This window comes from Sorex fumeus, unplaced genomic scaffold (genome assembly GCF_029834395.1).
Source record: "Sorex fumeus unplaced genomic scaffold, SorFum_2.1 ptg000042l, whole genome shotgun sequence".
NCBI lineage: Eukaryota > Metazoa > Chordata > Mammalia > Eulipotyphla > Soricidae > Sorex > Sorex fumeus.
Genome location: NW_026606099.1, coordinates 4,541,136 through 4,678,311, shown reverse-complemented (window position 1 = coordinate 4,678,311; position 137,176 = coordinate 4,541,136). Strand labels below are relative to the sequence as shown.

The window sequence follows — 137,176 nt, the reverse complement described above, 5'->3', positions numbered from 1 at the left end:
GGGTCATACCCGGAGATGCTCAGGGGTTACTCCCGGCTCTGCACTCAGGAATTATCCTTGGCAGTGCTCTGGGGACTGTATGAGATGCTGGGGATCGAACCCGGGTCGGCCTCGTGCAAGGCAAGCGCCCTACTGTATCTCCAGCCCCTGAAATTTTTTAATGAGAGTATTAGCAGGGATTTAGTCAGTTCAGAGGACCAGCACGGATTTTGAGGTGTGAATGAAAACAGGAAGTCATTACTGCCTCGATACCTATGGTGCAAAGGGATTATATAGTTTTTGGAATCCCACTAGGTAGTTAACTGCGGAAGGGCAGCCGCTGGCAGTGAAGGGGCAGACTCAGGGCAGCTTCCCAGCACAGGACAGGATGATGACGGGATCTGGGGAGAGGGGCTGCAGGTGAGGACTAGCCAGTAGAGGGACTGGCCCCCGGTTGGCAGGAGAGGATCGTGACTTAGCAGAATAAGAGGGAAACATGGTTTCCTGTTCCCTAAAGCTACCTCTGATACCCGCAGCCAGGCTGCCAGGCCCCTGATGTTCCCTCTCCCCCGCCCCCAACTCTGGCTTCCTCCTGTAGGGGGTCCTGGGCCGAGTCTACGAGACTGTGGTGATGCTGATGCTTCTTACGCTACTGGTGCTGGGCATGGTGTGGGTGGCATCGGCCATTGTGGACAACAACAAGGCCAGCAGGGAGTCACTCTACGGTGAGAGCTCCTGCCACCTCCTCGCCTTCCGGGCTCAGCAGCCTTCACATGACTCTTGGGGCCCCCAGCAGGGACCGCTATCTCCCTCTAAGGTGGAGAAGATTAAAACTCTGTCCCTGAAATGGAAGTTTCACGCTCTGGAGTCGAAGTCACCCCAACCTGCTGAAATGTTCCGTTGGGCCTATGCAGTGATTCAGAGTCCTGTAAGCCAGCTATCACCCAGTTAAAGGGAGATTGCGCATCGATGTCCAGGTTTCTGGCTTTGCTCAGCTGGGGTGAGGAGCTGAGTATACTTAGTTAGGGCTTGGCTCTCCGTCTGCTAGCATTCCAGCTCTCTGTTGTGTCTGGCCCTCACCAGCCCTTCCATGCCTGACACCTGCAGATTTTTGCATCCAGTCCTTGCCTTGTCTCTGACACTGTTCAGCCCACAGTAAGAGGGAAGCAAGGCTGCTGATAATAGGTCCCCCTTTTTGCCCCCTAGACTTCTGGGAGTATTACCTCCCCTACCTCTATTCCTGCATCTCCTTCCTGGGGGTCCTGCTGCTCCTGGGTAAGTGCTCAGGGTCTGGGGGGTGGAATGGAGAAGATTCCTGGGGTCACAGCGGCCAGGGTGGAAGGAGCGGAAATGGTCAGTGACTGATTCCTGTTCCCACAGTGTGTACTCCACTAGGTCTTGCCCGCATGTTCTCCGTCACCGGGAAGCTGCTGGTTAAGCCCCGGGTATGTCGTCCTCCTTGCCCTTTTCCCTGTCAGGCCAGCCTCCTGCAAAGCAGACCCACATGATGCTGTGACCCTGAAGTGCTTTAGGAAGTGGTTTAGTGTACACCTGATAGGGGTCACAACCTTGGTTGCCTGATACTCTTGACACCCTTCACATGGAACCCATCATCAGATTTATGTATTTATTTATTTATTTACTTATTGCTTTTTGGGTCACACCTGGCAATGCTCAGGGGTTACTCCTGGCTCATGCACTCAGGAATTACCCCTGGCGTGCCCGGGGGACCATATGGGATGCTGGGAATCGAACCTGGGTTGGCCGCGAGCAAGGCAAACGCCCTCCCCGCTGTGCTATCACTCCAGTTCCCGTCATCAGATTTAGAAGGCAGAACATAAGGCAGTTAGAGGGATTGGATCCTGTTGCTGCCTCAGTGTGGTGGTGAAGGGTTAGGGGGTGGAAGGGAGCCCTGGCAAGGATTAAGATACTGCCGGGGGGGGGGGGGGGGGGGGGAGGAGGGAGGCTGTGGGGCGTGAGTAGCCTCTGACAGTCCACCTTTACCCTGCCCCAAGCTGTTGGAAGACCTGGAGGAGCAGCTGTACTGCTCAGCCTTTGAAGAGGCAGCTTTGACCCGCAGGATTTGCAGTAAGTTGCTGACCTGCCCGGAGTGGACAAGGGCGTGGCCTGGGCTGAGTATGCGGGACTGGGGCCAGCGCCGTCTCTGTCCTAGATCCCACCTCTTGCTGGCTGCACTTGGATATGGAGCTGCTGCATAGACAGGTCCTGGCTCTGCAGACTCAGAGGGTGCTGCTGGGTAGGTGGATGGGGAGGGACGATCACCCCTGGAGATCCCCTGGGAGGGATCCCTGGTACAGAACCAGGTCACAGCTTGTATCCCTGTGCAGAGAAGCGACGGAAGGCTTCAGCCTGGCAGCGGAACCTGGGCTACCCCTTGGCCATGCTGTGCCTGCTGGGACTGACGGTGGGTATTTCTACCCCGGGGTATCCTCGCATGCTTGTGGCCTTCTCGGGGCCGAGGGGTTAGCTGCAAGGGCCTGGTGTTCAGTAATGGAAGTTGCCTCACTGAGTGCCTGCTTTATGTATGGTGCACACCCCACTTTCTAGATTAATAGAGACGTTAAGGAATTTGCTCAAAGCCACATGGGGCCACTAAGTAATTCAGCGGGTTTGCTGTTGAATTCACTTCACAGCCCCCATTTGCCTAGATTTTAGCCTTGGGAATGAATCTTACTAATTTGGTTTTTTTTTTGTTTGTTTGTTTTTTTGCTTTTTGGGTTACACCCAGCGATGCACAGGAGTTACTCCTGGTTCATGCACTCAGGAATTACTCCTGGCGGTGCTCGGGGGACCATACGGGATGCTGGGAATCGAACCTAGGTCGGCTGCGTGCAAGGCAAGCGCCCTAACCACTGTGCTATCTCTCCAGCCCCGAATCTTACTAATCTGAAGGAAGAGGCACCTTTGACTCTTTGGGCTTTTTGTTTTTGTTTCTGATTTTTGTTCCACACCAGGCAGTGCTCAGGCGTTACTCCTGGCTCTGCACTCAGAGCTTACTCCTGGCGGGGCTCAGGGGACTGTGTGGGCTGCCTGGGATCAAACCTAGGTTGGCCACGAGCATGGCAAGCACCCTGCCCCCTGTACCATCTCTTTAGCTCCTGGGATTTTCTTTTCCATGTGGTGCCAGGATTGAAGCTAGGCTGCCCTGTGGAGAGCACGCATCCTACTCAGTGTCCTCTGGCCAGTGTCCTCTGCCCTCTGATGTCTCCCACTGCAGAGCAGAGCAGAGCAGTTTATAATCTCCTCAGAGGTGCTTTGTCGTTAGCTTCAGGCATGAGGAGATCACACGCAGCTCGTTCCAAACTGAAAACTTTGGACGAGAGTGCCTGCTGATAACATTTAACTCTGGCTACTAGTGTGGGCCTCTGGGTGTGTGTGTGTGTGTGTGTGTGTGTGTGTGTGTGTGTGTGTGTGAGAGAGAGAGAGAGAGACAGACCCATATTGGGCCTGGGTGTGTGTGTGTGTGTTTGGGTGTGTGTGTGTGTGTGAGAGAGAGAGAGAGAGACCCATATTGGGCCTGGATATGTGTGTGTGTGTGTGTGTGTGTGTGTGTGTATGTGAGAGAGAGAGACAGACCCATATTGGGTCTGTGTGTGTGTGTGTGTGTGTGTGTGTTTGTGTGTGTGTGTGTGTGTGTGAGAGAGAGAGAGAGCCATGAGAGAGCCATATTGGGCCTGGGTGTGTATGTGTGATGTGTGTGTGTGTGTGTGTGTGTGTGTGTGTGTGTGTGTGTGTGAGATCCATATTGCCTCTTGCAGGGCTTGTCAGTGCTTATTGTCGCCATTCACATCCTGGAACTGCTCATCGATGAGGCAGCCATGCCCCGGGGCATGCAGGTAGGGATGGGGCTATCTGTCCTCCTGCTGGGGCAAAGGCTGGAGTGAGGCTTGGGTGGTGCTGCTGGTGGGATTCCCTGCAGTGACCCTGCTCCGTCCCTCCCTCAGGGTGCCTCGTTGGGCCAGGTGTCCTTCTCCAAGCTGGGCTCCTTTGGTGCCGTCATTCAGGTTGTACTTATCTTGTATCCTTCTAAACGCACACTTGCCTGTTTATCGAACCCACGCCCGTCTGCTTCTGGTTAGGGCTTTGGAGGGAGTGATGGGGAAGTGGGCAAATCTTCAGCTCTTTGGGTTCATAAAGAAGGAAAAGACTCAGGGCCGGAGCGAGGGACAGTAGATCAAGCACCTCCCCTGCATGTACCCAACTGGATTCAGTCCCCGACGTCTCCTGTGGTCCTCTAAGCTCTGCCAGGAGGAACTCCTGAGCATTGCCAGGTGTGGCCCCAAAACAAAGAGACTTGGTTTGAGTGGAGGGTTGGGGAAGAGTTCCGTTCCCCTTTGTGATGAGATAGTCCCCTTGCAAACGAGCCAGTTCTTCCCTGACCGCTGGCAGTTACCTGATGGTTTCTTCAGTCGTGGGATTCTACAGTTCTCCGCTTTTCCGGTGCCTACGGCCCAGATGGCATGACACAGCCATGACGCAGGTAGGGGAGGGAATAGAGGAAGCCTTCCCGGTGTGGCATGGTCACCCTGGATGCTGGTGCCCTCACCTTCCCTTTCCTTTCCCCACCCAGATCATTGGGAACTGTGTCTGTCTCCTGGTCCTAAGCTCAGCACTTCCTGTCTTCTCTCGAACCCTGGGTAGGTAGCAAGAGGAGGTAAGGGAATTGGTTTGCTTTGTTTGTTTTGGTTTGAGTACCTGTTGTTGTTGTTACAAGCAGACACTGACTTTTGATATAGAGACTCTATCTCATTTCTACAGCAAAGTGTATCCCCATTATACAGATGGAGAAATTGAGGATCTGTAAAATTCCTGTGCTAAACTTAAGAGCAGTGTTACTTCAAAATGCATTCTTTCTTTCCATTTGCTTCATTCTGCTTCTCCCCCATTGATGTTCATTTTTTGGATGAAAAAACATCACTTTTCCCCAAATCTTCCATCAAGGTAGATCACCTAATAAACATTATTCTCTTTTTTTGTTTCAGTTTTCTTTTTTCTCTTTCCTGCCCATTTTTCAGAGTCTCAACCAGAGCCTTTAACGTGCAAGGATATTCCACTGAGCTACATCCCCAACTTAAATATTCTCACTTTGTTATTTTCTTTCGGGGTTTGGGGCTGCATCCAGAGCTGCTCAGGACTACTCCTGGCTCAATCCTGGCGGGCCTTGGGGGATCCCCACGGCACAGGTGATCAAATCAGGATCAGCCACATGCAGACAAGTGCTTTATCCCTGTACTCTCTCTCCTGCCCTCTCAAACATTCTCCTATTAAAAATAAGTAACAAGGGTCCAGAGAGATGGTAAATCAGATAAAGTGCTTGCCTTGCAAGAAATCAAGCTCTCGTACTCCATATGGTAACCCAAGCACCACCAGGAGCGATCCCTGAGCACAGAGCCAGGAGTACCCTGTGCACAGCCAGGTATGGCCCTAAAAACACAAAAATAAATAAATAAAGATAAATCATAAGTCTGAGAGATAACTCAGTAGTCTGGAGTACATGCTTTGCATGCAGGAAGCCCCAAATTGTTTTATTTACTGGATTTGGGGCCATATGCAGTGATTCTCAGGGCTTACTCCTGGCTGTGCACTCGGGGGTCATGACTCCTGCCAGGCTCAGAGAATCATACATACCCACTTTGAAAACATACTTTGGAACCAGTGATGGTCAGAGTTTACTCCTAGCTCAGTGCTCAGGGAATAATCCTGGTGATGCTGGGGTACCATAATTGGAGTCATTGGAATTCACCGTCACGGTCCTTCCATTGTTCATCAATTTGCTCGAGCGGGCCCAGTAACGTCTCCATCATGAGACTTGTTGTTACTGTGTTTGGCATATCGGATGCGTCACGGGTAGCTTGCCAGGCTCTGCCGTGCGGGCGAGATACTCTCGGTAGCTTGCCAGGCTCTCCGAGAGGGGCGGAGGAATCGAACTCGGGTCGGCCATGTTGGCCGCTTGTAAGGCAAATGCCCTACCGCTGTGCTATCGGAATACAGTGCACTATTGTAACACCTTTCCACCCCCAGGAATCTTATTTTAGTCCTGTGCCAAACCACCACCGCCTCCCTGCCCCATCACTGTGACCAGAAATGCTTTTTTAAAGGGGGCAGAGGACCAGGGAGGTGACCTAAAGGCCTGGGGTGCATATAGGGGCCTGGATTTCATCCCTAGTACCACATAGTCTCTGAGCACCACTGTGGGGAATGGTCCAAAAATAGAAAAGAAAATGAAAAAAAAAAAAAGAGCTAGAGAGCCCCGGAATTTAAGTCTCACAATGGAGACGTTGCTGGGCCCGCTCGAGCAAATTGATGAACAATGGGAGGACAGTGACAGTGGTAGTGTTATGATTAAGGACTCAGTAAATGTTACAATCGTGACTAGTATGTACGTTGTTGAACTTTTTGGGGGGTGCCACATCCAGCAGTATTCTGGGGCTACTCTCAGCCCTGTGCTGATGCTCTCACTGGTATTCAGCATCAAACTTAGCAGATGCGAGGGCAAGAGACTTTATCCATGTACCACGGTGGGGGGCGGGCACATACTGGGGATCTAAGCCATTTGGGCCATGTGCAAGGCAAGCACCCTACCTGCTGTACTATCTCTCCGGCCCTTGTAAGTGGGATTTGTATATGCCCAAGGTCTTATCAGAATCAGAGTTCTTTACTTCCACACTCTTCTGTTGACTGAAACAGTTGGTGGCCAGCCTGGTGGTCCATCCAAGGAACAAGGAACAGACCCAAGGAGTTTTCTGGGAGACCAGGAGTCAGGGAGGCCTCCTTGGAGGTAGAGGATGAGCTGGACTGGAAGTTGGAGCTAGCCTAGCTCCAGACACTTGCAGGAGCAGCCACTGAACCGGAAAGGCAGGATTAATGAATGTAGCGAGAACAACCTTTGTACTGCAACGACACTGCAGTACACTGAGAAGCCATGCGGAGGCAGCAGACAGCCGGGGCTCTGCCGGGAAGGGGCTGGTGAGCCCATCCCTCATCCCGCCTCTGTACTTCAGGGCTGACTCGCTTCGACCTTCTGGGAGACTTCGGCCGCTTCAACTGGCTGGGCAATTTCTACATCGTGTTCCTCTACAACGCAGCCTTCGCGGGCCTCACCACTCTCTGTTTGGTGAAAACCTTCACCGCGGCCGTGCGGGCAGAGCTGATCAGGGCCTTTGGTAAGGGGGAGCAGGGGCTCTGAGGTGGTGGTTGTGAAAGGGCACCCTCTGTCTGGCACACTGGTCACCCCGGCAGGGAAGATGGCATCCTTTCAGCCCTGCAGGCCGCTGTGGCTTGGGTGTCGTTCCCTCAGGGTTTAGACCCAGGCCCAGCTTTGACCTCCGGCTTCTCTTCTCCAGGGCTCGACAGACTGCCGTTGCCTGTCTCTGGTTTCCCCCGGGCATCCAGGAAGACCCAGCACCAGTGATCTCCAGCTGGGGGTGGGAGGGAGAGAACTGGACACTGCCATCTGCTGCTCAGACCCAGAGGGCACCCGGGGGTGGGTGGCCCTCGGGACTTGGAATCTGAGAGGGTGGGTGGCAGGGGAGCGGGGCCATCTGCACTGTTGCATAATCTGAGCCAGAGTTGGGACCAGGGCCCCCTCTTTTGTCCAGACTTCATTGTGGGCCTGAACTCGGGGTGACTCTGGATAACTGGGTCTGGCCACTGGTCCCAAATCCGTTTACACATCAGTCTGCCTCACTGCTGTTTGGGCCATGCCCACTAGCCATGTTTACATGATTTGATGTGCAATAGGGTGGGTGGGGGCAGGGGAGGGACTGAGCCTGAGGCTGACCTGGGAGGCCGAGTGTCTCCTTGGCCTCTGGCCCAGCTAAGCCTTAAGCACTGTGTTACTCTGGAGGTGCTTTGGACCACCTGTGAGACAAGGGCAGAGGGAGGAAGCGACCTCAACCATCAGCAATAAAGTTGATCCCAGGGTTTGGTTTGGTTTTGTAAAGGGCTTGTCTGTATCTTTTTGAACAACTTTGCTCCCACCAGTTCTGAGTGTCAACAGAAATAGGAGTTCTGGGACCAGAGCGACAGTACAGTGCTTAGGGCACGATCAGGGCAAAGTTGGACCCCTGGCACTCCATATGGTTCCCTAGCACTGCCATGAGTAAGCCCTGAGCACTACTAGGCGTGCCTCCCCCCAAAAAAGAAGTAGGGATTCTGCTTACTGCCTTCCCTTCTCCCTCCATCATCATCCTTAGTGACCTTTGAGGACATGAGTTGGGCGCTAGACAGTGGATGGTCTGCCTCCATTAGCACCCTCAAAGTTGATCAGTATCCTTACACCCAAAGTTTTGCTTCGACACTCTGTTGTGGGCGGATGACTACGGGTGGGTACGGGGACGTGAGTCCCCTGACTTTTCTCTTGGATGTAGCACACTGTTTCTTAAAATGGGCAATGCTTGAATGGTCCAGGGGTCCAGTAATAGTGGAAGGTATAACTGAGGGGCAACCTCTGAATTGTAAAGTTAAAAAGAGAGCCAGCTCATTGGTCAGGGGCATATGCCTTGTGTGTGCCAGGACCCAAGTTCAGCCCCTCGAACTGCATTCTTCCCCTCACCAGCACTGCTGGGCAGACGCAGGCCTCCAACAGCACCAAGCCCACGCAGACCACAAAGCCCCAGTTTTGAACCGTCCGTTCAAGTATCTCTGGGGTGGCTCCTGTGTTTCTGAGCACTGCTTGGGACCTCCCCCCTGGGCCCCCACCAGAAAATGTGGCTGACAAGGGTTTGTGTGTCCAACCTCAGAACTACCTTTCCAGGGCCGCTGGGCTGTGCAAGTCCCCCTGCTCTGTTAGGACTGAGGATAAAGTCGCTGCATGGGGTCTTACGCAGCAGGTGCACTGCACAGTGCCCGGAGCACCATCAGTCTCAGTCACTGCACATAGTGACTACTGCGAATGGCAACCAGGTGTCTCCTCCTGCAAAGGCACACAGATCTGTGAGTGCTCGTCCTGGAGTCGAGGAAGAGATGAGTATGGAACGGATGAAAGTGTAGAGCCTGCAGATAACTGCTGAGCACCCTACAATAAGTCTGCACTTCATTAGCTTTGGGACTTACATTTAAGAACTGCATTGTTGAGGAGGAGAAATGGCTGAAAAGGGCTATCATGCATATTTTGCTTTTGGGACCCCTGGGTTTAATCCCACCACCATGCTAAGTAGCCCCCCAAAAGATCCCAAAAATGCCTTGTCAGGGAAGAAGGTAATTCTAATACCGGTTAGCAAGGCAACAGGTGAGCAGGTTCAGGCAGCAGGGAAGGCTCCTCAAAAAGTGATTTTTGGTGGGGCTGGAGCGATAGCACAGCGGGGAGGGCGTTTGCCTTACACGCGGCTGACCAGGGTTCGATTCCCAGCATCCCATATAGTCTCCCAAGCAATGCCAGGAGTAATTCCTGAGTGCAGAGCCAGGAGTAACCCCTGAGCATCATCGGGTGTGACCAAAAAAAGCAAAAAAAAAAAAAAAAAAGATTTTTTAAGAGCTGGAGAGAGTACAGTGGGTAGGGTATCCTTGCGTGTGTTTGAGCCAGATTCAATCCCAAGCACCCACTAAGTGTATCCTAAGAATCACTGGTTGTGGCTCTACCCACCCCCAAAAAAGTTGATTTCAAGGGACTGGAGAAAATACAGGAGTAGGACACTTGCTTTGCATGTCATCACTTGGACCAGTTTCCATCTCCAGCACTGCCAGGGGGAATCCAGAGAACAGAACTAGGAATAGTCCCTGAGTACTGTCAGGTGTGACCAAGAAAAAAGTTATTTCTCAGTGATAACATTGGTAAGTGAAGGGTCTTTGGACAAAAAGCTGAGGCTGATCCAGCCGTCACACTCAGGAGCTTCCTAGCAAGTAACTTTGAAAGGAAGCAGCAGTTGGGTTTCAGCGGGGACAAGACATGTGACAGCTTTGAAATACTAAGCCAGACGGTACCAAACCCAGTTTCTGATTCTGGGAATGCTCCAACAGAAGACCGCAAAGCCACCAGGGGAAGATTTCCTGGTGCGTCCCTGCCCGACCTGACTAGTGCTGAGTGAAGGAAGATGCAAATTGGGAACACCAAAGGTTGTCCACCTCAAGGGCTTGGCCGGCCTTGTGCAGGAACTGGAACTCCATCCTGTGTGCTAGCCAGAGGACATGGTCTGTCAGGTAGGTTTGGGGAAAGCCAAGATCCAGGCATCAGGGCGTGTGGTTCAGCGCCAACTTGAGGCGTCTGGTTGGAAGAAGGATGCTTCTTCAGGCAGCTCAGCGCCGTGTAACTACAAGATTTCTCGGTCAGGTGCCTTCCTATTATTTTGGGATGGGCCACACTTCGGTCTCCACAGGATCCGCGGGGACCTGCTGGAGCCCCCGCCCCAGTGGGAGGGGGCGGGCGGGCCTGGAAGAAGGGCGGGGGGCGGGGCCAGGGGCAACTTAAGGCGGAGCTGTGCGTTCTGGCAGCGGCCAGACCCGGCAGAACTAGGGCTCGCCTGGCACTCTACCCACCACCCCCCGTCCGTGCCGTGATGTCCTGTCGGTAGCAGGTTCCCGGCCGCCCCGGGCATGTAGGGAGGCTCGCGACAGCCAGGTGCTCAGAGCCACAGGCGCTGCCGGGCACTCTGGAGGCAGCTCAGCCCGCTGCGCGCTCTGGTGCCCGGGGAAATGCCCAACTGACGGGCGAGCTGGTGAGAACAAGAACGTTGCCTTTTGGCCGTAGTTCGCAACATCCATGGCGCTGCCAGTCAGTCTGGTCCCCCTGTGCTGCCTGGCACTTTTGGCTCTGCCGGCCCAGAGCTGCGGACCCGGCAGGGGGCCCGTGGGCCGCCGCCGCTACGTGCGCAAGCAGCTAGTGCCGTTGCTCTACAAGCAGTTCGTGCCCAGCGTGCCCGAGCGGACCCTGGGCGCCAGTGGGCCTGCGGAGGGGAGGGTGGCAAGGGGCTCCGAGCGCTTCCGGGACCTGGTGCCCAACTACAATCCCGACATCATCTTCAAGGATGAGGAGAACAGTGGCGCAGACCGCCTGATGACCGAGGTAAGGGGGGGCAGGGGTGTCCTCTCCACACCTGCGCTGGGCACTGCCACCTCTGTTTTCTATGGCAGCCCAGTGAGGTGAGTCTGATGGAACCTTAGCCTCAAAGACCGTTCCTCAACTGTCCCCTCCACCCCCCACCCCTGCACTGGAATGAGTGAACCCCAGGGATCCCACCGGGAGAGCCTGGGCTGGGGAGGGGAGGAGGGGCTAGTGAGAGTGAAGCTGGGAGAGACCGTGAGGGCGGGGAGAGGAGGATGGCGGCAGGCGAGACGGGAAATGGCTGAGGCGTGGACCGGGGGTCAGTTACCAAGCCAGGCAGGAAGGGCTGGGGTGAGCCGGGGGCCAGAAGCTGGCTGGGCAGCAGACAGAAAGCTCTGCCCTTAGCCTACCTCCTGACCTGATTGTGGAAAAAGCTCTGTGGGCCAACGAGATTGAAAGCAGGGAGAGTGGTGGCCCTGACTAGGGTTGTCAGGCCTCTGGCTGAGCAGGAGGACCAGAGGTGTCTGGCAGGCAGAGGACTAGAACGTGCAGAGATGCTGAGAGCCCAGCTGGCTGCCTTGCGGTGAAAAGCAGTTCTCCAGGAGAGCCGGTGTCCCACCTGAGAATCAAAGGGCCCCCCATGTCGTTCCAGCTCAGCTTAGCCCAGAGGCTCTCCTCGGGACTCAGGAAAACAAATCCCAAAGCACCCACTATCTTGCGCATCTACTGCAGACCAGAGCCTAGACAATACGGAGGGGGGTGGGCGCACGGTACCTGGGGAGAGAAGAACCCCCTTGCTCAGCCTTTTGTAACGCCAGAACTGGAAGGAAACTAGGTCATGTTCTTCCACCCGCACCCCCATTTTATAGCCGAGAACTGGGCCCCAGGAGGATAAGCGATTTAATCAAAAACCTTACAATTAAGTAGTGGCATGGTTGGGAGTAGGATTCAGGACTCCCGCTCTGAGTCCCCTTTCCATTTCCATTACACCACCTAATTGTGTATGGAGTGAGTAGGTGGGGGAGAGGGAGGGGGACGGATTTCCTTTGATTAATTGCCATAGTTTTCCAGGTTACTTTGTTAGAAAAACCTGTGGCGGTGGGTGGGTGCGGGCGTGCTCCTGCCCTGCAAGCCTTTCTCAGCCCAGCCATTGGGAAGGGGCCGTTCCATCCCTCCTTGGTCACACGAGAGAGTTTGTGGGCCTTTGCTCCAGCTGCCATCTTTAGCAGAGTGGTCAGAACAAGGGACAGTCCCCGGGAGGACGCTGACAGGCCCGGGAACCCCCTCAACGCGCTTATCTCCCACACCCGGGCTGCTAAAGGCCTCCATTGAGTAGGCTCTGCCCTGGGCTGCTGCCCCCGCAGGTCAAGGCTTCAGGGCCTCCTTAGGGGACAACAGGACAAAAAGTTGGAAGGAGTTACCACTGTTCCTGTCTTCCCCCACCCCTCCTCTCCAACGCTGCTACCGAGGTGTCGGAGAGTCGGGACAGGGGCAGTTAAGCCCAAACCCGGGCGGAGCGGAGGTGAGCGATCCGAGGGGGCAGAGGAAGCGGCCCTCCTCCTCCTCCTCCTCCACCTCCTCCACCTCCTCCGCCTCCTCCTCCTCCTCCTCCTCCACCTCCTCCCGCCGCGGCCGCGCTGTGCAGCGCTCCAAGGTCTCGGGCTCGCCGCGGAGATAACGCTGCGCTCACTCCCCTGGGCGCAGACTTCCAGCTGCCGCCGCCGGCCTCCTCTCCGCCCCGACCCTGCAGGGGGCCTCCCAGATCGGCGTCCAGGCGTCTCGCGTTCGAGTCCGGTGCACCTCCCACGCCTCGCCGGGCTGCCTCGGGAGCCGAGAGGGCGAGCTGGGAGCTGTCAGGGCTGCAGGGATGGAGCTGGACCCCGGAGGGCGGGCCGCGCGGGGGGAGGGGACCCGACGGGCCGAGCAGGACAGGGGGGCGCGGCTTTCTGCCCTTTCCTCTCGCTGCGCCGGGGCGGCTGAAAAGCGCCTTTGTGGATGGAGCTGCTGAGTCCGCTTCTCCCGGCGAGTCCTCGGCCTCGGCCCGGGATTCTCGCTCGGTTAAGTCATCCCGGAGAATGGCCATTGTCCTTCACGTCAGCCCCCGCCACCCCAGCCCAGTTCTCGAGCGACTTTAATCCCGCGCCGCTCCCCCCGGGCACCTCTACGTGGGGGGCGCTTGGACCAACAGCAAGGGGTTAATGCTAGGGGCCGAAAGGAGGAGGAGGAAGGAAGGAAGGAAGGAAGGAAACGACGATGCCCCCGTGCCAGGGAAGGCAACGAAACAAAAGATGAGTCAGGCAGAAGGGAGGGCAGCGGGGCTAGCGGCGGGGGCCGGGCTCAAACTGGGCTTCTTCTGGGCGCTCACCCGCTTGCCCGCTTGCCCGCCCAACTGCCCAACTAACTCTCCCTCTCAGACTTTTTTTTGGGGGGTAATACCTGGTGATGCTCAGGGGTTACTCCTGGCGGTGCTCAGGGCACCTTATGGGATGCTGGGAATCGAACCTGGGTCGACCGCCAAAACGCCCTATCCGCTGTGCTATCACTCCAGCCCCCATCCCTCTCAGACTCTTGCTATCAGGTTGAACCTAGTCCTGGGACAAGAAGGGGTGAGGGGCGGGCCCAGAAGTGGGGAAAGAGCAGGTACCCGTGGCAACCTCAACAGGTGACCCCCACAGTTCCACAAGGGAAAGGGGGTCTCAGCGTCTCACTTCCCCAGAGCACTCGGAAGTTGGGAGGGAGAGGGGTGGACTGGGATAAACCAAGAAATGCGCTCTGTCCTGCCTCCGACCTCTGGTAGTGAGGACCCCCTCTTCCTGCCAGCGCTGCAAGGAGCGGGTGAACGCGCTGGCCATCGCAGTGAGGAACATGTGGCCCGGAGTGCGCCTGCGTGTGACCGAGGGCTGGGACGAGGACGGCCACCACGCGCAGGACTCCCTCCACTACGAAGGCCGCGCCCTGGACATCACCACTTCTGATCGCGATCGCAATAAGTATGGGCTGCTGGCGCGCCTGGCAGTGGAAGCCGGCTTCGACTGGGTCTACTACGAATCCCGCAACCACGTCCACGTGTCGGTCAAAGCCGGTACAGTAGGTGGTGGGTGGTGAGCTCTGCCCCCGAAGGGATCCCCTCCGGGAAACTGAGGCTGCAGTTCTTGCGACCCTAGGGGGTGACCCAAGGGTTTTTGCGACCCAAGTAGGCGTGAGTGTTGTAAGTCACCGTTGCATTTCTGCCCAGGTCAGGCCAGATTCGCGGGCGCAAAGGGGTGCGTGTGGTCTCAGCACCGGTCAGGGCTGTGCTGGGCCTGACCCAGGACCCAGGGCGTTCCGAACCTACAGCCGCTTAGTCGGGTCCCGCCGAGAATCTCGAACTCACAGCCTGGAACCACGAGTCCCAATTCACTCCTCTGTTTGGTCCCGCAGATAACTCCCTGGCGGTCAGGGCTGGCGGCTGCTTTCCGGGAAACGCCACCGTGCGCCTGCGGAGCGGCGAGCGGAAGGGCCTGCGGGAACTGCACGGCGGGGACTGGGTTCTGGCCGCAGACGCGGCAGGCCGGGTGGTGCCCACGCCCGTGCTGCTCTTCCTGGACCGGGACCTGCAGCGCCGCGCCTCCTTCGTGGCCGTGGAGACCGAGCGGCCTCCGCGCAAGCTGCTGCTCACGCCCTGGCACCTGGTGTTCGCCGCCCGAGGGCCGGCGCCCGCGCCCGCCGACTTCGCCCCGGTGTTCGCGCGTCGCCTGCGCGCGGGGGACTCGGTGCTGGCGCCCGGCGGGGACGCGCTCCGGCCCGCGCGCGTGGCCCGGGTGGCGCGGGAGGAAGCCGTGGGCGTGTTCGCGCCGCTCACCGCGCACGGGACGCTGCTGGTCAACGACGTCCTGGCCTCGTGCTACGCGGTCCTGGAGAGTCACCAGTGGGCGCACCGCGCCTTTGCCCCCTTGCGCTTGCTGCACGCGTTGGGAGCGTTGCTCCCGGGCGGAGCCGTGCAGCCGACGGGCATGCATTGGTACTCGCGCTTCCTCTACCGCCTGGCGGAGGAGCTGCTGGGCTGAGCGCTTCGGGCACGGAAACCCCCCAGACGCTTGATGTGGAAGGCTGCTGTGCTCTGTGCGGATGGGGAGGGAGGGATGGATGGGTTAGGAGAGCGCCCAGGTTCAGGGCTCGCTCCCACTGTGAGGGGGTGACTCCGGGGGTGCAGGAAGGTGGGGCTGATGTTGCGCATCCCTGACAAGGATCATTTAGCCTCTTCTTCCCCCCCAGTGCCTCATTCCCACCGGATTATTTTATTTTATTTTCTATTTATAAATTGTAATATAATGGTCAGCTTGTCCGACCTGGGAAGAGGAGGGGTGGGCAGCTCGGCATTCGCACCGACAGTCAGCCAACCTGACCTCTGACATTTTCCTCCAGGTGGGTTAATAAAGGGAAGGCATCCGGGAGCTTAATGGAAAAACATCTCTGTTTGGAGGGCGTTTGAAAGAGACCAGAAGAGGGGCCAGAGCCATAGTTTAACGGGTAGGGTGTTTGTCTCGCATGTGGCTGACCTGGGTTCAAGCCTTGGCACCACATGTGGTTCCCCAAGCAAGTACTGCCAGGGGTAATTTCAAAGTGCAGAGCCAGGAATTACTCCTGAGCATCACTGGGTATCCAAAAAGAAAAGAGAGAAGGAAAGAAAAGAGAGAAGGAAAGAAAAGAAAGAGAGAGAGAGAGAGAGAGACCAGGAGAGGGCCAGGGCAGCAGTAAGTAGTACAGTGGTTGGGTGCTTTCTTTGTTCCTTGTTCTTGGCTGAACCAGGGTTCTATCGCTAACACCCCATATGGTCCCCCAAGCCCACCAGGAGGAGCCAGGAATGATCCCTGAGCACAGAGCTGCACAGAGCCAGGATTAAGCCCCAGGATTAAGCTCTGAGCACAACTGGATGTGTCTCCAAAACAAAATCAAAACAAAACAAACCAGACCAAAAGACTTGGGCTCCTAAGAGGCTGGTACCTTCTCCCACCCAGAGCCACAGACTTGCATTCTGACTGTTGAAGGGGCCAGGGGCCTCCTGTGGGTCTTTTCTCTAGGTTCATTGGTACTGATGCTCAGGGAATTTTGTCTCCTTAAGCACCAAGAATCAGCCTAGTCTCCAGCCTATCCTAGTTAGTGTCTAAATGGAGCTGATTATATTTTTCTGGTAAGTCACTGGACCAAATAATGGTACCTGAAAATCCCTAGATAATTCATAATTTACAGTTCTCACACACTGCCAATAGAGGGTTGGAGTCTTTCTTTCTTTTTTGTTTTTTGGTTTTTGCTCAGAGCTTACTCCTAGGCTCTGCACTCAGGAATTATGCCTGGCAGTGCTCAGAGAACCATATGGGATGGATGCTGAGGACTGAACTGGGTCGGTGGTGTGTGAGGCAAACATCCTACACAGCTCACTATGGCTCGGATCCCTGGAATCTTTCTGCTGCTCATAGAGAATGACTTCAGACCCAGCATATTGCGTGGCATGGGAAGGGGGGGCGGGGAGGGGGAGGAGGAGGAAGAATAGGCTCTCCGTGCAAAGATCTCCTTCCAGATACTTGTCCTGTGGTCGCATTTGCTGTTCACCTTCATTGTCCTCTTCTGTCTCCCACTTTTACCAGCTGTTGCTCTGACCTGTGTGTTTTAGGAACTTTCAGGTTACAGGCATAGCAGACATCTGTAATCTGTAATGTAAAAGTCAGGGGCTCCTGATTTAGAAGTGAAAGCTCCGAGCAAGTTTGTCTTGGAAGGACAGTACTTAGGAGCTGAGGGTGGGTGGGGCCTCTGGGACGGGCAGGAGGTTCACGTCTTTCCTGGGAGCAGCTGGGGTTGGCCCAGCCTGGAGGGTCCCTGCTATGCAGTGCCCTCTGCTGGCCTTCGGGGTTAGTTTCCTGTTGTTTCAGATCACCGGAAAGAGAGGACTGTGTCCCACAAGGAGAGGCAGGTTGCATCTACACAGGCTAGAAGTGAAAGATGGCGGGCGGGGCTTGTTAAGGTGCTTAGGATGAGCCCTAGGTTTGATTCAGTCCTTGAACGGGTGATGGGATCCACCTGCGGTCTGGTGGAGAAGCCTTTTCAAACCAGTGCTTCCGCATTTCTCTGTCTTAGCTGTGGCTTCTAGAAGCTGGAGGTACAGTGGAAGCCTGTGGCAGTTCAGACATCCTGGGCATTCCGGTCACCCCTCACCCCCCTTTCCCTTGTGGTCCCAGAGGTCAGTGTTTGCAGGTGAGGCATACTTAGGATTCCAGGACGTGCTCCATCAAGGCAACATTTGGAAGCAGGCTCTTTCTCCTCTTCCGTGCCAGGTGCCTCCCACTCTGGATCACAGAATCATAGGCGGAAGTTGCCCTGTCTCCCTCTTATGTCAAACCAGGCCATGACCGATTTGAGAAAACCATTCATGCCCCTTTCCTCTTGACTCCTCTTACTGCCCCTCCCTGGTAGTTATCTTTTATTATTTTCTTTTTTCAGAAGTAGGGACATACTCTGTGGTGCTCAGGGATCACTCCTGGCAGGCTTGGGGGATCATGCGGGATACTGGGGATGGAACTCAGTTGGCAGCATGCAAGGTAAATGCACAGCATGCAACCACTATGCTATTACTTCAGCCCTGTCCCTTGTTCTTATCGAATTCTCACCCAAAGTAAGACTTTATGCCATAAAAATATCTTGCTGGCGATTTCCAGCACTTTAATAAGTTGAACGGGGAATTGGGTACTTTGGTCTTCCTTAAACTACATCCTATCTACTTCTCATGCCTGAAGTTCTTCTTCGCTCATCCCTGACTTCTGTTTCTTACTGTCTTCATCTCCTTGAGCCTCTTCCAACTCTTTCGTTTTGCTGTAAATGATAAAAAAAAAAAAAGAGAGATCAGTTCCCTCAAATGCCAAAGAGCATGATATCCAAGAAATAGGCCAGGAAGACACTTAGCCACAATATTGCCAGTTGCAACACCTCATCAATAAAACAGGCAGTGAGGTGGGCCAAGAGACAGTACAGGAGATAAGCCTTGCATGTGACTAATTCCACTGGATCCCCAGTACTGTATGTAGATGAACTCCTGAGTAGAACCAGGTGTACCTACCCTTCCCCAGCAAAAAAATTACAGGCAGTGAGGATTAGGGGGAAGGCCTGGCTGGGAAGTTAGGTATTGCTGGAGCTAATGGTATCTCCCTGCCAGGTGGATATGGAGGTCAGCATCTATGCCAGGTGGGACCCAGGGACTAGGTGTTACCAATCTTTTCTATTTTTTTGCATCTATCTCTTGCTGCCGTTGATGCTTCTCTCCTCATTGTTCTACCTAAATTATTAACAACTGTCCCCAAACTTTTTGGAAGTGGACTTGCATTGCTGTATGATTGATTTCCTAACACTTCTTTCTTCACAATATATTGTGGGACAGATTTGGGGTTTAGAACTAATGTATAATTTAGAGATAGTCTTTTTTTATGTAGGAGTACTGCTATTTATTCAGCCACTGATTAGACTGATTGAATTGTGCATGAACTCCACGTCTACCTTACTTTTTTTTTTTTTACCATTTTTTATAATTTTATTTGAGATAATCTTGATTAGAGAATATACAGATCATTTTGTGATAATCCTGGAAGAACTCTGCAAACTGGGAGGGCAGAGTGGAGAAATGCTGCTCCAAGATTTAGGTGACCTATTTTGTTGCCCAGAACTCAGATCCCCCTATCTGAGTTTACCCCTTAAACTTTCATTCTTCAAGCAGGATTAGGAACATGACAAGGTAACAACATAATAGGCACTGTAAAACACACACACACACATACACACACAATCTGGGGGCCAGAGAGATAGGAAAGAAGTTAAGGAACTTGCCTTTGGCCAATCCTGATTTGATTCAGGCATCACACATGGTCCCCCTTCATCTCCAAGAGTAAACCCTCTGCACAGAGCCAGGAGTAAGCCCTGAACACAGCTGGGTGTGGTACACATACACACACACACACACACACACTCACACCCACACACACACACACTAGGAAACAGTTTCTGTGCTAGAGAAGAAGACATAAATGTATAAAATGGATCATGACCAAAACAACATTGTTACTTAATCAGAATGAGTTGAATATATATACTAGTAGCAGAAGGTCTTCCAGAGAACAAGGAGACAGAGTAGACTATTGAGGCATGTATGGTGGAGAACAGAGAGAAGTAACATGAGCAAGGACTTGGTCAGTATGAGAATGAAGATGGGCAGCTCTGTTAAAACTGTAGACTGGGAAACTTAACTTCGCGTACCTAATGTTTACTGAGAACTTACTACATGCTGGGCCCTGTTCTAGCACTTTATATGCATTTTCTCTTCATCCTCACAATAACCCGATGAGAACATATTACTGAGGCAAAGAGAGATTGAAGGCCAGATAGATGGTACAAGAGTTAACGCACTGCAGCTGTGAAACTTGTTCAAAACCCAGCATCATATACAGGCCCCTTAGCCCTACAGGAGTGACTCCTGAGCACAGAGCCAGATGTGGTCTCTGAGCAACGCCGGGTGTGGCCCAAAATCCCAAGCAAAAGGGGGGCGGGGAGAGAGAGAGAGAGAGAGAGAGAGAGAGAGAAAGTAAGTTAGTAAGTTGAGTAACTTGCCCACTGGTTTAATCAGTTATGGAACTGGAATCAGAATAACAAGAAATAAGACTATCTTGATGGATGGGGCCACAGCCTAGAGGTCTGTGTTGTCAAAACACAGCTGTTTTGACTCTTCTCACTCACCCTCACTGAATCACTAATAAAGTCCTAGTTTCCTGACGCTTATTTTTCTCTCATTTTCACTGGCTCATTTTCGTCCTGTCCTTCCCTGTTTGAAGTTCCTTAGCCACCTAATGTTAAGGAAATACATATAGAGATAGAGGGGGGTAACTCAACAAGAAAGTACAGGGAGATTCTGAATCTTGGGCGGTTAAAGGAGAGGAGATATTGAATTTTTTTCTAACTTTATTTAGAAAGGTGTTCAAGAGTGAACATCGTCTTCCCCTCAGTGAAAAAAGGAAATCAAAGAAACACAGAAGCAAGCGGGATACATGTTCAAGAACACAGACTTGAAGAGCAGACCTGAGTTTTGTTAATACTCAAATGTCCATGTCCCCTCCTCTGCCCCAGGTTGGTGTATAGAAGCCCCTTGTGGACTACTGGAGATGGGACTCCAAGGAAGAGTTTAGTTCACATGAGGTCATAACAGCAGGTTCCTCATCTGATGGAATCAAAAAACAGACACCAAAGAGTTTGCTTTCTCAGGGCTGGAGCAATGGTATAGCAGATACGGCATTTGCCTTGCATGCGACCTACAGGATTCCATCCCCAGCACCCACATGGCCCCCAAGCCCACCAAGAGTGATCCTTGAGCACAGAGCTAGGAGTAAGCCCCGTATGGCTTCAAGCCCCCCACCACTACAAAACTAGTTTGCTTTTGCTACACGCATGAAGGCAAAAACAATAAGGAAGAAATGAGAAGGGGAACATCTAAAAGCCAGGAAGAAAACACTCATCAGAAATCAAATTGGGGAGAGCTGAAATGATAGTATGGCAGGTAGGGTATTTGCCTTGCACACAGCCTACTTGGGTTCGATTCTCAGCATCCCATATGGTCCCCCAAGCATTGCCAGGAGTAATTCCTGAGTGCAAAGTCAGGACTAACCCCTGTGCATTGCCAGGTATGACACAGAAAGAAAGAAAGAAAGAAAGAAAGAAAGAAAGAAAGAAAGAAAGAAAGAAAGAGAGAGAGAGAAAGGAAGGAAGGAAGGAAGGAAGGAAGGAAGGAAGAAAGAAAGAAAGAAAGAAAGAAAGAAAGAAAGAAAGAAAGAAAGAAGAACTCAAATTGGGGTCAGGGAGACAAAGGCCTAGCATGCAGAGACCCCCCCAGTTCAATCCCCAGATCTGCTGGGTTGTACATCATTACCAGGACTGAGCACTGAGGAGCTTGTGGGCTTTAGAGTGCCATTCAGGGGCCAGAATGATAATCCAGCAGGAGGGACACTTGCTTTGTATGTGGTACACCTAGGTTTAATCCCCTGATCCACATATAATCCTCCAAGCCCTTCCAGGAGTGATTCCTGAATGCGGTAAGCCCTGAGCACTGCCAAATATGACCCCAAAATAAACCAAAATGCAATTAAAAAAAGAAGTGCCTTTCAATAAATAAATGGCATTTTTTTGGTTTGGTACAGAGGTACTCAGGTGTTATTCCTTGTTCTGGGGATCATGTACAGTTCTGGGAATTTAATCATGATCAAGTAAGATATGAGGCCTTAATGCCTTAACTCTAATACTATGTCCTTACATACTTTATTTTAATTGGAAGATAAGGGTTGGCACCCCTGCTCAGGGCTTAGCCTGTGCTCGGGAGTCACTCTTGATAGTTCTCAGGGAACCCTATGTGTGTGCCAGCAATTGAACAAGGACATGGAAGCGGAAGGCAAGGGCCTTAATCACTATCATTTCTTTCTGGCTCAGTGTTTTATGTTTAAGATCCCTGTTCTGGGGTATTTTGTTATGGCGGCCTTATCGGACTGATCTAAGGAGCTGAAGTGGGGAAGGTATTTGCCCTGCACATGCCTTATTAGATTCGATCCCTAGAACCCCATATGGTCCCCTGAGTCAGGAGTGATCCCTGAGTGCAGAGTCAGGAGTATACCCTGAGCACAGCTGGCTTTGGCTCTAAGACCAAATAAGAAAACCAGATTAATATAAGCTACTAGAAATGTTTAGAGTTAGAAGAGGCCTGTGCTATGGTCTATAATATAAAAATATTGAACTCTGTTTGAAAAATGACCAATTGTGACCTATAGTTCCCTGACTAGAGGTTCCCTGACTATAGGTTTTGTGGACCCTGATACTCTGGATAAAGCTTTTAGGAGGAAGAGGCTGAGCTATACCCAACACAGGTCAGGAGTGACCCTTGGTGTGCTCAAGGACTTTATGTGGTGCAGGGGATTCCAAGCTGGGTTTGGCAGGATTTAAGGCAAGAGCCTTACCCCTGTACCGTATCTCTAGCCCTGAAGGAAGCATCTTTTCTCTGGCTGGATGACTGAGTCGGCTGTTAGCACACCCTTCTCTCTACTACTGTCCCTCTACGTGATATGGTTGGTTTAAACATGAAAATCTTCCATGTGAGGGGTTTTCTTCAATAGGACTTGATTGGATGCCTAGGGTGTGTACGGTATTGTATGCCACAGGGGAAGGACAATAAGAAGCTCTCACACTTCATCTGGTAAGATGGCTTAAATGACTCATCCCAAGTGATGAAATGAAAGATGAGTGTGATGAAAGATGGGAAGTAACATTTAATCAGAAACCTGAAAGATGAGTTCAAAAAAAGAGCAACACGCAGAGGCCTGAAGATAGGGAGCAAGGATACGAAGAATCTGAGGAACATCAACAAGTTATACCTAGAAGGCAGTGTGGTCCCCCTTAAGAACTTTCATAGGAAGGATGGGGAGAGTACATTTAAGGTACTTTCCTTTGCACTTACTGACCCTGGTTTGATTCCTGGCATCACATATGGTCCTCTGAGCACTGTAAGTAGTAATCCCTGAACACAGGGATAGGAGTTATCCCTGACCACTGTCAGGTGTGGCACAAACACATACTTCAGGCTCTCGCCTGCCAAAAAACCCCAAAACTCTTGTCTGGAGAAAGGAGCTCAGTGGGCTGATGGGCTCAGTTATTTTTCTGACTCTGTGGGTCATTGTCATCCCTTACTAGGCTATTCTCAGCTGAGCATATGAGTATCGCTAGTTCTGTTTGCAGATAGAAAGCAGAAGTGCCCCTCTACATAGAGCCTGTTTTAGGAGCAATGAGACATTGTATGGGGGCATCAGAGCCAGACAGGACAGGTGAGGGATCAGAGCTGATTGGGGAGGACTCCTTAGACTCTGGCTTGGCTTTTCTCTGATATCTAAACCCAAACTTCTCCACTTCTCTCCTGGGAAAGTCATGGCCTAAGAACACAGGGTGTCTGATTTTAAATCACAGGATGTCAAAATGAAAGTTTTTGCAACTTGGGACTCTTTTCCAGCTCTTTTCTTTTGCTTTCTATCCATTTGTTCAGCAGGCCCTTGGCTAAGCTTGGAGCTAATGGTCCTTTGCTGAGATTAGACCCTTTGCTGAGAGTCAGGTCTGGAGGAAACACTGCAGCTGCCTGGGGAACAGCTGGTTAAACCCTCCAGCAGCTGCAGCAACTGGGGATTCCACCCAACATTTGAGCTAGGATTAATCCCGATTCCTCCACACACACCCCTTCCTTGTTCTAGACCCAGAGAGAAGCTCTTTTTTTGGGGGGGAGGGGTTGGGACCACACCTGGTGGTACTTAGGGGATCATGTAGTGCTGGGGCAAAGCTCAGTACTCCAGGATGCAAATCATGTGCTCGGCCTTGCCCTTCTACCATCTCACAGATTCTGGGACTTTGTTTGAGAATTCTTAAGATTTTGTTTGTTTATTTGTTTGTTTGTTGGAGTCATACCTGGCAGTGCTCAGGGGTAACTCCTGGCTTTGGGTTCAGGGATAACACCTGGTGGTGCTCAGGGGACCTATATGGTGTCAAGGATCAAACACGGTTTGGTCACATGTAAGGCCTGCCCTTCTCTTCCCTTAGACTAGGAAATCTCTCTCAGAAAGACATGCAGCCAAAGTAATCCAGCTCCTCATTCCTGGGAAGCTGCTGGCCCCAGAAATATACTAAATACCGAGGCCACTGCAGTATACTCACCCAAGATACTGGGGCCACCCTAGAAAGGAGACTGTCTTTCTCCCCCATCCAGCCTTCTTCTCCTTATTTTTTGATCAATCAGCTAGGATGGGTTTTTCCTTCAAAATGCTAACTTTGTCTAAGAACTAGCGTTGTCTAGATCAATAATGTTTCCCTTTTAGGGGGCCAACCACATGATCCCTTGTGTGTCCCCAGGATATTCTAAGAGGGCCACAGGTGAAAATAACAGAAATATGGCCACGCACAAGACTAAGGGGCCAACCATTAGGACAGAGGGACCATAGCTGGACAAAGCCTGAGAAACTCTCCTCTAAAGTCAGAGGGGCATCTTTGGTTCCAGGGCAGGTACAGTGGCTTTAACTTTTATAGCCAGATCTGGAGTCCTGGTGGGAGTGTTGCAGGAGATTAGAGCTCATACTGGTGCTTGTCACTTTTTTTTTCTTCTGGTGGTCACTTTTAAACTGTGATCATTTCTTACTCACTGGAATTCTACAGTAAAAAAATCTAGGACTCTATTTCACCAGTTGTGAGACCTTGAGGAAAGCACTATGTGCCAGAGTCTACAAATGGGTGCTTTTATTTTTTATTTTATTATTTTATTTTTTTCATTTTCATTTTTTTTTTTTTTTGCCTTTTGGGTCACATCCGGCGAAGCACAGGCATTATTCCTGGCTCATGCACTCAGGAATTACTCCTGGCGGTGCTCGAGGGACCATATGGGATGCTGGGAATCGAACCAGGTCGGCCGCGTGCAAGGCAAACACCCTCCCTGCTGTGCTATCGCTCTAGCCCCCAAATGGGTGCTTTTAAAAGATTCAAACTAAAGGAGCTAGAGTGATAATGCAGCGGATAGAGTACTTGCCTTGCACAGGTTCAATCCCCCACACCCCATATGATCTCCCGGGGGAGTGATCCCTAAACAGCTCTGGGGGTAGCCCCAAAACAAACAAAAAAGACAAGGTAAGAAGGTGCTCTGAGCCCCCCCTTTTTTAAATTTTTTGGTTTGAGAGCCATCCACAGAGTTGCTCAGGGTGCAGTAGGCAAGACAAGTGCTTTAACTTCTGTACTATCTTTTGGTCCTGCTCTGAGATTTAAACAAGGCAGATTAACTCTGAAAGAAGAACCATTCCCTTTAGCAAACATCTGTTAAGGCCCCATAAGTACTAATCAGCATTGAGCTTGGATTTTTCATTTTCAGAAAATAATTTTAATGGATTAAACTCATTAGGTATTAGATGGAGAAGTGACCTGATGAAATTTGTGTTTTTTAGGAGTTTGTGTGTGTATGTGTGTGTCGGGGGTAGCATACTCTGGGGTCATCAAGGACTACTCTGGGAACCCAGAGATCACTCCTGGGGGTGATTGGGGCCATGTGAGGTGCTGGAGATTAAACTGGGGTTGACTGGATGCACAGCAAGTGCCTTACCCCCTGTACTATTTCTCCAGTCTCCCCTAAATTTGGACTTTGAAAACATCACTCTAACTTTTGGGTGGAGAACGGATTGTGAGGGAGGCCCAGGTGGAGAGCCAGTGGAAGAAAAAAAATCAACAGTGCAGAGAAATGTTGGCCAAGACAGTTGTGTCTCTGTCACTGAGGATGTGACAGGGAGACGGAAGATCCAGAACATCCATGTGGGATTGACAGATTTGGTGGTTGGCTGCATGAAGGAGGAATGAAGAGTTGAAAGAGAAGATTTCTCTCAATTTTATCTGCTTGCCATCAATGTAACTAGATAGAATAATAATAACAATGTAACTAGAGTTAAGGAGAAAGAGTAATTGATCAGCCAATACCAATTGATTAATTAAAAATGGAATAGAATGTGGTTGCTTCAGCTGCACATACACTAAAGGTTGGAATGCTACAGAAAAGATTAGCTAGGTTCCTGTGCCAGGAGTGACATCCCTAAATTCCTGAAGAGTTCCATTTATATTTTTGGGAGAGATCTCTTACGCATTACTTAGGAGGGCTGGGTATCCTCCTAGCAATTCATAGCTAACTAGGCAGGCAGTTGGAAGGACTCACAGATGCAGTGATGTGCAGGGTCTGCATTGCATGATTATAAGAGTCACCCTAGTGGTGCTTGGGAGGTTTCCAGGGTCATATCTGTCAATACTGGGGGCCGTGTGGTACTAGGGATCAAATCAGATCAATAACATGCAAGCCTTTGCCTTAACCCTCAACTAATACTCTGATCTCATCCATCCGTGTGGTGGTGGGGTGTTGGGGTACACTTGACAGTGCTCTGGGCCTACTCCTGGGTCTGTGATGGAGTTTACTCCCACAGATACTCATACTCAGGAGACGATGCAGTGCAAGAGATTCCTGTATGCAAAGTATGTGCTGAGTTTTTTCTGTATGTCACCACATCTGCCGGTGATCAAGAGTAACTTCTGTCTCTGCACTCAGGAATTATTCCTGACTGGCTCAGGGGACCACATGAGATGCTTGTGATAGAACCTAGGTTGACCACATGCAAGGAAAGTGCCCTACCCTCTATATTATCACTTCAATCCCACTTTCTTTTTTTTTCCTTTTAGGGTCACACCCAGCGATGCACAGGGGTTACTCCTGGCTCTGCACTCAGGAATCACTCCTGGCAGTGCTCAGGGGACCATATGGGATGCTGGGAATCGAACCCAGGTGGGCCGCGTGCAAGGCAAACACTCTACCCACTGTGCTATTGCTCCAGTCCCTCCAATCCCGTTTTCTAAGGCTTTGAGCTCTGTCTCTGAAACTCTGGAGCGATAGCACAGCGGGTAGGGCGTTCGCCTTACACGCGGCCAACATGGCCGACCCGAGTTCGATTCCTCAGCCCCTCTCGGAGAGCCCGGCAAGCTACCGAGAGTATTCGATATGCCAGACACAGTAACAACAAAGTCTCCAATGGAGACGTTACTGGGCCCGCTCGAGCAAATCGACGATCAACGGGAGGGCCTTTTACCTTTACCTTTACCTCTGAAACTCTATCTATCTATCTATCTATCTATCTGTGTACCTATGTATTATTATTATTTTGGGGGACAAGTGATGAATCAGGGGACTATGTGGTACCAGGAATTGATGAGCCTCCAACATTCAAAGCATGCACTCAGCCTATTAAGCTATCTCTCTGGATATATATGATATATACCACATGTGATGTATGCTATGTACAATATATCACATATATCATATATGATATATAATAAATATTATATACATGATATATTATATAATATACATCATGGATATGCACAAACACCTATATCACATGAGATATTTGACATATGTAATGTGTGTATACATATATACATACATATACATATATACATATGTGTATATGGGCCATGAAATGGACAACTTAGGGGCTGGAGCGATAGGAAAGGTAGGGTGTTTGCCTAGCACGCGGCTGACCCAGGTTCAATCCCCAGCATCCCATATGGTCCCCTGAGCACTTCCAGGAGTAATTCCTGAGTGCAGAGCGAGGAGTAACCATTGTGCATCGCCAGGTATGACCCAAAAAGCCAAAATTGACAATTTAGTTTTGTTGTTTCTGTGGTGAGATTGGGGTAGTATTCCAGGTTTCCACGGGATCTACCCACAGAGTTCTCTCCTTCAATCCTAATTTTCTACTCATCAGGCAATACTACAGTGCTAAATACAGAACTGAAGGAACATGGGGGTGTAGGCACCCTGGATGCCAGATACCTGGGCCCTGGGCTCTGGCTAAGGCACTGTAGAATTCCTATGAGGCTCCTTTAACATTTGGAGGTGTCCTGAGAAACCCAACGTCATGGCCCAACGTCGGCTGGGCGGAGTGCTCTGCCCAGGGTCATCTTCCATGTGGTGTCTGTGACAGGCCACTGCCTTCTTTGGGCACAACTCACAGAGGAAAAACTGAATTCATCTAAAACTAATAATGATAATTGATCAGCATAGCTTTGATTTAATTACTATTCATGCTTTTTGAATATTGGGATGTCAGTGGGAAGTATTTGAATATTGAATATTGAATATTGCTCCTTATCTCGTTTACTCCTCACCATAGTTGTACAAAATGATTATTTGATTTAAGAAGAATCTAAGCAGGTCATCAGGAGGGCTTGGGGGGGGGGTCCTAAACCTGCAGTCAGAAGAGATAACTCAACCCACAGAACCAGGACAGTGAAGGCATTGTGACAACTGCCATTAAGCATTAAACCTTAGCAGTGCAATTTTCAGACTGATACCCTAACACTGAATCTTGAATGGCATTAACAACACCCCTACCTGGGTCAACCCTAGGATTCAATCCTTCCTTCCTTCCTTCCTTCCTTCCTTCCTTCCTTCCTTCCTTCCCTCCTTCCCTCCTTCCCTCCTTCCTTCCTACCTTCTTTCCTTCCTTCCCTCCTTCCTTCCTTCCTTCCTTTTTGGAATGGTGTGTTTGGACCAAAGCTACTTTTTCACATACCTGGTGGTGCTCAGTGGTTGGTGCTCAGGCACTCCTAGAACAGATCACTTCTGGTACTGCTCAACAGACTGCAGGCTGGGATCAAACCTGGACTTCTTGGGCCAGAGCAATAATACAGCAAATAGGGGCCTTGCCTTGCACACAGCCAACCTGGGTTCAATCCCCAGCTTCCCATGTGGTCCCCTGAGTAATTCTTGAGTGCGGAGCCAAGAGTAACCCCTGAGCATCTCTGAGTGTGCCCCCCCCCCAAACAAAACAAACACAGAATGAGCTCAGCCCTTCAGTCACCTTCCTAGTCTAAAGATTTTTTTCTTCCTGTCTCCCCCCACCCCACGCTTTTCCTTTTCCTTTGTGGTTGCTGTTGCATTATTCAGTGGTGGCACTCTTCTGGTGCTGGGGTGCAATACTTGGCCACGGGGCTCACACACACTTGGTTGCAGTGCACCAGAGACATCACACTGTAGTACTAGGGGTCACCCATGGCAATGGCATGGAGATCGCGGTGCCTGGGCAGTGCTGGGGATTGAACTCTTGGTCTCTACCACTGCGTCACATCCCTGGGCCCTTTGATTATTGTTTTTTAAAAAAATACATACATCATTTTCTATTTTCTTTTTGCATGATTCATTATTTTGTAAGTTTCTGGTTGTGGTTCCTAGATTGAGCAAGGTTCCCCTGAGAGGAACTAAATACTTCCCATTTTCCTGAAATGTTTTGGTGTTCATTATACTCCAGGCTAGAGAAATTAAGAGTAAGCACAGGAGTGAGTGGAGAAGCAGATGGAGGAAGATTGCAGGGAAGCTGTGATTTTGTACACGAGTGACTTTTTGTGAAGTGTCTAGACATACCGATGAACACGTGACCATCCAGGAGATGCCCCAAACCTACATGAGCAAAGCCAAGGCATTCATTCAGTGCTCTCCCCTGTCCCCACTGAAATCTGCCCACTCGTCCCCACAGGTCCTCTAATTCTATAAATGGAATTGTTGTCATCTCCCTTCACTTTGCCCACTAACCAATCAGCTTCTTTTTTGTTCTTTGTTTTTGAGCCTCACTCACTGATATGCTCAAGGGCCACTCCTGGCTCTGCGCTCAGAAATTACTCCTTCAGGGAACCATATGGGATGCCAGGGATCTGGTCCCCAAGCAGTTTCTTTTTTTTTTTCTTTTGCTTTTTGGGTCACACCCGGCAATGCTCAGGGGTTACTCCTGGCTCATGCACTCAGGAATTACTCCTGGCGGTGCTCGGGGGACCATATGGGATGCTGGGAATTGAACCTGGGTCGGCCATGTTGGCTGCATGCAAGGCAAACGCCCTACCCGCTGTGCTATCGCTCCAGCCCCTTTTGTTTTTGTTTTTGAACCATCCCTGGCAATGCTCAAGGCTTACTCCTGGCTCTGAACCCAGGGGCTTGGGGAAATTATATGAGGTGCTGAAGATTGAATCCGGGTCAACCTGTTGCAAAGCAAATGTCCTACCTGCTGTACTATCTCTGTGGCCCTGCCAACAGCTTCTTAACCTCTGCCTGAAATGCCTTTTGGCCAAGTCTTCACCACCCTGTCTGTTGCCACTCTAATCCAGACCCTTATCTTTTCCCCCCCGTGTGGGACTTGCAGCCCTAAGGTAGGCATGTCCTTTTCCAAAGAAATACCAGAGGGTCTTCACAATGTCTAGCTCTCCTGGTACTGCCAATGCCCAATCACTGTGCCAAGGAAATAGCAGTTTCTATTGCTATCTTCAGTGTTTCTCAAACTGTGTGTTATTTTCATGGCTATGTTTATAATCTCTTTCCACCATATGATTTTAAAAATGCTTTTCTAATTTTACTGGCTTTCTTTTTTTGGGGGGATGGGGGTCACTCAGGAATTACTCCTGGCAGTGCTTGGGGGACCATATAGGATGCTGGGGATTGAACCCAGGTTAGGCACATGGAAGGCACTATGCTATCACTCTAGTCCTTTACTGGCTTTTCTTACTACCAACTTTAGTTTATGCTTTTGTTTTGTTTTGTTTTGTTTTTGTTATATCTGGTGTTGCTCAGGGGTTACTCCTGGCTCTGCACTCAGGAATTACTCCTGGCAGTGATCACGGGACCATATGAGATTACAGAGACTATGTGGGTTGCTGGGGATCGAACCTGGACCAGCAGTGTGCACTCCAGTCCTAACTTTACTTTCTTAGGCAAGAAAACATGTGAACTCATTAGTTTTGGTATTACAGGTTTTGTTTTTCGTACCACACATTAAAAATTACATAACAAACAACTTTTTATTTTAAGTTTTTGAGTCATACCAGAGATGCTCAATGGTTATTCTGAACACAGGAATTACTTTTAGTGATGCTCAGGGGGGTCATATGAAATGCTGGGGATTGAACTAAGGTTGGGTTCATGCAAGGCTAACACCTTACCTGTTGTGCTATCTTTCCAACCCACAAACAACTTTGTTGTTGTTGTTTTTGGCTTTTTGGGTTACCCCAGTGATGCTTGGGGTTTACTCCTGATTGCACTCAGGAATTACTCCTTGTGGTGCTCAGGCGACCATATGGAATGTCAGGGATTGAACATCAGTTGGCTGCATGCACGGCAAATCTCCTACCAGCTATGCTGGCCCCAAACGACTTTTCTAAGCCTCATTTATTACCTAGGTCATCCTAGGTAAAAACAAGTGTTATGGGCTGGAGCGATAGCACAGCGGGTAGGGCGTTTGCCTTGCATGCAGCCAACATGGCTGACCCGAGTTCGATTCCTCCGCCCCTCTCGGAGAGCCCGGCAAGCTACCGAGAGTATTCGATATGCCAGACACAGTAACAACAAAGTCTCCAATGGAGACGTTACTGGGCCCGCTCGAGCAAATCGATGATCAACGGGAGGGCCTTTACCTTTACTTTTACCTATGTTTTAAAAATTCCACAGTGTGTGTGTACATATGTGTGTATGTGTGTATAAATAAATAAATAAATATATCGCTGTATCACTGTCCTCCCGTTGTTCATCGATTTGCTTGAGTGGGCCCAGTAACATTGTGAGACTTGTGACTGTGTTTGGCATATCGAATACGTCATGGGGAGCTTGCCAGGCTTTGCCGTGCGGGCGAGATACTCTCGGTAGCTTGCCGGGCTCTCCGAGAGGTGCAGCAGAATCAAAGTCGGTTCGGCCATGTTGGGCTGCATGCAAGGCAAACGTCCTACCCACTGTGCTATCGCTCCAGCCCAAATATATATTACCGTCCCATCCTGACAATCAGTCTTCATTACCATACAGAGTCCCACACATCTCTATTTTCAGACACTATTTTCACTCTTCCATTACTGACTTTTTGTGTGTGTGTGTGTGTGTGTGTGTGTAGGGGGGTGTGCAGGTTTGGGACACACCCAGCAGTGCTCAGGGCTTACTCCAGGCTTTGTGCTCAGGGATCACTCCTGGAGGTGTTCGAGGGACCATATGTAGCACAGAGAAGCCAACTTAGCCAGCCATGTGCAAGGCAAGTGCCCTACCCACTACCTTTCCCCCGACAGGGAGTTCTCAGGCTTTAAGGATACACTCAGTTATCAATTACTGTGGGAAACTTCTGATCCTTCACTCGGAATCACCTGCCTGCCCAGCTGCTTTATTTCATCTATTTTTTTTAAAAGAATGGTTTTCCCTCTGTCCTTCTCATTACTTATTCTGTGACATGAAACTTAATATAATTCTGCCTTCTAATCTTTCACTTGCTAATTTCCCTCTCAGCCTTCCAAGGTGTGTTGTTCAGAGTCCTTGAGGACAGGTGGCACCCTTAAGTGGAGAACCAAGGAGAAGAAGATGAAACGAGTTGTTCATGAAGGCTGGACAGGATGAACCAGAGGGCCCACAAGAGTGGCAAAGTGCCCTGAGTCACATGGAGCACGTACCTCTAGACCTGATGGAGCACAGAAGGAAAGGGCCACCCCATAGGGGTTATGACCCCTGCACATACGCAGAGACATTACTACTGTTGGAGGTGGCCCCTGGGGAGGGGGGAGAAAAGGAATAAACCCTGAGACCTTCCCTCCTTCACCCTCCAGGCTTTGGCAAGCATTGCCCATGAGGAAAGACTGACTTGAAGCCAGAGAGTGTGCCAATCTTTGAAGGTCAGCCTGCAGGGCAGAGAGGGGAGGCCTGGAGTAGCCAAAGAAACATGGTAAACCAGTAAGAACCAGAAGTCTAAAGTTTGGGTCTTTGGGGCTGGAGCAATAGCATAGCAGGTTTGCCTTGCATGTGACCGATCCGGGTCCAATCCCTAACATCCCATATGGTCCCCCGAGTACTTCCAGGAGTGATTCCTGAATGCATGAGGCAGGAGTAACCCCTTTGCATCGCCAGGTGTGACCCAAAAAGCAAAAAATAAAAATAAAAAATAAGAATAAAGTTTGAGTTTTCAAGAATAGCCGAGATAAGTACCAGGAGGTTTAGTCCATGGCTTGGAGGCCAGTTGCACATGCTAGGGGAAAAGGCAACGCAGATAGAGAAAGGAGCACCAAATAAAGGGTGTTGGGAGGATCCTTCCAGGATGGGAGATGCATGCTGAAAGTAGACTATAGACCGAACATGATTGCCATTCAATGCTTCTTTTGCAAACCACAGCACTCAGAAGGAGAGAGAGAACAAAAGGGAACGCCCTGCAACAGAAGCAGTAGGGGATGGGGGGGATGGGGGGTGGGAGGGATACTGGGATCCATGGTGGTGGGAAATGGGCACTGGTGGAGGGATGGGTATTTGATCATTGTATAATTGAAACCCAAGCACAAAAATTTGTAAGTCTACAACTGTACCTCATGGTGTTTCACTAATAAAAATTTAAATAATAATAATAAGGTAAAGGTAAAGGCCCTCCCGTTGCTCATCGATTTGCTCGAGCGGGCCCAGTAACGTCTCCATTGGAGACTTTGTTGTTACTGTGTCTGGCACATCGAACACGTCACAGGGAGCTTGCCAGGCTCTGCCGTGCGGGCGAGATACTCTCGGTAGCTTGCGGGCTCTCCGAGAGGGGTGGAGGAATCGAACTCGGGTCAGCCATGTTGGCTGCGTGCAAGGCAAACGCCCTACCGCTGTGCTATTGTATCCGCCAAATAATAATAATAATAATAAAATTTTAAAAAATAAAGTTTGGGTCGTCAGATTAGAAAAGTGATAAAAAAAAAACTTTCATGTAATTTATTAGCCAAATTAAAACTAAGAAAGATAGCATGTCCACAATGTAGCTTCAGTATATATCTATATACCTTTAAAAAAAAAAAGTGATGCATGCACCTGACCCAGGTTCGATCACATATGCCACCCCCGCCCCCCAAGCACCGTCAGAAATGATTCCTGAGTGCAAAGCCAGGAGTTACCCCTGAGCATTACTGGGTGTGACCCCAAAATGAAAATAAGTGAATAAATAAATAGTTGACACAAGGCCCAAGAGATAGTATAGGGGTTAAGGCACATTCTGTTTGATTCCTGGAACTGCATGGTTCACCGAGCACCACTGGGATTGACTCATAGCTGGGACTAGCTCCCAACAGGATACTACCAAAACAGTTGATGCTAAAATTATGGCCATCCGTTTTTCTGATTAAAATATTTTAACTAGGGGTCAGAGCGATAGTAGAGTGGTTAGGGTGTTTGCCTTGCATGCGGCTGACCTGAGTTCAATATCTGGCACACACATAAAAAGATCTAAGATAAAAGATATTATCTGGCTATCTTGAAGAAACTTTTGGGAGGAGGATGGGTAGAGTCACATCAACAATTCTCAGGGGCTACTCTTGGCTCTCTGGCCTCTTCTGAGGAAAACTTTTAAAAATTAAATATTGGGGGCTGGAGCGATAGCACAGCGGGTAGGGCATTTGCCTTGCATGAGGCCAACCCGGGTTTGATTCCCAGCATCCCATATGGTCCCCTGAGCACCGCCGGGGTAATTCCTGAGTGCAGAGCCCAGGAGTAACCCCTGTGCATCGCCAGGTGTGACCCAAAAAGCGAAAAAAAAATTAAATTTTGTCAGATCTGGGGAGATGGTTCAAAGGACACGAGCACTTGTTTTGAATGCTGCAGCCAAGGGCTTGATGCCCAGTACTGCCTGGGCCCAGGCTCCTCTAGGAATAGCAGCTGGGTACCACTGGGTGTGGCCCAAACAGAACAACCAACACAAATTAGGGCTGAACAGATAGACAGGCTGCTGGTCTTGAATGACCCAGGCACTACATGGTCCCCCAAGGAACCCAGAGTATAATCCTTGAGCACTTCCTAGGTGGCCTGGGTAATTCCTGGCACTGCAGGGCCCCAGCAGCACTGCATCCTTGGGTCTTGTATTCAACCATCTGCCGATTGGCTGAGAATCACTAGCAGGGGACCCTGGATCTCCTAAATACAATTTGGGAACTCTCCAGTACAAATTAAGTGAGCAAATATCTAATTTCTAATATTGAACATAATGAGTGACATACACAGATATAACAGTATGTAGCCTAGGCAGACTCTCACTGGGAGATCATGGGAGAGACCCTGGATTGGAGATCTGTCACTGCAAATAATAATGATCTTGACAATAAGTAAAAACAAAAAAATACATATCCTGGGGCCAGAGAGATAGCTCAGTAATTTGAGAGCATTCCTTGTGTGCAGGAGCCCCCTGGCTAAATCCCCAGCACCACAGGGTTCCTTGAGCACCTCCAGGAGATACCCATGTACTGAACCAAAAGTAACCCCTGAGGAGCTGGAATGATAGTACAGTGGATAGGGTGGTTGCCTTCCACATGGCTGACCCAGGCTTAAGCCCTGGCACCCCATTTGGTCCCCTGAGTTGGTGGACCATAAGTGATCCCTGAGTGAAGAGCCTGGGGTAAGCCCTGAAGACAGCTGAGCCTGATCTAGAAATCTTTCATCATCATCATCATCATCACCACTTTACAATTTTTATAGTTTTCTGATTTGTTTTTTGGGCCATACTTGTCTGTGTTCAGGGTTTACTCCTGGTTCTGTGCTCAGGGATCACTCTTGGAAGGACATACAGACCATATGAGTTATTAGGGATGGAACTCAGGTCAGCTCCACACAAGGCAAGCTTCCTACCTGTTGTACTATTTCTCTGACTCCAACTGTTTTGTACTCTTATTTTTTGGGGGCGTTCTATTTTAGTTTTTAGGCCAAATCTGGCGATCCTTAGGGCTTTCTCCTGGCTCTCTGCTCAGGGATCACTCCTGGTGGTACTTGGGGTACCGTATGTAGTGCTGGGGATTGGATTGGGGTTGACTGCATGTAAGACATCTTACTCACTGTGCTATCTCTCTTGATTCACTCTTATAGTTTAAGACTAGGTAAAGGTAAGGTAAAGGCCCTCCCGTTGATCGTCGATTTGCTCGAGCGGGCCCAGTAACGTCTCCATTGGAGACTTGGTTGTTACTGTGTCTGGCATATCGAATACTCTCGGTAGCTTGCCGGGCTCTCCGAGAGGGGCGGAGGAATCGAACTCGGGTCGGCCATGTTGGCCGCTTGTAAGGTGAACGCCCTACCGTTGTGCTATCGCTCCAGCCCCGGTTTAAGACTAGTTTTAAGACTAGTTTTATTCATATTCATTTGAAATTAAAAAAATTTTGGTTTCATTACCAGAGCCTCTTTGTAGATGGAAGAGACACAGTGGTACTAGGCTATTCCCCCCAGGGGACCAGGTGCGGCCAGGAATGAGCCTCCACCCCTGGACTGCTGAACGCAAAGCACAAACTCCAGTCTCTGAGAGAGAAGGTCCCATTTTGTTCAAGCTGTTGTCCGGACTTTCTGTTACAGCAGTAAACTACATTCTCGATGTTCTAGATCAAAGATTAAATACCAGCCGGAGAGATAGTACTGAGGGTAGGGCACTTGCTTTACCTGTGGCCAACACATGTTCCTGGGATGCCTGGCACCCCATAGGGTCCTCATCTACCCACCCCGAGCCTCACCAGGAGTGATCCCTGAGTGCAGAGCCAGAAGTAAGCCCTGAGCACTGCCAGGTGTTGGTCCCCCCAAAACCAAAACAAAATTAACAAATAAAAAAGATGGAATTTGAGAGAGTTAGGTTAGTGCCGCTTGGATGTTTGACAGGAAAGTTCATAGACGTCCACCAAAAAGGATAATCAGAGTGCTTCAGGGTGGTGTGGGTGGTGAGGATGGAGTTGTGGGGCTCAACCACAGCAGTGGAAACTTGGGGGGCTCCAGCCTATCATAGCCAGCAGACAGCTACTCTGCAGTAGACTGAATACAACCACAACGTATAGTTTCTCTCATCAAGGAATAAAATTTAGGGCTAGGATTTGGTGAAGGGGCTGGAGCACATGCTGGGGCATGATCCCCAGCATCATATGGTCTACCCCTGTTCCCCCTCCCACCGAAATCCCCTCCAATTCTGAGCTAGGAGACTCCCTTGAGCAACACAGGGTATAACTCAATAACCAAAAACCAAAAAAGAAAAAAAAAGGAAGAAAAAAAGGAAGTTTATTTCTCTGTGTACTAAATCTAGGATGGTTTGCTTGGACTTAAAACATGTACCAAAAATCATATTAAATGAGTTCCAGAGCCTCAGGTCTCGGGAAGCCTAACAATTTTTGCTTTTATTTTATTTTTGCAGTGCAAGGCACTGAACCCAGGGCCTCATACAGGTAAGGAGAGCACTGTACTACTGAGTTCATCCCTGGTCTAATGCTTCATTTTCTTTTGTGCTTCTGTCACCCTGTAAGGAAGCTGCTACCCTTTATTTTATTTACTTAGTTATTTTTTGAGTCACACCTGGCGATGCACAGGGGTTCCTCCTGGCTCTGCACTCAGGAGTTACTCCTGGCGGTGCTCAGGGGACCATATGGAATGCTAGGAACCGAACCCGGGATGGCCGCATGCAAGGCAGACGCCTTACCCGCTGTGCTATCACTCCAGCCCCGAAGCTGCTAACCCTTTAAAACAAAGAATGGGAGGCAAGTGCAGAGAGAGTGAAGTCAAACCAAACAGAAAGTCAGCAGCAAGACCTCAGAGGTGTGAGTGTTAAGAAATTTTTTAGTTTTGTTTTTGGAACAATTCCTCCGCCCCTCTCGGAGAGCACCACAAGCTACCAAGAGTATCTCGCCCACACGGCAAAGCCTGGCAAGCTCCCCGTGATGTATTCGATATGCCAAACACAGTAACAACAAGTCTCACAATGGAGACATTACTGGGCCCGCTCAAGCAAATCGATGAACAACGAGAGGACAGTGCTACAGTGCTACAGTTTTGGGGACACACCTGACGATGCTCAGGGCTTACTTGTGGTTCTGGACTCAGGAGTCACTCCTGGAGGTTCTCAGGAACCATAAGGGGTGCCAGGGATTGAACCCTGGTTAGCTGCATGCAAAGCCACAATCTTCTTGGCTGTACTCTCTCCCATCCTTGGATGAGTATGTTTTAGGCTTCCAGCAGACCATGACTCTGTGAGTGAGTCCAGAACAGGCAAGCGACCAGTTGCCAATCCATTCAGAGAATGCTGAAAACAAATACATTGTTACTTTAAGTTGTCATATTGTTTGTTATACAATAATAGTTGATACATTAACATAATTGTTTCTTCAGCAAAGTTGTAGGATGTGGAAGACCAAGAAGTCCTAAAGCCTTGTGCAATAGAACCCTCCATATGTATCTATATTGTTTAGTCCTGCACGTCTGTATTACTTATTCATGTATATCTATGTTTTTTACTTGTGTATGTCTATGCTTCTTAGTTATGTATATCTTGTTTTGTTTAGTTGTTTCTTTGTTTTGGGTTTTAGACCACAACTGGTGATTCTGGATAGGAGTTACACCTGGCATGGTGGTCAGGGGTTGCTCCGAATCGTATTTGTAGGACCATGTCATGCCAGGGATCAAACCTGAATCTCCCCTATAGAGAGCATGCATTGCCTATTGATCTATCTCTCTGATCCCAGCTTTAAAGATATCTTTCTGAAACACAGTTTTGAATCGTTTTGTATCCCAACTTAAACATTATCAGCCTGGGGCCAGAGATATAGTACAATTGACAGGGTGCAAGCCCTGCATGTAGCTGACCCAGGTTTGATCTCTGGCTCCTATATAGTCCCCTGAGCTCCATCAGGAGTGATCCCTGATCACAGAGCCAGGAGTAAGTCCTCAGCTCTGCTGGGGTATGAAACAAAACAAAACATTGGCAACAATTAGCCTAGACTTTTATTTTATTGGCGGGAGGTGGGGGTGGGGTGGGGTGGAGGACACACGCTGGATGGTTCTCAGCGATCACTCTTAGAGGTGTTTAGGGAACCCTATGTGTTGCCTGGGAGTGATCCTGAATCGGCCGCGAGCAAAGCAAGCGCCCCATAAGACATCCAGCTCCATAGCTTGAACTTTAATGGCCTGGCTCTCAGCCATCATCTTAGACTTTTTTCTATTTTATTTTACTTTTATTAATTATTTTTTTCTTTTTGGGTCACACCCAGCAATGCACAGGGGTTACTCCTGGCTCTGCACTCAGAAACCACTCCTGGCGGTGCTCAGGGGACCATATGGGATGCTGGGAATCGAACCCGGGTCGGCTGCGTGCAAGGCAAATGCCCTACGCACTGTGCTATTGTTCCAGCTCAATTTATTTATTTGTTGAATCACATCAGCTGTGCTCAGGGCTTACCCATGGCTCTGTCCTCAGGAATTACTCCTGTGAGGTGCTCAGGGAACCATATGCCAAGAGATCGAACCAGTTAGCTGCGTGCAAGGCAAATGCCCTACCTGCTGTACTATCATTCCGGCCCCATATTTCCTTGTTTATATGCTCGTTTTCCCCTCGTTAGGTTTTTGTTTGGGGTCACACCCGGCAATGCTCAGGGTTACTCCTAATTCTGCACTCAAGAATTACTCCTAATGGGGCTGGAGTGATAGCACAGCGGGTAGGGCGTTTGCCTTGCACACGGCCTGACCCGGGTTCGATCCCCAGCATCCCATATGGTTCCCCGGAGTGCTGCCAGGAGTGATTCCTGAGTGCATGAGCCAGGAGTAGCCCCTGTGCATCGCCGGGTGTGACCCCCCCAAAAAAAATTACTCCTGAAGGTGCTTAGGGGGATCATAAGCGATGCATATGATCGAACCAGGTCAGCCGTAAGCAAACGGGTGGCGAGCAACTGTTCAGTCGTTCAAGCCCCCAGCCCTCATTAGGTTTTAAATTCCAAAAACTCAGAGATCTTATTTGTCAAGTTAATCCCTTTATTTCCAAAGCTAGAATAATACTAGGAACACACAGCATACACTAAGTATTTGCTGAATGTAAGTAATGTGAAGATTATCAGATCACAGGGACTGGCTTGGCCACAGGCTAATCTAACAATTTTCCTAAGAATAACAATTGCTTTCCAAGAGTAAGGGAGATGGCTTGAAGGGTTAGTTAGTGCGCATGATTTGCAAGAGGTCTTACTGCATCCCAGAACTGCATGGCCCCCCAGCAATGCTATTGGAAAGACACTCCTTTAGCAACCTAGCCCCAGGAAACACTCAGGGAGTTGCTCTCTGAGCACAGCAGGGTAGTATAGCTCAAAAAAAAAAAAAAGAAAAGAAAAAGAGAATTGCTTCCTGAGGTCTGGCTGGAGCAAGAGACAGGGATAAACTGTAATTTTGACTCTTTTTTTTTCCCTCCTACCAAGAACCCAGAGCTCTTGCAGTACAGAACCCTAAAATACTTTGACCAAAAATTACAACCCAGCCACACCGACTATTTTTCATCCGAGATTCTAACCTTCGCCTTAGGTTTCAAAAGAGCAAACACCTGGGTCCCTTTCTGTTTCTTTATGAATGAACCGGCTCTAGTCTGCGCACGCGCAGAACCCGATTCTCCCGCTCCACGTGAGACCCACCCTTCCCTCCTGCCGACGGCCCCGCCCACAGCCTGTGGAATGACCAATGACGAGCGGCCTGTGGGGCGGAGCCCGGGGCGGCGCGGCACTGTATTCCCCGCGCCCGGCTCTCTCGCGCTAGGCTTGGCGTGTTGTGATCACGTGGGCGGCTCCGGGCGCGGCGCTTGTTTTGGTTTCTGTCTGGCTTACTCCAGGCAAATTGGGGTGAGCGACTTTCCTCCCTGCATGCAGCGCCTGCTGCCCTGTACCCTCCGTGAACGCCTCGCTGTTCTGCAGGCCCCTGCGAGAGGCTCCTGCCGTGCCGCTAGTTGGCCACCGGAAGGTTGTTATCCTCGGGTACCGCTCGGGAAAGGGAAAGACACGCGCGCACCGCAGCTTTATCACCAGAGGAGGCGCGCGACCCTGCAGGAATGCTGGCATCATTAGAACAGGGATGTAGAGAGGTGAAGAGAAGGAAAGGAAGGGTCCGAGTGGAGGTATTGGGTGGAGGGCTGCAGGAAGAGGAAGCACAGGCGGGTTAGTTAATATGGTCTTGGCTGCTGAAATGTTAAGAGTGGCCCCCAACGTTACTCTACAGGATGAGGTCGCAGTTTGTCTTTTGGGAGCACGGTACATGTGGAACAAACCTGAAGGGCTTCTTGGGATCCTAGGGAATCCCAGATCTTCCCAGAGAGGGGTAATCAAAGCCTTCTTGGGCCACAATTCTGCCCATCACTGATGCATCCGGGTGCTTGCTGCAGAAATGTATCCAGTGGCTAACGTGTAGAGACGAAGGATGAAAAGAAGATGAGGTTCTGGTAAGGCCACAGCTGAAAAGGGCAGAACATGTGAATTAACGTAGATGTAGATAAAACTGTTGTTGTTTCCCACAGGGGAGACATCTTTGGCTCATCAATTTGTGGAGGGTGAGTTCCTGGAAGATCCCACAGTGAGAGGAGTGAGTAAATTTCTCCACTAGGAATCTGATAGGGAAGTGCCACACCCAGGTCAAAAAATCTGACATTTACCTGGAGCTAGGGGACTTACTTAATTAGATATTAAATCGAATCTTTCGGGACTGGACAGATAGTACAGCCAGTGGGTAGGGTGCTTGCCTTGCGCTCAGCCTACCCAACTTAGATCCCTGGAATTCCATGTGGTCCCCCAAGCCCTGCCAGGAGTAACCCCCAAGCATTGCAGGGTGTGGCCCCAAAGCAAACAAATCTCGTCTCTAATCTTGTTCAATCTGTTGAACTAGAGTGAATTTTGCAAGACAGTGGGAGAGATAGATAAGAGGCCAGAGAGCTAGGATAGCAGGTAGGGCTCTTGCTTTGCACCCGGCCAACCTAGTTTGGATCCCTCAAGCCTTCCCAGGAGTGATCCCTGAATACAGATCCAGGAGTAAGCTCCAAGTTCTGCTTGATGTGGCCCAAAAGCAAAAATAGAAAAAGAAAAAGAAGTAAAGTTGAATTCTAATATTGTCTCTTCAGTTTCCTAGAAAACACTTATGTCATTGTCAGGGCTAAGCATGAGGGTACTTGTTGATAGACCTAAAGGCTATCTCACAGTCAAGTTTTCTTTTCAGCTTACAGCAAGACAGGACTCTTGGCAAAGATGATTCAACTATACCTGATGGACACAGCAGGACAGGTACCAGTTTGGGATCGGGTATCAAAATATGGCAGATCAGTCTGTGAGATGAATTCTGGTAGTCTCTGTGGTTGGTTCATATGTAATGTAAAGGTAAAGGTAAAGGTAAAGGCCCTCCCGTTGATCGTCGATTTGCTCGAGCGGGCCCAGTAACGTCTCCATTGGAGACTTTGTTGTTACTGTGTCTGGCATATCGAATACTCTCGGTAGCTTGCCGGGCTCTCTGCATAGGTAAATGTAAAAAGTTGTGAATGGGGACTTGGACAATCTGAGGATTTCCCAGAATAAGGTTTCACCTTCCTCTTTTTATATATAAAGCTTCCAAGTCATTGAGGTTCTGTACCAAAAGTTACATAAAGGCCATGGAAAACCTGTAAGTGGCCATGGGGGAATAAAGAAATATGGATACGAGAGGATAATAGAAAGTTGAGGGAGGGGTCATGTCCAAGTTAGGGAGGTGGCTGGAATGTAGATCCTGTGTGATGGGTCTGATGGGAGTGGTATCCAGCCTTATGTGAAAGAGTCTGGGATCTGCGGGGAGTAGGAGCCCGTCCTGGAGTAACTGTTCTTTCCTTCTAGGTTGCCAGTGGTTCTAGTGGGGAACAAGGCAGATCTCTCACCAGATAGGTATGGAAATCTCTGAAGCTGCCCGCAATAGAAAGTGAGCTAATCTAGGAATCATTCAGTCTGTAATTCTATTTATTCCTACTTATTCCCCCATGCCCAGACTTTAATTCAGTCTGTAATCTGTTCTGCCACTGATTTGAATAAGTCATTTCACCTCTTTTCATTTCTAACTTGGCAGGCTCACCTTTTTATTGCAAATGTTTTAATATTTCAAACATTGTTTTCCTGTTGAAGCCTCTGTTCTAGGCTTCTTCTGTATTTTTTTCTTCCTCTGCCCTCCACCTAAACCTTAGGGAAGTAAGATGATCAGAGAAAATTTAGATTCCAGAGTTTTTGAACATTATGATATTGCTGATGTTTTACGTTTGTCTTTTGGACCACACCATCAGTACTCAAGGCTTATTCCGGGCTCTGAACTCAGGAATCACTCCTGTCAGGGCTCAGAAGACCATATAGGGTGCTGGCAATTGAATATGGGTTAGCTACAGACAACGTTAGCACCCTACCCTCTGTACTATTGTTCTGGTCCAGGATATTACTAATTTTCATCTTCACGTCCTTAATTTCCTTCTAGAGAGGTCCAAGCAGTTGAGGGGAAGAAGCTGGCGGAGTCCTGGGGTGTGACATTTATGGAGTCATCTGCTATCGAGAATCAGGTGCTGAGCCTGAAGACTAGGAAGGCGGGTAGTGGGAGTGTTTTTCTGTGCTTTTTGTTGAGGATGGGGTGGGATGGTGGAGTCACCTCAGAGTTGGATGATGTTGGCAGTGAACTTTTTTTAGGGGGGGTAGGGATGGTCATACCAGGGTCACTGATGCCAGGCAAGCAGCTTAACACCTGTAATGTTTCTTCAACCATGAATTATTCTTTTGCTCTTTGCAGCTGACTCAAGGCATCTTCACCAAAGTCACCCAGGAGATTGCCCGGATGAAGAATTCCAGTGGGCACAAGCACCACTGCTGTTTCTTGTGGAACCTTGAGTTTGGGGCAGCTTTGATCTTGGCCCTGGTTCTTGCCAGGCTCTAGCAAGGACAGAACCCAAGGACAAATTTGGTTGCCTTCTGTGTCTTTGGCTCTTTGGCACCTAGTCTGGCACCCTCATGTTCGTACACTTTTTCCAGGCTCCAGTGGCCTGGTCCTCATTGTTTACAAAGGGGCAAAAAGTTCTCATGGACACTGGCCCCTAGCCCTGTTTTTGCTAAATGAGTTGTTATAACTTGCAGAGTTGGGATGAGTCTTGAGCATTGTTTATCCTGGAACTTATCTCCAATGTAGGTTTTAGGTGTTAACTGGGGAGGAAGCCTGGGGACTCCTGAGCTGGCTTCCTGGGCTGACAAGGCAAATAAAATGAGAAATCTTTTTATCATTGGCTTCTTTTCATGTGGGAAGAGTTCAGGCCTAATATTTTCTTTTCTAAGGAATTATACCTTTGGCCTTTCGTGGGGGATCAGGGCTAATTCCTTCTACCTCAGTCCTATTTCTTATTCCTCAGTCAGAGCAAACACCTACTTTTTGCCTTTCACATTTTTTCCCTCCTTCCTCTGCCTCCTTCCTTCCTTCCTTCCTTCCTTCCTTCCTTCCTTCCTTCCTTCCTTCCTTGTCTTCTCTTCCTCCTCCTCCTCTTCCTCCTCCTCTTCCTCCTCCTCCTCTTCCTCCTCCTTCTTCTCCTTCTCCTCCTTCTACCTTTCTTTCTTGTGCTGAAGATTTGAGTCAAATCTTTGGCCCCTTTCCCACCATCTTTCCCACCTGTGCTCAGGGTTTACTCATGGCTCTGAGTTTAGGGATCTGTCCTGAAGGGGCTGGGGGACTGGGATCAAACTTGGCTTGGCTGCATGCAAGACAAGTGCCTTAACAGCTATATTACCTCTCTCGTCCTTCTCACCTTTTCTTTCTACTGGCAACTGTACTGGTACCAGTATACCATCTATACTGGCCAACGTGGCCATCCAAGTTAGCAGCCTCTTACTTACAAAACACCACCCTCTGGTGGCTAGATTGTGTCTTGGAGGTTTGGCATTTGCTCAATCTGGAATGTAGGGTTTGGGGAGAAGGAAGGACACCACTCATTCCTAATTTGTTAAGAACTGAATGAAGGAGTTCCAGAGAGAGGGTGCAGGAGGTAAGATTCTTGCCTCAGTTGCAACCGGCCTGGGTTTGAATCCCGCCCACTACTTCTGGTCAATAGGCACCACCAGGGGTCCCTCCTGAGCATAGAGCCAGAAATAGTCCTTGAGTAACATTGACTATGGCCCAATACCCTCTCCCAGCAAAACCAAAACAATTCTAAAAAAAAAAAGCAGCCAAGAGATAATACAGCAGGTAGGGTTCTTGCCTTGCATGCTACAAATTTGGGTTTGTATAAACCCCAATGGCACCCCATATGGTCTCTCTGCCTCACGAGGAGTGATCCCTAAGCACAGAACCAGAATAAGCCCTGAACATTGCTGTGTGTGGCCCCAAAACCAAACCGAGTGAAAGAGCCTGATGGTTCAAAGCTGCTAGAGTGAGTACTTGGCCTTTTGATCCCTAGCCGTTATCATGCCTCAGTACTTTACTAAGAGTGCGTGAGTATACTGCTAGTGTGACCTCAAAACCAAAACCATTGAGGGGTCCTGAGAGACAGGACATCAGGGAGGGCTCAGGCTTTTCATGCAGCAGACCCAACCCAGCTCTTCATAGGGTGCTCCAAGCCCCATCAAGAGTGATCCCTGGCAGCAGACCCAGAAATCAGCCTGGAGCACCACTGGGTATTGTCCCTCCCAAAGAAAAACCCAGTGAAGAAGCAGGGACTAGAGTGTTGTAAATATTTGGGGTTTCCAAGAGTTTAGTAAGACATATTGGCATATGCAGTGTGTGCCAATGGCATATACCAATTCGACGTGTTAACTAAGAAATAACGGTATATATACTGGTATATATACTATCATATGCTATATATCAGTTACCCAACCTTCCAAGTCCCCAGTTCCTTCCCTCTAGGGCTGGATGGGAAGGAGTTGGGCCATACCCAGTGGTGCTCAGGGGCTATTCCTGGCTCTGCTCAGGAGACATTATGTGGTGCCAGGGATTTGAATCAAGGTGGGCCACTGCAAGGCCTTAATCACTATATTATCGCTCTGGCCCCCAAAGCCATTCAGGTGAATGCTCTTTGATCTTTTTATTTTTGCTTTTTTGGGTCACACCCGGCGATGCACAGGGGTTACTCCTGACTTTGCACTCAGGAATTACTCCTGGCAGTGTTTGGGGGACCATATGGGATGCTGGAAATTGAACCTGGGTCGGCCATGTGCAAGGCAAACGCCATTCCTCCTGTACTATCACTCCAGCCACTCTTTACGCCTTTTATACATTTGTGTGTTGGTCTGCTAAGCTTTTTACAGCTTTGGAGTTGTGCTTTTATTTTTTTTAAAGCTATCAAAGGCCTTTACCTTTTTTTCTTTGCTTTTTGGGTCTCACCTGGTTATGCTCAGGGGTTATTTCTGTCTGGCTCTTCTGCACTCAGGAAGACTCCTGGCGGTGCTCAGGGGACTATATGGGATGCCAGGGACTGAATCCGGCCCAGCCATGTGCAAGGCAAACACCATCCCCACTGTACTATGTACTATCGCTCCTGCTTCATTGTTTTTTTGTTTTTGACCCAACCCCAGCAATGCTCAAGGCTTACTCCTGTCTCTCTTCTCAGGCATGACTCATGGCCAAGCTTAGGGGACCATATGGGGTGTCCAGGATAGAACCACTGGGTCAGCCATGTGCAAGGCAAGCACTGTACCTGCTATACTGTCTCTCCTAGCTCCTGCCATTTCTTACTGAACTAGTGAACTACTTCTCTCTTACGTTAGGATGACTATTTCAGCAAGGATGGTTTGATCCTATATACTCTTCTTTTCCTGCCTTCCACTCTGAAGGCTTAACTGGCCTAATAGTTCCCCTAAAAATTTAACCCAAGTTACCTGAATAGTATCCTTCATAGGGAGGGCACAGATTACTTCTGCTAACTGGCGGAGGGAGAGTAGGCTATTAATGTACTTAGTTAGGGAAGGGTTTGGAGCGATAGCACAGCAGATAGGGCATTTGCCTTGCACGGGGCTGACCTGGGTTCGATTCCTCCGCCCCTCTCGGAGAGCCCGGCAAGCTACCAAGAGTATCCCACCCACACAGCAGAGTCTGGCAAGCTCCCCATGGTGTATTCCATATGCCAAAAACAGTAGCAACAAGTCTCACAATGGAGACGTTTCTGGCACCCGCTCAAGCAAATCGATGAACAACTGGAAGACAGTGCAGTGCTGCAGTTAGGGAAGATGAACAGAATAAGGTGTAGTTTGGATGGTGGTTTGGGCCATACCTGGCAGTGCTCAGGGCTTACTCTTGGCTCTGTGCTCAGTGTTTACTCATGGTAAGGTTTGAGGGGCTAATATGGGATACAAGGGATAGAACCTGGGTGAGCCGCATGGAAGGCAATCTCCCTAATCACTGAACTATCTCTCTGGTTCATGGGATCAAGAGTCTTTCTCTGGTTATTACTATCCTCTCTTACATTAAAATTAGGTCCTTTGGTACATCTGACCTAGAAATTCAGTAGGTCCATACGCTCCACCTGCCCTTTCCATGAGGTCTGGAAACTTAGAAGCCTCTGAGGTTTCCTAGAATTCAAGACCTGAGCTCTTATGTGGCTGGGTTAGAATAGTTACTTTACACTGTGTGACCTTGAGTAGTTGCTAAGTCTCTGAGCTTTAGTTTCTCATTTATGAATGTAACTAAACTTCTTTACACTTAATTAAATGAGGGAATATATTAAAGTGTTTAGGACCATTCCTCATTCAAAGATAATGAATCCTTAAGTAGTTTATTATGGCAGCTACTGTGTTACTGGATGTCTTTCTGGTAGAGGTCTACCTCCCTGCCTCTGATTACAGAAAATAGGGGGATTTCCATTTTTGTTTTATTTTGTTTTGGGCCACAGCCAGCAGTGCTCAGGACTTACTTCTGGCTTGAGTTCAGGCCTACGCTGGGTTGAGCTCAGGGGACTATCTGGGGTGTCGGAGTTGGCGGTGGGCAAGCCTTACCTGCTGTACTAGCTTTCTACCTCCATCCTCCCCAATATTCGATTTACTTAATTATACTATAGAGGAGATACTTTAGTGAGGGATTGCTGGTGGACTTTTTTCCTTGGACAGGCCAGATGGCCCGTGATCCTAGTGTGTGGCTGGCTGAGGACGTACCAGTTCTCATGTACTATAACTGATCAGAAGAGATGATGGTCTCTTACATTGTCCAATATTGGAGCCCCGGGTCACATTTTAACCTTAGTATTAAGGGTCAGTAAGTATTAAAATGAAGCAACATAGAGGCTGGAACAATGGTACAGTGGGTAGGGTGTTTGCCTTGCGTGTAACGGACCTGGGTTTGATCCCTTGCATCCTATGTGGCCCCTGAGTACTGCCAGGAGTAATTCCTGAGTGCAAAGCCAGGTTTGGCTCCAAACCCAAAAATAGACAAATAAATAAAATGAAGCAAAATAAAAGTTTCTTAGTTGCTCCACTTGGCTGGAGCCATAGCACAGTGGTAGGGCATTTGCCTTACACGAACTGGCCGGCAGAGCTGGGTTCGATTCCTCCGCCCCTCTCAGAGAGCAGGGCAAGCTACCGAAGCCCGAACGGCAAAGCCTGGCAAGCTACCCGTGAAGTATTTGATATGCCAAACACAGTAACAACAAGTCTCACAATGTTACTGGGCCCGCTTACATTTTAAGGTGATCAATAGCTTCAACACACTAAACTATATTATACAATGTACATACAGTGTGTGCACTTGTGTCATTGCAGAAAGTTCTGTTGGAGACCCTTTCCCACAGGACCAGCCCTGAGTATTATTCTTCTCCACAGTGTTTTTAAAAAAATTATGTATATATAACTCCTAGGAGAGACATGACCACCTTTTGAATCAGTTAGCTTCAGTTCCTCGCGCCATTTTAGCCATTTTACTTACTCTGGCCTCCATCTCCTTAGGTGTAACAGGGACATAATTCTAGGTAATTCACAGTATGAGGAGTAACTAAGACTATTCTATAAAGCGTTCAGCACATAGCTTGTTTCCTTGCGACCACCCGCAGGTACAGCTAGGGCAAAGGCATTCCTATCCCCTCTCCAGACATCTCTGTGGGGGTGGGGTGGGGTCGAGTGGGGGGGGGAGGGGAGTTGCCCACAGCAAAGTAGAGGATCTTGTTGAGATTAACAGTCCCCGGGTGGGGTGGCAGAAAGGCTCCACAGCATATTCCCCGCTTGCTAAGCCTGGGGACTCGGGCCCTTAAGATGGGAGAGCCGGGCATTTGGGGTCTGCGGGGCGGTGGGGGGGAACTCTATTTATGTTTTGGAGGGAAGGTGCGTGTGGCGGGGGCCACCGACGGTGCTCACTCCTCACTAGCGGGCCTGCGAGTAAGGGGGAAGCCTGGGGCCTCGCTCCGCTGCCCCCTGGGCCCGAGACCCCGGCGACACCCCATCCCCGGCAGCAGCGGCAGCAGGCACCGTGCCTCACTTTCTCCCTCTGCGGACTCCAGTTCCCAGGATGCAGAGCAGCGGCCAATCTCCTGGCTCTTCTTCCATCCCCCTCCCGGGAGAGCTCGCCCCTGGCCGAGGCACGGGGGCAGCTGGAGTTCCGGGGAGCGGTCCCGCCGCGGGGCCGGGGCTGGAAGGCGGCCGGAGCGCCGGCGTCCCGCGCGCGCCGGCCCGGCGGCGGCGCCCGGGCCGGGGCGGCGGGGCGGGGGTCCCGGTTCCCACGTGTCTGCCCCGCGGCCGGCCCGGCGCCGGCGGGGTTAACGAGCGGCGGAGGGATCCGCGGCGTGTGCGTAGAACTGCAAAGTCACAGCCCGGGCGCGGGGCGGGCGGTGTCCTTCCGCCGCTCCGCTCCAACACAAAATAGGGCCGCGGCTCCTCTTTTCTCCCTCGTCGAGCGGGGTCCCCCGGCAAGATGCACCCCCTGGACTGCGCGCCGGAGGCCTCCTGAAGCGCCGCGCCCGCCGCCGGAGCCTCGCGCCGGGAGCCGGCCCCGCCGCAGGAACCACCCAGCCGGCCGCCCGGGAGGCGGAGGGGGGAGGCGGAGCGGCGCCGCGCTGCACTACTTTCCTCTCCGGTTGCAAATGGCTGCCTCGTTCCCCACTTTCCGCTCAGTTTCCTGACCCCCCGGCGCCGGGAGCCGGGCCGGGCCATGCGCCTCTAGGCCCCCGCGATCGCTAGCGGCCGGGGGTCCGGGGGGCCGCCGAGCGGAGCAGAGCCCGCCGGGCCGGGGGCGGGGCCGCTCCCGAGGCCAGAGGGAAGGAGGCGAGCGCTGGGCCCGGCGCGGCCGGAGGAGCGGGCAGAGGGCTCGCGCCACCCGCCCCTTCCTCCTCCGCCGCCGCCTCCTCCGCGCCCGCCGACCCTCCTCCTCGCCGCCCCGGGGAGCCGGCGGCGGGCGGGCGACGCGCGGGGTCGGGCCGCCGGCCGCTGGGCGTGTGTCAGGCTCGGCCCGCGGCCCCGCCGGCCGCTCGTCGCCGTAGCGCGCGCGGGCCGGGGCGCCGGCCGGCCCGGCCCGGCCCGGCCCGGCCCGGCCGGGGCGCGGGCCCGGCGCCGCCGCGGCCGCCGCGAGGCTCGCCCGTTCCATCCGGGCCCGGCGCGGGGCGGCGCGGCGTTCCTTCCGGGCGGCCGGGGAGGCGCCTCGACGTTCCATCTGGAGCGCCCCGACGTTCCGCCCGATCCCGGCGCGGGCCCGGCCCGAGGACTGCGCGGCGGCCCGGCGGCGCGGATGCCGAGCCGGCTCGCCCCACATCAAAGCCGCCGGGGCTCCCTTTGTGTCCGCTCGGGGCTCGCCGCCGCGGGGCTGCCCATGGAGACCTGAACTGCGGGGACCCGAGCGAGGAGAACCTTGGGCGGCCCGCGTCGGCTCTTTTTTCTTTTCTTTTGGCATTTTTTCCGGATTTTCTCCCTGGCGGGGGGTGGGAAGAGTGGCCACTCCGACCTGGATTTACCGTTCTGGGCCCCCCGTGGCCCCCCCGAGAGGGGGGCGGCTGTGATCGCTCCGGCGGTCGGAGGTCGGGGAGCGGCCCGGGCTCTGGCCATGTTCTCGGATGAGGATTTCTGGATCGCCCTGTGAAGAGGTGAGTGAAGTCCGCCGGCCAGGGCCCAGAAAGGGCTGGACTGGGGGCATGGCCAGATGGACTATCTTGGCCGGAGCTGGCCCTTAGGCTGGAGGAAGGGGTGCCAGGGCCGAGAAGGGTTCCTTTGGCAGGGTCTGTCCAGGGAACCGGAGCCAGTCGCGGGGCAGGACTGAGGCCTGGTGTCTTGGGGTGTGCCTCTTTGCGGCCGGGGGTCCAGGCAGCCGTGGGACTTTGGGAACCCGGCCAGGTAGCCTCCCTGCCTGTTTATTTCTCTGGATCGGGCGCTCGCCTCACCCAGGACCCAGGCTCCGGTGCCAGTCCCAGTCCCTGGGGGCTGCTTCCCCCTCTGGCTTCCTCCCGGGCTTTGGGAGCAGAACGGCTGCGGAGGGCGAGGAGGGTGCCCCTGCCAGGTCAGACCTACTGCCAGGTTGGACTTTCAGGTTGTTCTTTGCCCATCCCACCAACTGAAGCAGTCCCGGGGAAACTCCGGGAAGCCAGGATCCCTTTCCAGGCCTTATTTCACTGTGCAAAGGGGTGAGTGTGTGGAAACCGACTTGTGTGTTGGAGGGGGTGGCTGGGGCAAGAGGGAGGCGGGGCCGGGGGGCAGCTCTGGCCTTCCTCTTCGACTTCCAGCGGCCCCTGCCTGACAAAAGTGACCCCTGCACAGGCCGAGGGCTGTCTTAGCCTCCCCTTCTCTTGGGATGGCCATAATCTCTAGGGGATTATAGAAGAGACCGTTGAGATTTGCTCCCTGTGAGTATGGGCTGAAAAAAAAAAAAGAAAGAAAAAAAATGGCTTTGTCTCCCGTTTTCTCTGGGCCTGGGTGGAGAGCTGGGTACCGGTGAGGCCTCTGCAGCCCTGCAGGTCTCTCCCAGACCCGGGGATCCTTTTCTGCTAGGGACTACCTGGTCCTCTGCTCCTGCCCACTCTGGAAGAGCTGTTGCTGCCAAAGTCAGTCTTTCCAGCCCCCGGCAGGAGGTGTTGGGGAGTGGGGTGTGTGAGTGCATGAAGGGTGAAGGGTACAGCTTGGGCCTCACCTCTGGGCCTCCGGTTGGGACAGACTCTTACAGCTGTCATGCTGCCCAGCAGGGATTTGGCTAGTGTGTTCTGTTCCCTCACTCCACCCCCTCTGAGATGCACAGACCAGACCTTTTGAGCCTGGTCTCCGAAAGGAGAAAACAGAGGTTTTTCCCTCAAAGATTTCTGGGTTGTAACTCCAAAGTGAGAGGGGACTGGAGTGAGCTGTCACCCGTGCCCTGCCCCTGTCTCCCCTGGAGGGCTCCTCCTGCTCTCTGTCCCCAGGGAACTTCTTAGTCGGGAACCTCTTTTTAGAAGCAGGGACTGACCCCAGTTGGACCCAGGGCCAATCCAGCGGGTCCCATGTTTCCATTTGGATTCTTCCTGGAGGACTGACCAGAAATGGGGGTGGGGAGAGGTGTGGTTTGATTCTTCGGCTGGGAACCAGGAAGTCCTGAGATCTACAGAAGAGCTGTTCACTCAAGGGCCTGCTCCAGTCTCTCACCCCTCCAAACCTCCATTTCCCACTTGGTTGGGAAAATGGAGCAGAGACTATTGATCTGGTTGGAGGCGCGGAGGAGAGCAGGTTGGGATGAACCCCTGCCTTGTGACTTGCTGTTGGGGGCCTCTTAGACCTGGGCCCAAGCAGAGCCAGCCTTGGTCTGCACTTCTCCAAGGTCTCTAATTCCCCAGAAGCAGCTTGGCCAGGCGTAGCCCAGGGTAGATCCAGTGAAAAAGCCCTCGATGAGTAGATGTGTGTGTTTTCTGACTGAAGGCTGGCACAGGGAAGCTTGTGGTAGGTACCTGTTTAGATCTTGCCAGAGGCCTGCTAACTGCCTACATCTTGGAGGTCAGTGTTCAGTAGGTCTAGAGGTAGGAAAATAGAACTTTGATTTCTTGGGGGTGCTCTTAGAGTCTGTCTGTTCAAGCTTGGGGACACTATTCTTCTTGCTCTCTCGCCTCTCCCAGGGCCCTTTGGCCTGGGAAGATGTTGCTACTCTGTCTTCTGAGGCAGGAGGAAGGTGGGTCCTGCCCCTCCGGCAGCGGTACCAGCTCTCCTTGCTCGAGAGGGCTGCGCTCGGGGGAGGCAGAGGAATTTGTCCCTCTGGCCTTGTCTGAGACAGTCCTCCTCCCACCCACAGTATTATCACTGTTGCTTTTTATTTCTCGGCGTTTGTGACTCCTTTCGCCTCAACTTTGAGAGCTGAGCGGGTGGAGGATCTCGGGGACCATGTTGTGGGAAGAGACAGTTAAGACGCAAGCATTTAGGATACTTGGAAGCCTCCCGGATGTGGTCAGACCTTGAATGTCTGAGTAGGAAGAGAGGGACCTGGCTGGCCCACTGACCTCCAAGCCCCGTGTCCCCTAGGTGGCTTCTCAGAGGCCCTTGAGGTTCCAGTGCTGCTTTTCCGTGTGCCAGCCCTGCGACCACTTTGCTTTCCCTTCAGGTGTGGTATGGCAGGTTTGGGAAGGAGACAGTATGGGAGTGGAGGTTAACAGGTGATGCCCTCTTTTCCGGGCGGAGATTCTGCTAGTGGGAGGAGGAGAGTAGAGCGATCCCTTTTCCTGCGAGATGTCACAGGAGGCCCCTCGCTGATCTTTGGGGATGGGAAGTCCGTGCTGTTTTCTCTCCCTGGGAAGGGAAGAGGGAATGGGATGGCTCGTGGACCATTGATTTATTGGCCCCGGAACTCGGAGACTTCCCCCCGTCTCATCTGCTCCTGTCATTCAACCCCCAAGTGACTGATTGGGATATTTGATATTTGGTTTGGGAAGAGGGGCTTGTTCTTGCTAGGTTGGCAGGGCTCCTCTGGGTAAATAAGATGAATGAGGGAGAAGGGTGGAGAGAAAAATTCTCCAGGCTTTTTATTTGGAAGTCTGTGTGAGGGATCCCCCCACCCCTTTCCCTAGGAACACTGTGTTTTCTGTGGGTAAGCGCCGGTTCTCATTCAGAGCTTGGCCCTCTCCCCTTCTCTCCTCTGGAGGATCCCATTCCTTTTTTCCTAGTTTTTACTTCCCTCTGAGGTTTAGGAGAATCCACCCAGAGTTGTGCACCTTAGCCTTCACATAGCTTTCCTGGGCTTCATTTGTCTCTGGTGGAGGCGGGCGTATCTTAGATGAGGGGACCGTTATCCCCCCACCCCCATTGTATATGTGGAAACCCTGCTCGACGGAAGAGGAAGGAAGCTGCTCTGGTGTGTCCTGCTGGCTTAGAACTCCTCCGAGTGGCAGGGTGTTTTCTGAGACTACAACTCCCAGCATGCCTCGCCCGGCTACACATGCTCAGTAACTCTTAAGGCCCACTTCTGTTAACTACTGGGGACATCTGAGGAGGAAGGGCAGTTGGCGTTGCCAAGGGCAACGACCTGCGGCCTCTGGGCTGAGGAAGAGCCAGAGTCAGTCACAGCAGGGGTCTGGGGTGGGCCTGAGCTGGATTTGGATGGGCAAGGGGTAGAAATGGGGGTGTTTCCTCTAGTTGTGATTGAGATGTTCTGGTTGAAGCCAGTGGAAGTGGGGGAGATCAGCTATAGCTGGAGTTTAGTTATAGAAATATGTTCTACATCCTGCGAGACCCCAGACTGAATGTTTGGGAGAGGGATTTTAGCTGGGCCCAAGACTGACTAGCTACCTTGGGTTGACAGACCTGGGATGAGAGCGGACATGAGACATGAGGAAAAAGGCCAGAGAATAGGGCCCAGCAGAGCCAGGACAGCAGAGGTGTCTTTGCCGGAGGTACAGTACAGAACAGTATGAGATGTAGACTGGATGTGCTTCTAGTTCAGTGCTATTGACCTGGGAACTCTTTTTTTTTTTTTTAGCCCCCCCCCCACCCCCCGGGAACTCTTACATAGGAAGCTGGAAGTGAGAAGGGGGAAGGTGAGAAGGGACCCATGAGAATCCAGAGTGGGAAAGAGGGTACCTGGCCGTGGGCAAGAGAATAGGGAGAATGGCTTGTCAGTATAGGTTCGTGTTGGGATGGTTTTGCTCTGATTTCTGGAGGCTCTAGATGCCGTTGGCAGCCTTCTTCCTAGGATTGTGGGGAAGATGCTTTGTGGGGGAGATGCACTAGAGAAAGATCTCTTTCGGTACTGCCAGGTCTCCCCGAGAGGGCCCTGCCCAGTCGGAGAGAGGGATGGACAGCCAGAAGCCGCCTGGTGAGGATAAAGATTCAGAACCGGCAGGTGAGTAAGAACAGTTCTGGCTTTGCTAGCCGCATTCTTTTCCGAAGTAGCCTTAGATTTCTGATCCTGGCATGAGCACAGGAGCAAAGTCTGTTTAACAGACAGGTGATTGAAGGACTTGGACACAAACATTGAAATGCCGAATCTCTGATCCACTGAGGGCTTTATGGCATGGATGTGATGAGCGGGCGAGGCGGGTGAGTGGTAAGTAGATGATAATGGCCTTTTTTTCCATCTGCTTCTCTGTTCATTCAGCTGATGGACCTGCAGCCTCTGAGGAGTCAGGCACCGCTGAGCCAGACCTTCCCAACCCACATGTGGGGGAGGTCTCTGTTTCCAGTTCTGGGGGTCTCAGGCTTCAGGAGCCCTCCCAGGTCTGCAGGTAACTAGTTGGATAGAAACAGGATATAAAGTTAAACGGGGGTTTGATTGGAGCCTGAGGATAGTTAAGAGAATTTATGTATGGGATGCATAGTCATGCCCAATCTCGGGGTGTTTCTGTGGGCAGTGGCCTGGTCCTGATGCTTGTGTGTCCACAGTGGGGGTCCAGTGCGGCGTTGTGCTCTCTGTAACTGCGGGGAGCCCAGTCTCCATGGGCAGCGGGAGCTTCGGTGCTTTCAGTTGCCATTTGACTGGCCCCAGTGTCCAGTGGCATCTCCTGGGGAGAGCCCCAGACCCAGTGAGGCAGCACTGCCCGGCGAAGACCTGTCACAGATCGGTTTCCCTGAGGGCCTGACACCTGCCCACCTAGGAGAACCTGGAGGTGAGGAGACTGGGTACCTGGCTTGGCAGGGAAAGGGGAAAGAGCGGTCCTGAGTCAGTAGTGATGCTTGTTTGTTTGTCTTTGGGCCCTACCCAGCGGTGCGAGGGTTTGTACGGGCTCTGTGCTCAGGGATCACTCCTGCTGGGCTTGGGGGACCCTATGGGGTCCTGGGGATTGGCCCCCAGTAGGCCACATGCAAGGCAAGCTCTCTCCCCACTCCAAGCCCAGTTACTCTGTTAACGCTTTCCTTTCTGTCTGCTCTTTCCATCTATGAAGGGTCCTGCTGGGCTCATCATTGGTGTGCCGCGTGGTCGGCGGGCGTCTGGGGGCAAGAGGGCTCAGAACTCTGTGGTGTGGACAAGGCCATCTTCTCAGGGATCTCACAGGTGGGCTCACCAAGGGGACTGCAGAGGGTCCGGGTGATGGTGGGCCGGGCTGGCGGCGTTCTAAGAGGCTCAAGGACGGGAAGGCCAGCGGGTGTGACGGGGCAGAGTTGGTGCCGGCTTGTCGCCCGGGAGGAACCTGGCTGGCACTGAGGCTTTGTCTCCACCTTTCCAGCGCTGCTCCCACTGCACCAGGTTCGGTGCCTCCATCCCCTGCCGCTCGCCTGGATGTCCACGGCTTTACCACTACCCCTGTGCGACTGCCAGCGGTTCCTTCTTATCCATGAAAAAACTGCAGCTCCTCTGCCCAGAGCACAGTGAAGGAGCTGCACATTTGGGTGAGAAGGCCCGCCGTTGATGTCATCTGGTTTGGTAAACAGTTATGTCGGGCTGGAACATCCCTAATCGAGCTCAGGAACCGTGTGCTGGGGAGTGGACTTGGTGCTCCCCCTGCAGAGTGTGTCCTCCAGCCCTTCGAGCCAGCTCCCTGGCCCCGGAGATCCTGCCCTTCCAACAGAAGGCATATGTGGGGCTGGGTGTGTCTTGGGTGTTGGTCCGCTGGGCGCTGATGGGAGTCTGAATCTGCTGCTGGTCTGCTCCACCAGACGAGGGGTGAGCCCATGAGTGCAGGTGCTTTGCCATGGCTGGGCCTGCGGCAGTGCAGACTCCCAGGGACGCCTCAGTGTAAAGTGCTCCACGCTGGGTCTGGCAGGAACTCAGTAGCTAACCTGTGTTCTCTGCCTCCGCCCGCTGTAGAGGAGGCGCGCTGTGCGGTCTGCGAGGGGCCAGGGGAGCTGTGTGACCTGTTCTTCTGTACCAGCTGTGGGCATCACTATCACGGGGCCTGCCTGGACACTGCTTTGACTGCCCGGAAGCGTGCCGGCTGGCAGTGTCCTGAATGTAAAGTGTGCCAAGCCTGCAGGTAAGGGGGGATAGCAAGAGGGTCGCCTTCGGCAAAGCGCTGGCTCAGGCGGACCGCGAGGGCAGCGAGGGCTCTTCTGTGGCCTGTGCCCCTGCAGGAAACCTGGGAATGACTCGAAGATGTTGGTGTGTGAGACGTGTGACAAAGGGTTCCATACCTTCTGCCTGAAACCGCCCATGGAAGAACTGCCTGCTCACTCTTGGAAGTGCAAGGTGAGGCTTCCCGGGTGCCACCGTCCTCGGAGTCCGCCTCCGTCCATCCCACCATTCCCCGTCTGACTCTCCTTTCGCCTGCTCCTTCCCTCAGGCCTGCCGGGTGTGCCGAGCCTGTGGGGCGGGCTCGGCAGAGCTGACTCCCAACTCTGAGTGGTTTGAGAACTACTCGCTCTGTCACCGCTGTCACAAAGCCCTGGGGGGCCAGCCTGTCAGTTCCCTGGCCGAGCAGCCTCCCCCTGCCTGTCACAGGTAAGTAGAGTCCATGGCCCGGCAGAGAGTGGGTTGGGGACTCAGAAGTACTGGGGTCGATGGGCTCCGTCAGGTCGAGTAGAGTTTTCCAGGAGAGCCAAGGGCGGGTGGGCAGGACAGTTGGTGGCTCTGGTCCTCCCGCAGCGTGTGCTCGGGAACGCAGCAGGTAGAGAACCTCGATGCCTGCACCCCTGTGCCCTCCGCAGACTCGCACCCCCTGAGCCTGGCGACGCCCCCACTGAGGAGCCCAGTGCCCTGTACGTCGCATGCCAAGAGCAGCCAAAGGGTGGGCATGTGACCTCTATGCAACCCACGGAACCTGGGCCCCTGCAATGTGAAGCCAAACCACTAGGTGAGCGGGTTCTGTCGACCCCTGGAGACGGTCTCCACTGTTCCGTGGCTTGGGACGCTTTCCGCTTTGCCCCGATCCTTCTCTCCTGGGGGTGGGGCTGAGCTGGTGTCTTGTGTCCCTAGGGAGAGCAGGGGCACAGCTGGAGCCCCAGTTGGACACCCCTCTGCACGAGGAATTGCCCCTGCTGCCCCCACCGGAAGAGTCACCCCTCTCCCCGCCGCCCGAGGAGTCGCCCACGTCCCCGCCGCCCGAGGCCTCACGCTTGTCCCCGCCGCCCGAGGAGTCGCCCCTCTCTCCGCCGCCCGAGGAGTCGCCCCTGTCTCCCCCCCCTGAGCCGTCCTCTTTCTCCCCGCCGGAGGAGTCGCCCTTCTCTCCGCCGGAGGAGTCGCCCCCGCCCCCCAGACTCAGGGCACCCCTGTCTCCAGCACCCGGAGCTTCGCCCCTGTCCCCGCCACTTGAGGAGTCGCCCCTGTCCCCCCCGCCGGAGGAGCTGCCCACGTCCCCACCGCCCGAAGCCTCCCGCCTGTCCCCGCCGCCTGAGGAGTCGCCCCTGTCCCCCCCGCCCGAAGAGTCCCCCACGTCTCCGCCACCGGAGGCGTCGCGTTTGTTCCCGCCGTTTGAAGAGTCGCCCCTGTCCCCGCCGCCCGAGGAGTCCCCCCTCTCGCCTCCCCCCGAGGCCTCGCGCTTGTCCCCGCCGCCTGAGGACTCGCCCATGTCCCCCCCGCCCGAAGACTCGCCCATGTCCCCCCCGCCCGAAGTGTCCCTCCTGTCCCGGAGACCTGAGGTCGCGCGCCTGTCCCCGCCACCTGAGGAGTCTCCGCTGTCCCCGCCGCCAGAGGAGGTGCCCACGTCCCCGCCGCCCGAGGCCTCACGTTTGTCGCCGCCACCCGAGGACTTGCCTGCTTCGCCACCACCAGACGACTTGCTTGTGTCCCCACCGCGGGAGGAGTCCCCTCTGTCGCCACTGCCTGAGGAATCACAAGTCTGTCCCTGTCCGGGGGAGCCACATCCGTCCCCCGGACTGGAGGAGCCACGTCTGTCCCCTGTGCCTGAGAAGCCGCACCTGTCCCCTGCGCCTGAGGAACCTGGCCTCTCGCCGGGACCTGGGGAGCCACGTCTGTCCCCCGCACCGGAGGCGCCTCGCCCGTCCCCCCGGCCGGAGGAGCCGCGTCTCTCCCCTCGGCCCCAAGAGTCGCACCCGTCACCCCAGCCCGAGGAGCCGCGCCTGTCACCCCAGCCCGAGGAGTCGTGCCTGGCCCCTCGACCCGAGGAGCCCCCTGGGGCAGCAGGCCTCTGCCCGGCACCTGCAGAGTCGCCCTCGACCCTCCCGCCCGGGGAGCCGCCCTTGTCCCCCCAGCTCAGAGAGCCGGCCCTGTCCGAGCCGGGGGAGCCGCCCCTGTCCCCGCCGCCGGCAGAGCTGCCGTTGTCGCCGTCCGGGGGCCCAGCCTTGTCTCCGCAGCTGATGCCGCCAGGTAAGGCGCGGCCGGACCACTCCGCTCGGACCGCCCCGGCTCTTCCTGGCGCGGCCCCGCTGAGAACTGGCCTTTTTCTCTCTCCCTCCAGATCCGCTTCCTCCACCGCTCTCCCCCATCATCACCGCGGTGGCCCCGCCAGCCCTGTCCCCTTTGGGGGAGTTGGAGTACCCCTTTGGTGCCAAAGGGGACAGTGATCCCGAGTCGCCGTTGGCTGCCCCCATCCTCGAGACCCCCATCAGCCCTCCCCCAGAAGCTAACTGCACTGACCCCGAGCCTGTGCCCCCCATGATCCTGCCCCCGTCCCCGGGCTCCCCCGCGGGCCCGGCCTCTCCCATCCTGATGGCGCCCCTCCCTCCTTCGTGCTCGCCGCTTCCCGAGTGTCGCCCGCCTCCCCCAGACTCTCCTCCCCAGTGCTCGCCTCCTGCTCCGCCCCTGTCCGTCCCCTCTCCGCTGAGTCCCGTGAGGAAAGAGGCAGAGGGGTCCGACGAGGCTGAGGCGTCCGAGATGGAGACTGACAAGGTCCCAGAACCTGAGTGTCCAGCCTTGGAGCCCACCCCCACCAGTCCCCTCCCCTCCCCCGTGGGGACCTTGTCCTGCCCTGCCCCCAGCCCGGCCCCAGCCCTGGCTGACTTCTCCGGACTGGGAGAGGAGGCAGCCCCGATGGACGGCACAGACACTCCCGGCTCTCAGCCAGAGGCGGGACAGACCTCGGGCAGTTCGGGGGGTGAACTGAAGGGTTCCCCGGTGCTCCTGGACCCTGAGGAGCTGGCCCCTGCGACCCCTATGGAGGTCTATGGCCCAGAGTGCAAGCAGGCCGGGCAGGTTTCACCCTGCGAAGAGCAAGAGGAGCCCCGAGTGCCGGTGGCCCCCACCCCGCCCACTCTCATCAAGTCCGACATTGTCAACGAGATCTCCAATCTGAGCCAGGGTGACGCCAGTGCCAGCTTCCCTGGCTCGGAACCCCTGCTGGGCTCCCCGGACCCCGAGGGGGGTGGCTCCCTGTCCATGGAGCTGGGGGTTTCGACAGACGTCAGTCCAGCCCGAGACGAGGGCTCCCTGCGGCTCTGCACCGACTCACTGCCAGAGACTGATGACTCACTGTTGTGTGAGGCCGGGACAGCCATCAGCGGAGGCAAAGCGGAGGGGGACAAGGGGAGACGGCGCAGCTCCCCGGCCCGCTCCCGCATGAAGCAGGTGAGGCTGAGCAGCCGCTCGACGTGCCCAGAGTTGCGTGGCTCTGCCGGGGCGCCCTGTGTCCAGGCTCTCACGGAGCCCGCAGCCCATCCTCCGACTCGGTTAAGGAGGGTGCTAGCCGTAGAGGACGAAGTGATCGTCCCACTGTGGTCAGGCCTAGGATGAGAAACTCGGGTCTCTCAAACCGCTGCCTCCCCCCCTTTGACTGCGCTTTTTCCCTTTGGGAGGGGGCGTGACCGGTGCCAGCATTCCTGCCTGTTGCTGTCGCACGTCTTGGCTCTTCCCCCTGCCCGAAAGGACTCCTGGTTCCCCTCCTGCCCAGCCGCCCAGGACTTGCCCGTGTCATGGTCTGCTTTTCTCATCAGGGTCGCAGTAGCAGTTTCCCAGGAAGGAGGCGCCCACGAGGAGGAGCACACGGAGGCCGTGGGAGAGGACGGGCCCGGCTAAAATCGACGACTTCTTCCATCGAGACTCTGGTAGTAAGGAGAGGATTTCCTCCCCCAGACAACTCAGCCAGTCCCTTCGAGTTCATTCCCCTTTCAGCCCTGCCGGTTCTGTGCTTACGAGCCAGGAGTAGGGGTGTCTGGCTCTGGGCTCCTTCCATCCAAAAGTCCCTGTTTCTCCAAAGTCTTTGCCATTGCTCGAACAGGTCTGGGCTGTTCTCCCATCTCTTAGTCCTGGCTCCTAGCTTTCCGTTCAGTCCAGAGTTCATGCCGGCTTTCCGCGGTCCTGGAGAGGAAAGCAGCTGAAATATGGCTAGATTAAGCTGCCTCACTTTCCACACTCTCTGCCTTAAGGTTGCTGATATCGATAGTTCTCCCAGCAAGGAGGAAGAAGATGATGACGATGACACCATGCAGAATACTGTGGTTCTCTTCTCCAACACAGACAAGTTTGTCCTGATGCAGGTATTTGACTGATGTAGTTTCATCCTCAGTGAGAGGTCAGGGAGAACGGGGCTGTGTTGGGGGGGTTAGATTGGGGATAACACAGGACCTACCTCTAGGGAAACCCAGCTGGAGAAAACGGGGATTGAGAATGATGTTGGTTTTTGGTTTGTCTCACCACCAGATTTCTCCCCATGTTTCCTCTGAGCTTGGCAGGGAACTTAGAACTTGGTCAACAGCAGTGAGAAAGGCAGAGATGGTCAGGAGCTTTCTAACCAACTGACAGTTGGTCACGTCTCTTACTCTCTTACCCTAACCAGCCTTTTTTTTTTTTTGGAGGGGGATTGGGCCCATGATTGGCAGTTTATCAAGGGATCATGGGTTGCTGGGGATCAGACCCGGGCCTCCTGCGTGCCAAAGCAGCCCATTAAACTATCTGCCTGGCTCTCATACCAACAAGTCTGTACCCACCTTATTTTCCTTTGTCCTACTTTTACTAATTTCAGATTGTAAAGATTCAAGTGACCTGATCAGAAAAGCACCTTGGAAAGCCACAGGGTACCCTGATGTGGTGACATTGTCCTGGTGCTGAATTCCTCCCTCTTCTAAGATTAGTGTTTCAGGCGTTTGTGGGACTGAGTGTGAGCAGGAGGCCCCGTTGGACATTCCAGTCTCTCTTTTTTTCACAGGACATGTGTGTGGTATGTGGCAGTTTTGGTCGTGGGGCCGAGGGCCACCTCCTTGCCTGTTCCCAGTGCTCCCAGTGCTATCACCCTTACTGTGTCAACAGCAAGGTGAGTTTAGGGCTCACAAGGGGATAGACTGGGGGATGGAATTAGGTTGTTGTTTTTTCCCTTCTATAGTTTATTGAGCTATACCCAGTGGTGTTCAGGCTAGTCCTAGCCCACTACTTGGGAACATGTGGAACTGGGGATCAAACCTGGGTTTTTCACATGCAAAACCTGAACTTCAGCTCTTTGAGCCCTTTTCCTGACCCAGGATCAGTTGCCTGTTTTTATACTGGACCTGTGTCCTGGCCATAATAGTCTTTTTTTGTTTTCTTTCGTGAATCAGCCCATGTGTACGGCACGTAAGCTCCTGAGCCAAATCCTTGGTTGATAGTTTTAAAAAATGGCTATTGATTGTAGAAATAAGTTAGTAGTCTTCAGTAGTGAATCATACTGCTTTGCAGAGGGGACCAGGGATGTGACTCAGTGGTAGAGCATTACGTGTGTAAGACCCTGGGCTCAGTTCTTGGTATTGCCCAAAAAAAAAAAAAAAAAAACAAAAAACAAAAAGCAGAAACAAAAAACTTAGAACCTACTTTGAGTTTAAGTACTTTGGAAATGTAATATTCTTTGGTGACTTTGTGGTATCATTCAGCGCATCATATAAACTGTGAGAACTTTGCTATTAGAAAACGTGAGGGCCAGAGTGATAGTACAGTGGGGAGGGTATTTGCCTCACATTCAGTCCCTAGCATTTTGTGTGGTCCCCGAGTGCCTCCTGAGAGCAGAACCAGGAGTAACCCCTGAGTATCGCCTGATATGAGCCAAAAAGCTTAAAAAAAAAAAAAAAAAAGGAAGGAAACTTGATGCAGATCGAAGATGAAGACTAACTTAGAACTTGTCTGCTGTAATATTCTAACTTGTAGCAGAAGCAGATTCTAAATGTTCGCAAAAATTAGAGGAAAATACAGTCAAAGACTATACATAAGTGTTAATTTTTTGGGTTTTGGGTTGCATCTGGTGATGCTTGGTGCCGGGGCCAACGACCAGACAGGCGTGTGCTCTGACCCTTCAGGCTTCTCCCCAGCCCTGCTCAGTTGCTCTGGGCCTTGACTTGTGGAGGGGCGCCATTGCTAGTGTGGAGGCAGAGGTCAGGTACTGCTGGCTTCTCTGTCCAGCAGAATTCCCTGCGGTCCCTGCTAAGTATCGAGCCAGTTGGGAGGTGAGGGTGCGTCACAGGAGATCACATGCCCCGAAGTCCAGCCCCGCCCATCTAAGTACCATCACCCCCTAAGAAGTGGCGTGGGGCCCCCTGTCACACCCAGACGGGTTCACGAATTGCCGTTTTCTGCACCAGATCACCAAGGTGATGCTGCTGAAGGGCTGGCGCTGTGTGGAGTGCATCGTGTGCGAGGTGTGTGGCCAGGCGTCAGACCCCTCGCGCCTGCTGCTCTGCGACGACTGTGACATTAGCTACCACACGTACTGCCTGGACCCCCCACTGCTCACCGTGCCCAAGGGTGGCTGGAAGTGCAAGTGGTAAGGGTCTTGAGTGGGAGGGGCAGGGTTTGAGACATGAGAGTGTGCTGGTCACTCTCGAAGCAGACTGGTTGCCTGCCTCTGCGGGAGGGTGCCTCTGGATACTTCGGTGGGTCTGGTGCTGAGGGTCTCTCTCTGCCCCCACCAGGTGTGTGTCTTGCATGCAGTGTGGGGCCGCCTCCCCGGGCTTTCATTGTGAGTGGCAGAATAGTTACACGCACTGCGGGCCCTGCGCCAGCCTGGTGACCTGTCCCATCTGTCATGCCCCGTACGTGGAAGAGGACCTGCTAATCCAGTGCCGGCACTGTGAACGGTGAGAGTCCCCCTTTCCCTGGGTGTCTCCCTCTTCCCTGTTCTCAGCCTCTCATCATCCGGGTTCGTCTGCTGTCCCCTGACCCCAGGTGGATGCATGCTGGCTGTGAGAGCCTCTTCACAGAGGATGATGTCGAGCAGGCGGCTGATGAGGGCTTCGACTGTGTCTCCTGCCAGCCTTACGTGGTCAAGCCCGCTGGTGAGTTCCAGGTCCCGGGAAGCCAAGGGCGCAGAGTAGGGTGCTGAGCTTGGGGATAGAGCCTCAGCTGCTCCATCCTTGGTTTGTTCTTCTCGTCACAGTGCCTGTTGCACCGCCAGAGTTGGTACCTATGAAGGTGAAGGAGCCAGGTGAGTCGCAGCAGCGTGAAACCCCAGAGCCAGCGGTGCCTTTAGACACCATCGAACTCCGGCTCTAGCTACGCTGTGTTTTCAGATGAGGAATCTAAGACCCAGGGCGGTTGCATGGTCTGCCCGGCGTCACCCAGTGGGTTAGTGGCAAGTTGATGGTTAGAGCCAAGACCTCGACTTTTCCAGGTGGATTTTACTCCACCAGGTCTCAGCATCTCCTCTCCAGAGGATGCAGCTTCCTCGGCCCGGTGAAGGGCTGGGTCAGTGTCGTCCTTTAGGATGAGGGCACTGCTTCTGGCACCTGCGAACTGCTGTGTTTAGCAAGCCGGGGCCCTCCGAGCTCCAAGAAGCTATTAAGTAGAGAAGCTGTTTGGTGTGCCGGGACCCGAGCGGAGTCAGGCTCTCGGCACCCCCTGGGGTCCCTCCTCTCTAGTCCTCAGACTGTCCTCCCTGGAATTTAGACGGAAACTGAGTTCTGCTTGCTGTCGCGTCCATCGAGGGCTCACGTGTGCTCCCTCTTTGCACAGAGCCTCAGTACTTCCGCTTCGAGGGGGTGTGGCTGACGGAGACGGGCATGGCCGTGCTGCGGAACCTGACCATGTCGCCCCTGCACAAGCGGCGCCAGCGCCGAGGGCGGCCCGGCCTCCCGGGCGAGGTGGGGCTGGAGGGTCCTGAGCCCCCAGATGCGCTCGGCCCTGAGGACAAGAAGGATGGGGACCTGGACACTGACGAGCTGCTCAAAGGCGAAGGTCGGTCGGGAGTCCCCGGAAGGAAGGGCAAGTCATGCACCACCGCCCTTGGGGTGCCGGACCAGAGTCCAGGGACCCGCGCCTCTGAAGAGCCCCCCCTTTGTCTCTGCGCACAGGTGGCGTCGAGCACATGGAGTGTGAGATGAAACTGGAAGGCCCCGTAAGCCCTGACGTGGAGCCCGGCAAAGAAGAGAGCGAGGAGAGCAAAAAGCGCAAACGCAAGCCCTACCGGCCTGGTGAGGGCCTGCGAAGGGGAAGGTGGGTGTGCAGGGACGCTCGCCCCGGCCCTGCAGCCTCTCAGCTTCAGTTCTGCCTCCTCACAGGCATTGGTGGTTTCATGGTGCGGCAGCGGAAATCCCACACCCGCGTGAAAAAGGGGCCTGCTGCTCAGGCCGAGGTGTTGAGTGGGGATGGGCAGCCCGACGAGGGTGAGACGGGTGAGGGCACCAGTGGGGCCTGGGCGAAGGTGGGGATGCCAGGACATCGGGCCCTTGCAGGGAGCCCTAGCGGGTGGGCCCACCCGAAGGGCAAGCGGGCGGGGGCATCACTGGGTGGGGGGCGCAGTAGGCAGAGCGTGTCAGGTCGCGCTGGGAGCAGTGTGTCTGACACCTGCCGTCCTGTCCCAGTGATGTCCACTGACCTGCCTGCAGAGGGCTCTGTGGACCAGAGCGTAGCCGATGGGGACGAGAAGAAAAAGCAGCAACGGCGTGGGCGCAAGAAGAGCAAGCTGGAGGACATGTTCCCCGCTTACCTGCAGGTGGGGCTCAGGCCGAGGGCCGGGATGGCCAGCTGTCCGGGGGCATGCGGCAGCTGGCTTTCCCTGACTCTCCCGCAGGAAGCCTTCTTTGGGAAGGAGCTGCTGGACCTGAGCCGAAAGGCCCTTTTCGCAGTCGGGGTGGGCCGGCCAAGCTTCGCACTCGGAACCTCAAAGGCCAAGGGGGATGGAGGCTCGGATAGGAAGGAGCTTCCCGCCTTGCAGAAAGGTTCGTTGTGTAGCCGTGAGGCCGTTTGAAGGGACCCAGCTTCCTTCGGAGCTGGTAAAGGAATCTGGTGGGGAACGAGCTGGGCTCGGGGAGTAGACCAGGGGCCTGCCTAGACTGTGGAGCTGGGAGCCCGTCGCAGGGGTGGGATGTGTCTGACTCGAGTGGGATTGTTGCTTACAGAAGATGGTCCTGATGTTGCAGATGAAGAATCCCGCGGGCCCGAGGGCAAGGCTGATACACCAGGTGAGGGCTGCTGGTTTGGCCTCTGTCCATTTGTTCTGCCTCTGAGCATCCTCAGCATTGGCGGCTGGAAATGAGTCCACATCCTCCACACTTCAGGGGGCTCCGTGTTTTGTTTTGCTCTGGGCATGTGCCTGACTTTGGGCTCAAGGATCACTCCTGGAGGGGCTTGGGTGCTGGGGACCGAACCCGGACTGGCCGTGTGCAAGGCAAGCGTTCCACCTACTGTAATTTTGCTCCGGCCTCTCAGGGTGTCCCATTTGGTTCTTCCGTTCTGGCTTTGGCTCATGAGCTTCTCTCAAATGCAGGACCTGAGGATGGGGGCGTAAAAGCATCCCCAGTGCCCAGTGACCCCGAGAAGCCAGGCACCCCAGGTGAAGGGATGCTTAGCTCTGACTTAGACAGGATTTCCACAGAAGGTGAGGCTGGCCCACATTGCGTGGATGAGGGGTCTCTGTGGGAGAAGCTGTTGCCTGCGGGTTGCCCGTCTGGGTGGCTTTCCTAAGGGGTCCTAGCCCCTTCCCTGCCCAGGGCCTCCTTCGGTGCCCGGTCTGCTTCCTTAGTAACAGCCATCCTCATTCCTCCACAGAATTGCCCAAGATGGAATCCAAGGACCTGCAGCAGCTCTTCAAGGACGTTCTGGGTTCTGAACGAGAGCAGCCTCTGGGCTGTGGGACCCCTGGCCTAGATGGCAGCCGGACACCGCTGCAGAGACCCTTTCTTCAAGGTGATCCAGGTGGGAGCGGCTTGAAGACTGGGCTGGCGGGGATGACTGGGCTTGCCCCCAGCACAGGCGGCTTGCGCCCCTTTTTTGACCCCGTGCCTCTTGTAGGTGGGCTCCCTTTGGGCAGTCTCCCCTCCAACAGCCCGATAGACTCCTATCCAGGCCTCTGCCAGTCCCCATTCCTGGATTCAAGGTTGGTGTCCAGACTTGGTCTCCCGGGCAGTCCCCGTTTCCTCTTCCCCTGTGGGGGCTGTGGGGATGGGGTGGTGGCCTGGGGCGCTCTGGGCGTCGGCATGGGGTGGAGCCCAGCATTCCTGCCCCCTGTGACTTTCTGCCCCTGCGCCCCAGGGAGCGCGGGGGCTTCTTTAGCCCGGAACCCGGTGAGCCAGACAGCCCCTGGACGGGCTCAGGGGGTACCACACCCTCCACCCCCACCACCCCCACCACGGAGGGTGAGGGCGACGGACTCTCCTATAACCAGCGGAGTCTTCAGCGCTGGGAGAAGGACGAGGAGTTAGGCCAGCTCTCGACCATCTCGCCTGTGCTCTATGCCAACATGAACTTTCCCAATCTCAAGCAAGATTACCCAGGTACCTGGGGGGCGGGGGCAGCCGGTGGCGGTCGGGAGTGCGGGTCACTTGGGGCGGGTGGTGTCGGATCACCTGTTAAACCTCCTACCACCATCCGACCATCACTCGATCTCCAGACTGGTCCAGCCGATGCAAGCAAATCATGAAGCTCTGGAGAAAGGTTCCAGCTGCTGACAAAGCCCCCTACCTGGTGAGACGGGCAGGAGCCCTGGGCAGTGTGGGGCAGCGAAGGAGGCCTGTGGGCAGTTCGCCTCTGTGTTTTCCATCCCCCACTCCTCAAGCAGCGTGGGCCAGGGGGAATCGGCTTTGGAATGGGGAGGAGAGGATTGGCGGGGCTCTGAGCTCTAGGCTTACGGCTGTGTCTTGCGTGTTCTCCAGCAAAAGGCCAAAGATAACCGGGCAGCCCATCGCATCAACAAGGTGCAAAAGGTGAGCGGGGACCGGGCCGGGCTGTACCATCCGCGTCCCGTAGCTGGTGGCCTCACGGGGTGGGGGTGGCAGGGCCTAGGCCTGCCCACAGCAGCCTGACGGCTCTGTGCTGGTCTCCCCTGTAGCAGGCCGAGAGCCAGATCAACAAGCAGACCAAGGTGGGCGACATGGCCCGTAAGCCGGACCGACCGGCCCTACAGCTCCGCATTCCCCCCCAGCCAGGGGCACTGGGCAGCCCGCCGCCTGCTGCCGCCCCCACCATTTTCATTGGCAGCCCCACTCCCCCCGCCGGCTTGTCTACCTCTGCGGATGGGTTCCTGAAGCCGCCGGTGGGCGCCGTGTCCGGCCCCGACTCGCCCGGTGAGCTCTTCCTCAAGCTCCCAGCCCAGGTGCCCGCCCAAGTGCCTTCGCAGGACCCCTTCGGACTGGCCCCCGCCTACGCTCTGGAGCCCCGCTTCCCTGCAGCGCCCCCCGCCTACCCCCCCTACCCGAGTCCCACTGGGGCCCCCTCCCAGCCCTCGGCGCTGGGCACTTCATCTCGCTCTGGGCCTGGCCAGCCAGGGGAATTCCACGCTACTCCGCCCGGCACCCCCCGCCAGCAGCCCTCCACACCGGACCCCTTCCTCAAGCCCCGCTGCCCTTCACTGGACAACCTGGCTGTGCCCGAGAGCCCGGGGGGCGGCGGGGGCAAGACTTCGGAGCCCCTGCTGTCACCTCCGCCTTTCGGGGAGTCTCGGAAGGCTCTGGAGGTGAAGAAGGAAGAGCTTGGGGCCTCCTCTCCGAGCTACGGGGCCCCCAACCTTGGCTTTGCCGACTCGCCCTCCTCCGGCCCCCACCTGGGCAGCCTGGAGCTAAAGGCACCTGATGTCTTCAAAGCCCCCTTGACCCCTCGGGCATCTCAGGTAGAACCCCAGAGCCCAGGCTTGGGCTTGAGGCCCCAGGAGCCAGCGCCTGCCCAGACTTTGGCTCCTTCTCCCCCCAGCCACTCAGACATCTTCCGCTCTGGCCCCTATTCGGACCCCTACGCCCAGCCCCCGTCAACCCCGCGGCCCCAGCCCCCGCCCCCCGAGAACTGCTGTTCCTTGCCGCCTCGCTCGCTGCCTTCCGACCCTTTCTCCCGAGTGCCCGCCAGTCCCCAGTCCCAGTCCAGCTCCCAGTCCCCGTTGACACCCCGCCCCCTGTCTGCCGAGGCTTTCTGCCCGTCCCCCGTGACCCCTCGCTTCCAGTCCCCCGACCCTTATTCCCGCCCCCCCTCCCGCCCTCAGTCCCGAGACCCTTTCGCCCCGCTGCATAAGCCGCCCCGACCCCAGCCTCCCGAAGCTGCCTTTAAGGCCGGGCCTCTTGCCCACACTCCTCTGGGGGCCGGGGGCTTCCCAGCAGCCCTGCCCTCGGGGCCGGCAGGGGAGCTCCACGCCAAGGTCCCAAGTGGGCAGCCCCCCAACTTTGCCCGGTCCCCTGGGACTGGTGCGTTTGTGGGCACTCCCTCTCCCATGCGCTTCACTTTCCCTCAGGCGGTCGGGGACCCCTCCTTAAAGCCCCCTGTCTCTCAGCCTGGCCTTCCTCCCCCCCATGGGATCAACAGCCATTTTGGGCCCGGCCCTACCTTGGGCAAGCCTCAAAGCACAAACTACGCAGTAGCCACAGGGAACTTCCACCCATCGGGGAGCCCCCTGGGACCCAGCCCCGGATCCACGGGAGAGGGCTACGGGCTGTCCCCACTGCGACCCCCGTCAGTCCTCCCCTCTGCGCCCGACGGCTCCCTCCCCTACCTGTCCCACGGGGCCACGCAGCGGGTGGGCATCGCCTCTCCGGCCGACAAGCGAGAAGACCCGGGGGCTGGAATGAGCAGCTCTTTGGTTGCCCCTGAACTTGGCGGCACCCAGGAGCCAGGCCTGTCCAGCCTTAGCCAGACAGAGCTGGAGAAGCAGCGACAGGTCAGTCACCACCCCCCCTCCACAGCCCTGGTGCCAGCCTTCCGGCCCGAGTGGAACAGACTCACCCTCTTCTGCTCTTCTGCTCTGAACAGCGCCAGCGGCTCCGGGAGCTGCTGATTCGGCAGCAGATTCAGCGCAACACCCTGCGGCAGGAGAAGGAGACAGCTGCAGCAGCTGCAGGAGCAGTGGGGCCCCCGAGCAGCTGGGGTGCTGAGACGAGCAGCCCTGCCTTTGAGCAGCTGAATCGAGGCCAGACCCCCTTCCCTGGGACCCAGGTAGCTAGAGTGCTGGTGGGGGTCGGGGAGTCTCGGTGCCTGCGGGCCGTGCGGGCTCATCTGCCTCTCTCCCCAGGACAAGAACAGTCTCGCAGGCTTGCCCCCAAGCAAACTGGGCGGCCCCACCATCCTGGGGCCTGGGGCTTTTCCCACTGATGAGCGGCTCTCCCGACCACCCCCACCAGCCACCCCTTCCGCTCTGGATGTGAACAACCGGTGAGCCTCCGGAGGGTTTCCTGGGGCAAACCCAGATCTTAACCACTGTTGTGGCCGCCTCGACTTTCCTCTGTTTCCTTTCCAGTCTCCTCTTGGCCTCCTTTCTTTCCCCCACGTGGAAACGGCTGTTAACTTTGCTCGGCCTGACTGTCCCGTCCTCTGATTCTGTGTTTCCTTCCAGGCAACTGGTGGGAGGCTCCCAGGCCTTCTACCAGCGAGCGCCCTACCCCGGGCCCCTGCCCTTGCAGCAGCAGCAGCAGCTGTGGCAGCAGCAGCAGCAGCAGCAGCAGCAGGCGCAGCAGCAGGCCACGGCAGCCACCTCCATGCGACTCGCCATGTCCGCTCGCTTCCCGTCAGCTCCTGCACCTGAACTTGGCCGCCAGGCCCTTGGTTCCCCCTTGGCGGGCATCCCCGCTCGTCTGCCTGGCCCTGGAGAGCCGGTGCCCGGCCCCGCTGGTCCTGCCCAGTTCATTGAGTTGCGACACAATGTACAGAAAGGACTAGGGCCTGGGGGTGCTCCGTTCCCTGGCCAGGGCCCCCCTCAGAGATCCCGTTTTTACCCTGTGAGTGAGGATTCCCACCGCCTGGCTCCTGAAGGGCTTCGCGGCCTGGCTGTGTCGGGCCTTCCACCACAGAAGCCTTCAGCCCCGCCAGCCCCTGAACTGAACAGCCTCCATCCAGCGCCCCACACCAAGGGCCCCACCCTGCCAGCTGGCTTGGAGCTGGTCGGCCGGCCCCCGTCGAGGACTGAGCTCAGCCGCCCGCCTCCTCTGGCCCTGGAAGCCGGGAAGTTGCCCTGCGAGGATCCCGAGCTGGACGACGACTTTGATGCCCACAAGGCCCTGGAGGACGACGAGGAGCTGGCCCACCTGGGCCTGGGCGTGGACGTGGCCAAGGGAGACGATGAGCTGGGCACCCTGGAGAACCTGGAGACGAACGACCCCCACTTAGACGACCTGCTCAATGGGGATGAGTTTGACCTGTTGGCCTACACTGACCCAGAGCTGGACACGGGGGACAAGAAGGACACCTTCAACGAGCACCTGAGGCTGGTGGAGTCGGCCAACGAAAAGGCCGAGCGGGAGGCCCTCCTGCGGGGTGTGGAGCCGGGGCCCTTGGGCCCTGAGGAACGCCCACCCCCAGCTGCCGATGCCTCCGAGCCCCGTCTGGCATCAGTGCTCCCTGAGGTGAAGCCCAAGGTGGAGGAGAGTGGGCGCCACCCTTCCCCTTGCCAGTTTACCATTAATACCCCCAAGGCTGAGCCAGCACCTGCTACCACCCCTCTAGGCCTGGGACTGAAACCAGGACAGAGTGTGTTAGGCAGTCGGGATGCTCGCATGGGCCCAGGGCCCTTTCCCAGCAGTGGACAGACAGCTGAGAAGGGCCCCTTTGGTGCCACAGGAGGACCACCAGGTCATCTGCTGACCCCCAGCCCACTGAGTGGCCCTGGAGGGTCCTTGCTGGAAAAGTTTGAGCTAGAGAGTGGGGCTCTGTCCTTGCCTGGTGGACATACAGCCTCCGGGGATGAACTGGACAAGATGGAGAGCTCCCTTGTCGCCAGCGAGTTACCCCTGCTCATTGAGGACTTGCTGGAGCACGAGAAGAAAGAGCTGCAGAAGAAGCAGCAACTCTCTGCGAAACTCCATCCTGCCCAGCAGCAGCAGCCGCAGCCGCCGCCGCCGCAGCCGCAGCCGCAGCCGCAGCAACACTCACTGCTGTCCACGCCTGGTCCTTCCCAGACCATGGCTCTGCCACACGAAGGCTCTTCGCCCGGTTTGGCTGGGCCCCAGCAGCAGCTCGCCTTGGGACTTGGAGGTTCCCGACAGCCAGGCCTGACCCAGCCTCTGATGCCCACCCAGCCACCAGCTCATGCCCTCCAGCAGCGTCTGGCCCCGTCCATGCCTATGGTTTCCAACCAAGGGCATATGTTAAGTGGGCAGCATGGAGGGCAGGCGGGCTTGGTGCCTCAGCAGAGCTCCCAGCCAGTGTTGGCGCAGAAGCCCATGGGTGCTATGCCACCTTCTATGTGCATGAAACCTCAACAACTGGCAATGCAGCAGCAGCTGGCCAACAGCTTCTTCCCAGATACAGGTAACTGCGGGGGGGGGGGGGGGGGGGATGGGCCTAAGTACCTGTGGTCTCAGTGGATACTGTGTAACGGCAGTGAGGCTGCAGACCGACCTAAGATGATCCCTACTTAAGGAAGATGGGACATAAAGAAATTTGGCTGAATACCATTCTCACAGTATAAGCAAACACACTTTTTAGAGTGGGAGGAATAAGGGATTCAGCTGTTTGAGTGCATGAGGGAAACATGCAGGGAAGTCAGATTTTTGCTAAATCTTTGTAGCTGTGGGGAGATTGAACTTGAGAACTTGAAGGAAAGGGAATAAATCAGTTCAGGTAGGTGCAGTGACTCAAGAGACTAGTAGCAGGAAAGCATATGGGATGTTTGCAGAGGCGGAAATGGTGGGCTGGAGTAGACTGGGTCAGGGTGGTGAGTGGACACTGCTATAGTATTGGGGAGAAGAGGAAGGGTCGCCGTTGGGAGGATGGTCTGGCTTTATGATCGTGCAGTCAACTACAGCTCTTAACTATGATTGCATTGTTACTGTAACACTGAGAATTACAATTTGCCAAGTAGTATCCTGAGCACTTTACATCTGTTGTCTAATTTAATCACAACAAGCTCAGTTTAAAAAGTACTACTGTGCTCTTTGGTGGTAGAAGAGAAAGCAGGCATGGAGGAAACTGAGGGAGGTAACTTTCCTAAGATAACACAAGAGAACTAGAGTTTGAACACTGGTCCTTGGAGTCTCTTAACTCTTTCATAGGTTCAAAATACCCAGAGAAGGATTTTGGTCAGTCCTTTAAAAAGTGGCAAGGGCGGGGGACTGGAACAATAGAACGTGGGGTTGGGTATTTGCCCTGTACACGGCAGACCGGGTTCAATTCCCCGCATCCTATGTGGTCCCCCAAGCACTGCCAGGAGTAATTCCTAAGTGCAGAGCCAGGAGTAACCCCTGAGCATCGCTGGGTGTGACACTCCCCCCTCCACCCCCCAAAAAAATTAGGAAAAAAAAGTGGCAGGGGACCAGAGATACAGTATGGGGCCATTAAGTGCTCGCCTTACATGCAGTGACCCCTGTTTGATCCCTGGTACTGCATATGGTCCCTGAAGCACTGTCCCAAGTTACCTCTGAGTCCCTGAATGCTGTTGGCTGTGGACGGGGATGTGTTCAAAAGCAGAATAAAACAAAAAGTAAGAGAGCTCAGTGATCTGAGTGTAGGCTTTACATGATAGGGGCCCATGTTCAATCCCCACCACCATATGGTCCCTGGCGCAGTGCTCCAGGAGTAGTCTGCAAGCACTGCTAGATGTAACCCCCAAATCAGAAAGAACTCTGTCGGTCCATAAAACGTGGAGAGTCAGGGTCAGAAAAATACTGCTCAGCAGGATGGAGTAGAAGTTAACCTACAAGCCCGGAGGCAAGGATAATCCCCGAGCACTGCAAGGCATGGCCCCTAACAAAGACGTTGGGGCCCAGAGGAATAGCACTGGGGGCTTAGACTCCTACAGACGCAGCTCAGATCTCCCAGTGTGCCGCATGTGCCAAGTGTGGTCCTGGCAACTCTGCTGTCTGTGATGTCCAGGGCTTCAAGTGATTTCCATCCTCACTGCCACCCAGTGTGTGTGAGCAACTAAGGGTAAAACCCCTGGTAAGTAACACAGCCAGGCAGCGATGGGCCTGCGTGCTGATGCTGCAGTGATCTCTTTCGGGCACAACACCCGGAACTGTATGCTTCAGCCAAGAGAAACGTGGTGGGAACGCGGCAGGCACCATAGCCAGAGGAGTGGAGTGGAGTCTCTGGGCGCACCACTGAGTGAGCACTGCAGCCTCGTGCAGTCCCGGCAGGGGTGTGGCTCACTGGTCGGTCTCATCTTCACAGATGTGTGGCCTTGGGTTTGAGTCCTGATACTACCAAAAAATCCCCAAAACCACAGACAGGTGTATATGCAAATCCCAGCCATCAAAGCAATTGTAAAGGAAAGGGGTAGGGTAGAGAGGGAATTTTTATTTTGTTTTTTCCCCACTGAATTTGGGCAGGAGTGATAGCACAGCGGTAGGGCGTTTGCCTTGCAAGCCGCCGTCCTGGCCAAGCCGGGTTCGATTCCTCCGCCCCTCTCGGAGAACCCGGTGAGCTACCGAGAGTATCTCGCCCGCATGGCAGAGCCTGGCAAGCTACCCGTGACGTATTCGCTATGCCAGACACAGTAACAACAAGTCTCAACATGGAGACGTTACTGGGCCCGCTCAAGCAAATTGATGAACACCGAGAGGACAGTGCTACCGTGCCCATTTAATTTAAATACCGTGGTTTTACAAAGTTGTTCCTGATGATTTGCTACAGGCATTCAGTGTTCCAACACCTGTCCCACCACCACTCTCACCTGCCCGCCACCGTTGCACCATTTTCCCATCCACCCTGTAGCAGGGCCACCACAGTTTATTTTATACTGCTTTTTACCCCTAAGTGGCTTTTAAGAGGGATCAAAAATGTATCTGTAGAAGAAAATTTGGAAATTGTATCTCACCACGGGGACATTAATTCCTTGCCCGGGGGTTTACTAAGCTGTAGTTGCAAGTTAACCTTCTGTGTTAATGTTTTTATTAGTCTAGATTGGTTTCTATGTTACATCCCATCTACTACTGAGATGTCAGTGTTGTAGTATTGGAGACGAGACGGAGGAGTGTGCTCAAAAAAATCCAGAATTCTTAAGTGGGCAGTTAGGTTGTAGTTGATTTTTTTTTTCTTTTTGGGAAACAACCGGTGATGCACAGGGGTTACTCCTCGCTATTGCACTCAGGAATTACTCCCGGCTGTGCTCAGGGGACCATATATGGGATGCTGGGAACCGACCCGGGTCAGCCACATGCAAGGCAAACGCCCTATGAGCTGTGCTATCGCCCCACCCCTGTAGTTAAATTTTTAACTGGGTGGCAGCTTTGGGGTGTGGGAGCAGCTGCCCAGGCTTTGGGCGGGAGCTGGTTCGTCCCCATCCAAGAGCACTCCAGCGGTCTCAGCTGGGAGTGGGTGTCCGAGACATTTTTGTAACTAGGTGATCTCTTTCGAGATTGATTGAGTCTCTGAACAAGGCCGGTAGATGAGCTTACATAGACTGCAGTGGTGGGGTGTGGGTGTGGCTGCTGGGTGTTCTGGAAGTACAGGGAGGTGGGGGGGCGTTGGTTGCCCATCCCAACTCTGAGATAGCCTGGAGTTTTCACCACAAGGACCCATGTACCTGACGGGTTTTGGCGGATTAGGTTCTCTGTAAGGCGCAATCTTAAGGTGATGGAGTTCAGTGGAAATTTTTCTTGATTTAGAGAGTTAAATTTTCTGAACAGTGGAGAATTGTTCAGTTTTTGGGATTTTTGGGAAGATTTAAGGTTTTGGTGGTTGCTTCTTTATCTACCTCGCATCTTTGATAGGTAGGAGAGTGAGCTGTGGCATCTAGTAGGGCCCACATTTGGGTTCTTGTGCTGTACCAGTTACCTTAAGCACATTTCAAGAGTGCTTCCTTAGTGCTAAAGTAGTACTGATGGTCTTGCCTCACTTGATCCCCTCATTTCTGTGTGGTAAACAGAGTAAGAGTCACCGTCTCCACTGAACAGAGGAGTAAACTGAGGCACAAGTGAAAGACATTGACTTACTGGCTTAACAACTTAGCGAGCAACTTTTTCTGCCATGGTGCGAGATAAAACAAGGCCACGTGTCATGCTGTTAAGAGTGGAGGCGCTCCTTTTGGCCACCTGGTTTCTAGCCCAGTAGATTTTCTGCTGCTCCATACCCTCTCTTGGGCCAGTAGTGGTCAGGGTATTGGATAGCATAGAAGACATGGAATGGACTACTGGCCCAGTGCCCACCCACTCACTTAACTCTTGTTTGTTCAGACCTGGACAAATTTGCTGCAGAAGATATCATTGATCCCATTGCAAAGGCCAAAATGGTAGCTTTGAAAGGCATCAAGAAGGTGATGGCTCAGGGCAGCATTGGTGTGGCACCTGGCATGAACAGGTAAGACTGGGGTGATAGAGGCTTGGACCTTTGCTTTGTCCCGTCCCTTCTCCTTTCTCCCTGTCCCTTCCGCTTTCCCCGTTACTGATATTCTCTTTGCTTCGGTGGAATCCAGGCAGCAAGTGTCCCTACTCGCCCAGAGATTGTCAGGGGGGCCAGGTGGTGATCTGCAGAACCATGTGGCAGCTGGGAGCGGCCAGGTAAGCAGTCAGGTAGGAGAAGGAACTTGGTCCCGGTGCTTTTGGGCCACCCTTCTTAGGACCTGGTGTGGAACAGTGAACTCCAGCGGTCTCTCTCATCACAGGATCGGAGTTCCGGTGACCCCTCCCAGCCTCGTCCCAATCCACCCACTTTTGCCCAGGGAGTGATCAGTGAGTATGCGGGTGGGGAAAGCGTGTGTAAAGAAATAGCCTCGAAGGTCTGGGTGAAGAGGAACTGCATCCTGGTTCTGCAGCTCTAACACGATCCTCCCCCCGCCCCCATTGCCTTTGCCAGATGAGGCTGACCAGCGGCAGTATGAGGAGTGGCTCTTCCATACCCAGCAGCTCCTACAGATGCAGCTGAAGGTGCTGGAGGAGCAGATCGGAGTGCACCGCAAGTCCCGGAAGGCACTGTGTGCCAAGCAGCGAACTGCCAAAAAGGCTGGCCGTGAGTTCCCAGAGGCCGATGCTGAGAAACTCAAGCTGGTTACAGAGCAGCAGAGCAAGATCCAGAAACAGCTGGATCAGGTGGGGAAAGTAAACTTCAGCCCGGGCAGAGGAGGGATGGCACAGGTGAGGAGGCTCCCAGCTGACTTCCCTGCCCCTCCGTGTTAGGTCCGGAAGCAGCAGAAGGAGCACACTAATCTCATGGCAGAATATCGAAATAAACAGCAGCAGCAGCAGCAGCAGCAGCAGCAGCAGCAGCACTCGGCTGTGCTGGCCCTGAGTCCTTCTCAGAGTCCCCGGCTGCTCACCAAGCTCCCCGGTCAGCTGCTTCCTGGCCATGGGCTGCAGCCACCTCAGGGGCCCCCTGGTGGGCAAGCTGGAGGTCTCCGCCTGCCACCAGGCGGCATGACCCTGCCTGGGCAGACCGGTGGTCCTTTCCTCAACACGGCCCTAGCCCAGCAGCAGCAACAGCAACATTCTGGTGGGGCTGGGGCCCTGGCTGGCCCCTCCGGGGGCTTTTTCCCTGGCAACCTTGCTCTCCGAGGCCTTGGACCTGATTCCAGGCTCTTACAGGAGAGGCAGCTGCAGCTGCAGCAGCAGCGGATGCAGCTGGCCCAGAAATTGCAGCAGCAGCAGCAGCAGCAGCAGCAGCAGCAGCAGCACCTCCTAGGACAGGTGGCGATCCAGCAGCAACAGCAGCAGGGCCCTGGGGTTCAGGTGAACCAGGCTCTGGGTCCCAAGCCCCAGGGGCTTCTGCCTCCCAGCAGCCACCAGGGCCTTTTGGTCCAGCAGCTGTCCCCCCAGCCACACCAGGGCTCCCAGGGCATGCTGGGCCCTGCTCAGGTAGCGGTGTTGCAGCAGCAGCAGCAGCAGCAGCACCCTGGAGCTCTGGGCTCCCAGGGGCCTCACAGACAGGTGCTTCTGACCCAGTCCCGGGTGCTGAGTTCCCCCCAGCTGGCACAGCAGGGTCAGGGCCTTATGGGACACCGACTGGTCACAGCTCAGCAACAGCAGCAACACCAACAGCAGGGCTCCATGGCAGGACTCTCCCACCTTCAGCAGGGGCTCATGCCGCACAGTGCTCCACCAAAACTGAGTGCCCAGCCGATGGGCTCCTTGCAGCAGCAGCAGTTGCAGCAGCAGCAGTTGCAACAACAGCTGCAGCAGCAGCAGCTCCAGCAGCAGCAGCTTCAGCAGCAACAGCAGCTGCTCCAGCAGCAGCAGATCCAGCAGCAGCAGCTCCAGCAACATCAACAACATCAGCAGCAGCAGCAGCAACAACAGCTCCAGCTGCAACAGCAGCAGCTGCAGCAGCAACAACAGCTCCAGCTGCAGCAGCAGCAACAGCAGCTGCAGCAGCAGCAGCAGCTACAACAGCAACAGTTTCAACAACAGCAGCAGCTGGGCCTCTTGAGCCAGAGTCGAACATTACTGTCTCCGCAGCAGCAGCAGCAGCCGCCGCCGCAGCCGCAGCCGCAGGTGACTCTTGGGCCTGCCATGCCAGCCAAACCTCTTCAACACTTTTCAAGCCCCGGCGCCCTGGGCCCAGCCCTCCTCCTCGCGGGCAAGGAACAAAGCCTGGGAGAGACGGCCCTTCCTCCTGAGGCCACAGAGGGGCCCTCCGCTCACCAGGGAGGGCCGTTAGCAATGGGGACTCTTCCTGAGTCCGTGGCCACTGAGCCAGGGGAGGTCAAATCCTCACTCTCCGGGGACCCACAACTCCTGCTCGTCCAGCCCCAGGCCCAGCCTCAGCCCAACTCTGTCCCGCTGCAGCCGCCTCTGAGGCTCCCGGGACAGCAGCAGCAGCAGGTTAACGTGCTCCACTCAGCAGGTGTGGGAAGTCATGGGCCACCGGGCAGTGGATCATCTGAGGTCTCATCTGTGCCCCACCTGTTGGCCCAGTCCTCCGTGTGCATCGGGGAACAGCCTGGGCCTGTGACCCAGAACCTCCTGGGTTCCCAGCAGCCCATCGGACTAGAGCGGCCTGTGCAAAATAACGCAGGACCACCGCCTGCCAAACCAGGACCTGTCCCACAGGGCCTGCCTGGGGCTGGAGTCACACCCACAGTGGGGCAACTCCGAGCACAGCTCCAAGGAGTCCTGGCCAAAAACCCGCAGCTGCGGCACCTGAGTCAGCAGCAGCAGCAGCAGCTCCAGGTCCTCCTCATGCAGCGGCAGCTGCAGCAGGGGCAGCCCGTCCGCCAGACCCCACCCTATCAGGAGCCTGGGGCTCAGTCCTCTCCCCTCCAGGGCCTCTTAGGCCGCCAACCCCAGCTTGGGGGCTTCCCTGGATCCCAGACAGGTCCCCTCCAGGAGCTCGGGGCAGGGCTTCGACCCCAGGGCCCTCCCCGGCTCCCCACCCCACAAGGAGCCTTATCGACAGGACCAGTCCTTGGGACTGGCCATCCTCCACCTCCACCTTCCAGCCCCCAAGAGCCAAAGAGATCTTCCTCGCAATTACCTTCCCCCGGTTCCCAGCTCCCCTTGGAAGCCCAGCTCACCCCCACCCAACCAGGGACCCCGAAGCCCCAGGGACCACCCTTGGAGCTACCTCCTGGGCGGGTCTCGCCTGCTGCTGCCCAGCTTGCAGATACCTTCTTTGGCAAGGGTTTGGGACCTTGGGATCCTCCAGACAACCTCACGGAAGCCCAGAAGCCGGAGCAGAGCAGTCTGGTACCCGGGCCCCCGGAGCCGGTGAATGGACAGGTGGTACCTGAGTCGCCCCATCTCAGCATCAAGCAGGAGCCTCGGGAAGAGCCATGTGTCCTGGGATCCCAGGCGGTGAAGAGAGAGGCCAACGGGGAGCCAGTCGGGGCAGCAGGCACCAGCAACCACCTCCTGCTGGCAGGCTCCCGCTCGGAAGCCGGCCATCTGCTCTTGCAGAAACTTCTCCGGGCAAAGAACGTGCAACTCAGCACTGGGCCCCGGGGCCCTGAGGGGCTGCGAGCGGAAATCAACGGTCACATTGACAGCAAACTGGCAGGGCTGGAACAGAAACTACAGGGTACCCCCAACAGTAAGGAGGTGAGTACTGTAACTCAAGCACGGAAGAGAGAATGGGCCGGAGTCCAGGGGCAGAGTGAGCAGGTCTGGTCAAACAGAAGAGGTGAGGGCTCAGGACAGCAGCCTTGACTAGGGTCTATCCGGCTTAGGACACAGCAGCCAGGAAGCCTTTGACACTGAAGCCCAAGCGGGTGCAGAAGGCGAGCGACAGGTTGGTGAGCTCCCGAAAGAAGCTGCGGAAGGAGGACGGGGTCAGGGCCAACGAGGCCCTGCTGAGACAGCTGAAACAGGTGACCCCCGGGAGCCAGTCCCCTGGTCCCAACCCAGGATAGCGGGGGCTCCCTGCTCCCCGGCCGTGCTCTGGTAGAGAGGTGTGTGCTGCAGGCTTCCAACCTTGTCGTCTTGCCCCTCCTAGGAGCTGTCCCTGCTGCCCCTAACGGAGCCGACCATCACGGCCAATTTTAGCCTCTTTGCTCCCTTTGGCAGCGGCTGTCCAGTCAATGGGCAGTGCCAGCTGAGGGGGGCCTTTGGAAGTGGCGTGCTGCCCACTGGCCCTGACTACTATTCCCAGCTGCTTACCAAGGTCAGAGAAATGGCAGTCTACCTTTGGGGATGAGGAGGTTCCTGGGGAGGAGAGGTGGGAGTGGAAGACTTGAAGCGATGGCTGGTGTAGTGTGGGGCCAGGGGATCCTGTGCGTCTCCCTCTGCCACCTTGCACACAACGCCCCGCCCCCACCCCCAGAATAACCTGAGTAACCCGCCGACACCACCTTCGTCGCTGCCTCCCACCCCACCCCCATCGGTGCAGCAGAAGATGGTAAATGGTGTCACTGCATCTGAAGACCTAGGGGAGCAGCCCAAGGATGCCGCCTCTGCCCGCGACACTGAAGGGACACTAAGGGGTAAGCTGCAACCAGGGTTTCTCCTTTCCTAGTTCGGTGTAGTGTTGGGTCCAGGCTAGTCACTGTGCCCCTCCCTCCGTGCAGCTGGGTTGGCGGTGGGCTGCGCGTTGCCCAGTGTGCAGGCCACGGATGACCAGAGGCAGGGAGGCTCTCAGGACTGGTTGGTCGGACTGTCTGTGTTTCAGTGATGGAGCACCTCCCTCAAATGTGTGAGACCCTGCTCAATCCCTGTCACAGAACCAAACAGAGGAGCTGGGGAGAGAATACATTGAGCAGGGCATTTGCCTTGCATGGGGCTGAACTGGGTATGATCCCGGCATCCCGTAGCCCGTGGGCCCACCAGGAGTGATTCCTGAATGCAGAGCCAAGAGTATGCCCTGAGCACCGCTCGGTGTGGCTCCAAAACCAAACCAAACCCGATGAAAAGTCCCAGAACCGATCAGTTGGTTGAAGGCCAGGATGGACTTTTGGAGTCTCGAACTAGGCAGTGGGAGGGTGGTTTGCAAGGGGAGTGTTGTGGAAGCAGTTGCTCGTAGGGCACAGACCAGCATCAGTGGGTACAGAGCTGGAGTCTCATCTGGATTTGTTCTGGTTTCCGCACTCATCTGGCAGATGACTGTAGCCAAGTAATGGCATTGGCTTCTGTGAGCCTGTTTCCTCATTGTAAAAGGCTATGGGACCTAAGGAAAGTCATGGAAGATTATAAGTGGGGGACAGGAGTGGTAATACAGCAGGTCGGCATTTACCTTGCTGGCAGTTGACTCGGGTTTCGATCCCTGGCATCGCTGTATGATCCCCTGAGCTGCCTGGAGTGGTACCTGAGGGCAGAGCCAGGAGTAAGTCCTGAGCACAGCTAGGTGAAGACCCCCACTCCCACCCCCATCCCCAGAACAGGTTATAAATGGGGCCGGGGAAGTCGTTCGCAGGGCTCAGTGCCTGCATTGCATGTGGGAGGCTCATCTCTGTACCATGTCCATTCCCCCAAGTCTGTACTTGGAAGCAACTCCCAAGTCCAGCGTAGGGCGTAACCCCTGAACAGATACCACCCAAGTAGGGGAGAGAAAAATCTGATTGAAGAGGAAGAAAATTCAGGGATTGGAGCCAGAGAGACAGTGGACAGGGCACTTGCCTTGCATTCAGCCAACCCGGGTTCAATCCTCGGCATCATGTATGGTCCCCCAAGCACTGTTAGGAATAAGCCCTGAATGAATCTGGGTATAGCCCCCCCCACACCCCCAAGATTTACATATGGGAAAGTATGAATACCGCTTATTTGCCCTAAGCAACCATACAGGGGAGCTGGCTGAGCCGGCAGTGACCGGGCTGGCTGTGCTGGGCTATGGGGAGAAATCTGCTCTGTGCCCTCAAGCTACCTTTCTCCTCCTGCCTTCCCCTCAGATGCTTCAGAGGTGAAGAGTCTAGACCTGCTGGCTGCCTTGCCGACACCTCCTCACAATCAGACCGAGGATGTCAGGTGGGAAGTGGCTGGGGAACAGGCTGCCTCGCTTCCCTTTGGCCAGTGGCACATTTCAAGGAAGGCTGTGGCCCTCCCTGCCTCTGGATTGGGAGGTGGGGTCTGCAAGGTGCAGTGGCTGACCAGCGTCTGCTTGTGGCCCGCAGGATGGAGAGTGATGAGGACAGTGACTCTCCCGACAGCATTGTGCCAGCGTCATCCCCCGAGAGCATCCTGGGGGAGGAGACCCCTCGTTTCCCCCACTTGGGCTCTGGCCGGTGGGAGCAGGACGATCGGGCGCTCTCCCCCGTCATCCCCATCATTCCTCGGGCCAGCATCCCCGGTAAGTGAGGCTCTGGGAAGGGGCCCGGCCTGCCGCGGGGGACTTGCAGAGGCTGGGGAGAGGCAGCTGCAACTCTCGATCCTTCTTAGTCTTCCCAGATACCAAACCTTACGGGGTCCTGGATCTGGATGTCCCTGGAAAGCTGCCTGCCACGCCTTGGGAAAAGGGCAAAGGAAGTGAGGTGTCGGTCATGCTGACGGTCTCTGCCGCTGCTGCCAAGGTATGTCCAGGGGTGCCTTGGAGGCCAGGGGGACGTTGGTCTGTGGGCAGTCCCTGGAGAGATCACATCACTCGCAGCTAGGGAGTCGGGAGCCCGGAGGGAGTTAAGGTTCTTCTTGCTTTGCAAACTGCAGCTGGTCGTAGTTCCATCCTGGCACTGCAGGATGTGGCCAAAAGGCTGACCTCGCTCCCAAAAAAGGCTGAAATTCTGGCAGGGGTAAATGAAGTACAGCCCCTCCCCTCCAGGGCCTCCTAGTCCAGGGAGAAAGATACAAGTCAGCAAGTGGAGAGGCAAATGCCACAAAGGCGACAAGACAGCGCGACCCAGTGCCATCTGGGAAACTGGAGGGTATTTGATAGTCGTTGTGTGTGTGTGTGTGTGAGACTATAAAAACTCAGAGACTATAAAAACCAGCTCCCGGAACCGCGCGGCTACCGAATGTAGCCTGCCCACACGGCAGAGTCTGGCAAACTCCCCGTGGCGTACCCAACATGCCAAATACCAGTAACAATGATGGGTCTCATTCTCCTAAAGAGCCTTGAATATAATCTCAGGCCTAGGATGAAGGAGACGTTACTGGGGCCTGCTTGAGGCAATCAACGAATAACAGGATGGTCGGATGGTCGTGTGTGTGTGTGTGTGTGTGTGTGTGTGTGTGTGTGTGTGTGCGCGCGTGTGCACGCGCGCGCCTGATATTAAACCCAAGGCAGTTTTCTACAAGCACTGTACCACCGGATTTTGTTTTCTTTTTTCCCTTTCTGGTAGTGCTAGGGATCAAACCTCGGGCCTCATACACGCAAGACAAGTGCTTACTGTTGCGCTATATTCCTGGCCCAAAGTGGAACTTTTTTTTTTTCCTGCTTTATAATATTAGCAGGGTTTTTTAGTCAAAGAAAATTGGAGATCCTAGTTTAAAAAACACAGTAGGGCTGGGAGGTAGCTCAAAGGACTGATGCACGTGCTTTGCATGCCAGAGCCCTGGGTTTAGCCCCTTGCACCAGTCTCCTGAGCAGGAACCGACCCCTGAGTACTGTGCTGAGAATAACCACCAGGCCCCTGAGCCCTGCATGAGTTACAGTAGCCTCTGAGCACTGCCAGATTTGCCTCCTCCCCACCGGAAAAGAACAACAAAAAACCAGCACGACAGATTTCTTTACCTTGGGTCCTCTGCTTTGCTAATGTCCACAGAAATCTCTGAGTTGTGGGCATGGTTGTGTAAGTTACTACAGGTTCCTTTTTTGGTGGGCTTCTGTGAGGCCCTCCACAGTCGTCTGCGGGAGGCCGCTGTGAGGGGAGCCGGGTGGCAGGGGGCAGGAGAGTTGTGTTCTGAGTGTCCCTGAAGCGCTCCATCCCTTCCGCCCCAGCAGAACCTGAACGGTGTGATGGTAGCAGTGGCCGAGCTGCTGAGTATGAAGATCCCCAACTCCTACGAGGTGCTGTTCCCAGAGAGCCCCGCCCGGGCAGGCATTGAGCCTAAGAAAGGGGAAGCAGAGGGCCCTGGTGAGTGGGGCAGGAAAACGCCTGGGGGCCCGAGGGCACCGCTGCTGCGGCCAGCGGGCTCTGACCCCTTCCTTCTGGTAGGCGGGAAAGAAAAGGGCCTGGGAGGCAAGAACTCGGAGGCCGGCCCTGATTGGCTGAAGCAGTTTGATGCAGTGTTGCCTGGCTATACCCTCAAGAGCCAGCTCGACATCCTAAGCCTCCTGAAACAGGTGAGTCTTGGGGAGAAGTGGGGGTGACGAGGGGAGAAGCCCGGCGAGGCAAGAACGGCCAAGGGCTTGGGGCAGAATGGGTCTGCGTGGAGGCAGAGGAGGGGCCGGGGCGCGAGGTGTGGGCACTGACAGTGTCGTGTGCGTCCCTCCCTAGGAGAGTCCCGTCCCCGAGCCGCCCACCCAGCACAGCTACACCTACAACGTCTCGAATCTGGACGTGCGGCAGCTCTCCGCCCCGCCTCCGGAAGAGCCCTCCCCGCCCCCGTCCCCTTTGGTACCTTCCCCTGCCAGCCCCCCCGCCGAGCCCCTCGTGGAACTCCCGCCCGAACCCTCGGCTGAGCCATCGGTCCCCTCTCCCCTGCCGCTGGCCTCGTCTCCTGAAGCAGCCCGGCCCAAGCCCCGCGCCCGGCCCCCCGAAGAGGGCGAAGACTCGCGCCCCCCTCGCCTCAAAAAGTGGAAGGGGGTCCGCTGGAAGCGACTGCGGCTGCTCCTGACCATCCAGAAGGGGGGGCGGCAGGAGGACGAGCGGGAGGTGGCCGAGTTCATGGACCAGCTCGGCACAGCCCTGCGCCCGGACAAGGTGCCTCGAGACATGCGACGCTGCTGCTTCTGCCACGAGGAGGGCGACGGGGCCACCGACGGGCCTGCTCGCCTGCTGAACCTGGACCTGGACCTGTGGGTGCACCTCAACTGCGCCTTGTGGTCCACAGAGGTCTACGAGACCCAGGGCGGGGCCCTGATGAACGTGGAGGTGGCGCTGCACCGGGGGCTGCTGACCAAGTGCTCCCTGTGCCAGCGCACGGGCGCCACCAGCAGCTGCAACCGAATGCGTTGCCCCAACGTCTACCACTTCGCCTGCGCCATCCGCGCCAAGTGCATGTTCTTCAAGGACAAGACCATGCTCTGCCCGATGCACAAGATCAAGGGGCCCTGTGAGCAGGAGCTGAGCTCCTTTGCGGTCTTCCGCCGGGTCTACATCGAGCGGGACGAGGTGAAGCAGATCGCCAGCATCATCCAGCGCGGGGAGCGGCTGCACATGTTCCGCGTGGGGGGCCTGGTGTTCCATGCCATCGGACAGCTGCTCCCCCACCAGATGGCCGACTTCCACAGCGCCACGGCCCTTTATCCTGTGGGCTACGAGGCCACGCGCATCTACTGGAGCCTCCGCACCAACAACCGCCGCTGCTGCTACCGCTGCTCCATCGGGGAGAACAACGGGCGGCCGGAGTTTGTCATCCGAGTCACTGAGCAGGGCCTGGAGGACCTGATCTTCACCGACGCCTCTCCTCAGGGTAGGCGCCGGGCTCTCGAGGTGGACGCCGGGGGTGGGCGCGTTTCTCCTGGACTCGGTTCCCGGTGCTGGGAGGAGATCAGCACGGTTCTTCGTGGGGACCTTCCTCCCCCGACCACGGCTGGAGTTGGCCTCTGGATGCCCAGTCTTCCACTGGCACTTAGCCAGCGTAGAATCTCTCGAGGGAAGAGATTTTGCTTCCTGGCTTTAAATATTCGAATTCCTTTTCTTCTTGGTTTGGTTTTGGGCCACAACTACTGGTGGTGCTTAGGCTTACTCCTGGCTCTGCACTCTGGGATCAATCACTCCTGGCGGGCTTGGGGGACCATATGCAGTGCTGGGGATTAAACCCAGGTTGACCATGTGCAAGGCAATCGCCCTACCCACTATACTATTTATTACTTGCGCCCCCTGGGTTTTTTTGTTTTGTTTTATAGCTCCTTTTCAATATTCAGTAGAACTAAAGGAGTTCTGAGACCAGGTCATCAGCTCATTTTTTTTTTTTAATTTTTGGGTCACGACTGGTGATGCTCAGCACTTACTCCTGGTCCTGCACTCAGGAATTACTCCTGGTGGCGCTCAAGGGACCATATGGGATGCTGAGGACCAAACCCGGGTCAGGTGCATGCAAGGCAAACCCCTTACCTACTGTGCTACTCTGCAGTTTCTTTTGTTTGTTTTTCTCTGGGAAAAAATGCTTTTACCTTAGTTTTTATGTTAATGACAAGAATAGAGCAGTTTCTCTACACTCAGTTTATACATCAAGAAACTGAGTCGTGGGACTGGAGATGCCTTGCACGCAGCCGACCCTGTCCTCTGGGATCCCTCGTACCATATGTGGCCCCCAAGCACGCAGCCGACCCTGTCCTCTGGGATCCCTCGTACCGTATGTGGCCCCCAAGCACTGCCAGGGCTCACTCCTCTGAGCAGAGCTAGGAGTGGCCCCCGAGGTCACTGGGTGTGGCCCAATGATCCCCCTCCTCACCCCAGAAAGAACCTGTCTTAGAAGTTTTGGTGTAGCTCTCTAGCCAGGACTAGATCTGACACTGAGTCTTCCTTCCTCCAAACTCTGGCTGTTCTGGGGCCGTGAGGCTTGATCTGGGTCTCCATGTTTCTGTGTCACCAGACATCGAAATTCTCCTCCAGGGCTAGAGCTGCCTGCCTTGGTGAGGGCGAATGTAACTGAGGGCCAGGAGAGCCCCGAAGAAGCACATGCCTTTCTGAAAGGGCGACGTGTAGCTCCAGAGAGCAGCTAGAGCCGTGGTTGAGGTCGGGCCAGAAGGCAGCAAGAGTGAGCCTGCAGCAGTAGTCCGGCGGGGAGGGCGTTGCCTTGCACAAGGCCTGCCGCAGTTCACTCCCCGGCACCTCATACGACCGGTCCCCCAAGCCCACCAGCAGCAAGCCCTGAGCACTTCTGGGTGTGCTCCCTCCCCGCGTCCCACCCTCCAAAAACAAAAGCAGTGAGCAGAAGTCATCTCAGAGCTGCTTTCTCTCCCTACCCGGTAGCTGTGTGGAATCGCATCATTGAGCCCGTGGCTGCCATGAGGAAAGAGGCTGACATGTTGCGACTCTTCCCGGAGTACCTGAAGGGCGAGGAGCTCTTCGGATTGACGGTGCACGCCGTGCTTCGCATAGCTGAATCAGTAAGGAAGGGACCTGGGCCAGCGGGGCTGGGAGCTTCGGGCCGGCCCAGAGTGCTGGGTCTGAGGGGGGCATGACGTGTGCCCGCAGCTGCCCGGAGTGGAGAGCTGTCAGAACTATTTATTCCGCTATGGACGCCACCCCTTGATGGAGCTGCCACTCATGATCAACCCCACTGGCTGTGCCCGATCAGAGCCTAAAATCCTCACACACTACAAACGGTGAGCTTACAGAGCCAGGGCACGGAATGTGTGGGGAGGGCTTGGTAGGGCCTCTCGGGCCGATTGGTCGGGTTATAGATCAGCGTTCCCTTGGAGAGACGGAGGGTTCACTCTAGGACTCCTGATTAGAGGGTGCAGGCGTCTTTTGGGTCTTTATTTTCTCCTTCTGAGCTCAGCCGGGTCAGGTGTTCTGGGTGGACCTAGGCGCTAGAGCAGATTTCTCCTGGGTACCCTGGGGATGGCTGCTGGGGAGGTTCTGGGTAGACACTGGTGACACCTGATGGAATGTGGAAAGGACCCGTGGCCGGCTCTCTTGGCTCTGCTGCTTCCAGGGTGGCCTGTGAGTCCCCCCAGCCTCAGATGCCCCATGAGTGCTAGAGTTGCCTTCCCTTCCCCAAGCTGAGTTGGTCAAAGATAATTAGGAATATAATAGGAAAGTAATAAAGCCTTGCGTTTGTATAGCACTTTATACTTTTTTTTTCAAAGCGTTTTCACATCCATTATCTCATTTGATCCTCACAACAACCTTATGAGGTAGGTAGGGCAGGTGGTATGACCCCCGTTTTACAGCCGAGAAAACTGACACCCAGAAAGGTTAAGTGACTAGCTCAAGGTCACAGCTGGGACCAGCACCTTACTTCTTGATTTGTGGGTCACTCTTCTTTCTGGGCACCACAGAAGCTGATCTTGGTCCCTGGGGAGAGGGAGGCCGGCGCTGTGGAAGCAGGGGTTTCCTGGAGGTCTTTGGTTGCTCCCTGGGCTGTTGTAGGATGTCAGGCTCTGCCCAAGTCAGCCCTGGTCCTGGAAGTTCTGCAGCAGTGGTTATCAAATGGTGCGCATTCCGGAAATCCTGGGACGTGTAAGGGGAATGGCCAGAACTGGGCCCTCCCTGTGTGTAATTCTGCTTCCCCAAATTCAATTCCGTCGGAAGAGCTCTGTTTTCATCTAGTTCATGTATTGGAGTTCCAGTAACACCTTGTTAAAGAAAATTCTGCTTAAGAAGAAGGAGATGGAAACGTTTGAAAACCACTGCTCTGGGCTTGGGCGAGAGTTGGGCTGGTGCCCTCGGGTGGTGAAAGGCACCTTGTAGGCAGTGCCATTCCCCTGTACTGAGCCGGCTGCACACAGCCCCCTTGCTGTGGGGAGGAAGGAAAGGGGCCACCATCTTCTGCCTGCGAATTCAGAGCCAGTCCGATGGGGCAGACACAGCCCCCGTTTTCAGGGCTTCTAGTGTGCGCAGAAGGTGGGACTCGGATATCTGAGCAAACCATGTGCTTAAACGCCAGGCCTGGGCCACTGGGGAACGACCTCCCTCCCTGGGAGCACGGCCTCGGAATATGGTTTGGCAAGAGAGTAGTGGGCGACGGGAGATGGGAGAGCAGGCTCAGTGTCGGGGAATTAGCATACCCGCACCCCCCACTCCCCATCCCTCCCCAGGGTGTTGGAAGGGGTCCCGTAGCTAGTTGCCACCTCACCAAAGCCAAGACCTAGATGCTTCCACTCCTTTCCTGAGACAGCACACACTCCTGAGTGGCCTGACACCCCTCCCCGGGCAGGGGCACGGGGGTTGTGCTTGCTCTGCGGGAGAACTGTCTTGTCATGGCCTCTGTCACCTCCCAGGCCCCACACCCTGAACAGCACCAGCATGTCCAAGGCCTATCAGAGCACCTTCACAGGCGAGACCAACACCCCATACAGCAAGCAGTTTGTGCACTCCAAGTCATCTCAGTACCGGCGACTGCGCACCGAGTGGAAGAACAACGTTTACCTGGCTCGATCCCGCATCCAAGGCCTGGGGCTCTATGCGGCCAAGGACCTCGAAAAGCACACGATGGTCATTGAGTACATTGGCACCATCATTCGCAACGAGGTAGCCAACCGGAGGGAGAAAATCTACGAGGAGCAGGTGGGTGCCGGCAGGAGGACGTCAGGGGTGTGGTCAGCCTCGGGATAGCAGAGCTGCTTCGGGACAGGGGCGCAGGCAGAAAACCAGGGGTGCGGTCTGGCCTTGCCCACCACCCACCTGGACTCAGTCTCTGGCGCCACGCATGGTCCCCTGGGCACCGTCAGAAGTGATCCACGAGCGCGGAGCCAAGAGTAAGCCCTGAGCACCACCAGATGTGCCCCCAAACCAGAAAGCAAATGAAAAAACAAAAAAACGGGGGTGGAGGGGAGAGGAGGAGAGGAAGAACCGGCAACGGAGACGGACCTGTAGCCAGGCAGCTGCCCGAGTGCTCTCGCCCATTCTTCTTCACCTCTTCCTTTTCAGAATCGAGGCATCTACATGTTCCGAATAAACAATGAGCATGTGATTGATGCTACGTTGACCGGAGGCCCCGCCAGGTGAGAGAGGAATGAGGAAGAAGGTAGTCAGGGGTCCCAGCTCGGCTGCTCGGCATCCCTGACTCTGTCCTGATACTAGGTACATCAACCATTCCTGTGCGCCTAACTGCGTGGCAGAAGTTGTGACGTTTGACAAGGAGGATAAAATCATCATCATCTCCAGTCGGCGAATCCCCAAAGGAGAGGAGGTAAGCGGGCGGCTCCCGCGCCTCAGGGCCACTGCCCCCTGGAGCTGGCCTTGACCCTGACCTCTTCTCTTTCCAGCTGACCTATGACTATCAGTTTGACTTTGAGGACGATCAGCACAAGATCCCCTGCCACTGTGGAGCCTGGAATTGCCGGAAATGGATGAACTAAGAAGCTTTTGAGGCTACCAGGCAGGGGCGTCCCCCCACCCCCCACCTCTTCCCTGAAAGGGATGAAGGGGAAGAGAGCTAGCAGCCAGAGCCAGGACCCAGGGCGGGGGCTGCCGGCTGACCGGAGCCCCCGGAGCAGGAGGCCCGGGCAAAGGTCCCTCGGCCAAGCCCACCCTGGGCACCAGGGATAACCCTCTTCCCCGCCACCGGCCCCCAGGCTGGCATCTCTGCCCCCAGATCCAGACGGGGCCAGACAGAAGCAGCCATTGGGCATCTCAGGTTTGAGGGGGATATGGGCCGGGAACTACCCAGACGCATCTGGGAGGCAGCAGGGACGGGGGAGGAGGATGTGTGGCTGGGCCTCACAGCCCTGCTGCTCCCAACGACCTCTCCGGCCCAACTCGAGGCTGCAAAGAGACTTGACTAAGCTTGACAATCCCAAAGGCCGGGCTCACACCTGGCCCTGCCTGCCGGGTCCTGCCCCCACCCTCACCCCCAGCCCCCCCCAATCTGTCTCTGTCTCCCTCTTCTCCTCTGTGTTTCCGTCTCTCTATGGGTTGTGTTTCCTTGTTTTCCACTCTGACAAATGCAACACGAACGGGAAAGAGGCGTCCAGCTGTCCAGGAGGGCAAGCTAGGCAAGCCGGGCAAGGAGACCCCGCACCCACACCTACCTCATTTAAGTGTTGGATTTTTTGCTGTTTTGAAATGTGAGACCCTCTCCAAGCCCCCTACTGCCCCCAACCCTCTCACCCACCTCACTGCCCTCTCCTGAGTGGGTGGAAGGGGGTAGGAGGAGGAAGAAGAAACAACAAGGAAAACCCATCTTGGTTTTTCATTCTGGGCATGGGATGGTGGTCGAGGCTAATGGTGAAGATTGGGGATAACTGGCCCCTAGTTGTTCTAGGACTCCTTCTCCATCTGGACATGGGGCGGGAGGGTGTGCTGACCCGAAGACCAGGCTGTCTTCCTCCTGTTTGCCCTACCCCATCCTGCGCCTGCTCGGCCCGGCCCCTAGACGGGGCGGGCGGCGGCAGGGCAAGGGCTGTCCCTGAGTGGCTGCCATACCCAGCGAGGCGGAGTGTGGTCCGGAGCTCCCGCTTGCCCTCGGTCACCAAACTGCTGCTGGTCTGGTGGGAAGGGGTGGTGATGTGGGGGTGGGGGAGCTTAGTGTCAGCGCGGGGAGGGTGGGGGGTATTTATCTATTTATACATGGGATTGTACATAGTCTTGTGGGGCATGGGGGAGCCGGCAGGAGGTGAGAACCCTCCCCTCTCCCCCACCCCCGGGGAGAGCAAATGTAAAACTACTAATTTTTGTGCTTTATATATTCTATATAAATATATCTATTTTCTTTTTACAAAACCAGTTTATAAATGGTAGGGGGGCTTGGGGCGGATACGTGGAGCTCCCCTTGTGGGGGGGCCCCCTCCATTACCCAACCTACCGCCCTTCTCCTCACCCCCCCTGGCTGTGACTGCTGTAAAGTGGGGGCACAGAGGCGGGCAGTCCCCACCCCCTGTTGTATAGTTGGACTCTGTGATAACGCACAAAAGTGAGCTGGCCCAGGGGGCCCGGAGGGTGCTGGGTTCCCCGCCTCCCTTTCCTTCCCCTTTCTGCCCAAGCTTGTGCTGCAGTTGAACCTCTTCCTGGGGATAGGGGTAGGTGGGGGGCGGGGAGGCCCCAGATCCCTCTCTGGGAGGGAACCTGGGGACGGAGATAAAGCTTATATGCAGTTCTCGCCTAGGGGCTGTGGGCAAGGGGCATTTTGTAATTACTATTTTCAAGAATCAAATGTCGGGAGTGTAGGGGTGGGCTCGGTGGCAGTGGACGGGCAGACCTGCTGGAGGGGAAGTGTGGTCGCTGTTGTGATTTTAGGTTTATTTTTTGTTTTTGAACTTGGGGGTTGCGGATCGATGGGGGTAGGGAGTTTTTTTTTTTTAAGCTGCTTCCTCAACTGTTTCAAGCTGCAAATGTTTAAGAGCATAACATCCCCCACCCCCGCCCCTCAGAAGCCACTGTAATCCAAGCCGACAGTGGGGGGACTGGGCTGCTGCCCCTGAAGCCGGTGTGTGTTCCTTTTCCAAGAGCAGAGGGTCTAGGCTACAGGGATAGGCGGCGGCTGGCTCATTGGAGTCAGGATCTGGTCGGGCTCCGGCCTGGGATTGGAAACGGGGGATGGGGCGGACTTTGTAAGCATATGCTAGGTATCCCATAGGCCTGTAGAACTTAGTGAAGAAACCTTATACAGTTTTTAATTTTTATATAAACTAACTCAGACCCAAGCTACAAGGTTGGATTTCGGTTGTTGGTTGGTTTTGTTTTTGTTTTGTTTCGTTCTTCGAGTATCCCGCCTGTATAATCGCATCAGAACACCCCGCCCCCGTGTCTGTCTTTTGGGTTGGTTTACACTTGCACATACTCCGTTTTCAGTTTCCCCCTTACGGTCTTCTCCCCCTTCACCTCCAGGACCCTGCCCCCTTTTTAAAAAATAAATCGCTGACAAGTGTGAATCCCGTGAAGACTTTATTTTGTGTCGTGTGTATCCTGTACAGCAAGGTTGGTCCTCGTAACAGCGGATGAAATGACCTTTTTTAAAGCGCCCCCGCCCAGCGCCCCCGTCCTTGGCATGTTTTGTATCGGCGATCGATCTGAATTGTACATAGCCCGTGTCGCAAGAGGCAAAGGGCAAGTTTTGGATTTTGCTTCTTCCCCGTTTGTTTTTAAACGACAAATAAAAAAAGAACATTTTAAATACAAGCGGCTCCGTCCCGTCACGCTCGCCGTCGGCCGGGCCGGGAGGAGGCGGTGACCCCGGCGGGCCGCGCGCGCCGGAAGGGGAAGCGCGCGCTCCCGCCCGCCCGCCCTCCGCTGGCGTCAGCCCCGCCGGCCGGAAGTGGCGCCGCGGCGCCGGACGTGGGGCGGGGCCGCGCGCCCCGCCCGCCCCGCCCCGCCCCGCCCCGCGCCAGCCCCGCCGGCGAGCCCGGAGCGCCCACGGAGCCCGCGGGCCCCTCGCCATGGAGACGGTGAGGAGCGGGAGGGCGGCGGGGGGCGCTGTGGAGCCCGGGACCCCCGTGCGGGCCGGGGCGGGAGCGGGGGCCGGGGCTCGGCCGGGGCAGCCCCCGCGCTGGGCCGCGCCCGCGCCCGCCCGCCCGCCGCCCAGCGGGAAGCGACTCCGGCGCCCGCCTCGGAGCGCGCGCGCGCGCCTCGCTGCCCCTGGCGGGCGGGACCGCGGAGGACGGAGCCCGCGGCGCGCGCGGCTGGGATCGTGGGGTCGCGCCCCGCGCCGCGCCCCGGCCCCGGACGCCCCCCCGGACGCCGCGGGCACCCGCGAGCCCTTCCCCGCCTTGCCCGGGGCTGCTCCCGGCCGCCTGGGCGGCCCGCGGAGGACACGTGGCCCCCAGACTAGAAGGACGGGAACGGGCCCCCCGGTGATCAGGTGGGTGGCGATTCGTCACCCGGGCAGGGGGGTCGGCTCTTGCCAGAGTAAGAGAAGAGAAGGTCAGACGCTCTTCGGTCTTGAACGACACGGGTTTCCACTTGCTTGTAAATGTCGATAGTTTGCAAAGCATTTTATATCGTGTTTTAAAACCCAGGCTTTATGTACCGAGTTAGGATCTGGGGATAGAATTCGTTTTCAGGGGCCGGAACGGGAGTACAGCGGGAAGCGCGTTTGCCAGCTACGAAGCTGACTTGGGTTCCGTCTTCGGCACCCCTTGTGGTCCCACGGTGATCCCGGAGCACAGAACCAGGAATAAGCCCGAGCACCGCCGGGTATGGTCCAAAAAAGAAAAGTTGTTTTTAAAGAATTCCCTCAACCCCCATGCACACACACCCCTCAAGAATCAAACAACATTAACTAGGAAAACAGTGTAAGACAAACTAGAATATAACATACAGGATAATTGAGGGATCCGATGAAATTTCAAAAGAATTTTAAGAAGTATAAAGGAAGTGTCTTTGAAAGTGCTTAGCATAATGAGTGGCAGCCAGCAAGGCAGAGACCACTTTTCTTTTAAGGTAGACTGTAGCAAATAGTATAAGATACAGAAGCCTCTGGCAGCTTAGGAAAAGGAGAAATTACCTGGACCACTGCAGTTTAGAGAGTAGTATGAGCAGGAGCATAGAAATGTAGGCATGGAGCGATTAATTAGGAGTTAATTAAGGCGCTAATTAGGGCGCTTGATGTTGTTGGAACTTGGGTTTCAGTCACAGTGGGACAAAAACCTGGAGCAGTAAGGAAAGGACAGTTATTGAATACCTTACTGGGCTGCGTGTTTTGGGGCCACACCCCGCGACGCTCAGGGCATACTCCTGGCTCTGCACTCAGGGGTCACTTCTGGTGAACCAAATGGGGTACCAGGTCTCAAACCTGGGTTGGCTGCATTCAACGCAAGTGCATACCTGCTGTACTATCTCTCTGGCCCCTGAAAGATTCGGAACCCAGGGAAGATTTATGAGCAAGGCAGCCAGTTTGCGCTCTGTAAATGAACAGACTTTCAGAAAATACTGAGTTCCTGGCTTCTGGAGATGAAACCCAAGTTGTGTGGAGAAACAATTCGATGACTGCATTAAAGATGAATTAGAAGAGGAAACAGATTTAGGGCAGAGATAATTATTAGAGAATGTTGCCAAAGAGATGAAAGCCCAAGTTGAAGATAGGAAAAGGGGAAGGAGACAGATGAATTTGAGTCTTCTTTTTGTTTTTAACTAGTGTTTGGGGGCTGGAGAGATATTTCAGGAGCCAAGGCACTTTTATTGCATACAGTTTACCCCAATTTGATTCCCTGTACCTTCATGTCGTCCCCGGAGCACCACCAGGAGTGATTCCTGAGCACAGAGCCAAGGGTAAACCCTAAGCATTACCAGGCGTGGCTCTAAAACAAAACAACGTATTATTTTGGTCTTGAAGACAAAGTTCAATATCATGGTCTCCCTAGCATCAATGGGTGCAGCCCTTGAAAGTCCTCTGAATACTGCTGGGGTGTCCCCAGTAATCCCTAGCATTGCAGGGCCTGAACAACATTTTTTTCTGGGCCCTTGCACTGAATGAACCACTGGCGTAGTTTACTAAGAATCACCAGTGTTGCCCCAGGTTTCCTGGTTAATTTAGGAGACCGCTCCAAATTTTTTGAAAAATAATCCAGTGAGACATTTTTTAACGGTAGATGTTAAAGACAGTTCAAAGAAGATGTGGTAGTATAGTTTTTTGGGGATTTTTTTTTTTTTTGCTTTTTTTGGGGGTCATACCTGGCAATGCACAGGGGTTACTCCTGGCTCTGCACTCAGGTTTACTCCTGGCGGTGCTTCGAGGACCATATGGGATGCTGGGAATCGAACCTGGGTTGGCCGCGTGCAAGGCAAACGCCCTACCCGCTGTACTATCACTCCCAGTATAGTTTCTTTTTGGAGGAATCAACAGTGGAAGACAGCAGTGCAGAAAACAACAAAGATGGAGAGCTGGAATGATAGTGTAGTGGATAGAGCACTTTCCGTGCACAAGCCACCAGGAGTAATTCTTGAGTGCAGAACCAGGAAACCCCTGCACATCAGTTGTCCTGTGTTGCCCAAAAGCCAAGACAAAGATGGATATGAGTAATAGTATCTAAGGGAGATGCTGTTTTATTTTGAAATAGTTTGGGAGTCTGACATCTGTAGTTCTGAGCATGGAAATAGAAATATGGATTAGGAATCTGGAAGAAATTGTGAGTCTGTGTCAGTTTAGCTTGTGTATCTAAAACTATTTTGTATTTATGAAGACAAGTGGCTCATGAGTAGATACATGCCTTGCATGTGTGAGGGCCTGGTTTGATTCCCAGCTTACATACATATAAGGTAAAGGTAAAGGCCCTCCCCTTGATCGTCGATTTGCTCGAGCGGGCCCAGTAACGTCTCCATTGGAGACTTTGTTGTTACTGTGTCTGGCATATCCAATACTCTCGGTAGCTTGCCGGGCTCTCCGAGAGGGATGGAGGAATCGAACTCGGGTCAGCCATGTTGGCCGCTTGTAAGGCGAACGCCCTACCCGCTGTGCTATCGCTCCAGCCATACATATACACACACATTATAAATATAAGACACATACAAATTGTGTTTCTATTATACAGTGGTATTTTACAGGTCTCCTGTGTTACTGAAGAGTAGAGAGAAATGAGCACAGCCTACTCTTATGTGAAGAAAAGGGCAAAAGAAACCTCAATATTTTCACTCTTTCAAAACACACACAAAAAATAAAATAAAATAAAACACAAAAAACATCTTTTTTTGTTTTGGGGGCCACACTGGCAATGGCTCAGAAGCTGCTCCTGGCTCTGCCCAGGGGACTCTGTGGTATCCTGGTGTTTGAACCCTGGTCTTTTACATGCAGAGGTTGATCCCTAAGCTCTTGAGCTGTTTCTCCAGCATGAAAATCAGCATTTCCTCCCCCCCTCCCTGCTTCAACAAATTCTTTTATAATAGGTGTCTGTAGTTCTAGATGTGCTCCTCTTCTCTATATATATCTTAGTCTCCTGTCTTTCTGTTCCTGAGTGTGTATTGTTATTACCAATTTGATAAAAAAGCAAAACCGTTGAGGATTATTTGTTGAACTACAATGCCAGCGCAGTACAAGGGATGCGAAGAAGTATAAGATGGTCTCGGCTTCTAGGAATTTGTAATCAGTTTGTATGTATAATGAACAGAATAGCTATAGCATAACAAAGTCTTACCAAAAGATGAATACAATAATTTCTGCTGAAGTAACCATCTCTCTGTCTTTACATAGGTGAATGTGTGTAGCTTCTACTTAGGAGTGGTGAGGTTGTTGGTTCAGTGCCAAGCTGAACTGATCGTTTTATGCAACCCAGAAAGAAGTAAGGAAGATTAGCTCCTTCCCCGTCCCCATCCTGGCCATTAGGTGAGGGAAGTTTCAGGCTGACTTACTCCTTGTACAACAGCCAGCCTCCAGGTAATTGCCAAGGCCGTTCATTCCTTATTACCACAAAAGCGAAGAAGTGAAGTATGACTTTTAAGTTAGTTTATCCAGAGCAAATGGACCCACACTGTTGATTCTGTGGGTGGAAATTATCATGATCCCTTCTGGGTTCCTGGATAACAGTCATCACTGTTATTTCAGTCATCACTGAAATATTCCTAATATTTCACCTGAAGGAGCACAGAGATGGTTTTAAAGGTGTCTCTGTATATTAAACACTCTTTAATGGATCATCTTGTCATGGGGAAAGCAACTTAAAAAATCAATATCCTCTAGTCTATCGTGACTTTTGACTCACAAGGGTGCTGAGAGGACCCATTTTCCCAGTTATCGAACATTTGTACCCTGCCTCCGGACCTCATCATACAAACTTTGACTCTTGACAGTAGTTGCTGGGATCCTCCCCCAGTTTGGCTTTCAGTGATCAGGAGTACCTCTGATTTCAGTGTGCTCGGCTGCTTAGTGAGAGTATGGAGAAAAGCAGTGTTATTCCTCTGATTTACATGTGGAGTGTGTTTGATTTTGTTTGTTCTGGAGCCTCATCTTGCAGTGCTTCTAACTTTGCATTTAGGGATCACTCTTGGCAGTACTCTGGAATGTTTCCAGAGCAGTGCTCAGAGATCCCAGGGCAGTACTCCTGGTGGTACCATATGGCATGTTGGAGATTAAATTGCAGATGAGACAAGCTACCCACTGTATTCTCTTCAGCCCCATACTTTCATGTTTTTATAAAGATCTGTGAGAATATCATGAGGCCAACCCTAAGCTGAGATTTTTTTTTTTGAAGGGGGGGGGCGCACACCTGGTGATGCCCAGGGCTTACTCCTCGCTCTGCACTCAGGAATTATTTCTGGTGGTGCTCCAGAAACCAGATGGCATGCTGGGGATCAAACTTGGGTTGGGCGAATGCTAGGCAAGCCCCGTACCTGATGTATTATCTTCTCCAGCCTCCTAAGCTTAGATTTTCTACTTGCAACTTTTAAGACCTAATGTTTCAGTAAGCAGTGAGTATGAAAGGACATGAGCTTTGGAACCACACAGATCTGGGTTCAACTTCATGTTTTTCCCCCTTACCAGCCATTTGACCTTGGACAGAGGGCAGATTAATATTATTTTCTTAGTATTTCTTAAGCCTCAGTTTTCTAATATATGAAGATAAGACTAGTAATATTATTTATGTCAAGCTGTTATAAAGATTAAATGATAATATTTTGAAAGGATCATACACTGCTTTTTATTTTGGCGTGGGGGCCTACCCAGCAATGCTCAGAAGTTAATCCTGGCTTTGCAGTCAGTAATCACTCCTGGCAGTGCTGGGGGGGGACCATGTGGGATGCCGAGGATCGAACCCAGGTCGGCCACAAGCAAGGCAAACGCCCTCCCTGATGTACTATCGCTCAGGCTACAGCCTATGTGCTTTCAAGGAGAGTCTTAGTTCATCAACCCTGTCCCTACTACTACCAGACTGAAATAAATGGTGCCTAGGATAGACTGACTCCTTATTTTTCTTGTCTCTCCAGGTCACTTCTCCAGATATTTCTCCAGCTCTAGAAAATGAACAACCTCAAGGTAAGTTCACTGAAGAAAGGCAGTGGGAGACAGGAGAGGTGGTACAGAGGATAAAATGCTTGCCTTGCATCCCTCTAAACCCATGTTGAATCCTTGGTACCACATCTGGTCCCCGAGGAAACTGGGTTTGCTTCAACAAAGTTCGTGAATTTTCTCCGAATCCCTTTTAGGAAAACCAACCTGGGCCTGATAATACCCAAACAATATAAATCAGTATCACCCAGGAAAAAAATCATGGGCAGAATGGCAATGATTAATATCTTTAGTTATCAGTCTACTGGAGAGAAACTTTTGTGCTGCAGGGAAGACCTTCCATATGCAATTCTGGACAGACTGACCAAATTGTTTTTGTGGTTGTTTATCTAATGTTTTGTTTTTCTTTCTGTTTTTTGGGTCACACCCCTGACTGCACTAAGGAATTAACTCCTGGCTGTGCTCGGGGAACCATGTGGGATGCCAGGGATGGAACTCAGATCAGCAAGGCAAACACCCTACCCACTGTACTATCTCTCCAGCCCCGGACTGATCATGTTTTTAAAGTGGCTGGTATTTTTTTTTCTTTTTTGTCATTAATTATTATAAGAAAGAGAGACATGAAAATTATTTACATAATGAAAGATTTCAGAGCTTCAGTGAATTGGGAAGCTTCATGGAGTGCCATTTCAATAGTATTGGAGGCTGGAGATTCAGTATAGTGGGGAGAGTGCTGGCATTGCACGTGGCCGATCCAGGTTGACTCCTTGGCACCTGATATGGTCCCTTGAGCTCCATCAGGAGTGATTCCTGAGTGCAGAGTCAGGAGTAAGCCCTAAGGTGTGGCCCTCACCCCTCTCCTGCCAAAAAAAAAAAAAGTGATTTTTATTTCCGTCTGCATACTCTCTAAGAATGTCCCCATCTCTAAGGAATGATCCTGTGGGGCCAGAGAGATAGTATAGTGGGGTAAGACATAAGGCATTTGCCTTGCATGGAGCCCACTCAGGTTCGATCTTTGGTGTCCCATATGGTCCCCCAAGTCCATTGGGAGTGATCCCTGAGCATAGAGCCAGGAGGAAGCCCTGAGCACAGCTGGGTATGCTGTAAAAAAAAATTGTTTTTAATAATCTAAGTCATCTACAGCCATTTTGGTGCCTCCATATTCTGACAGAAGAACTTTCATCTCCAACTCTTTGGATCTTACTGGCTGGATCTTTTCCCCCCTCCCCTTGGAACCAGATCCAATGGAGCAGTCACTGTTGCTTGCAGTATTTTTCCCAGAGATTTTTCAGACTTGGGTCAGCTGTAGTCTCAGCTTGACTTTCAACTAGTGCTCGCTCAGAGAGCAGGAGAAAGTTTCTAAATGCCCGTCCTGCCGTCATGCCACTGCTGCGTTCCAGACACTGCACTCACGCCTCCCAACAGAGTTACCTGCGTCTAGACCTACGGATACATGACTGTGGGACCTAGTATTTCCTGGTACCCCAAAACATTGGCACTAGGATTTGTCATCTGCAACATCTCTAAACCCACTGCGTATACAGGAATTATGGTGGGCCAGGGGATGACTGGGCCAGGGAGAGCCTGTGAATTTCATACGCAGTGCTGGCCATCCACACATGCCAAGTACAGTCTCCACAGCTGTTTTTGTGTGCTTTGGGGGACCACACCCACCAATGATCTGTAGTTATTTCCGGCCCTACTGGCTGTACTATCTCTCCTGTCCTGTGTTTTGTTGCTCAGGGTTTACTCCTGGCTCTGCACCCAGGAGCCATTCTGGCTGTGCTCAGGGTACCATCTGGGGTGGTGGGGATTGAACCCAGGTCGGCTGCATGCAAGGCAAACGCTCCACCCTCTGTACTATCTCGCTGGCCCAAAAGTCTGTGTTGTGGGGGCTGGAGAGATAGCACAGCGAGTAGGGCGTTTGCCTTGCACGCGGCCGACCCAGGTTCGATTCCCAGCATCCCATATGGTCCCCTGAGCACCGCCAGGAGTAACCCCTGAGCATCGCCGGGTGTGACCCAAAAAGCAAAAAAAAAAAGTCTGAGTTGTGCTTTTTCTTTTTCTTTTTTTTTAAAGGTAGTTCTAGACTTTACCCAGTCTGTTCTAGTCTATTGTCTTTTCCTCAGAGAAAAAGAATTTTCGGTAGGAAATAAGCAGTGAAGTAAAAACAGCTTTTATTTAGAAGACAGAGAAAGGGGGGGATGGGAAGAGATGAGAGGAGAAGAAAGACATGTTCAAGAGAGAGCACGGGCTTCTCGGAGGTGGACAAAGACCCAGTACACATCCTGGCATTCAAGTATGAAAGTCTCAAGGGAGAGGAAATTTGGGCAGCACATGGGTGTAGGCACCATGTGCATGAGCTGGTGACATAACACTGACTATGTAGCTTGAGAAACAGTGGCGGGCTTCCAGTTTAAGGTACATTAAAATACATGCATCCACTTTCATTTCTTCACAGAAAACCAATGAAACCATCGGAAAAGAATTTGATTTGTAGTTTCAGTTTGGGGACCACACCCAGCTGGGCTCAGGGTTTACTCCTGGTTCTTCGCTCAGAGATCATTCTTGGCAGTATTCAAGGGACTATATGGGCTAGACCCCAGGTCAGCTTACCTTCTGGACTATCTCTCTGGCCCCTAGAGGAGTATTTTTGATTAAGTATAAACTCACAAGAATAGGAAATATAGGAGAGGGAATAATAAATTTTTCAAAGTTAGAAAGTAGATGGAAAAATGCAGAGCCAAGAATGCTGAATTATAAAGTGAAAGTAGGGAGAACAAAGAAATCTTGATTATTAAGCCAGGGTGTGTGTGTGTGTGTACACACAAAGGTAGGGAGGTAGATAGATAAATTGTCTTTTGTGGGCTAGAGCCATAGCACAGCGAGTAGGGCATTTGCCTTGCACGCAGCCGACCCAGGTTCGATTCCCAGCATCCCATATAGTTCCCTGAGCACTGCCAGGAGTAATTCCTGAGTGCAGAGCCAGAAGTAACCCCTGTGCATCGCCAGGTGTGACCCAAAAAGCAAAAAAACTTTAAAAAAGAATAAATTGCCTCTTGTAGAAGCAAACTGGTGCTTGGGAGGCAAATGTGGGTTGGGGGGCATTGGGGAAGGGAAGTGAACACTCAGAAAGGGATTCGTGTTGAAACAGTGTATGCCTGGGACCCAGTCATCAAGAACTTTGTGACTGCATAGTTACTAAATACGAAATAAATTCTGAAAGGAAAGAAGAAGCCAGACCCCTAGGAGGTCAGCTCCACTGAATAGAGTCAGGCAACTCAACTTCTCCACTACAGCATAGACTAGAGAGATAAGCATAGCTAAGGGAGAGAGAGGTTTCCGCACTCAAAGCAGGGGCCTGAAATAGACTGGACCTGGATGCTGAGACCTATCACTTTACCCCTCTCCGGTTTCCGGAATGTTCACAGAAGAGACTTCACCCTCCAACCCCGAAACTGAATTATCTCTAGAATCCCCTAAATTATAAGAAATTTATAATTTATAAATTATTTAAAAATCCCTAAATACAAGTTTTGAGTATTCCTCATTTAAATAACTCACAGTCCACAGAGTTTATTTACAGGCTTAGATGTTCCATTAGCTTTAAAGGTTTTTGTTGTGTTGGGTTTGGGGGGAGGACCTCCCAGCAATGCTGGGGGCTACCAAGGCTATGTGCCCAGTAGTGCAGGGCTTGAACTTCGTGCATTTCAGCCCTTTCAGCTGTCGCCCTGTCCCCTAAGAATCTTAAATTATGATTTAAAAGGGTCAGAGAAATGGTATAGTGGGTGGGTCACTTATCTGGCACTTGATAGACCCCAGCACCTCAAGCCCCATCAAGAAGGAGTAATTCTTGAGCATAGAGCTGGAGTAACCCCCCCACCCAAAAAAAAATTTTTTTTTTTGGGTCACACCTGGAGATGCTCAGGGGTTACTCCTGGCTTTGCACTCAGGAATCACTCCTGGCAGTGCTCAGGGGACCATATGGGATGCTGGGAATCAAACCCCGGTTGGCTGCACGCAAGGCAAACGCCCTACCCGCTGTGCTATCACTCCAGCCGCCCCCCCCAAATTTTTTTTAAACAGAGGAATAGAAAAGTATACATAGCCAGGGTCATCCCTTAATAGACTTGTTTTGTCTGGACAAGTTGATTCCAACTTCCTTTGATCTGAAATGGTCCATCTTGAACCATAACATTCTCATCTTAAGATCTTTGAAGAAGACCCAGAGAGATTGTACAGCGAGTAGGGTGCTTACCTTGTATGCAGCAGATTCGGATTTGATCCCTGGCAGACCAATGGTCCCCCTGAGCCCATCAGGAGTAAGCTGTGAGCACCACCGAATATGTCCCCAAAACAAAAAATTAATGTCCAAAACTTAAAAAAAATAAATCTTAGAAGAATTTCTTCGAAAAACAAAAATAGAAGAATGTAACATATATCAGTTCAGGCTGGAAAAAAAAAAACTTTTAGGGGCTGGAGCGATAGCACAGCAGGTAGGGCATTTGCCTTGCACGCAGCCAACATGGCCGACCCAGGTTCGATTCCCAGCATCCCATATGGTCCCCCGAGCACCGCCAGGAGTAATTCCTGAGTGCATGAGCCAGGAGTAACCCCTGCATGGCCGGGTGTGACCCAAAAAGCAAAAAAAAAAAAAACACTTTTAGACTGTAATTGATTAATAAATGGCATAGATTTTCTATTTCAGTCAGCCCTCTTGCTTTTGGAGTTAATATAATTCTATCTGGATATATAGATTGAATGAGATGGTTCTTGGGGGGCGGATTATCCTGGTTTTGTCGGAACAATGGGAACAAAACAGCTTGCATAGTGGTTCTGTAGCAAATCATGCCATAAATATTTTTGAAGGATGCCTTATGCTTGCAGAGCATATATTTTACCAATGACCCATATCCCCCTCCTCCCACTCTTAATATTTAAGCAACTACTACTGTTTTGTGCCTCTTTTGATGGTGAGTTGTTGCGAAGAAGGACACTAACTGTCTCATCCTATGCAGAGACTCCAGAATCCAACAATACTGTGTATACTTCCTTCATGAAATCTCATCGATGCTATGACCTGATTCCCACAAGCTCCAAATTGGTTGTATTTGATACTTCCCTGCAGGTAGGTGAAACCCTTTTCTTGGAAACTCAGGGTCAGTACTTCTTGTGCCATCCCAAGTATTAATAATATCTTTTTACTTCCATGGGGTTAAGTTCATGTTTTTCCCAACGCACCCAACCCCTGTTCTTTCAATGCCCTGCTCCCTATGAATTTCCTTCTGTGATTATAACTCCTTTTTGGCTACAGGTGAAGAAAGCATTCTTTGCTTTGGTCACTAATGGTGTACGAGCTGCCCCTTTGTGGGACAGTAAGAAGCAAAGTTTTGTGGGTAAGTGAAATTTCCTGCAGCACAGTATTACTGGCCTCATATGCTGGGTAGGGAAAGAAGCTTTGAACAGTGCTTAGGGCTCTTGTCTTGGCCCCTAGGCATGTTGACCATCACAGATTTCATCAATATTCTGCACCGCTACTATAAATCAGCTTTGGTAAGGAACCTTACTCGATGACAAAACTTCTTAATTTATTTTCTCCAGACAAACCACAAGGGGTTATTAAACAGGAAAATCCAGTCTCAGATAGTATTGATTCTGCTTCCAGGTTCAGATCTATGAGCTGGAAGAACATAAGATAGAAACCTGGAGAGGTATGTAGAGAAGAAGATAAAGGTTGGGGGCTGGGGGTCCTTGGGAAGTAGTTTTCCAGAGTGGCTTTATCATTATGTGAACCCCCCCCCCCATTTTCTTCAGAAGTGTACCTACAGGACTCCTTTAAGCCACTCGTCTGCATTTCTCCGAATGCCAGGTGAGTTCCAGTTGGCACCCATTTGTTTAGAAGGTTCCCTGAGTCTTGCCATAGTATAACTAACGCCTTAGATAACCAGGGATCTACGGGACAGAGGGAGAAAAGAAACAGACACAACCCAAACGTACGCAACCGTTCTTCAGGTCTGCCCTGAGCACCCTCCTCCCCGGCTACTAGTTTCCCTGTCCAAAAACCGATTCGAAAGAGCTTATTGAACATGTTCAGTCCCAGCTCTACAGAACTTGACTCTCCCCATCCCCCTCCAGCTTATTTGATGCTGTCTCTTCGCTGATCCAAAACAAGATCCACAGGCTGCCAGTTATTGACCCGGAATCGGGCAACACCCTGTACATCCTTACTCACAAGCGCATCCTCAAGTTTCTCAAGTTGTTTGTAAGTGTTTCCTCAGCCAAATTGTCTCTGACGGTCTGGGTGAGAGGGGCATCCCAGGGTGGTGGGGGGATGGGAGGCAGGGATGTGATGTAGTGACAGAGTGCCGACTTTTACAAGCCAGAGAAAAGAAAGGAAAGGAAAATCAAGGGACAGAGCAGAAGTGTGGGGTTAAGGTGCTTGCGTGCAGCTGACCGCACTCCCATCCTGAGCACCACGAGATATTGCTTAGAATCAGAAGAGAGAAGAAAAACAAGCTGATGGTTCCTCCCTTAGATCACTGAGTTTCCCAAGCCAGAATTCATGTCTAAGTCTCTGGAAGAGCTCCAGATAGGCACCTATGCCAACATCGCGATGGTCCGCACGAGCACCCCTGTGTATGTGGCTCTGGGCATCTTCGTGCAGCACCGCGTCTCGGCCCTGCCGGTGGTGGATGAGAAGGGTGAGAGATCGGACCTGAGAGCGGGCTTTAGGGAGGCAGGGTGGCTCTAGGGCACCTGCTGAACCGCTTCTGTCCCCCTAGGGCGTGTGGTGGATATCTACTCCAAGTTTGATGTCATCGTGAGTGATGGGGGGGCGGCGGGAGTGGCGGGGGGGGCGGGGGGGGGGGGAAGGAATGGGGTGTGAGATGTGGAAGAGACCAGAGTCTCTTCTGGGATATAAAGGGATTAGAAGCTTCCAAGCTTTCAAATCTGTTTTGAGAAGAAATTGAATGAGCCCGGTTGTGTGCCTTAGGGGCAGGGTTGACAGCTACAAAATCCCTCTGGTGAAGTTGGCGGGGATTAGGGTTGGGCATCCTTGCTTCCCTGCAAGCACCTTCTTTCTCCCCAGAATCTGGCAGCAGAAAAAACCTACAACAACCTAGACGTGTCTGTGACGAAAGCCCTGCAGCATCGATCACATTACTTTGAGGGCGTGCTTAAGTGCTACCTGCATGAGACTCTGGAGACCATCATCAACAGGCTGGTGGAAGCAGAGGTATAGGGGCAGCGGCCTTGAGAGTAGGGGCTAAAGGATTTTCCTCGCTGAGGCCGACACTCAACTTCCCCTCTCTTTTGCGCCCTGTGCCAGGTTCACCGACTGGTCGTGGTGGATGAGAACGATGTGGTCAAGGGAATCGTGTCCCTGTCTGACATCCTGCAGGCCCTGGTGCTCACAGGAGGAGAGAAGAAGCCCTGAGCCAGGCGGGGCCAGGCAGCACCAGGGGATTATTCACCCCCTCACGGCACACCCGAACAAAGCTCTGGAGCCACGCACGAAACCAGGAGGGAATCGACTGCATTGCTTGGGAGCCCTCGGTTCTGCATGGGAGCTGGGGAAATGCCAGGGAGGAAGGAAAGTGGATTTTCAGTAGTCCTTGTCCTCCCACTTGAGAAAATTATAGATCCTAGCCCATCCAACCCCCATGCTCTTAGACATAGCCCCCTTTCTGGGTAAACGATGGGCTCTGTGCCTCTCAGGCAAACTGATCTCCGAGAGATCCCCAGACCTCACCAGCCATTGCCTCTGTCTCTGTCCCCAACTTCATCCAAAGACGACAGTACAGCTAAGTCTTCATAATTACTTTTCCCTTCTGTTTCATACTGTATGGAGAAGGTTGAGTCCACTTTGTGACGTTTCTTCCATACTGGAGTGGGGAGGAGGGCCTTTGGTTTCTGCACTGTAGGCAGATGTAGGACGGGAATTGGGGGTTATGTGGAGGAGGGCAGAATGATTAGCTGAGGCTATTGCTTTTCGTGACAAACTTAATTAAAATGGCAGGAACCTCTTCGTGGTATTGCACTGTGTGATTTGATTTGTGTAGCTGATAGACACTACTGCTCCAGCCTTCCTGCTTCACACAGCTTTGTCGACTCGCCAGAACAATGAAGCAATAGTAATAAGACAGTCACATAGTTGTACACACACATGCGCACGCGCACAATATGCCAAGTATCAATCTTTTTCTTTTTTTTTGAACCGCACCTGATGATACTCTTGGCTCTTCACTCAGAAGTCACTCCGGGCAGTGCACAGGGGGACCACATGTGCTAAAGAACAAAGTCAGTCCCTCTGCATGTAGAGCAAGCAACCGTATTCTCTGTTTTACTGGATTTTTTCTGTGAGGGGAACAGGGGGTTGCTGAGGACTTATTGCTGGCTCTGTAGCTCAGGGACCACTCCTGGCAGGACTCAGGACCATATGGGATGCTGGATATTGAACCCAGGTCGGCTGAGTGCAAGGCAAGAGTCCTACTTGCTGTACTATCACTCTGGCCCTGTGCCATATGCTCTGTACAGTCTCTCCAACCATAGATTTATTTTTCAACTTGAGACAGAGAAGCTAAACAACTTCAGGTCACACAGCTTATAAAAGTGTAGAACGAGGATTTGAAGCTAAACAGACTGACTCCAGAGCTCATGTTTTTTATATTTCAGCCTTTCAATCCTCCACTGGTAATTGTTTTTTGTTGTTGTTCTGTTTTTGTTTTTTGTTTTGTTTTTGGTCAGACCTGGCAGTGCTTAGGACTTACTCCTGGCTCTGTGCTCAGGGCTCATGCCTGGCAGGCGCGGGGTGCTGTAATGGGTGCCAAGGATTGAGCCTGGGTCAGCTGTGTGCAAAGCATGTGCCCTACCCACTATACTATGACTCCAATCCGTTTTTTCTCTTTTCTTTCCAGTTCTTCGTTTTGGTATTGTTGCTATAACTGAGGACCAAATGCCTCTAGTTGCAGTGCTCATTGGGGGTCACACGTCTGACTGCAAACTTTCTCACTTCTGTAGTTGTGTCTCCACCAGGTGTCACGCATAGCTGTTGAGGTGTTTGCGTATGAGTGGTGTGCCAGAGATTGTGTACTTTGTTGCAGTGCCAGGAGTCCCAAGCAATAGGATCACCAGGCTGGCACTTGGCACCTGTTAGTGGCACCGGATCAAATTGATGAGTGGATCGAATTGGTGACTCCCACTTTCTTAGCCATCGAGCCACCCCTGGACCAGCCCTGCAATTTGTTTCACTTTCTTCCTAGCACAGGCTGTATTTGGGATCCAAGGAAAATCCCGTGACTGTTAATTATCCAGAGACCAGAAAGACTGAGGATTTACTTAGAAACACCTGTTCTCACCATCAGCTTCTCTTAGGGGACTTTAGAGTTTGCTAAATTGGCCCCCACCTTGGATTTCCGAACCTCTCGCCTTTTTTCCAGGGCAATAATGAGCTGAAGAGTGAGGGCTGAGGTGTAGCGGGACTGGCTGCCTAATCAGATCTTTTTAGATTTTAGTTTTGATTTTGGAGCCATACTTAACAGCGCTCAGGGTTTGCTACTGGCTCTGTGCTCAGGAACCACTCCTGGTGGAACTTGAGAACCCACCAGGAGTGGCTCCTGAGTACCAGAGATCTCTGGGTGCCAGAGATCGAACTGGGCCTGCCACAGGCAAGCCAAGTACCCTACCTGCTATACTACCTTCCAGCACCTTGATTAAACTTTTTCCTGTGCTGAGACCATGTTGACTAAAACAGTGGTACCAAACACCATCAGGATGGCTAGACGGGTCTGGGCCAGTTCTAAGACACACACACACACTTTTTTTTTATGCCCAGTACTAAGATACACACACACACACCCTGCCATGCCTCAGTTTTGCTGCTATGGCCAGTTCTAAGACACACACACACACACACACACACACACACACACACACACCCTGCCTCAGCGTTGCTGCTATGATTCATTCTCTCTCTCAGAACTGATGCAGTTTCAGAGTAACTCTGCTCTGACCACACTGTGCTAAATGCTCTGAGGGAGCCATACTGCCTTGTGCAGACCAGGCTTCCTGCTGGAACCCCAGAGAGGGCTATCGAGGCAGCGCGAGCTCTGCTCTCGGGGCTGCGCCATGGCTTTGGAGAAGGCCCGTCTCCACATTCGCCTCTGCGCAACCCTCCTGGCATGTGCCCAGGCGTGAGAGAGGGAGGCTTCTAAGTTTCAGAGGCAGATTATGTTTGTGTGTGGTGGGGGAGCGTGGAAGAAAGGACAGATGTCTCCTTATGTCACATTCCATTACAGAGGAGGGTTTGTCTAGGGAGGAGGAGGCAGGGAGCGCTTAAAAGCGGTGGGATTCTGCTGAGACCTTAGAAGGAGGGGAAGCACCTCTCACAAGTCCCCCACCAGTGCAGCGGGTAGGTATGAAAGGGGCCTGATGGCGGGCATTATGGGGTGTCTGGGTCTATGTCAGGGTCCACATTAGGGAGTAGGAGGCCTGTTCTGTTTCTCTGGTTCTCGGCAAGCCACTCTGCCCCTGCTGCCCTCCTGCCCCACGTCCCCAAGTGCGCTTCTCTTCCCCTCTGAGCACAGGGACGTTGGAAACAGCCTGCACGTCTTCCCCGCTACTCCGAGTAGGTGCCAAGTATCCTTTTCAGGAACTGTTGCTGCTGTAGTCTCCCCTCACCCCCCCAACAACCTCTCCGCACCCCTCCCCACACGGAGCTGCTGCCATGGTTGCCAGGCATGGTTGCTAAGTCTCTGCATGGAAGGGTTGGCGTGGGCTGTGCCGCCACTAACATTACCATGGTGAATCAGGGGACACCTGGTATGGCTGGGGGGTGGGGCGGAGAGGATCCTGGGGATTAAGCAACTCCAAGCCAGAATGAACCCGAAAGGTGAGCCTCTTGACACTACTTCTGGAGGGGCTGAGTGAGCTCTGGCGGTGGGGAGGGAGGGCGCTAGGACAGAGGGACAGTGGCTTTTCCTTTCGGTTGCTAGGGGACCAGTTCGCCAAGGGAGCGCGCTATTACTACTCCCTCGCCTCTGCAAGGGTGCAGGTGCACAAGTACCTTCCATCTTTCATAAGGCTGAGCAAAGCTCAGTGGGAACAGACAGCGTGAACCCCAGATTCCTGGTTTCTGGGTTGGGGAAGAGGCTACTGCAGGGAAAAGGTTCCTTGGGTGCCCAGAGACACACGAAATGCTGGGGCAGCTCCTTAGACAGAAGGTGTGGGGGTCACCCTTTCTGAGCCTGCAGGGTGGGGGGCGGGCAGCTCACCCCCAGAACTGCACACAAGCTGCCAGAAAGCTATCGTCTCCTCCCTCCACCGCATGGAAGCTGGTTACTCATCTTCTCTCTGCACCCGAACTGCCACTGCTGCTAAAAATAGGCCCCCAGCCGTGGGCCAGGCCCCCCCCCCCCCGCACCCCAGCCCCATGGAAACCGGCAGAGTGGCAGGCAGAGACCTTGAGTTCCATTCCCATCACCTTTCTCTGTTGGGGAAACAAGTCCGAGACAGGAAGTCAGGGGCAGAATCTCGGTAGGTCAGGCATCAGAGCGAGCTGGAGAGGGAAGAGTTAAGCCAGCAGGAAGGTTGAAGAAATGGGGGCAGGGGCGGGGGCACTGCCAGCCTGGCAAGAGTAAGAAGTCCCCTGCCCACCGGTTAGGTCTCATCAGTCTGAGGGGACCAGCAGCGGGGAAGAGCGCCCAAACCCGGACCCCGGGGGGCGGCCGAGCACATGGGGGAGGCAGCCGCGCGGAGCCCGTCCGCTGTGTCACATGCGCGCGCACACACAGACAGGCACACACGTGTGTCCGGGTATATATAGTCCTCAGTCGCTGGGCCCGCTGCTCTGCAGTGGGCGCCGGCTCCCTGGGCTGGGAGGGGGCTCGGGGCGGGTGGGAGGGTGGGGGGCCGGGGTGGGGTGGGGCAGGATGCTGGATGGTCAGCTCTTCTCCGAGGGGCCCGACAGCCCCCAGGAGCTGCAGGATGAGGAGTCTGGCAGCTGCCTCTGGGTGCAGAAATCCAAGCTGCTGGTGATCGAAGTGAAGACTATTTCCTGTCATTATAGTCGCCGCGGCGCTCCTCGACAGCCCATGGACTTCCAAGCCAGGCCCTGGGCCCGGGGGCCCCTGCGCAGCACGTGAGTGAAGGAGGGGTGAGGGGGGGCGGCCCTCTCTACAGGCACCAGCCAGACCGACTGCTGGTCCCCCTGCTCCTTCTTGCGCTCCCCGCCCCCATCCCCGAGGACCGAGACCCGACAGCAGCGAGGCGGGCGGGGGCGGGGGCGGAGGGCAGGGGTGCGTGAGCGGGGCGGGGGGTGAGATGGGGCAGACGCTGCTGAAGTGTGCCCGGGGACGAGGTGAGTCCGGCTTCGAGTTCGGCCCGCACGTAGAGGCACGTGCACACGCCCCCGCACGCTCACACGCCCCTCCGCGCGCCCGTCCCGAGTGCTCTCCGGTGCTCCCCGCGCCCTTCCCCTACAAACTGCTCACCTGGGTTCCTGCTCATTGTCCCAGGTGTGGGCCGCGCCTGGGATCCCCCGAGTCGCCGCCTCGCCGGCCCTGGGCCTCCAGGGTGCTGCAGGAGGCGACCAACTGGCGGGCGGGGCCCCCGGCCGAGGCTCGAGCGCGGGAGCAGGAGAAAAGGAAAGCCGCGTCGCAGGAGCGGGAGGCCAAGGAGACCGAGAGAAAGCGGCGCAAGGCTGGTGGGGCCCGAAGGAGCCCCCCCAGTCGGCCCCGCCCGGACCCCCAGGGCGCGCCTCGGGGGGCCCAGCCCGCAGGGCTCCCCGCTCCCTCCCGGCGGGAGCGCCCGGGGCCCATGGGACGCCCGCCCCGTCCAGCCGCGCAGCTGCCGGGCGACCCGGGGACGGCGTGGGCGGGGCCCTGGGGAGGTCGCCGGCCAGGACCCCCCAGCTACGAGGCCCACTTGCTGCTGCGGGGCGCGGCCGCGACGGCCCCGCGCCACCGTTGGGACCGGCCGCCCCCCTACGTGGCTCCTCCTTCTTACGAAGGCCCGCACCGGACCTTAGGGACCAAACGCGGCCCCGAGCCGTCGCGAGCGCCCGTGGCGTCAGCCCCTGCTCCGACCCCGACTCGGGCCGGGACCGAGGGCGGGAGCACGAAGAAGAGGCTGGATCCTCGGATCTACCGCGACGTCCTCGGCGCCTGGGGTCTCCGACAGGGGCGGGGTCTCTTGGGGGGTGCCCCGGGCTCCGGACTGGTCAGGCCGAGGGTGCACCCTGGCGGGGGAGCCTCGGAGAAGAGTCCGGGGCTGGGCGCCACGGGTCCGAGCAGCGGCGGCGATGCCCACCACCCCGCGCCGGCTGCGGGTCGTCCCGCCGCGGAGACCGCGCCCGCGGGGTCTGCAACCGCGACTCCCAGCCGCCCGCGCCCTGCCCCCAGGGCCAGGCCCCAGCTCAGAGGGCCCGGGGAAGGGAAAGAAGGCGGAGAGCAGAGCTGGCCGCCCAAATGCTGGCCGCCCTCCAGTAAGAAGCCGCCGCCCCGACAGAGCCAGACCCTCCCCAGGCCCTGGGCTCCCGGAGGCACGGGATGGGGAGAGTTCCTGGGGCAGAGGGAGGGAGCGGGCCCCGAGGCCCCGGAGGGTTGGAAGGCGACCCGCCGCGCCCACACCCTGCCCCGCCGGTCCCGGGGTCCCGCCGGCGGAGACGGCGTCTTTGTGATTGACGCCACGCGCGTGGTGATCCGGTCCCAGTACGTGCCCACCCCTCGAGCCCAGCAGGTGCGGCTTTTACCCGCGGCGGGGCCGCGCGTGGAGGGCGATGCCCCCAGCGAGGAGGGTGGCCCCCCGAGCCAGCCCACGCCCAAGCAGGAGGAGCGCGAGTGGCCCGAGCCCTTGCCTTCCCCTTGCCAGAAGCTGCTGCGGAGCAGCCGCCGCGCACAGCGGCCGGGTGGGGAGCGCGAGTTCGACGCTACGGGCGGGACGCCGGGGGACTCCTCGGAGGAGGAGGAGGAGGAGGAGGCGCGCGGCTCGCGCATCCCGGGGCTCCCGGCCGGCGAAGCCAGCCCGCAGGAAGCCCCCGCGCCGCCGGGCAGCCCAGGGCGTTCGGCTCTCGGCCCGGCGGCGCCGGGCAACGCGAGGCAGGCCGAGGGCGCGGGGGAGGCGGCGGCGGCGATCCCGCGCCGCGCCGGCCGTGGCTGGCCGCGGAGCCCCGGGCCCTACGCGGGCGCCCTGCGGGAAGCCGTGTCCCGCATCCGCCGCCACACCGCCCCGGACTCGGACTCGGACGAGGCTGCGGAGCTCAGCGCGCACAGCGGCTCGTCCGAGGGGAGCGACACGGAGGCCTCGGGCGCCTCCTGGCGACAGGAGCGCCCCCCGCCCAAGCCTGGGCACCCCCCGCAGCCCAGGGACGGAGGCAAGGCCGAGGAGCTGAGCGACCACCTGCGAGGCATCCTAGGTGCCATCGGCCGAACCGAGGACGGCCTCGTCGGGGCGAGGAACGTTAAGGGGACACCACAGGGAAAGAGGGAGTGGCAGTGACAGGCCCTGTGTTTAGGCTCCCCTGGGACCTTCGTCCCCGCGGGACCCCGGGAACGGGCGCGGCGGGTTCCCTTGCTCTCAGATCTCCTTGAACCCTTTACCCAGACCGGCCCCCACGCTGAAATCAAGCCTCTCACATGAAAGGAAAGTGGGGGGACTCGGACACTTCGGACACGGGGGCTGTTCTTTGTCAGGAGAGGTGAGAGGGGGCAGCAGACTGCAGTGCCCGCCCACACCCACCCCGGCCAGGCCTTGGGCAAGGGCCCTGCACTAGGTGTGGGATCCAGCCCAGATCCAGCCAGGAGCAGCAGGAGGACACCTCGTAGGCGACACCCCCAGAGCAGGAGAAAGGGATGGAGAGGCGCCACAGGGGCGGTTCCCAGGTGTCAGAGAGGAAGTGGTCCAGAAGCAATGAGCACAGGTAGGAGAGAGCTCACCCTGTAGCTGCCACAGGCCTCAGCTCAAATCCCAGCTCTGTCACCTTGATTAGGCAATCCCCTCACCAGGCGGTTGTGGGCTCTATCCTTGACCCTTCGGAGTGCTTGGGAGAGGCCTCCAGTTTGTCCTTCCTTCTACAAGGAAGAAAGAGAGTTGAGGACGGGTGGACAGTCCAAGGGCTGGGAGATTGCTTCATCCACCTGCACTCACTCCCAATTGGAGACTGTCCAGGTTTTGCAGAAGAGCTCGCCTCAGTGTTCAAGGGCTCCTAGACCAGCCAGGTTTAGGTGAGGGCCGGCCAAGACAGGGTAGGATGGTGGCCTCGTCACTCTCCTTGGCCTGTGGTGGTCCAAGCTGGGGAGGGAAGGCAGCCAATGAATCAGCTTGGGACCCTTTAGGCCTCCCTCTCTCCCTCCCCCGTGTTCCTTAGTGATGCTCTGAACCATTACCACGATTTCCCACCCAGTGGTATGATCCAACCGAAGGAACCCTGGTGGGTTTTTTCTCTTTTTCTCTCTTTCTTTTTTGTTTTTGCATCTCTCTTCCAGAAACTTGCTAGGGAGGGAAGAAGAGAGAGGCTGGTCCCTGAAGCCTGCAGGCGTGGGGTGTGATACTCGCTGTAGCCACTACGGGGCGCGCGCAGGTCGCGGATTGCCCGAGTAGCCCCGAGTGCCTCCTGCGCGCAGGTCCCCAGCGGCCTCCAGTCCAGGCGCGCGAGGTGGGCCGCGGGCCTTTGAGCTCCCGGGTCTGGGAGCGCGCAAGCCCTCGCTCCTCTCGGACCTCCCGCTCGGGGCCCAGGAACCGAAGTCTTTTCTCCTCTGCTATCGTGGCCACCTCCTCCGTCTGCCATTTCTAGCCATGTGCACTTGGCCAAATCACTTCACCTCCCTGAGCCTCAGTTTCCTCATCTGTCAAATGGGGGTTTCTAAACACCTACCTCGCAGGGTTGTTGTGAGGATTTAATGCGATAATGTATGTAAAGCGCCGCGCACAGTGCCTGGCACACGGTGGGCGCTCAATAAATCGAAGCTTCCCTCGGCTCGGCCTCGGCATCCCCCTGATTCCGACGGGCCCGTCGCGCGCCGCGGTCCTGCCCCAGGGCTCCTCCGCGCCTTCCCGCTGCGCGCGTTTGGGGGGCGGAGGGGACGCCCTTTCTTTGATGGAAACTCCCGGCCCACCCCCGGCTCCTCTCCCCAGGCCTTGCCCCCCACCCCACCCGGCTGGCGCCCTCCCGACCCCCATTCCGGGCAGGGGCTGAGTCAGCCCGGGTAAATTTAGCGGAGTCCCCGCCCGGCCCCGCGCCCCGCTCCGCCCCCGCCCCGACCCGCGCCGCCCGCCCGGCCCGGCCCCGCTCGCCAACCGCGTAGCCTCGGGGCTTCAATTATCCCCCACGTCACTCCGCGGCCACCGGGGAGACCGCGCCGGGGACCGCTCCGGCCGCCCAGGAAGGCCCCTGCGGACCTGCCTGGAACCCACGCGGCCGGGTCTCCGGTTCGCCCCTGCGGGCGCGGGCAAAGGAAGTGGAGGTCACCTTGGGCAGACACCAGAGTCCCTTGAAGTCTGTCTCGCTGCCACCTACCAGTCTCACGGCTCCCGCCCGGCCCACCGAGCATTTCCTGCGCACCTGAGAAGGAGTCAGCCTCTGGCGGGGCTCCCGGAAGGAGCAGACGGTGCCCGACGGTGGTCGGAGGATGAGCACGGAGCGGAGGGGGGAGGGGGCGGGCCGCCTCGGTGTCAGGGAGGTGAGGAGGTGCCAAGGATGCCCAGCAGTGTCAGGGAGGTGAGGAGGTGCCAAGGATGAAACCTCGGACCGTGACTCTGCATCCCCTCCCTTTGCGCGATCTCCCGATCCCCTCCCTCTGTGACCCGTGAGTCAAAGGAGAGGCCACCGTACAGGGAAGGCTCCCTGGAGGAGGAGGGGGCCTGAGAGAGTCTGGAGAGAGGGTTCCAAGCAGAGGGACCCGCGAACACAGTCGTGGATGTGGGAGAATTATCAGGCGCAAGTACCTGAAAGGAGGGAGAAGGGTAGTGTCTGCCATCGAGGCAGACTGGAGGTGGGCATGGGGGAAGGAAGGGAAACTTGGGATACTTGGGATTGGTGGCCGGCCAGGAATGTGGGAATGTGCTCTGGGTGAAGAAATGGGTGTTAGAACATTGTGTGACTGAAACTCAATCATGAACACCTTTGTAACTATCTCACGGTGATTCAGTTTTTTTTAAAAGACAGTTGTGGAAGATAAAGACAGGCAAGGAGATGTGTGCTGAAAGTAGACTGTAGACCGAACATGATGGCCACTTAATACCTGTATTGCAAACCACAACACCCAAAAGGGGGGGGGGGGGCCTGGAGCAATAGCACAGTGGGTAGGGTGTTTGCCTTGCACGCGGGCCAACCCGGTTCAATCCCAGCATCCCATTTGGTCCTCTGAGCACCACCAGGAGGAATTCCTGAGTGCAGAGCCAGGACTAATTCCTGTGCGTCGATGAGTGTGACCCAAAAAGGGGAAAAAAAAAAGGAGAGAGAGAGCAAAAGAAGGGGGAAGGGTATGGGGGGATACTGGGAACATTAGTGGTGATGGAGAATGGGCACTGGTGGAGGGATGGGTACTCAATCATTGTATGAGAGAAAGGCAAGCACGAAAGTCTGCTGTAACTGTACCTCACGGTGATACATTTAATAAATAAAAACACTGAATAAATAAATAAATAAAGACAGGTGAGGAAACAGGCAGGTTGGTCCAGTTGAGGGGTAGATGCCTTAGACTCCTTGGCCTGTGATAATGATGAGCTTAAAATAGGAGGAAGATGAAGGAAGGCCAAGGCCATGGTGAGACCATCTGGTCTAGTAAAAGAGTGAGTTGCATGGCAGAGAGGGGGCTGGCGCTCGGGAAGGCCTGGGCCACACTGCCTAAACCTCTTGGAGGCTGATCACACAGAAGGCCCGTTTTGTTTTAGGGCCACATAGCCACTTGTGCTCATGACTTATTTGTGGCTCTGTGCTCGCTGATTACTTCTGGTAAGCACTTGTGGGATGACAGGCAGTACTGAGGATTGAACCCTGGCCAGCCATGTGCAAGGCAAGCGCCCTCTCCAGACCAGGAGCCAGTTTTCACAGCTGTAAGTACTCTGCCATTGTTGGAGCACTGGGGGCCTGAAGTGTAAAGCACGGATAGAGGTTGCAGTAGTGATTTATCCCCCAGGAACTTTGTTTGGGAGGGGGGTGTTTGAGCATGTGAAGCTCTTAGAACAAGGCCTATTACTTACAGTAAGTGACATCTAAGTTACATAAGCTCCCATTTTTATTTCTCTTTAGGAATATTTTATTTAATTTTATTTTGCTTTTTTTTTGTGGGGAGTCATACTCGGCAATGCTCAGGGCTTACTTCAGGAGACCATATGGAATGTCGGGGATCGAACCCAGGTCAGCCTCGTGCAAGGTACACGCCCTTCTCACTGTACTATGGCTGTAGCCATAGGACTATTTTAGTAGTGTTGGGGATATGGAGGAGGAGGAGGAGAGGCCAGGTCATAGAGGAGGAGCAAGCTCTGAAGCCAGGGTGATGGAAGGGGACCCCAAGAGACAGCCCCTTGTGAGCACATGGGTGTTTAGGGCATCAATGCAGCACTTTCCACCCCCCACCCGGACATCCTCCATCTTGGTCTGGGAATGGAGTCCACAGTAGTTGTTAAAGATCTGGGGAGTAAAAGAGAGAAAGGGAAGAGGGATGAGCCCTGGGTGAGCCCTATCAGCCTGGCCCTGCAGGACCCTGTGGGTGGGAAGCTGGAGGCTCCCTGCTGTGAAAATGGCTTCTAAATCTGGCTTTGCCCGCCAGCCAGGCAGCCTCAAGGAGAGGCATGGCCACCCCCCAACTTGGTTCAGCCTCCCAGCTCAGGAAGAGCGCCAGCAAATGTGCAGAGGCATGGTCAGGCCGGGACAGCAGTCCTCAGGTTAGTACAAGCCCCTCTGCTCCCAGCCCAATTCTGATTCTTCCCAGTAGCTAGTCCCTTCGCCCTACTGGGGTACAATTCATGTATTTTTAGAGGAGCTAAGTCTCCTCCCTTTCAGACTCTTAGGACAGTCTTGGAACTTTCTAGTCAGTTACAAATGGGTAAAAGAGTCAGGCCATAACTCTGGGATTTTAGGGGAACTGAGATCAGAACTCTGTGTGTGTGTGTGTGTGTGTGTGTGTGTGTGTGTGTGTGTGCGCGCGCGCGTGCTCATGCATGGATTGTGAAATGAGAGATCAGGAGAGGCAGAGGAACATGAGCCCCTGTGGAGTCTGCAAACTGTGTCTGTGGGGAGTCAGTTTTCACTCAGTCACCTGTTCATTCACTCGCCTGTGAAGTACGTACAAGTATGTGCGTCAGACCCCAGACACTCAAGAAACCCAGACACGACAACCCTCTTTGAGAACTCAGTCTAGGGGCATATGAGATCGGGTAAGGGGTGTGGGGGAGTAAACCCACAGAGTCACAGAGGAAACCTTCAAAGGGTGGAGCGATGACATTCTTTTACACTGTGTGGGAGCCGAAGACTGTGCTCCAGAGTTCAGGCAGCACACGTGTTAGTGGAGGTTACCCTGTGGGCCCAGGGGAGCATGATATCAGGCTTTCACTGCTGGGGGTGGGAAGTTCCCAGTGGTCAGTGAAATATGCCACCACAGAGGTGCCTCCCGTAGGCTCAGCTTGGATGCTGGCTCTTCCGCTGCATGGCCTGACCTGGGGTGGCTGCTACACTCAGTCTTTCGTGAGTCCTCCATGCATTCATGCGTCCAGTCACCCTTCTGTTTGCCCATCCACGTGTCCACATATCCTCCAATTTACTCCACTTCCTCATAGCTCCATCCATCCACCAACCCATCTCTTATCCATCTCTCCATCTAGCTATTCGTTCACTTATCTATCCACTCACTCCTTACTTAGGTGATATGAATGATGGGCCTTGCTCAGAGCCAGGGAGCATGCCACCATGAGCGGGACGGATCACAGAGCTCATGTCCTCAGGAAGCTATAAGCCTAAGAAGGATGTGTCATATGGGGCTGGAGTGATAGCACAGTGGGTAGGGCGTTTGTCTTGCACGCGGCCGACCCGGGTTCGAATCCCAGCATCCCATATGGTCCCCTGAGCACCGCCAGGAGTAATTCCTGAGTGCAAAGCCAGGACTAACCCCTGAGCACCACCAGCTGTGACCCAAAAAGCAAAACAAAAAATAAATAAATAAAAGAAGGATGAGTCATAGCACAGTTAACCACCATGAGACACACAACATTGGTGTTAACGAAAGTTGCAAAAGAGGGGCCGGAGCGATAGCACAGCGGATAGGGCATTTGCCTTGCATGCGGCTGACCCGGGTTCAATCCCCATCATCCCATATGGTCCCCCAAGCATCACAAGGAGTAATTCCTGAGTGCAGAGCCAGGAGTAACCCCCGAGCATCGCTGGGTGTGACCCAAAAAGGAAAAAAAAAGTTGCAAAAGAAGCACTTCAGGATGGCTGAGGCAAGACCACTTTGCTAAAAGAAATTAGAAGGTCCTTCCTGAAGGAAGGGGCATTTGAATTGGGCTTCAAAGGGGAGGACTGAGAGATAGTACAGTGGTGCAATGAGTAGGCTGTACAGTGGGTACAGCTAACCCATGTTCAATCCCCAGTGTCCCATATGGTCCCCTGAGACCTCCAGGAGTAATCCCTGAGTGCAGAGACAGGAGTAACCCTTGAGCATCACTGGGTGTGGCGAAGAAGAAGAAGAAGAAGAAGAAGAAGAAGAAGAAGAAGAAGAAGAAGAAGAAGAAGAAGAAGAAGAAGAAGAAGAAGGAGGAGGAGGAGGAGGAGGAGGAGGAGGAGGAAAAAAGAAATGGACTTCAACAGGTGTTGGGCAAAGTTGGAAAGGTAGGAAAACACCTTTCATGGGAAACAGGCAGAGGGAGAACAGAAGTGCCAAAGGATGGGATCGTGGGACACTGTGTGAGAGCTAAGTCATGAAGAATCTCTAGAAAACACAGATAAACTTAAAAATCTTTAGTGAGTTAGATAAGGGAACGGTGAGGGCAGAGAGTGTTTAATCTGTGAATGTCCCAGTGCCCCCTCAGCACACATATAAGTCCCCTGCAGCTTTATCATGACCTTTGTCAGTTTTGTCACCTTGTGGAATAAGTCATTAGAGCAGCCATTATTTGAAGGTAATTCCTTTTATTTTGTTCTGTATCTCCAACCAGCAGGGCTTGGAGTGGGTTCTTAGGAAATACTGGCAGAAAGAAGGAACAAGTGATAAAACTGTGCTCCCACAACAGCGAGATGACAATTGTCAATTCAACATTAGATAGGAGGGTGGCTGCTGCCCCAAGGGTCTCCTCTACTCCGAGGTGTGACTCTGCTTTCTTTGGGCTTTCCCAAGAGGCACCACCAGGTGGCGCCATCCCAATTGTAGCTTGGAGTCCTGTCAAGATCCTTAACCTTTGCATCCAAGAAATGTCCAGGTCTCCACCTGTCCTTTCTGCATGCAAGTCCTGAGACAGAATTAGTGCAGCTTGGGAGAGAAGACCGTGATCCAGTGCAAGTATACGATTCACCTATCCATCGGTACTGTCGAGTGTACCTACAATGTGCAAGGTACAGTGTTAAGGAAGCTCTTCGGACAACAAGTGACCAAGACCAGGGCCTGCCCTGAAGGAGCTCGCAATGAGGTCTTGCCCAAATTGTCCTTTTAACTGTTTCTCTCTCTCTCGTTCCCTCTTATATCCACCCAGGACCGATCCTCTTGCCCCAGGAAGTCCTTTCCACATGAAATCTACTCTTTGGCAAAACTGTTTGCCCCATTCGAGCCCAAGTTTCTCCCTAAGACTGCCCCACGGTTGCGTTCGCGTCTCCTGAATGCTCTGGTGCCTGTGGGATGGGTCCTCTTGCTGTCCGATAAGCCCCTATCAGCCCTTTCCTATCCTCTCTTCCAACTTCCCCCATGACACAGCCACTGGGACCTTTCAAAACCTGCCCTGTTACCAGTCAGAACTGCCCAATACCAGAAGGAGCTGGAGACTTTGTGAATACAGGGGTGTCTCCACTGATGGGACCTCTGAGAGCCTGGTGCCACCGGCTCAGAGGTGAGGCGCTGGAGAATCCAGAAAAAACGAGACCTGGAGAATACTTTCGCCTGGCCCTGGGGTCTGCCAAGGCAGCTGTCCTAGGCCTTCTTTCCTCCTTTCCTCCTTCGGGGCTGCGGGACTCTTCCTGGCAGCTCCACGGTGGTGCTGCTGAGGACACGCTGCGAGTGAAGCACTGTGGGACCTTGTCCACTTTCCCAGCATGCTCAGGGGCCCAACTGAGTCGGAGGCTCTGGGAGAGGAGAAGAGGGAGGGCCGGTGGTGAGAGTGGGAGCCAGGCCCATCAAGGTCCCAAGAGTGAATGCAGCATTGTTGGCCGGGCCAGAGTCACAGATAATTACCTCAATTAGTGACAATGGGAGAGTAATAAATACAGGCTTAGTGTCTCCTACCCCACCAGGGCTCCGAAGATTAATCCAGGCTGACGGGCGGGCCCTGAAAGGCGTGATGGACAATTCATTAAACTGCCCGAATGCCGCACAACCTGGGCGTGAAGGCTGAGTTAGCCCCCTGGGGGCTGCGCCTTTGTCCCGATTGTGTGTCTCCGCCACGGCAGAGCCAACCAGCCCCCAGAGAGCGGGGAGGTGAGCGGGGCTCCCCCAGCCGGGCCGGCCGGCGGGGGGATTAGGCCTCGGTCCGGCCCTGGTTGCCCTGGCACAGTCGCCCGGCCGGGCTGGAATGTCCGTGGGGGGGAGCGGGCCGAGCGGAGGGGCGGGGCCGACAAGGTGGGGTAAGGGGGGCACACAAAACCGGGGGCAGGAGGAGTTAATTAGACGCCAGCCAAGGAGGGTGAGGGGCCACAATAGGGCCGAGGGGCCTCCAGGGACGGCCCCTTCACTTCCGCGGATTAAGGGGGAGGAGGAGGCGAGGGAGGGAGGGAGGGAGGGAGGGAGGGAGGGGCTCAGGCTGGGGTCGGGGGCTGGCGCTCCTCGGGGTGGCACTGCCCCCGTGCCCAGCTTGGAACCTCCTTGGCAAGTGCCGGGAGACAGCTGCGCCAGCCCGTGCAGGTGTCCACCCCCCGCTACCCGCAGAGGGACTTTCCAGGGGGAGGCCGGGCGGAGGAGAAGCGCGCGGTGTTGGACCCTGTGCTCAGCCCCGGGCACCGCCCGCGCAGAGGGAGAAGCGGGAGCCGGTGCCCGGCGGCCGCCGCCGAGAACCGCCGGCTCGGCTGGGGCGCGCGCATGCGCCTGGCTGCGGCCTCCGAGATGCTGGGGATGAGTGAATGAATGAATGAATGAATGAATAAACCGCGGTACTGCTGAGGGTAAATGGTGGGGGTGAGGAGGGCGCTGCTGCCTGGCATAGAGTGAGTCGCCGCTGGCTTTTCCCTCCAGATCCTCCAACCCTGGCGCAGCGCGGATGGGGCCCCTCTGGGCAGAGAAATGAAGTGACCTCGGTTCCTTCCTTTTGAAAAAGGCGAGGAAACAAAAAAATGCAATCGCCTTTTGGAAGCCCCACTTCCTCCCGGGCCCCAGGGAACAGGGCAGCCCTAGCTCCTCCCCGGGAGCCACCGCACGGCTCTGCCCTCCCAGGGCATGACAGGAGCGAGTTGGCCGCAGTTCCCGGGCGTATTTATAACCTGCTGCTAGCTCACCAGCGGCTGCTTTTAGCCCAGACGGGGGAGGGGGCAGGGGGGTGGTCTGTCTCATGCTGGGCGCCCCGCTGGGTGTGGAAAGAGTGAGTAAGGGTGAGTGGTGGGCAGCTCTGTATGGATATTCCTGCTCATGCCACAGCCAAACAGCTTATTTTCTCCTCGTTTTGTTATTTTTCTCCCTCTAACCTGGAGAGAAGGACGGAGCCACCCTGGGGGGGAGGGGGCGGGGGGCACCTAGACCCTGGGGTATTTGCAGCCCCACTGACAGGGTTTTTCCAGGGTGCCCGGGCAGCCTGTGTGTGGGGCAGGCTCACCGACCCCCAGAGATGTGCAGGTCTGCAGCTCAGCCTCTCAGCTTTTCCGTTGCCCCAGGATATTTTAGGAAGAGTGACTCCCTCAAGGACTGAGGCCAACCATGTGTCTGGGGTCTCTGCCAGCCTCAGAGCCCCCTGGCTATGAGGCACCTAGCACCTGAAAATTCCAGGTGGGCGGGAGGACAGCTTTGGGTGGAGAGAGCCAGGCAGGCTCCAAGGCTCAGAGCCTGCTCGCTGGGAAAACTGCTCTGCTCCCCAGGGTGTACCCCCTCTGTCCCTGTGAGGGTGCCATGGATAATCAGAGTAACAAAAGAATTCATTCCCATGTAGTGCTTTGCAGATTTTTTTCCCATGCCCTGCTGACTCCTGGCTCTGCACTCAGAGATCACTCCTAGCTGGGCTTAGGAGATCATGTGTGGTTCCCTGGAATCGAACCCCAGTCAACTGCACCCAAGGCAAATAGCCTACCTGTTGTACTATCGCTGTGGCTCCACTTTGCAGATCTTTGGGCTGGAGCGATAGCACAGCGGTAGGGCGTTTGCCTTGCACACAGCCAACATGGCCGACCCGAGTTCGATTCCTCCGCCCCTCTTGGAGAGCCCAGCAAGCTACCGAGAGTATCTCGCCCGCACTGCAGGGCCTGGCAGTAACAACAAAGTCTGCAATGGAGACGTTACTGGGCCTGCTTGAGCAAATCGATGATCAACGGGAGGGCCTTTACTTTTACTTTTTTACTGCTTTCTTCCTGGTGTGGCGATTAGTGCATGTCTTGTTCAGGGCCCAGACACATTCTGTACTTTTGGACATTCCTTTACAAGTCCCAAACCCAAGAAGTGGGGTCCGGGGTGTCACTCAGTGGTAGAGTACCTGTCTTGCATGTGTGAAGCCCTGGATTTAATCTCCAGAACTGAAAGACAAAAACAAACCATGGAAGTGAGGGGCCTCTGTAGAGAAGACACAAAGACGGACATCTGTCCTTCAGTCCGGGACCTGTGCAGAAGGTGTCCACTTCCCTGAACTGACACTGCATAGGACCCACTGCTGAACATATCTGTCCCCATTGCTGGCCACATCTATGTGATTTGATTCCCTGGCCAGACCATAATCTCCTCCCAGCAGACTCCATGTTTCAGATGTCACCAAGTCCCCAGAATTTGGTGCGAGACATAGAAGGGGTATTTTTATTCTTATTCTTATTATATAATAATGCTTATTATTCAAGCATTCAAATGACTTGAGTTTGGGCTGGAGTGATAGTACAGTGGGTAGGGCATTTTCCTTGCATGAGGCTGACCCAGGGTTGATCCTGGCATTCCATATGGTCCCCCAAGCACAGCCAATAGTAATTTCTGAATGCAGAGCAAGGAGTAACTCCTGAGCATCGCCAGGTGTGACCCAAAAAAGAAAAAATTAAATTAATTAAAAAAAAATGTCTTGAGCTTGGGGTAGGCCTTTGCATGTGTAAGGCCCAGGGTTCAAGTCCTTTCACAACAAAACAACCCACATTCTTGGGACCAGAGAGACCAGTGAGAAGGTGCATGCCAGCCTGTGCCTGGCCTTGGTTCAGTCCCCAGCACTCCACAGGGTTCCACAAGCATCTTAAGGTGTGATCCCTGAGGGCAAACCAGGAGGAAGCCCTCGAGCATTACTGGGAATGGCCACAAACCCAAACCAAATAAACCAAACACCAAAACCTGAGCACTTTGTCGCATACATAGGGCATCAGGACCTTCTCACCTTCCTGAAGGAGAAGATCATGTTGCCAAGCTTTGTGTTTAATAGACAGAGCACCTGAGGCTAAGAGCAAGAGACAGGTTCATCTAGTTCAGCTGCCCCCATCAGCTTCCAGGCCTAAGAGCGAACCTGAGTCCCGCTTCTGGAGTCGGGAGTCCTGTGAGAGTGGTCAGGGTCAGCTGGCAAACTTCCCTCTCCCCATCCTACTGCTTCTGAGATTCTAAGCACTGTTCACCCGGGGCCCATGCTGTCTTCCTGCCCCTGTGAGCCCACTAACTTCCTACTGGGGAACCTGAAGGCTCAAGGATGATAGACTGGGACTTCTCTGCAGGGGGCTCTTGCCTGGAAACCAAGGCCTGTCAGATGCCTCCTCCCCAGACTTCTGGGCTTTTCCCTCTTCCATCCTGTCCCTGGAAATTGAGCTGGAGGGCAGGGAGAAAGGAAAGGGGGCATTGCCACAGGGCTGAGAAGCTCTGGGCTCACTCCCTACCCCCACACAGATCTCAATGGCCAACTGGGGCTCACACCTCCAGGGAAAGTTGGAGGGGGTCAGCCACACAACAAAGGAGTCCTGGGGAGGGTGAAACTTTCCGTCTGGGCATCAGTTCTTGTCCTTGGGGTGGAGTGGGATGCTTTGTAGCATCCCCTGGGGGGAGGAGTTAGGATTAGGGAAAGGCATTAGACTTTAGGAGAGGTGGGGGGTGTTAGTGTTGTCTGAAGTTAGGGTTAAGGCTGAGGTTAGACCTGGGGCAGGGAGGGGATTAGAGTTAGAGGCAGATTAAGGCTGTGGGCAGGATGAGCACTCAGCAAGGTCCTGTGGTGAGAAGCAGAATCTTCCTTTAGATGCAGAATCCTCCTTGACGAGAATGGTTACTTGAAGGTTTGGTTATGTGTCACCTTAAGTTTGCTTTCATTTACATCTGGGTGTGCTGAACCTGTATCTGAATTCTAGCCCTGCTTTTGTTTTGGGGCGACACCTGGCCATGCTCAGGGTTTATTCCTGGCTCTGCACTGAAGGATCAGCTCCCACGAATTCTAGTCCTTCTTACTCCTTTCTCACCGCCACCATTATCCCTGAGATTTTAGATCCAGGACTGGAATTCACCACCTGTTTTCTCAGTCCAAAATGCAGAGCTGGGTACGGAGTAGCTCTGCCTTGTGGGGAAAAGGTAGTGTCTTACCCAGGGCCCAGGCCCTAATTACAGCTGGAAGCAGACGGGATTCAGGGACCAACAGCTGCAGGTGGGGGGTGTGGTGAGGGATGGGGCTGCTGGGGTTTCTCTTTCTTCTTTGATCTCCATTCAGAATGGGGACATGGCTGTCACTCAGTGGAATGTAGCTATTTTCACAACCACTTCTAGATAGGAGAGGTAGACTCAGACTTTGTTCATCCCATTCCACAAGGGAAGAAACCACACCAGCTAGGCACTTGCCCAAGAATACACAACCAGCTTTTGGCTTCTGGCTCCTGACCAAGTGGTTTTGGAGACCGGATCACCTGTGTGTTCTGCTCAATTAAGGGTAGGATTCTTAGGGTCCTCCTTGCAGGACCAGGAAACCAACCCCCAACATTTTGCTAAAGGGAACTAAGCAAAAGAAACAATGAGAGAGAGAGAGAGAGAGAGAGAGAGAGAGAGAGAAGCAACAAGGCTTTGTTCTGAATTCAAGCCACTCAGTCATTGATAAAAATAGAGACTTTATTCTGCAGAGGAAGATACTACATTGTTGGGTGAGGAGTCACTAATAGCCACTAAGTGGGAAATGCCAATTCCGGTATGCAGAAGCACCTTTGAGAAATTGGTGGGGGGCAGGGAAGAGGAGGACGGGGTATCAGAAAAGTCTAGAGGCCAACAGGGGCCGAAGAATGGAGAGGAACTGCATTGGGTGTGGAAATGGTCTCTGCGAACCAGGCTGGAACCCAGCACAATAAATAGTTCTATTTACAACAACCAAATGCGTGGCTTTGTATCCACGTTTCAGTGCAAATTATTTACACACTGATGAAGAGGCAGGACAGGAAGGGGTAGGAGGTGGCTGAAGGCGACATGGGTTCACAGCTGTTCAATGGGGGAATCGGGGGATTTCTGCTGGGCCCCCCTCCCACGTCCTCGGTTTCCACATCACCACAGCTGCCCTTTCACCGCCAACCTCCCACTTGAACTGTAAGCCCGGAGGAGAAAGGCCTTGACGCCCCTGCGGACGCAGAGCAGGGAGTGACCCCTGGGACGAGTCCTTCAGTCCCCTGGGCACCCGCTGAGGGCGGGGCAGTGCAACGGGGGTCTCCCCCGGAGAGGGAGGGAGGTAGGTCCGGGCTGCTCCCCGCAGAGGGAGAGAGGGCTCTGCCGCCCGCCCGGGGAAAGTGGTTTGAGGAGCCCCCAGGGAGGAGGAGGTGGGGGAAGCCGGTCGACTACGTCTGACGAGTAGCGAGCGAGCTGGTGGGTGGGCGCGGACGGTGCTCCCGGTGTTCTCGGTGCCAGCGACTCTCCCGGGAGCGACACGGCGTCCGCCTCACAGACACTCGTGCAGCACGCGCGTGTGCGTGCAGTTGCGGCAGCTGACGTGGCAGCACCAGTGGAAGGTGCAGTTGCAGCGCTCGGTGACGCGCTGCGTGCGCGTGCGGTGGCCCCGGCCACAGCAGAGCAGCTCGCAGCCGTCCAGCGCGGGCGACGAGCTGTTGCAGGCGCGCCCCGCCGTGCCCGCGGTACCCAGGCGTCCGCTGTAGGTGCAGAAATTGGGCGATTTTTCGAAGTAGACGAGGTCGTGGGGGGAGGGCGGCTTGTGGGCCGGGTCCTCCGGCTCGAGGCGCAGCAGCTCGGCCCTCGAGGCGCGGTTGCTGCCGCGGTTGCCGTAGAGGACGCGCGAGGCGCCGTCGAAGCGGTCGCGCAGCACGTCGCCCACGGCTCGCAGCGTGGGCAGTCGCATCCAGCACGTCCGCACCGTACAGGAGCCGGACATCCCGTGGCATTTGCACTCCTGGCGCATCTCGGAGAACACGGTCTGCGGGGAGGGGCCGGGGTGACGGGAGGAAGAAAGGGTGGCTCAGGGCTCGCCCAGACCCGGGACGCCCGCCGGCCGGGAACTCGGCAAAGACCCCACCCAGCGGAGCCCGAGGGAGGAGAAGCACCCTCCTGCAGGGATCGGGAGCTCCGATCACACCGCCAGAGACTGTCTCGGTCTCTCCATCTTATTCTGTTCCTTTTTTTTTTTTTAACTTTTTGGATCACACCCACACCCAGCGATGCTCAGGGGTTATTCCTGGCTCTGCACTCAGGAATTACTCCTGGCGGTGCTTGGGGGACCAGATGGGACGCTGGGGATCGAACCCAGGTCGGCCCCGAGCAAGGTAAACGCCCTCCCCGTTGTGCTATCCTCCAGGCCCCACTCTCCATCTTATTCTAAACTTTAGGCAATAGAGGGGCTGTGGGTAATACTTTTGAGGAATTGCACACTTGTTTTCCTTCTCCTAGTCTGATGCGTTGGAGTCGCTCCCCGAAGGTACTGGGGACCTTGTGGTGTGGAGAATGGAATCAGAAAATGCAAGCAAAGCTTGTGCTCCAGGGTCAATAGTACAGCGGGCAATAGTACTTGCATTGCTTTGCATGCAGCCAACCCGGATTGGATCCCACCTCGTTTGCCCCCAGACACCCCTCCCCCCCCCACTCCCCACCAGCACCCCCCACCGCCTGGCAACTGGCCAGGAGAGATCCCTGAACACTGAGTCAGGAGTTAGCCCTGAGTATATCCGGGCATGAGAAAAAATAGAAATAAAATTCAGCTTTTGAGTTATCTCGCCAGCCCAGGGTTGCGTGGCTTTAACCTCTGGTTCCACCTGCTTTCAGTCTGGGCACACCTTGCCCTGGCCTCTGTCTTCCATTTCCTGCCTTCCACAATCACACCTCCACCCCTGGGTGTCTTCTCCTGTTTTCCCACCAGGAAGACTTTATCACCCCCACCGTCATTTCCCGAGGCTATCCCTCCTCCCCACGCGCCCACGGAGACGACCTCCTACCCGCCTTGGGCTGGTGCTGCAGCCCCAGACACCCACTCACCGTGCGACCGGCCTCGTTGTTGTGCAGGTTCATGAGGAAGCGCAGGTCCCGTCCCTTCTCCCCGGAGTCCACAAACTCGCGGCCAAAGAGGCGGCCGAAGTCGATGTTGTCGCTGCAGCCACCCCAGTGCCAGTCGGGGCCGCCAGGTCCACGCCGCCTGTAGTCGCACGTGCAGGATTCAATGGAGCCCTCGGAGCACGAGCGAGCCACCGAATGGGTCACCCCCGCCGAGGTGATGGCAAAGATGAAGGCTGTCTCCCGGCAGCCTGTGGAGAAAGAAGGGGCGTCACCTAGAGGGAGTGGCAGGAGGGCAGGGTGCCCGCACCCTCAGTGGAGGGACCCCTGACTTTCACATCCTCAGGCAGCCGAGTCTGGGTCAGGGGCTGACTGAGTGGGCAGGGGTCTGGGGCTCCCCGAAAACTGGGGCATGACAGCCAATGCCTGAGACTCAGGGCATCCTGGCTCCATAGTGGAGCTGGGGCAGCTCAAGACAAAAGTTCAAAGGGAGCAGAGGAACGCTGCCAAGTCCTATACGCAACCCAAACTTTTTTTTGGGGGGGAAGGGGTGATGTTGGGGCCACACCTCGCAGTGCTCAGTGGTTACTACTGGCTCTGCACTCAGGAATTACTCCCGATGGTACTCAGGGGGCCATACAGGGTGCGAGGAGCCAACCCAGGTTGGCAGCGCGCAAGGCAAACACCGTCCCTGCTGGACTGCCTCTTCAATCCCCGAAGCCCAAACTTTCAGTTCACGTCAGCTTTGCTGGACTGAGGTAAGCTCCCATCCCCTCCCCCCCAGCACAATGATTCCCCAGCGCCTCTGAGAGACAGGGCAGCCAGCCCACACTGCGGTTCAGAGCTGCTTTTCTCTGGGACAGCGCTCAGCAAAGTCCAACTTTGGCTGGAGGGGCCACCTTGGAAGCCACCGATCCAACCAGGACGGAAAGCGCCTGGGACACCACTGCCTGCACTCCCCAGCCCCTGCCCTGCCCGGGGGGTGGCCCTGAGTTCCCCCAGTCGTCCCGGAAGCATCGTCCTACTGGTACCCACCTCGGTTGACGATTTTGCCGAAGAGGTGGGGCCCGGCCACCGTGGGACAGTTCCAGCGGCGGTTCCGGAACTGCCACTTACACTCCCGCACGGCGCTCTGCAGCCCTCCGCTGACGCTGTGCAGGATCCCGGGGTTCTGGCGGATCAGCCGCCGCTGTTTGCGGCTCAGCAGCTGCAGACTCGGCTCCAGCACCAGCTGCAGGCTCTTGGAGTCAGTGAGCAGGTTCGTGGAAGAGGCAACGTTGACAATGCCCCTGGGGAGAGGCAGGGCAGGGCTCAGGCTCGGAGGGGTTCTGCACCCTCATCCAAAGGGTCTGTGCCCACCATGCGCCTCTTCTGGGGCACTCTATGCTAGGGAGCAACCGGAGATAGAGGCCCGCAGCTCCCTAGCTCGCTCACTGGTATGTTGGGGCCATCTAGACTTTTGTCTGAGGTCTGAGAGCGTCTGAGGTGCTGCACTGAGGTGCTGGATGGGAGAGGGTGGAGGCGGAAAGGAGAGTCTACCTTGGTTCCCAGCGCCTGCTTCCCGGCAGCCCTGGAGAGAAAATCCTGGCCTGCAGTCCTTGCCCACCCCAGGCGTGAAATCTTAACCGTTCCACCCTCTTCTTGCCTCCTTTCCCAGCACAGCCAGGCCCTTCACTTCCCCCGACAGGCAACCTTGCGGCTGGCTGCTGCTCTGGCCAGGCTCTGGGTTCAAGGAAGGGGCGGTGGGAGTGACGGAGGAGCCCGCGGGCAGACCAGGCATCCCACTTCAGCTAAGCCGGAGTCTGAGGAACAGCCCTGCTTCCAGAGCGACCCGTGGAGCCCAGGAGGAAAGTCGGACACTGCAGCGAGCCTGTCTGAGCAGCCCCGGAGCACGAGGGCTGGACGGGACAGGCTCTGCGCGCTCGGAGGAGCGCGACCCCCGACTCTCGCTCACTTACCACCATCGGCCACTGCTGTTGGCGGCCAGGGCTGTGGGCAGAGCGGCCAGCACCAGCACCAGCGCAGCAGAAAGCCAGCGGGGCAGCAGCGCCCAGCGCCCCATGGCCTGCCTGGCCCGGGCCCGCTCTGCTGCAGTTGGGCGGTTTGGGCGGCGACCCGCGACGGTGGGACGCGACGCGGCGGTAGCGGCAGTGGCGAGAGGTCGCAGGCCAGTTCTAAGAGCGCTGGGGGCGGGCGGCGGGCAGCATGATCCTAGCTGGTGGGCTGAGGCAGCCACGGCGGCCAGCACCGCCTCTTAGAGCGTCGGCGCTGGCTGGAGTGACGAGGGGACGCTGGGGCACCAGGGCGCACCGGTCAGGGGCGCAGACAATGGGCAGCGAGCGGGGCCGCGGCTCCCGCCCGTCTGAGCGGAGAGCTGACGGGCTGGCCGTCGGGGTTCACCCCCGCCCCCTGCCCGGTGGCTCCCGCCTCCGGACCTGCACCGGCCGCCGACCCCTCCCCTCGGGACGCCCTCCCACGCGCGCCCGCCGCGCGCCTCTTCCCGTCCGCAGCCCGTCGGGGACCGGCGTCCGCCAGGGGGCGCGGCGACAACGCACCGGGCCGATTCCGTCGCGCGCCCAGCCGCTTTGCTGCCTAGCGTGGGTTTGTCCCCTCGACGTCCCCCGGACCGGTGGTCGGCGGTCCCTCTCCTGCCGATTCTGAGTAGAAGAAGGAAGACTGTGCTTCTGGGCCGATTTCCCGCCCCAGAAGCCCCTGATCAAAGCTGCGTCCAGAAGGCACAGGGGCCAGGGGCGAACTGACCAAACAGAGCCCGGAGGGAAACTGAGGCAGCGGTTGTGCCTGGGGGCCGGGAGGGCACAGAAGTGGTTCCGTGTGTTTGTAGGGGGTGGAACGTGGGACAATGCAAGTGTGAGGATGTGGGGGAGTGTGTTTGCTCTAAGGGTATTTCTGAGGAGGGATGGTAGGAACTTTTCCAAGAGGCTTGGAATTCAACTGGTCAGAAGGGATGAGGAGTCATCTTGTCGCAGCCACCACCTGGGACAGTGCATCATCCCCTACGTGTCTGGACGGAGGTGACAGCTGCTGATCAGAAGAGACCCAGGAGGTTGACTGAGGGCCAGAGTGTCTGGGTCTGTATGTGGAGGTGGATGGATGACTGTGCAAGAGATTAAATATGCACATATGTGTCACTCTTGCCCTGTGTACCTTGTGACATTCTATGCTGTGTCATGCTGTGACATGTGTCAACCAGTGTATGTCACTGGGTAAGGGAGATGAGTCTACAACCGAAGTGGTACAAACTTCTCTTTTGGGACAGTATCCGTGGGCCTTTTAGAACGGCCCAGTGTTTGACTCCTTCCGAGACTCTCCTACGGTACAGTTTCTAACAAAATTGGGCTGTCCTCGTGGAAAAACAGTACAGCGGGGAGGGTGCTCACTCTGCATGAGGCTGACCTGGGTTCGATCCCTAGCATCCCATATGGTCCCCCATGCACTGTCAGGAATGATTTCTCAGTGCGGAGCTGGAAGTGATTCCTGAGCATCGCCAGGTGTGACCAAAAAAGCAAAACAAACCAAAAACGGAGCTGTCCAAACCCCCTAGTTGTTTCCTTCTATAACAAAAAGGTTGGGAAGGCACCAATATTTTCATGTAGTGTGTGCCAAGGACAACCTGGAGGAGTTTGTGCCCAGGAATCTGAGGTTCCTAAGAGTCTGCCTAAGGGCCAGAGCAATACAGTAGGGAAGGCAGCTCTCTTGCATGCGGGTTCAATCCCCGCCATCCCATATGATCCCCCAAGCACCACCAGGAGTAATTTCTTTTTTTTTTCTTTTTTTGGGTCACACCCAGCAATGCACAGGGGTCACTCCTGGCTCTGCACTCAGGAATTACCCCTGGCGGTGCTCAGGGGACCATATGGGATACTGGGAACTGAACCCGGGTCGGCCGCGTGCAAGGCAAACGCCCTACCCGCTGTGCTATTGCTCTAGCCACGCCAGGAGTAATTTCTGAGTGCAGAGCCAGAAGTAAGCCCTGAGTATTGCTGGGTGTGACTCAAAAAGAAAAGAAGAGTGTCCAGGGCTGGAGCAATGGGCAGTGGGGTTTGACCACACTAGGATCCCTGAGCACTGCCAGGAGTGATTCCTGGGTGGAGTCAGGAAAACACTCTGAGCACTGCTGGGTGTGGCTCAAAAGCCAAAAAAGGAAAAAGGAAAAGGGCTGGAGATATAGTACAGCATGTCAGGCACTTGGCCTGCATGCTTGCCTTGCAAAGGGTCCCCAAGCACCACCAGGGTAATTTCTGAGCAACCCCAGAGCTCTACCAGGTTTTCTAAACTGAAACACTTGTCAGCAGGCCTCTGGTCATTCCTGATGTTAAGTGCATCCATGACAAGATCAGGCATTCCTTTTTTTTTTTTTTTCCTTTTTGGGTCACACCTGGCGATGCTCAGCGTTACTCCTGGCTCTGCACTCAGGAATTACTTCTTTTTTTCCTTTTGGGCTGGAGCGATAGCACAGCGGGTAAGGCGTTTGCCTTGCACGCAGCCAACATGGCCGACCCGAGTTCGATTCCTCTGCCCCTCTCGGAGAGCCCGGCAAGCTACCGAGAGTATCTTGCCCGCACAGCAGAGCCTGGCAAGCTCCCCGTGACGTATTCGAGATGCCAGACACAGTAACAACAAAGTCTCCAATGGAGATGTTACTGGGCCCGCTCGAGCAAATCGATGATCAACGGGAGGGCCTTTACTTTACTTTACTTTACTTTACTTCCTTTTGGGCACACCCAGCAATGCTCAGGGGTTACTCCTGGCTTTGCACTCAGGAATTACTACTGGCGGTGCTTGGGGGACCATATGGGACGCCGGGGGTTGAATTCAGGTCAGCTGCGTGCAGGGCAAACGCCCTACCTGCTGTGCTATTGCTCTGACCCCCAGGAATTACTTCTGGAAGTGTTTGGGAAACTATATGGGAAGCCAGGGATTGAACCTGGGTCAGCTGCATGCAAGGCAAACATCCTATCTGCTGTACTATGGCTCTAGCCCCAGGATGAGGCATTCTTATCTTACCAAAAACTGCTGTGAAAATGTTGAAAAGGCACAAGCATAGTATCAGAAAACAAAAGAAGGAGCAGAAGAAGGTGGTGTTGATCTTTTGTTTGTTTTTGTTTGTATTGTTTATTTTATTTTTATTTTTTGGCTTTTTGGGTCACACCTGGCGATGCACAGGGGTCACTCCTGGCTCTGCACTCAGGAATTACCCCTGGCGGTGCTCAGGGGACCATATGGGATGCTGGGAATCGAACCAGGGTCGGCCGCATGCAAGGCAAACACCCTACCCGGTGTGCTATTGCGCCAGCCCTGCTTCTTTATTTTTGTTTTGGGGTCACAGTGGCGATGCTCAAGGATTACTTCTGACTCGGTACTTAGGAATCACTCCTGGCAGTGCATAGAGGACCATATGGGAGGCCAGAGATTGAACCCAGTTAGCCTCATGCAAAGAAAGCACCCTACCAGCTGTACTATCTTTCCGGCCCCTTGAGAAAGTTTTAGGAATAAACAAAAACAAAATAGTATCAAGAGGCCTGCAGGCTGGAGTGTCTGCCTCTGAGCTAGGCTCGGAAAAGGAAGGACAGCAGAGCTTGTGGTTGGTGGAAGGGCTGCCAGCTACCCCGAGCCCAGGACAGGGAACTGTGCTTCCAGGTATCTGCTTTGGGTTTTTCTTCTGCCAAGTTTCTGCCTCTCAGGATGCTGGGTTATTTTCTTGGGTCACACCCGGCAATGCACAGGGGCTACTCCTGGCTTTACACTCAGGAATTACTCCTGGCAGTGCTCAGGGGACCAGATGGGATGCTGGGAATCGAACCCGGGTCGGCCGCATGCAAGGCAAACGCCCTACCTGCTGTGCTATTGCTCCAGCCCTAGTGCTCTGACTTCTATCTCATCTGCTGTACATACTTCTGCTCCCCTCCCGGGCACACCCCTCAAAGCACTGGGCCTCTGCTGCAGAAGGGCTTGCTGTTCTTGAAACGGGTCTAAGGGGCACCGGCGAGTGCTCATCAGATCCCACCACCACCCACACAGATCCCCGGGAGAGAATCTTTTCCTTTGCGTCTTCCTTCTCATCCAATTCGTAGAGGAAAAGTAAATTAAGATGGTTTCCAGGGGCTGGAGCGAAAGCACAGCGGGTAGGGCGTTTGCCTTGCACACGGCCAACCCGGGTTCGATTCCCAGCATCCCATATGGTCCCCTGAGCACCGCCAGGGGTTATTCCTGAGTGCAGAGCCAGGAGTAACTTCTGTGCATCGCCGGGTGTGACCCAAAAAGCAAAAATAAAACAAAAAAAGATGGTTTCCAAGGTCTGCATTTCTAATAAGTGAATTGGTGGCAGAACTATGTTAAAACTCAAAACTCTTTTCTTCTTTTTTTGCTTGTTTTGGGGGTCATATCTGGCAGTGCTCAGGGTCTATTTCTGACTCTGTGCCCGGATGTGAACCCTGATGGTGCTTGACAAACACATGTGGTTCAGGGGATCAAAATCAGGTAGGGTTGGTTGCATGCAAGGCAAATATTTTAAGCCCTCTACTGTCTATGTGGCCCTAGCACTCACATTTTCTCTTCTTCTTCTTCTTTTTTTTTTTTTTTTGGCTTGTTGGGTCACACCCGGTGATGCACAGGGGTTACTCCTGGCTCTGCACTCAGGAATCACTCCTGGCAGTGCTTGGGGGACCACATGGGATGCTGGGAATCGAACCCGGCTCAGCCACATGCAAGGCAAACAAACGCCCTACCGGCTGTGCTATTGCTCCAGCCCCGAGAGTCAGTATTCTTTATTCCACCATTTTACACCCCAGGGGTCTGCTTAAAAAGTGAGAACTTTAGAGGTCAAAGAGATAGTACAATGGGTAGGGTGCTTATGTTTAATGTGGTGGGCCCAGATTTGATTCCCTGTGCTGAATATGGTCCCCTGAACACTTCCAGGAGTAAGCCCTGAGCACCACTGGGTGTGGTCTCCAAATCAAAACCAAACCAAAAAATCAAGAATGGGGATCTTAGTCTGAATGACATGAACTGGCCTCATTACACACACACACACACACACACACACACACACACACACACACACACCACTCTCTCCTTTCTTTCTTTCTTTCTTTCTTTCTTTCTTTCTTCCGTCCTTCCTTCCTTTCTTCCTTTCTTTTTTATTTTATCTTTTTTTTTGCTTTTGGGGTCACACCTGGCATTGCACAGGGGTTACTCCTGGCTCTACACTCAGGAGTTACTCCTGGTGGTGCTCAGGGGACCACATGGGATGCTGGAAATCGAACCCGGGTCGGCCGCGTGTGAGGCAAACGCCCTACCCGCTGTGCTATCTCTCCAGCCCCCTCTTTCTTTCTTTCTTTTTTTTTTTTTTTTTTTTGCTTTTTGGGTCACACCCGGCTTTGCACAGGAGTTACTCCTGGCGGTGCTCGGGAGACCATATGGGATGCTGGGAATCGAACCCAGGTCGGCCGCGTGCGAGGCAAACGCCCTACCCGCTGTGCTATCGCTCCAGCCCCTTTCTTTCTTTCTTTCTTTCTTTCTTTCTTTCTTTCTTTCCTTCCTTCCTTCCTTCCTTCCTTCCTTCCTTCTTTCCTTCTTTCCTTCTGATTTTGGGCCACACCTAGATGAGCTCAGGGCTTACTCCTAGTTCTGCACTCAGATATCACTCCTGGTAGTGCTCAGGGGACCATAAGAGGTGCTGGGAATAGAACCTGGGTTGACTGTATGAAAAGTAATACTCTAGCTTCAAATCCTGTTTTCACTTCTTTTTCTCATTTTACCTTGTTACCAGGTCATACCTATCAATATGCAAAGAGGCCATAATATCTCCCACCTATTAAAGTCCCCAAATTTCAGATCTGAGCAATAGTACAGCAGGTAGGGCACTTGCCTTGCATTGGGCCAACCCAGATTTGATTTCTGGCACCACATATATTCCCTGAGCTCACTAGGAATGATCCCTGAGCACAGAGCCAGGAGTAAACCCTGAGTACTGTCGGGTGTGGCCCCCAAACAAAATAAAAACCTCTAGTTTCTTTTGACTTTACGTTACAGCCAACGATTGCCCTGTTTCCGATCTCTTTCACTGCAAATGGCAAATGTTTCTTTAATCACTAGTGCTGGATTCCTTTCTTCATTCTCCCTTTCCACTTTAATCACACCTTTGAACCCAGAAGCTCCTTTTCGAGCTCAGCCACTGAACTGCATGCATCGCTCTGCAGCCCACTCTTCTCCTCAGCCTGACACCCCCAGGAGAAGCAGTCACAACTGAGCAGGGCTTCCTCCTTGAGACCCTCTCGCTTGGTCTCTGGTTCTCTGGTAGCTCCCTTTTTGGGGTCCTCTGATCTGGTTCCAGCTTACGTGATGACTTTCCAATGCTGGAGTGCTTTCCAGTTTGATCTGGGGCCTTTTTCTCAGTCTTCATTGACTCCCTTGATAGACTGTCAGTCCTGTGCTTCATAATTGATATTTCAGGCCTTGAACTTGAGACTGGCTCTCAAAATATACACATTCAAAATTATCCTCCTGAAGGTGTGAACCCCAGTTGGCCATTGAGATCTGTGTGGGGGTAGGGAGTGAGCCCGGAGCGTCTCAGCCCTGCAGCTATGCCCCATAACTTGCTCTTGCTTTA

General features: G+C 54.4%; 7 protein-coding genes across 9 annotated transcripts in view; 6 read left to right on the top strand and 1 right to left on the bottom strand.

The window, feature by feature from the left end:
- LMBR1L (limb development membrane protein 1 like) overlaps positions 1-7,936 on the top strand; it is a 13,755-nt gene extending 5,819 nt beyond the window's left edge. For both annotated transcript variants that reach the window (XM_056120130.1, XM_056120131.1), the window contains 12 exons: positions 578-704; positions 1,186-1,254; positions 1,360-1,424; positions 1,995-2,067; positions 2,153-2,236; positions 2,328-2,404; positions 3,759-3,836; positions 3,945-4,018; positions 4,390-4,480; positions 4,571-4,637; positions 7,002-7,163; positions 7,344-7,936. In XM_056120130.1, the coding sequence (XP_055976105.1) occupies positions 578-704; positions 1,186-1,254; positions 1,360-1,424; positions 1,995-2,067; positions 2,153-2,236; positions 2,328-2,404; positions 3,759-3,836; positions 3,945-4,018; positions 4,390-4,480; positions 4,571-4,637; positions 7,002-7,163; positions 7,344-7,411 (1,035 nt within the window). In that variant the 3' untranslated portion in view covers positions 7,412-7,936. The remainder of the gene's footprint in view (positions 1-577; positions 705-1,185; positions 1,255-1,359; positions 1,425-1,994; positions 2,068-2,152; positions 2,237-2,327; positions 2,405-3,758; positions 3,837-3,944; positions 4,019-4,389; positions 4,481-4,570; positions 4,638-7,001; positions 7,164-7,343) is intronic.
- Positions 7,937-10,566: 2,630 nt separating this feature from the next.
- Positions 10,567-15,092, top strand: DHH (desert hedgehog signaling molecule). Its single transcript, XM_056120134.1, has 3 exons — positions 10,567-10,999; positions 13,799-14,060; positions 14,399-15,092. Exons 1-3 carry the CDS (start codon positions 10,697-10,699, stop codon positions 15,022-15,024), a joined length of 1,191 nt encoding a protein of 396 aa, XP_055976109.1. The 5' UTR covers positions 10,567-10,696; the 3' UTR covers positions 15,025-15,092.
- A 24,953-nt stretch (positions 15,093-40,045) lies between these two features.
- Positions 40,046-43,286, top strand: RHEBL1 (RHEB like 1). Its single transcript, XM_056119987.1, is given in 7 exon segments — positions 40,046-40,066; positions 40,854-40,934; positions 41,628-41,635; positions 41,954-42,008; positions 42,195-42,262; positions 42,837-42,918; positions 43,143-43,286. Coding segments are annotated over 7 exon segments (459 nt in total).
- Positions 43,287-50,225: 6,939 nt separating this feature from the next.
- KMT2D (lysine methyltransferase 2D) lies at positions 50,226-93,051 on the top strand. 2 transcript variants are annotated; one of them, XM_056120120.1, is made up of 55 exons: positions 50,226-50,385; positions 54,499-54,584; positions 54,840-54,966; positions 55,124-55,347; positions 55,624-55,733; positions 55,906-56,068; positions 56,487-56,652; positions 56,750-56,864; positions 56,959-57,116; positions 57,323-57,468; positions 57,591-58,940; positions 59,032-60,137; positions 60,503-60,616; positions 60,935-61,045; positions 61,714-61,818; positions 63,110-63,291; positions 63,440-63,604; positions 63,693-63,802; positions 63,904-63,951; positions 64,479-64,700; positions 64,817-64,936; positions 65,024-65,128; positions 65,327-65,457; positions 65,536-65,683; positions 65,864-65,926; positions 66,232-66,342; positions 66,513-66,650; positions 66,756-66,840; positions 66,996-67,237; positions 67,354-67,427; positions 67,616-67,666; positions 67,792-69,600; positions 69,693-69,875; positions 69,952-70,091; positions 70,273-72,182; positions 76,046-76,169; positions 76,285-76,369; positions 76,474-76,540; positions 76,665-76,897; positions 76,985-79,840; positions 79,969-80,109; positions 80,235-80,402; positions 80,562-80,721; positions 82,120-82,195; positions 82,342-82,517; positions 82,607-82,737; positions 84,105-84,237; positions 84,319-84,446; positions 84,601-85,738; positions 87,244-87,380; positions 87,469-87,599; positions 89,220-89,505; positions 89,869-89,942; positions 90,022-90,130; positions 90,207-93,051. In XM_056120120.1, exons 2-55 carry the CDS (start codon positions 54,536-54,538, stop codon positions 90,297-90,299), a joined length of 16,527 nt encoding a protein of 5,508 aa, XP_055976095.1. In that variant the 5' UTR covers positions 50,226-50,385; positions 54,499-54,535; the 3' UTR covers positions 90,300-93,051. The 2 variants fall into 2 exon arrangements, with proteins under 2 accessions (XP_055976095.1, XP_055976096.1); XM_056120121.1 differs by lacking the exons at positions 50,226-50,385; positions 54,499-54,584; positions 54,840-54,966; ... (6 more) ...; positions 57,323-57,468; positions 57,591-58,940 and having other exon boundaries at positions 59,442-60,137; positions 65,024-65,137.
- A 204-nt stretch (positions 93,052-93,255) lies between these two features.
- Positions 93,256-106,839, top strand: PRKAG1 (protein kinase AMP-activated non-catalytic subunit gamma 1). The gene is made up of 12 exons (XM_056120137.1): positions 93,256-93,323; positions 98,791-98,839; positions 103,831-103,940; positions 104,127-104,208; positions 104,307-104,365; positions 104,478-104,523; positions 104,627-104,681; positions 104,948-105,074; positions 105,348-105,513; positions 105,595-105,632; positions 105,903-106,049; positions 106,143-106,839. Exons 1-12 carry the CDS (start codon positions 93,315-93,317, stop codon positions 106,248-106,250), a joined length of 996 nt encoding a protein of 331 aa, XP_055976112.1. The 5' UTR covers positions 93,256-93,314; the 3' UTR covers positions 106,251-106,839.
- A 3,871-nt stretch (positions 106,840-110,710) lies between these two features.
- Positions 110,711-113,310, top strand: DDN (dendrin). The gene is made up of 2 exons (XM_056120125.1): positions 110,711-110,951; positions 111,328-113,310. Exons 1-2 carry the CDS (start codon positions 110,743-110,745, stop codon positions 113,306-113,308), a joined length of 2,190 nt encoding a protein of 729 aa, XP_055976100.1. The 5' UTR covers positions 110,711-110,742; the 3' UTR covers positions 113,309-113,310.
- A 13,661-nt stretch (positions 113,311-126,971) lies between these two features.
- WNT1 (Wnt family member 1) lies at positions 126,972-130,609 on the bottom strand. The gene is made up of 4 exons (XM_056120136.1): positions 130,506-130,609; positions 129,583-129,836; positions 128,533-128,798; positions 126,972-127,480 (listed from the first exon to the last, which is right to left on the bottom strand). Exons 1-4 carry the CDS (start codon positions 130,607-130,609, stop codon positions 126,992-126,994), a joined length of 1,113 nt encoding a protein of 370 aa, XP_055976111.1. The 3' UTR covers positions 126,972-126,991.
- Between the last annotated feature and the right edge of the window lie 6,567 nt (positions 130,610-137,176).

Coding starts and splice junctions, on each gene's coding strand:
- DDN (XM_056120125.1), top strand. CDS start 110,743: ATGCTGGATGGTCAGCTCTTCTCCGAGGGGCCCGACAGCCCCCAGGAG. Junction 110,952..111,327: donor CGGGGGCCCCTGCGCAGCAC/GTGAGTGAAGGA, acceptor TCATTGTCCCAG/GTGTGGGCCGCGCCTGGGAT.
- KMT2D (XM_056120120.1), top strand. CDS start 54,536: ATGGACAGCCAGAAGCCGCCTGGTGAGGATAAAGATTCAGAACCGGCA. Junction 66,841..66,995: donor TCCCCATTCCTGGATTCAAG/GTTGGTGTCCAG, acceptor CCTGCGCCCCAG/GGAGCGCGGGGGCTTCTTTA. Junction 82,196..82,341: donor AATCAGACCGAGGATGTCAG/GTGGGAAGTGGC, acceptor TGTGGCCCGCAG/GATGGAGAGTGATGAGGACA.
- WNT1 (XM_056120136.1), bottom strand. CDS start 130,609: ATGGGGCGCTGGGCGCTGCTGCCCCGCTGGCTTTCTGCTGCGCTGGTG. Junction 128,799..129,582: donor CGGCAAAATCGTCAACCGAG/GTGGGTACCAGT, acceptor CTTTCTCCACAG/GCTGCCGGGAGACAGCCTTC. Junction 127,481..128,532: donor ACAACGAGGCCGGTCGCACG/GTGAGTGGGTGT, acceptor CCCTCCCCGCAG/ACCGTGTTCTCCGAGATGCG.
- PRKAG1 (XM_056120137.1), top strand. Junction 98,840..103,830: donor AGAAAATGAACAACCTCAAG/GTAAGTTCACTG, acceptor CATCCTATGCAG/AGACTCCAGAATCCAACAAT. Junction 104,682..104,947: donor TGCATTTCTCCGAATGCCAG/GTGAGTTCCAGT, acceptor ATCCCCCTCCAG/CTTATTTGATGCTGTCTCTT.
- DHH (XM_056120134.1), top strand. CDS start 10,697: ATGGCGCTGCCAGTCAGTCTGGTCCCCCTGTGCTGCCTGGCACTTTTG. Junction 11,000..13,798: donor CAGACCGCCTGATGACCGAG/GTAAGGGGGGGC, acceptor TCTTCCTGCCAG/CGCTGCAAGGAGCGGGTGAA. Junction 14,061..14,398: donor CCACGTGTCGGTCAAAGCCG/GTACAGTAGGTG, acceptor TTGGTCCCGCAG/ATAACTCCCTGGCGGTCAGG.